Source organism: Lutra lutra, chromosome 17 (assembly GCF_902655055.1).
Source record: "Lutra lutra chromosome 17, mLutLut1.2, whole genome shotgun sequence".
NCBI lineage: Eukaryota > Metazoa > Chordata > Mammalia > Carnivora > Mustelidae > Lutra > Lutra lutra.
Genome location: NC_062294.1, coordinates 50,482,765 through 50,604,064, shown reverse-complemented (window position 1 = coordinate 50,604,064; position 121,300 = coordinate 50,482,765). Strand labels below are relative to the sequence as shown.

The following is a 121,300-nucleotide window of genomic DNA, read 5'->3' as shown; positions in this document are numbered from 1 at the left end:
GGAATGAATTTATCCGATCATTAATTTCACTTTCGCCCAAGACTAAAACGTGACTCCAGTTGTTTCTGGGCCTGTTATGGGTTCAATTCTGTCTCCCCCCACCAAAAAAAAAAAAAAAAAAAAAAAAAGTTTGCTGAAGTCTTATCCCCCAGTTCCTCGGAATGTGACCTGATTTGGAAACAGGATGGTTGCAGATGGACTGAGCACCGTCCCCTCAAAGACCTCTCCCAAATCACCACTTGATCGTCACAACAAAACTCTCCCTATCCCTACCATTAGTGAATCGGGATTTATGTGCTCCTTTCACAACTTCCCTAACGGCTCCTGCAGGGGACTCAGTCTCCGGAAACTTTCATGTGGTAAATGACACAGTAACAGCCCTAATGGCAGGAACCACCTCCTCACTGAACTCACCCAGATTTTCCAGCTATCAAAATATTGCCGATCCCAAGTCAACCGGTGCTGTTCACAATTTCTCTTGGTATCAGTGGCATCACCGGTCTTGTGACTCATTTCATGGTCCCAGCTCCCATCCCTGCATCCTCTCCTTGGTTCCCACCCCCCCTTTTTAAATTTTTTAATTTATTTTTATTTTTTAAAAAGATTTTATTTATTTGACAGATCACAAATAGGCAGAGAAGCAGGCAGAGAGAGGAGGAAGCAGATTCCCTGCTGAGCAGAGAGCCCGATGCGGGGTTCAATCCTAGGACCCTCGGTATCATGACCTGAGCCAAAGGCAGAGGCTTTAACCCACTGAGCCACCCAGGTGCCACCTTTTTTTTCTTTTAAACGATTTTATTTATTTATTTGACAGGCAGAGATCACAAGCAGGCAGAGAGGCAGAGAGAGAGGAGGAAGCAGGCTCCCCGCTGAGCAGAGAGCCCGATGAGGTGTTCCATCCCAGGACCCTGGGATCATGACCCGAGCCAAAGGCAGAGGCTTAAGCCAGTGAGCCACCCAGGCGCCCCTGCCACCCCCTTTTTTAAAAAAAGATTTTATTTATTTGAGAGAGAGAGAAGCAGATACTGCCCCCTGAGCAGGGAGCATGACACAGTACTGGATCCCAGGATCCCAGGATCACAACCTGAGCTGAAGGCAGATGCTTAACTGACTGAGCCACTCAGGCACACCTGGTTTTCTGCCTTTAATCAACGTTTTAAAAAAACAACAAAAAATAAATAAATAAATAACAATCAAAAAGCCAGGAACCAGAATAAAAAAAAACGAAAACAAAACCCACAACATTTATTTTCCGACCCCTCAAATAAATTAGACAATTATTTTCATGAGTCTTGGGATTGCCCCCAATGATGTGTATTTTATGGGTAAAGATTTGCAGACTGGCATCTACTTACCAGAAGCTGACTGGCTTCTGTTATCTTGCCAATCCTGTAAGTCCTTTTCAGGGTCTTGATTCCCCTTCATTCTATCAATGTCTAAACTTCACTATTTCTTGACTCAAACCCCCACCGAATCCCCCCCCCCCAAACATGAGAAACCTGTACATCCTGTGAAGACTGGAAGTCACCACTCAGACACACGAACCAGGATGACCCTGAGACCCCCTTTCATTAGCATCCAAAGGAGGCTTGGAACAAGGAGCCACATGTTTATAGCAGTAAAGCTCCGAGGATTCCACACCACCTCCAACCATGTTTGGGCAACCCTTGTACCAAGTTAGGGACAGCCAAGGGAAGGACTTATATCCTGTGGTTGGAAGCACCTGCTGCATGTTCATTTCCAGGGACGACTCAGACCTCATGATCATCAGGAAGAACATCAAGAGGCCACCGAGGAAACCCGCAGAATTAGAACCACTGTTCTGACTCCACCAACCAACCATCTCTCTGTACCTCCTTCTGGGAGCCCTGGCAACTGGCTCCCCTCAGGCCTCGGATCCTGTTGTTACTCTCTTATTCAACCAGTAATAATTCTCTTTTTATTTATCTTCCTAGGAATACCCATCGGCGAATGCCCAGTGACCAAAACCTAAATCTGTTCCAGATCCAACATTTTACGCAAGAGATGGTTCAGGCGGCCCTGCACGAACAGCAGAGATGAAAACAAAAAACAAAAAACAAAAAACAAAAAAACCCAACCCTGACATCACCCCAGACACGAACTACTAAGAAAATCTCATTGGAGAGCAAGTTCCCCAGATCCACCTATCAGAAATCCCAGCCATCTCCCCATTGTCGGAAAATTAAGACTGTTTAAGGACAATCTGGTCTGTCTTAAACAAGAGGAGAAGTGAATATAGTTTGTCTCTACTTAAAGTCCAGGCTCATTTTTCTCCTTGGGACCATTTTGGACTTATTTAACAGACCCTTCTGTGGTTCTTTATACGTGGAAAGCACTGGCAAATATCTCACTCAGTCCTCAGAATGACGGGATAAGGTAGACAGTATTATGACCCCCATTATACAGATAAGGACACTGAGGTACAGAGATTAAGCAAGTTTCCCAAGGTCACACAGCTAGAAAGTTGCAGGGGCTGGGGATCCCTTCAAAACCAGCCCCACCCCCACCCCCAGCAGTCTGGTTCCAGAGTCGATGATAATCTCTGCCTCTCCAGCTTACGACCAGATGTCTCCTGGTGCCATAAAAGAGGGGATCATGAAAGAGGAAAGGTCTCACGTGATCTTCTGGGCCCTGGCTATTAGTGAGTCAAGGTCTGTCTGAGAAATGGGTATGAATATTGGAGCTAGATCTCTAAGGTTGTAGGGACACACACTCGGCGTAGTGACACAGGCTGGCCGCCTGAGGGGGCGCCAGCCCGGCTCGCGGAGCCTGGGGAGCCAGAAAGGAACCTTGGAAACCAAAGTCAGGCTCAGACTCTTAGGACCACAGAACGTTGAGAACAGAGCATCTTAGAATGCTGAGAACAAAGCCTCTTAGAACGTTGAACAAAGGCTCCTGGAATCGTAGAATGGTGAACGCAATGCCCCCCACACAATCTGGGAGACTAAAGACGCTCAGATTCTGTTCTGGTCTGATCATAGAATCTTCCACCCAGGCTGGTCTTACAATTCCAGAATTTGGGATATAACCGTTCTGACTCTTAGGAGTCAGCCAATATTAAACCAAGCGCGGGGCCCTCCTAAGCTGGTCACACGCCCGTGAAGACCGTCCCGCTTAGAAGCATTATTTTTTGGAAGGATATCGCTCTTGGCTGCCTTTTAGTTTTACAGCTGAGTGTCTGGGAAGCCTTCGTGGAAGAGGAGGCAAAATCAGGGCTCGACTCGAGAACCCTTTCCGCCCCCCGCACGGCCTCAGCAGCTCAGGGTCGCTAGGGGTGGGGGGAGAGGGAAGGTTGCCAAACTGTCACGTGGACCCATTCTCTATTTATAGATCACCCCTTCTCCTTTCGCGGGACAGTCCAATGGTAGCCAGAGCTCGCCCGCAAGGGGGCGGAACCAGCTGCGGGACCGGGGAGGCACGGGCCAATGTCGTTGGAGCAAGGGCGGACTTGTTTCATTGTGACGCGAGAGGGGGGCGTGACTAGAGCCCAAAGGCAGCAAGCGGTGGGGCGTGGCGAGGCCGCCCAGAAGCAAAGCGAGTAGGAAGCTGCGAGCATGCGTCGCGTCGGGGGGCGCGGGTGCACCGCCGGGCATCTTCGTAAGGGAGGGTACCAGCCAATAGGCGACGGTTGCTCTGTCGCCGGGGGCGTGACCATGCAGATAAGGCGCGGGTGGGCGGCCCAATGGGCGGGCGCCTATGCAGATGAGACGGTGACAGCCGGGCCAGCGGGCGGGCGGGCAGGCGGGCTGTTGGGGCGGGGAGGTGGGACCCGGAGAGGGGTGGCCGTGGGGCCCGGCCGGGCTGGGGTGGGGGGCCGCAGCCATGATCCGGGCCTTCTCGTTCCCGGTGAGCCCCGAGCGGGGCCGGCTGCGGGGCTGGCTGGAGGGCAGCCTGGCCGGGCTCTGCGAGTTGCACTGGCTCCGGGAGAGGCAGGAGTACCGCGTGCAGCAAGCGCTGCGGCTGGCCCAGCCCGGAATGGGGGGCGCCGAGGCCGAGGACGAGGAGGACGCCGATGAGGACGAAGATGCGGCGGCAGCGCGCCGGGCCGCAGCGGCCCTGGAGGAGCAGCTGGTGAGGGGCCGCCTGTCCGTCCATCCCTCCGCCCCCGTCTGTGTCTGTCTGTCCGTCTCGGTTGGATGCTCAGACACCCGTTCCGGTGGGGGAGGGGGAAAAGACAGGGGGTGGGACTGGAGACCCTGGAGTATGGGCGGCGGGCGGGATCGGGCCTGCCCACCCCCAAACTGGGGAAGGGGGACAGCATCGTTTCCGCTGGAGCCTCGTGAAATGCACAGGCCCCTTCCCCAAAGAAAATTCTTCTGGGCGCTAAGTATGTGTCAAGCCTGGGCCGAGTATTTGGCATGCGCTGTCTTCTTGAAGCTTGGGGGAGAAAGGGGTGATAGTCCCCATTTTACAGAGCAAGAAGCTGAGGCTCAGAGATGGCAAGCGACTCACCCAAGGTCACACAGCTGGAATCCAAGCATGCCCCCCTCTGGCCCCGCCACCAGGGCTCCATCTTCCCTAAGTCCCGGTGTGCTTGGAGATCTCTGGAGGGGGCGGGGTGGGGGGGAGGGGATCCTTGGGCTTCCTGAGGGATGGATCACCGCTGGGAGGAAGCTTGCAGTCCGCGGTGATCTTTACTCTGCGGTGACACTTTCCCTCCTTTCCTAGCTGGTCCCAGCCTTGGTGAGCCCCAGAAGAGGCAGGTCGAGGCAGCATGGGGGTCTGGCTTCTGAACTCCCTGAGTGTTCTAATGGTAGAAAAAGAGGCAGAGGTCTCCAGAATGACTTCAAGAGCACCACCCCTCTCTCCTTCTCTGTCATTCTCTGATTTTTCCCGACCTCTTCCTGGATTTCTCTCACTCTGTCTCCCTACTGCCACATCTCTGACTTTCAGCATCTGTTTCTGTCTTTCTTAATCCTCCGTCTCTCTGTGTCTCTCTGTCTCGGTCTCCCTGGTCTTCTCTTGCCTTTCTGCACCTCTCTCTCTTCCCGCCCCACGTCCCTGTCCCTATCTCTCTCTTCCCCTCCCCCCAGCCTGCCAGGCCCCAGACCCTGGCTCCCTCTGCAGATCCCATCCCCAAGCCTGTGTGTGGTCAGAGCTTCCCGTTTGGGGAAACCTGAGCCCGGGCGGCGGGGGAGGGGGCTCTCCCTGCTGCTGACCTCCACTGCCCCCTCCCCAGATGGAGAATGGGGAGGGGGACTGACGCCAGACTCCGGGGCTGCACGCACAGCCCCTCCCCCGACCGGGAGTGAGACCCTGCACATTCTTCTCTGGAAGCAGAAACAGCTGTGGGAGGCCCCACCCCCTCCCAAAGTTAGAGACGCCTTGTGGGGGCCTTCATCAGCTCCCCCCCACACCCCACCCCAAGCTGGCTGGGCTTGGGTAGGCACCTCCCACCGTACGTACAAGGAGAGGGAGAGAGCACGGGGATGGGCGAGCTGTGTCCTTCCTTCCGGTCCCTCAGTCTGCCTCAGTCTCCCCTCGCTGCCCTTCAGCTTCCCTATCCCTGCCGCTGAGTCTCCCCCCTTCTCTGCCCCTCTGTCTACCCCGCCCCCCAGGAGGTGGTAGTGGAGAGGCCTCTTTCCCCCACACTCTCCAGGCAAAGCTCCGTCCCAGCGTCAGGGAGGAGGCGGTGGCAGGCAGCGGGAGGAAGGCAGCGGCGCAGAGGGAGGAACAGAAAAGCGCTAAATATAAACGTCTCTGCGGTTGGGGGTTCCTGGGTCCTTCAGAAGAGGGTGTGGGTACCTTCTCTGATCCCGAGCCTCTGTCTTGTGATGCTAACCCCTCCCGCCCCTCACCCCCTGCCAAGGAATACACTCCTTTTGAAGCCAGAAAGATTGAAGCCAGACTCCATTCATTGCTAATAGGAGTAGCTGGGACGCAGGTAAAGACCGGGGGTGTCTCAGAGAAGAGAGGTCAGAATCCTGGATGGGGGTGGGAGTTCCGTTCTCTTCCACCAAGAAAAAGGGTCCCCTTCCAGCAAGAAGGACTTAAATTAGACTTGAAGAAGGACTTCCAAATCGCGCTAAAGAGAACGGGGCACAGACTAGGGACATGTGAGTAGTAGGGAACACAGGTCTGGAAAAGTTTAGGCCATGGGGTCTCCAGGGGTCCTCACCTAACGAGCCCGTTAAACCTATCCAAACTGCACGACCACAGGCCTGCTGGAAGAAGGGCTTGCAAAGAAAAGGGGGGTGGGGATGAGGGGTATTGTGGGTACATAGGGAGCAGGATTCAGACCAAGGTCCTTTTGAAGAGTCATCACTTTGCACCCAGAAGGGAGGGGGTCAAACTTACCAACAGTGGGAGTGTGCGGACTAGGGGTGGTGTTGGAGGGCCCAGGCGTGGGGAAGAGGCGGCCTCTCTGGTTTGTCCCCCTTACCCCTGCTCTTCCCTACAGAGCAGGAACTGAAATTAGACCCACAGAACTTAGCTCTCCTCCCAGTCTATCCTTTTATGTTTATTTTTAATTACACAAGTAAAACATGACTTTATATTTTGCTGGTTGGAAATTCATAGCTTTCGTGTGAGAATAAAAGCTAGCAATTATTGAGCTTAAAAGGAACCGCTGTTTTAAGTCATATAATCCTCACAACACCCCTTAAGAGAGGGAGCTGAATGAGGCCAGGTTACAGACAAGGAAACCAGGGCCCAGAGAGGGGAGTAACCTGCTAAAGGTCACACAGGGTCTCCTCGGAGATCACTGCCAATGTCACGTTGGCATGAGTCCCTCTAGACCAATGGATCTGCTTGTAGGAAGAGCTTACCTGCCAAGAAACGTAGGGTTTTGCTTTGGCTCTTGCCAATTCTAGTCTCTTGGGGGAGGTCCCAGAGATAACACCAGCGGTTCTCAAAGTGTGGCTGCTGGGCTAAGCAGTGTCACCCCGAAACTTGTAAGTTATGCCTATTCTTGGGCTCCAGGCTGGAATCAGAAGCTCTGGAAGTGGGACCCAGGCCCTGCAGGTAAATCTGACTCCCGCTCATACGCGGCACTTTTCTTTATCTTGTCAATGCTGTCTTAGTGATGATTTTTTTTTTAAGATTTTATTTATTCATTTGAGAGAAAGAGAGAGAGAGAGAGCAAGTAAGAGAAAGCAGGGTAAGGGGTAGAAGGAGAAGCAGACTCCATGCTGAGCAGGGAGCCTGATGCAGGGCTCGATCCTGGGACTCCGGAATCATGACCTGAACCAAAGGCAGATGCTTAACCCACTGAGCCATCCAGGTGCCCCCTCTTAGCGATGATTCTGTGTAGAAATTGCGTCCTTCCATTTTGACAGCTGTATAGTATTCTGCTATGTACATTCATTTTCATCAAACGTTTCCTGAGCACCTGCTTTGTTCCAGACATTATGCTATTCCCTAGGGGTGGGGGGGTGGATCCTGACATGAAAAAAGCAGATGAAAATCTCTGCCTTCCAGGGATGACATTTAGTGAGACAGACCCGATGACAACCTGATGCATCCTTTTGAGCCAAGAGGTCATTACTGCTACGTTGCAGGGAAGCGGGGGGAGGGGGACAGGTCAATGGGTGCAAAATGACGGGGATGCTATTTTGGAAAGACCGGTCAGGGGAGGGATCTTGTAAGGAAAGATCTGAATGAAGCCAGAGAGGGAGCCAGGAAGAAATGCAGGGGGAGCACATCCTTACTGAGGTAGGAGCACCGCATGGTCATCCAGGGAGTGTGGCTGGAGCAGAGTGAGCAGGGGGGTGATTAGTGGGGGACATGACATGGGGTACCTGGCCAGGTCTCCGACATTGTTTTAGCCACCCCCTGATTGTGCACAATCCGGCTGCTTTCCTGGGTTCTGCTCCAAGATGACGCCACCCTGAGCATCTCTGCACACCCAGGGCAGGAGCCCAACATGGAATGATTTGTTGACTTTCCTCCCCTAAACAAACCCAGATGGGGGCTTCTGTTCTTGGGGTGGAGGGAAGGGGGAGGACAAGGGGCCCAGGAGAGCAGCCACAGGAGTAGGAAGCTGAGAGGCGGGGGGGGGGGGGGGGGGGGGTCTGCAGGGGGGTGGGGGGGTCCGGCCAGTCTTTCTGCCCTAAATAGGCAGGGCTGGGCGACTGGCCTCCTGGCTCCTCCCCCCTCCTTCCCTCCCTCCCGCCATCCAGACAAGCTGCTTTTGTCTGAGGGTCAACCGTCAGCCTGTGGCGGGCGGCCACCTCTGGCTTCGCCCCAGACCCATGTGCAACTCTTCCTGGATCTGGCCCTGTTTTTCCAAAATGGGGTTAGGTCCTAGCGTCTTGGAGCCCCATCTGCGTTGCCTTAGTCCCTCGACCCGTCCCTGGTCACTGTCGCTCCCCTAAAAGGGTTTTCATCCTCCTTTATTCTCACCTGATAAGAAATGCTCGTTTTCTGCAGCAAGAAGGATCCAGGATAGACTCAACCGGACTTTCTCATGGGGATGAGGTTCAGGGGCAGACATGGGAGGCTTCCGGGTGGGAATGAAGCAAGGGTGGGAGAAAGATGTTCCCTGGAGCCAGGGAACGGGCTGGGGCTTGCTACTGTAGTACTGCTACCGGCTAGACTCACAGAAGGACTTCCTAGGGTGCTCTTCCTGGGGAAAGGACCGAAGACTTCTACAAGTTGTGGTCAGCCTGTTTTATCCATATGAGGGAAAGAATCAGTCTGCAGCAGGAAGGACTTAAGGAAGACTTACAAAAGGACTTTGTGCTGATGATAAGGGGCAGAGGGAGATGATGGGAGCATCTGAGAAGAGAAAGTCAAGTACTGGGAGGAGGTGGACCAATGGCTAGGGGATCTGCTGGGTCCTGGGTATTTTGGGGGCAAAGTCCCCTTACAGTGACACCACGTAAACTGAGACTCGAAGAGGAACGTTCTGATAGGGGTTAAGGGGTGATGGAGGAAACACCTGACAGAGAGGGGGCGAGGGATGGGAACTTCTGAAGCTTATCCCACCTAAGAAAGGTTAATGTAGCTGCAGCATGAAGGACTTGAGTTAGATAATCACTGGGACTTCTTTTTTTTTTTTTTTAAGATTTTATTTATTTATTTGACAGAGATCACAAGTAGGCAGAGAGTCAGGCAGAGAGAGGGGAGGGGGAGAAGTAGGCTCCCTGCTGAGCAGAGAGCCCCATGTGGGACTCTTGATCCCAGGACCCTGAGATCATGACCCGAGCTGAAAGCAGAGGCTTTAACCCACTGAGCCACCCAGGTGCCCCATCACTGGGACTTCTAATGGGATGAAAGGACAGAGATCTTGAGGGAGATACTGGACTTCAGTACTGCTTTTAGACTTTTGAAATCAGAGCCTCACTGTCAAAGTGAAACTCTGCTCATGGGGGGGGGATATAGGGGGAGGGGGGCAGGCGGCAGAGGATTGGGGACATTCTGACGATCCTGCTCTCCCCATGCCCTCAGGAGGCCTTGCCTGGGCTCATCTGGGACCTGGGCCAGCAGCTGGGAGACCTGAGCCTGGAGTCTGGGGGCCTGGAACAGGAGAGCGGGCGCAGCTCAGGTGAGCATGCGTAGAGGGAGAAGGGTCTGCCTGGGACATCCCCATCTTTCCTACTGCCCCCTACCTCTCAGGTTTCCCTGTCTCTGCCTCTTGGTCTCTTTCTTTCCCCACCCCTGGTTTCCCCGTCCAGGCCCCTGATTGTCTCTCCTCTACTCCCTGGAATCCAGGCTTCTATGAAGACCCCAGCTCCACGGGAGGTCCAGACTCACCCCCCTCTACCTTCTGTGGGGACAGTGGCTTCTCTGGATCTGGCTCCTATGGACGCCTGGGTCCCTCTGAACCCCGAGGCATCTACGCCAGCGAGAGGCCCAAGTCCCTAGGTAAGGTGGGTGGGGTTGGGGCCCTGAGAGGCAGGGAATGGGCAGGAAGAGAATGCTTTTGAGCACAGGCTTCTGAGTCAGACTGACCTGGATTCAAACTCTGGCTGTGACCCTCCCTTCTCATGTGATTTTGAGCATGTTGCTTCTTTCTGGGCCTCTGTTTCTCCTTTTGTTAAAATAGGATTATTAGCAGCACCTGCCTCATAGGGAAGTTTTCCATACTCAATGAGCCTGCGTCCTCACTACCATTGGACTTGGCACTTGGTAGCCACGTAAACAGCAACTCCTGTTGTTCATTTATACAAGTCAGTTTCTGAGCCCCTACTAGGTGCCAGCTTAGGTTTGTTTCAGTGGCGAGGGATACCCAGAGGGAAAGAAAAAAAAAAATCCCTGTTTTCATAAAGCTGACTTTGCAGTGGGAGAAACAGATAATATACAAGATAAATAAGATACAGACATATAGGATGAGAAGAAAGTTAGGGAAGGGAGCTGGGGAGGGCATACCCTTTTGAGTTGGGGAGGAAGTTGCAATTTTAGGACACATGGTTAGGGAGGGTGTCACTGAGACTCTGACATTTGAGTGGCGCCCTGAAATAAGCGAAGCAGATATCCTCAGGGAAGCTTGTTCCAGGGAACGGCAAGTGCAAAGGCCCTGAGGCTGGAACGTGACTGGAGTGTGCTTCCAAGAGGGCAGCAGAGCCTGAGACCTAGAATTATAGAAGACAGGAATTAGAGATGAAGGTCAGAGAGGCAGAGGCAGGACAGACCCTTCAAGGTCTTGTGACGATTTTGTTATGAACCTGATATGCGGGGAAGGGTGAGAGCAGGGTTTTGGATGACAGTGGAGGAGGGCGGGGTAGGCAACTTGCCCCTCCTAGGCTCCTTGAGCAAGGGCGTCGAGGGTCCCTCCCCTCTCTTCCTTTTTTTATTTTTGCCTCCCTCCCTAGGAGACGCCAGTCCCAGCGCTCCGGAGGCGGTGAGCGCTCGGGCAGCCGTGCCACGATCATACTCTGCTCCCTACCCGACGGCAGCGGGCTCTGCGGGCCCTGAGGCCTGCTCCTCCGCGGAGCGGCGGGCGCGCGCCGGGCCCTTCCTGACGCCCAGCCCCCTGCACGCCGTGGCGCTGCGCAGCCCGCGGCCTTGCAGCCGGCCTCCCGCAGATTCGCCGGACGCCTCGGGGGCGGGGCGGCCCCTGGACGGCTACATCTCGGCGCTCCTGCGCAGGCGCCGCCGCCGGGGGGCGGGCCAGCCCCGGACCAGTCCCGGGGGCGCGGACGGGGGCCCGCGGCGCCAGAACAGCGTGCGCCAGAGGCCGCCGGACGTGTCCCCGCCCCCCGGAGGCGCGCGGCCCGCGCCCGAGCCCCCGGTGGAGCGCGCGGGGGTTCGTCCCGCCAGCCCGGCCGCCCTAGGCCGTGCCTGGGCCTCGCAGTGGGAGTCGGAGACGGCGCCCGAGCCCCCCGCGCCGCCCGCCGCTCCCTCGCCCCCCGACAGCCCGGCCGAGGGGCGCCTGGTGAAGGCACAGTACATACCGGCCGCGCAGGCCGCCACCCGCGGCCTCCCTGGCCGGGCGGCCCGCCGCAAAGCGCCCCCACTGACCCGCGGCCGCAGCGTGGAGCAGTCCCCACCCCGGGAGCGTCCCCGGGCCGCCGGCCGCCGCGGACGCATGACGGAGGCCTCGGGCCGCCGGGGCTCGCCCAGGGCTCGCAAGGCCGCGCGCTCCCAGTCCGAGACCAGCCTGTTGGGCCGCGCGGCCGCGGTTCCTCCCGGGCCCCCCAAGTACCCCACGGCCGAACGGGAAGAGCCTCGGCCGCCGCGGCCCCGCCGCGGCCCTGCGCCCACGCTCGCGGCCCAGGCCGCGGGGTCCTGCCGCCGTTGGCGCTCCACGGCCGAGATCGACGCTGCGGACGGGCGCCGCGGCCGTCCCCGAGCCCCCGCGGCCCGCGGCCCGGTGCCCGGCCCATCCCCGTCCGCTCCTCAGCGCCGTCTTCTCTATGGCTGCGCGGGCAGCGACTCGGAGTGCTCGGCCGGGCGCCTGGGGCCGCTTGGACGCCGGGGGCCCGCAGGTGGTGTGGGCGGCGGCTATGGGGAGAGTGAATCCAGCGCCAGCGAGGGGGAGTCGCCGGCCTTCAGCTCCGCATCCAGCGACTCAGACGGCAGCGGTGGTCTGGTGTGGCCGCAGCAGCTGGTGGCGGCCACCGCGGCCTCTGGGGCAGGGGGTGGTGCAGGTGGAGGGGCGCCCGCGGGCCCCGCCAAAGTCTTTGTGAAGATCAAGGCTTCCCACGCACTCAAGAAAAAGATACTGCGTTTCCGTTCGGGTTCTCTCAAGGTCATGACTACAGTGTGAGTTTGGGAGTTTGCTTGGGCTCCCCCTTCATGGCCTCTGCACCACCACACTCCCAATCACTGACCCTTCCATACCTCCCTTCCAAAGACCACCATTTTCTCTGCTTCCAAAGACCCTTCCTCACTGCCCCCATTCACTGCAAGTCTTGGTTGAAAAGGCTCCCCCTCCACCATAGGGAGGAATGGGGGAGGAGCCCTGTTTGACCCAGTTCAGCTGCTGGCTCTGCAGCCTTTGGGCAAGAAAGTTCCCTTTGTCTGGGCCTCACTTTCCTCATCTGTACTATGGGTGTACTATGGTATGCAGAAGGGGTAATTCAGTTTGAATTTCCCCATTTTAGTTTAGACACTTAGTCCGTTTGTTCCCGTTCGCTTCCGTCACTGAACCCTCTTATTCCTCCTTTCCATGCCCAGATACAGTGTCCGCCCCTACTCCCCATTCACAAAGTGCCCCCTGTCCATGTCCCTGGATTCTTAGGATATCCCCTTGGCACCATGGTCAAAGACTCTGTGTTTGACTCAGGTGGTGCCTGCAGAGTGCCCTGGGAAAGGAAGGAGCACTGACTTTGGGGTTTTGAGGGTCAAGTAGGAGGTGGTAACACCTGGAAAGAAAGACTTTTCACCTCTATCCCTGGACAATTATGGAGGATTAAGAGGTAGAAGAGGGAAAGGAAGATGGCTTCTATCTCATGCCCCCTTTCTCCCCTGCTGAGAGGGAGTGTGGGGAGCCCAGAAAGACCCTCAACTGTTCCAATCCAGTATTTTTTTTTCTTTTTTAAAATTACTGTATTTATTATGACGATGGTGACTCCCCAGTGCACAGGGGGGCCAGACTCTGTGTGTTTCTCTAACCTCTTTGTAAATAAATGCACAATGTTACATATGTGGTAGACTCTTCTGTGGTAAAATGAGAGAAATGGTTTTCCTTTGGACTAACATTTAGTGAGCAACTACTGTTTGCTTTGAATATAGTAGTGTCCAGAACCAGATAGCAGATCTCAGGGTGGTTCTCAACCTAATTTTCCTGTCATGGGGTATAAAGAATCTGACCTTTGATTGAGTTGTGTTTGGGCATAAACATGGTTTCATGAAAATACGGGTAAACGGACAACTCCAAATCCCTTCTCTCAGAAGTTATAATTAGTTTGTTCCATATTCTTGCATTTTTTTCCTTTATGCATTTGCAAACATATATGAATCTAAGTAACTATACAAATGCATAACTATTATATACATATGCATGTTTATATATATGTATATATATCTATACATATATAAATTGAGCTGTATATTTGCCTTGTGTATCACTGTTCTTTTGGTGGTGTTGAGTCATCTGAGTCCAGAGATTTCTTTATGGGAAGGATTTCAGTTAGGAGTTGGATTTTTGTAGGTGTGTCTCGGTGGCTTAGTTGGTTAAGTGTCCAACTCTTGATTTCAGTTCAGGTCATAATCTCAGTGTTGTGAGATTGAGCCCCCTGTTGGGCTCCACACTGGGCATGGAGTCTGCTTAAGATTCGCCCTCCCCGGGGCGCCTGGGTGGCTCAGTGGGTTAAGCCGCTGCCTTCGGCTCAGGTCATGATCCCAGGTCCTGGGTTCGAGCCCCACATCGGGCTTTCTGCTCAGCAGGGAGCCTGCCTCCTCCTCTCTCTCTGCCTGCCTCTCTGCTTACTTGTGATTTCTCTCTGTCAAATAAATAAATAAAATCTTTAAAAAAAAAAAAAGATTCGCCCTCCCCCTCTGCCCCTCTCTCCACTCCCTGCTCCTGTTCCATCTCTCTCTCTAAAAAAAAAAAAAAAAAATTGGTTGGGGCGCCTGGGTGGGTTAAAGCCTCTGACTTTGGCTCAGGTCATGATCTCAGGGTCCTGGGATTGAGCCCCACATCTGGCTCTCTGCTCGGCAGGGAGCCTGCTTCCTCCTCTCTCTGCCTGCCTCTCTGCCTACTTGTGATCTCTTTCTGTCAAATAAATAAGATCTTAAAAAAAAAATTGGACTTCTTTGATGGTTACAGGACTATTTAGCTTTTCTATTTCTTCCTGTGTCAGTTTTACTAAGTTGTTGTATTCTAGGAATTTGTCCATTCATCTAAATTTAGATGACATATTTTCTGTTACTGTATTATTTTTAAAAAAGATTTTATTTATTTATTAGAGAGACAGAGATAGCAAGAGAGAGAAGGAGCTGGGAGGAGAGGGAGAAGCAGGCTCCCCGCTGAATAGGGAGCCAGAAGTGGGGCTTGATCCCAGAACCCCAGGATCATGACCGGAGGTGAAGGCAGACACTTAACTGACTGAGACACCCAGCTGTCCCTAAAGATTTTATTTTTAAGTAATCTCTACCCCCAGTGTGGTGCCTGAACTCACAGCCCTGAGATCAAGAGTCGAGTGCTCTACCAATGATGCCAGGTCCCCCATCACTGTATTATCAATGGCTGCTTTAGCATCCACTGTGGGATTGTCCGCTCTCCCAGTTCTTTTGCTGTTGGGGACTTCGCAGCAGTAATGTCCTTGTACCTACCTCTGTGCCTATATGTGTGTATTTCCAGAGGCTCCACTCCTAGAAATAGAATTGCTTGGTCATTATAATATGTTCATTTAAAAACTTTTAATTGACACTGCCACACTTCCTTCCACTAAGCGTGCCCTCAGCTGACATTTCCAACGGGAATTTCTGAGATGCCCATTTTTCCATCAGTTCACCAGACATTTTTGCCAATCTTATGGGGGAAAACTGTGTTCTCTTTTAATTACCACGTCTTCCTCCCCGTTGCCATGAGGCAACACATTTATATCCCTATTAGGCCACTTTTAATTCTATGAGTTGCCTGTTCACACCCTTTGCCCATATTTCTATTGGATAAGTTCAGTAATCACACAGATTTCATGGGTGAGTAAGAAGTTTGGAGAGGGGCCTTTACTAACTGCCGCACAGCAAGAAAGAGGGAGCTAAGGTTGGGACCCAACCCCCACCCGACTCCGCAGTCTGAAGAACAGTACTTATTCTGCATTGACCTTTGTGTTTACATGGGTGGGTCCATCTCTCTGTAGCTTTGAACCCTGAAAGAGCAGAGACCAGACCTGCTCTGCTCACCTGCATATCCTGTACCCACGGAGGCGGTGAGGAACAAGAAGCAAGGAACAAAACAAAACAAAACAAAAGGTCCTTCCTGTGGAATTTCCATTCTAGAAGGTGGGCGGGTAGTGTGTGTGTATGGATAAGCATGTATTTCTTTTGGAGTACCAATAGATAAAAGTCAGTTTTGAAAGTCTGCCAGGAAAAGCCATTGCTTGTCAGGCCTTTGGGAATATTTGCCCCATCTCCATTCCATCAAAGAGGCAGCTACACTCAGGGGATGGGACTTGTCGAAGGTTACAAAGGCCACTTGGTGGCCAAAATGGTTGAAGTACATATGGGTGACCATCCTTCTTTTTTAAGATTTTAGTGCTTGCTCATTAAAAATAATAAAACAGTAACAGCGGGATACCTGTCTGGCTCAGTTGGTAAACACATGACTCAATCTCGGGGTTGTGAGTTCAAATCCTACATTGGGCATGGAGCCTATTTAAAAAAACAAAACTAAACAAAATAACAGTTAACAATAAATTGAGCATTTACTGCATGCCAGACTCTTCTCGGCAACTCACTTAATCCTCAGAACCTTGAGAGCCTATTAGATATATAGATACTATTATGCCCATTTTACAGATGGAGAAACTGAGGCACAGAGATGTTAAATAACTTGCCTCAAGTAAGTTAATAAGTAGCAAAGCCAGATTTAAGTTCAGGCTGCCTAAGAGTCTATGTTCTTAAGCACTGGCCTATATAGCCTGTTTGCTATATGGATTATTTCTAGAAGGGTGCAAAAGGAACTGCTTACCAGAGTGGAAGCTGGGGAAGGGGCAAGGCTGTTGACTTAATAAGTAAATAAATTGTATAATTCGTTAAAGGTGATAGAGACTATGGGGAAAAAACTGAGCTGAGATATGAGGGACTTGGGTGGGATGGGGGAGCGGAGTGATCGGGGATGGTCTAATTGAGAAGATAGCATTTGAACAGAGATCTGAACGAGGTGGGGGAGGGAGGCTTGTGAATGTCTTGGGGGGACGGACAGCAGTGGTGAGAGGAGCCAGGGTGGTGGGCAGAAAATGGTAGGGCCCACCACATTGCATGGGACGTCATGGGCCTTGGTGACAATTTTGATTTTTACTCTGAGGGAGGTGGGCGACATGGGAGAATTCTTACCACAAGAGGGACTTGGGTTTTTCCCAGTGGGAGGGGGGAGGGAGAGAGGAAGGTGAAAGGATTAACAGCTCTACTGAGATATAATTCACCTATCATAAAATTCACCCATATAAGTGTAGCGTTCAGCGGTGTTTCATATATTCACACAGTTGTGAATATTTCCATCCCAGTAAGAAATTTTGCACCCTTAGCTGTCATCGTCCACTATCCCCCCGCCCCTGGAAACCACTCATCGGATTCTCTCTCTGTACCTGTATATTGGCCTATTCTGGACATTTAATATCAATGGAATTAGGCAATACATGGCCTTTTGGGACCAACTTCTTTGATTTAGCATGATGCTCTCAAAGTTCAGCCCGTAGCAGCACGTGTCAGTACTTTGTTTCTTTTTACTGCCAAATGCTATCCCACAGTCTGGACAGACCACATTTCGTTTTTCCACTCATCCGTTGATATTTGGGTCATTTCCACTTGGGGGCTATTATGAATCATGGTGCCATGAACGTTCATGTACAAGTCTTTGTGTGGATGTATGTTTTTGGGGTTTTTTTAAGGTCGGTTCCTAGGAGTGGAATTGCAGGGTCATATGGGGACCTTAACCTTTTGAAGAACTGTCAGACTGTTCTGCTGCTGAATGAATGCAGAATGACTGCTACAGTGGCCGCAACATTTTACTTCCCACCACCAGTGTGTGACGGTTCCAATTTTGCCACCTCCTCGCTAACATTTGCTATTATCTGGGGACTTCGTCTCCACAGGATCCCTCTGGCTGGTCTGTGGGGACCAGGATGAGAGAAGCCAGTGAGGAATGGTGGCTGGACCAGAGTGTGGAGAGCAGAGGAGGTGAGAAGTGACTGCATTGGGCACAGCCGGAAGCTGGCATTAATGGCATTTGTCACGAGATCAGTGGTGTGAGAGAGGGAGGGAAGTTAAGAGTTACTATCAGATGGTTGGGACTGCAGTAGGAAGAGGGTTTGGCAGGTGGAATCTGGAGCTCGGTGTCATACCCATCAGACATCCAGCTGGAAATAGACAATAGGCGATGGGGTATTCGACCTTAGAGTTACTGTTGGCATTCGTTGCACACTTCTTGAATAATTAAAGCTAGAACTGAAGCCAAATCCAGGGTCTCAGTTTCCTCCTCCAAAAAATGGGCACAACAATACCATGGACTCCTAGGCTGTCACGAGGCTGGGGCCATTCCTTTGCGGCACAAGACAGCATTGCACACCTGGAAACTAAAGTTATGCTGGTGGAAAGACGGCTGAGGTTTGCAGCTCCGGCGAGAAATGGAGGTTATGAACGGTTCGAGCAGCGTCGGTCAGTCCGTCTCCCCCGCCCCCCAGCGTCTGGCTGCCGTCAGGGAGGGGGATAGGAGACTGGGTCGTCACCCTGTCTTCCCCCACTCTAAGCTGGGTTTCCTCCTAGGGGGCGGCCCGGGCCAAAACTGCTGATGGAAACCAGCTGCGGGAGGCGCAGAGGCTCGGCGCAAGCCCAGGCCCCTCCCCGGCGCCGGCAGACCCCGTTAAGGGGGAGGACGAGGGCGCCCTAGCTCCCCTCCCCCTTCTGCAGCCGGGCCCGGGGCCCTGGCACGTCCGGAGCGCCTGATGCTTTCCAGATGTTAGCCCGGTTCCCCTCCCCCACCTGGGCCCGTTGCCACTGCGGGGTTGAGGGCGGGGGAGTCAGGGTCTGATACCCTCATATCAAATCGCTGCCAGGCACCTGGGCCGGCGTCCCCTTCTAGCCGGTCTCGCTTCCCCATGCAGTCGGTAAAAACCGAATTTGGATGGGCTGACTGCGTAGAGAGCCCCCCCTTTCCCCCAACACCCGCCGCTCGGGACACGCCTCCGCCAGCCCACGCCCCTAATGGTCAGCCCCAGGACGCGCCTCTTCGGAACCCCGCCCCAACCACGCCCACCAGAGCGCCCGGGCCACGCCCCTGGGGCGCGCCCTGCAGGCCCCGCCTCCGCCACCAGCCCCTGTGGGCCGCGCGGTGTGCGAGTTCGTTCGTCTTGTTCGCTTCTGTGTTTCTAGGTGTCTGCGTTTCTCGGTCCCTGTCTCTGACTCTCTATATTACTTTTCTTTTTAAAAGATTTTATTTATTTGACACAGAGAGAGAGAGCACAAGCAGGCAGAGCGGCATGCAGAGGGAGAGGGAGAAGCAGGTTTCCCGCTGAACAGGGAGCCCGAGGTGGGACTCGATCCCAGGACTCTGGGATCATGATCCCAGTGGAAGGCAGCCGCTTAATAACTGAGCCACGCAGGCGCCCCTGACTCTCTACATGTCTGTGTGTCTCTCCTATACACTGCACGTCTCTGTCTCTGCCCTCCTCTGCCTGTCTCTGGTGCACCTACTCCCTAGGTCTCCATCTCTCCAAATTTCTGTCTCTGCCTCTCTTTCTGCCACACAGCCTCTCTCTGCAACTCTCTACCCCCTCTCTTTGAACTTCTCTTGTCCCAGTCCATCTTCAGTTCTCTCCCTCTGGCCTCCAGCCCCCGCCACCCTTCTGTGTCCTGGTCTTCCTCCGGGGTCTGCAGCTTGCCCTCCCAACTTCCACCTCCGCCTAAGGCTTCGGCGTCGGCGGGCCACGGGCGCCCCCGTGTGGCCATTAGGGGGCACTCGCGAGAGGCCCGAGGGCTGAGTGTGGGCGCCCGCAGGCATGTGCCCAAGGCTGGAGAGACACCGTGGGTGCCCCTGGGTGACACCGGGGAGTGGCGTGTGACGCCAAGAGACTGTGTGAGTGTGTACTACCGTGAGATCGTGCATGACGCCAGAGGTTGGTGTGTGGCTGTGTGACCTTGGGAGGTTTTGTGACTACCAACCAAAGGGTATGACTGTGAAACAGACTGTGTTACACTGAGAGGTTGTGTGCGATGGTGTCTGTGAGATGGGAGAGATGACGCGTGGGTGACTGCGTGGGACCCCTTAAGGTAGGGTGTGCCTGAGACACTATTCGGGGGACCGGTTGAGACATTAAGAGACTACGTGAGAGCGAGAGTTTGTGTGGCACAGTGTGCAACATGGGGAGGACATGAGTGCTTTGTGTGTCACACGGCAGATGATGTGTGACAGAGAGTGAGATCGGATGAGTGGGACACACTCAGAGGTGGTGTGAGAAGGCGGTGTGACAGGTCCCAGGGGGGTGGGGGTGACAGAGGGACCATGTGAGTATGACAGTATATGTCAGCCACATTGACGGACTCTGAGAAACTGTATGACTCTGTGTGGCACAGATCGTGTGGGATAGTGAAAGACTGTCACAGTGTTGTGACAGCGTATGAGGGCGTGTGTCACTGTGTGGGGCCCTTGGAGATGGGAAGATGAGCGAGATCTTGTGCCTGTAAATGTGTGCGCCACAAGAGACTGCAGGGTGAGGTTGGGGACGGCTGTGTTCGGTGTGGACTGCGCAAGGCTTAGCAGGAGCTTGTGTGCGTGACAGTGTGTGGAGGGGACACTCTGTGAGGGACTGTGTGAGACTGTGTGTGACACCAGCAGATTGTGCAAGAGCAAGCATGACTGTATGGGGGGGGTCACTGGACGTGTGATTGTGTGTCACCATGTAACACCACAGAATGTTGTGGTTGTGTGACAGTGCTCCCAAAGATATCATGTGAGTAATTCCATGTCACCGTGTGAGACCCTGATAAAAAGTGTGGCGGAAGTTGCTGTCAGGTATGAGACCCAAGTTTCAGCTGCCTGCGAATGTGTGTGATGGACGTCTCGAGAGATTGCGCGTGACACTGGGTGAAATTCTGTTCGCACACGGGACAGTCTAAGATAGGATATCTGTGCTTGTGCGAGGTGGCATGGACGCTTTGTGGCAGTTTGAGGGGCTCAGTGGCTGTAGCACTGTAGGACCCTGTGTGTGGAGCGTGTGGGTTGGTTGTGAGACAGGTAGTGTGCGTCTCTGTGTGAGGGGCTGGGGTGGGGTGACACAGGTGGCAGGCGTGACAGGGTGGGAAAGCACATGTGATGGAGTGACAGGCTGTGCAGGACTCACAGGAGAGGTTTTTGTGATGTGGAATAAGGACAGGGTGTGGGGCACACTGGGGGAGACTGTCTTTTCCTGAGAGAGAGAGAGTGTGTGTGAGTGTGCGCACGCGCGTGTGTGAGTGTGTGTTCCAGAGGGACAGAGACTGAGGCAGAGGCAGAGACTGAGAGGGGAGATTGGGAGAGAGAAAGGGGGAGAGCAAGAGACACCCAGAACAGGAGCGACAGAGACACAGAAACAGAAAGACAAAGAAGGGGACAGACAGAGGGGACCCACAGAGACAGACCTGAGGCAGCCAGGGCGCTGAGAACAGCGGCAGTGGCAGCAGGAGGAGGCGGGCCCTCAGGGGCTAAGCCCCGGGGGAGGGGGTGGGGCGGGACTGGGGGTGGGGGGGACCCAGACGCTTTCTCCCAGCCACCGCCACCTGCCCGCCATCCTAGCCCGGAAGCAGCAACAGGTAGGAGGCTCGGATCTTCACCGCACAGCTAATTCCTCTGCCCGATTGCAGCCTCGGTCTGACTGCCTGGAAATGAACGAATGAGTGAGTGAATGAATGACTTTCTACTTCTGCGTCTCCACCAGTATGTCTCTCCCCCAGCTCCTCCAATGGCTCCCTCTCTCCATTCCCCTGTCCCTTCTCTCCTCTGTCCCTTTATCTCCGCTGTGCCTCACTCTGCCCCTCCATTTGTCCATCTCTCTCTCCTTTCCCACCCCCTTACTCCATCCCTCCAAGACCCTCCACCCCCCCTTCTCTGTCCCCGCTCTGTCCCTTTGTCCCCCTGGATCAACCTGTCCCTTTCTTTATAGCCCTATCTGTCCTCCCCTCCCTCTACTCCTTTCGTGGCTCCATCCCTTCGTCTCTCCTCCCGCTGCCCAGTCTATTTCTTCTGGGCCTCAGTCTATCCCTCTATCACTTAGTCCTCTCTCTCCGACCCTCCATTAGTCCCTCCATCCTCTCTGCCCCTCTCCCAGTCGTGCCTGGGTTACCCGCCCTCCCCCCCTCCCCCAGCCCTCTCTCTGGCTGCTAATGAGCAGAGGAGCCTTTGAGGTGGCCAGGGCTGGGGTGGGGGAGCTCCCCAAGGGGGCCGGAGGGGGCAGCTGCTGCCAAGGCCCTAATGAGGCCCCCTCTGCGCCTTTCCCGCCGCGATCTTAATTCCATGTTCTCCCCGGAGCCACCGCTAATTGGCCTGGGGAGGGCCCCCCTCCTGGCTCCTGCTCTATCCGCCAGGGGGCTGAGGACACCTGGATCCCGATCCAGCACCTGTGGCCCTGTTCTCCTGTCCCTCCTTCCACCTGCCTCTAGGTACCCCATCCTATGTACCCCTCCACCATCTTCCCATGCCCCTCTCCTCCCCGTTCCTCTGTCCCTCCTTTGGCCTGCCTCTTGGTCTCCCATCTGTACGTCTCCTCATTCCTCTTTCTCTGTTTTCCTGTCCCTCCCTCCATACGCTCTTCCACCCACAAGCCTGTCGCCGGGTCCCACTATCACTGCCACCCTTACCTGGGGGCTCAGACTTGCCCCAGTCTAACCCTCTCGGCCCCCCACTCCCGCCCGGCTTTTAAACTCTTCCCCGCCCTCAGCCATGTCCAACAACATGGCCAAGATCGCGGAGGCCCGCAAGACCGTGGAACAGCTGAAGCTGGAGGTGAACATCGACCGCATGAAGGTGCGGGGTGGAGGTGGGGAGGAAGGCGTGGGCTCCGGGGCTGGGGTCTGGACCGGGCGCCGCCCGGGTGGGGCCCGTGGGAAGATTCCCTTCGGAACTGGGCTGGACCCGGGGACGGGACTCGGGCAGGGGGCGTGGTCACGAAGGGGGCGGAGCCGGGCCCGGGGAGGGGGGGTTGGGGGCGTGCCCGAGCAAGAGGCGGGGCCTTGGGCGGCCGACGGACGGACATCACGCGGGCGCCCCCAGGTGTCGCAGGCGGCGGCCGAACTCCTCGCCTTCTGCGAGACGCACGCCAAGGACGACCCGCTGGTGACGCCGGTACCCGCCGCGGAGAACCCCTTCCGCGACAAGCGCCTGTTTTGCGTTCTGCTCTGAGTCTTCCTGACCGCTTACCCTCCCCTGCCAAACTATGGATCCAATAAACGTGGTGACTGTGGTGGGACACGTGCTTTGGGGGAAAGTGAGGCACGCCCAGAGCTTGGGACCGTCATGGAGGAACCTGCGTCCCTTCTTATCTCTTCTGAGTGTGTGTGGAGTGTGTTGGGGGGCGAGGATTCGCAGGGTGTGTGGGGCGTGGTGTGTGGGCGCAAGGCTTGCGCGGGAGGAAATGCGGTCTCTGGGCTCTGACCTCCACAGAGCACTCCACGATCCTGAATTTATTTAATCATTTCCATAGCCCCAGAAGGCAGCTGGCTGCTTGTATAGTACCCATTTTGCAGATGAGGAAACTGAGCCAAAGGAGTTCCCTTATTCCAAGTCACAGAGCTAGGAGGTAATGGGGTGAGGTCCATGGCCTCTAGCGCTGAATCTCCGAACCCCTGAGCCTCTCTCCTCTCTTGGCCTGTAGATTTTTAGGAGTCCCTGTGCTCGTCACCTCTTTCTCATCTCCCTGAATGACCAACCCCTGCCGCAGGCTTACCTCTGACCATAGCACTGATCTCTTGTTTGCTGTTCATTCATTTCTGTGGTAGCTGCTGTGCGACCAGTCTCGTTGGGTGAAGCTAGGAACCTGGTTGTGACTGAGACAGCCCTGGCCTTGCCGTCTTGGGGCTCAGAAACCCTTGGGAGGGAGACAGACCTATCCCCAAGATAATGGTGACCCCGAGCGGGCAGGGCTGGGGTGGGGGAGCTCAGAGGGTATACTTGACTCAGCTTAGGAATCAGGGAGGACTTCCTGGAGGAGGGGACATCTGAGCTGAGACAGGGTGATAATAAAACTTGGGGACCAGGAGTGGCGCCTGGGTGGTTCAGTCGGTTAAGGTCTGTCTTCAGCTCAGGTCCTGGGATCAAGCCCCACATTGGGCTCCCTGCTCAGTGGGAAACCTGCTTCTCCCTCCCCTGCTTCCCCTGCTTGTGATGTCTCTCTCTCTCTCTGTCAAATAAATAAATAAATAAATAAATAAATAAATAAATAAATAATCTTTTAAAAAATCTTACAACCTGGGGACCAGGAGGAGAGAGAAACATGGCTAGAGGGGGAGGAGACAAATTAATACGTACTATTCTTTCCTTCAACAATTATTTCTTTGTCCTGAGGACACAGGGAGGACTGTGACAGCTCTGGTTCCTGCCCTGTGTTTCTCAGTTCACACATGGGTGGCCCACAGGGCATTTCTAGCCTGCAGTTCTATTTATTTCATCTTTTATTTATTCATTTATTTTTGGTTCTTTACTTTTGGCCTACATAATGTTTTTAAAATGTTCTTGACTTAGTGACCCAATGGAAAAATAGGAGTCCTTTGCTTAAAAGTCCTTATTTCCAGCTTCTCCCAAAGTGGAAGTGTGGGTGATCTCAGACCCGTATCCTCCTCAGGGTGACCAGAGACTGGGAGGTGGGACCTGGGCTTTTCAGCTCTCCAAAGTCAACACCATGCCCCAACATCTCCTGCTTAAGAAGCCTCAGTGCTGGGTGTTATTTTTCATGGAGCCTGAGTCAGGGGCTTCTTAGAGTGGAATGTATCACGTCCTGAATGTCTGCTGAGATGAGATGAAGAGGTGCCTGGGTGGCTCAGTCGGTTGGGCGTCTGCCTTCCGCTCAGGTCATGATCCTGGGGTCCTGGGATCGAGTCTCACATGAGGCTCCCTGCTCAGCAGGAAGACTGCTTCTCTCTCCTCCTGCTGCTCCCCCCTGCTTGTGCTCTCTCTCCCTCAAAGAAATACATTAAAAAATCTTAAAAGGAAATGAGATGTAGATTGGGTGAGCTGTGGGTTTGATCAATTACTTTACCAGGTTGGCTGGAGGGCCATGGGGTTAGAGACCCCCTCCCGTCTCCTCATCCCCACTTACTCTTTTCTCCGGAATAACACCTGTGTTCCCCAGCCTGGGGCTAATGGGGACCAGACCCCTGAGAATCTGGATGGAGCTGGCTCACTGGGCCTTGTGTGTTTCTGGTGAGTGCTCCATTATTCACATTGGATTAGGGTCCCCTGGGCCCCAACTCTGAGCTTCCTGTTGGGTTGAGGCAGGACCAGCTGTAATTACATCTCCCTCCTACCTCCCACCCCTCTGAGCTGGCTCCAGGCCAACTTGCATCATGTCTGTGGTAGCCCCAGGGGACACTGGGGACAGAGAGAGCCAAGGATGAGCTGGGGGGCGGAGTGGAGCTGGGGAGTAGGGTTACTGGGAGGGAAGTTGCCAGGGGATTCTGGAATTTCTCAGACACAGCATCCTTACATCCTAGAACCTGAGATGCAGAGGAATCTAGAATTGCGGACCTCAGAGGGCTGGAATTCTGGAGTATTTCAACCCTGTGGGGCCAGAATCTTGTTCCTTTGTCCGGCTGGGACCCAGAGCTCTGCAACTTCAGGAATGTAAGGATTTCCTGAGCCTAGACTGTTGGGATTTAGATCCTTTTAGAGCTGAAATCGTGGGGCTGTGTATTGTGGATCCTTCCTCCTTTACATTCCTGGTCTTGGGGAATGGAAGTCAAAAGAAGCAAGGGGGCTGGATGAAGGGAGGGCTGGCAGGATGGAGGTCTACCTGGAGGAGGCGTGGGAGGGAGGCGGGGGGTGGGGGCGGATGCTGGATGAGCTAGACAGGGCAGGTCCTGGGTGACCAGCATCCGCGCATGCAAACCTGGGTAATCTTGTTAGCGGGTATGACTGTAGTACCAGCTTCTGGTCACCGGGCATTCTTTCCGGCCAGCCTCCCCTGTGAGGTCAGCTCTGGGGTCGAGCCAGGCCAAGAGGCAGAGAGGGCACCACCTGAGGAAGTGCTTGCTGCTAGCAGTCCCGTCCCACTTCACCCCAAACCCTGAAGGGCGCTAGGCTGCCCCTCCCAGCAGCTGTCTGCCCTTTGCACTCCACATGCTCTGAGCCGTGCTGGGCTCTGCTGAGGGGGGTTAGGGGAGGGGTGGCCCCAAGTCACAACTATGACCATCACTTATTAGAGTCCCGTTTCTGAAGCCCCACCTCAATCCTCAGATGACCCCCCCAAAGGAGTCTGTTTACCCCCATTTTATAGGCATGGAGTCAGGCACAGGGAAGTGACAGCACCTGGCCAGTTGGGGCTTGGGGTTGGAGTGGACCCTGATGGATGAGGGTTTAGGAGGGATTGGAGGTGTTGGAGGGGGGCCTGAAGGACAGAAGTGAGGTTATCTCAGGGGAGGGGCCCAGGCCAGGCAAAGGCAGGGTGGGGATGGCAAGAGTAGAGCCCCTTGGAGCAGGGATGAGAAGCAGAGGCTGGCAAGGGCCCATTTGGGGTGTAGGAGAGGGTGGTGGGCAGAGACAAATGGCCTCTGTCTGAAGGCTTTGGCACCTGGCAATGAGGGACAGGTCAGGATGGTCACAGAGCAACTTCCTGCAGCAGTGCAAGGACACAGGTAGACAGGTAGGCTTCGCAGGTGTGAGCAGGAGATGGGATGTGCGGGAGCACCTGCGCTCCTTAGTGTGCGTGTGGGCGGGGAGGGGTACGAGGTGGGGCCAACCTCTTCCCAGGGCAGGGTCAGGACACCAGGGAGTCAGAAGGTCAGGCCCCGGGGTGAGCAGGGTCTTAGCTCAGGGGCAGGTCCGGAGGGGGGCCTGGGCAGGCAGCTGGAGGCACTGGCCAGCAAGCAGGCTTGGGAGAGGCCCAGGGCTGCGGATGACTCAGTGGAGGATTTCTGAGCTCAGGCTCCTGCTCTGCCCTTCCTTGCCACTTGGGAACACGCGTCCATCAGATGGTGCCCTCAGAGCTCCTCTGCACCCCCCACCCTCAGCACCCTGGAAGTGGGTGAGAGTTTGTCGAATGAATAGTAACAGTGCTAGCAGCTGGTTTGAGGGCTTTCTGGAGGCAGGCAGGGGGGACTCGGTCCCTAATCTTCCCACCACACCCCCAACAGGGGCAAGGCAGCCACGCCACAAAGAACATCCAGGCTGAGCCGGGGAAGTTGTTGTCCAGAGTCTCACAACACAGCAAGTGACTGGTGAGGGGCAGGAGGGGTGCTTCCAAAGCTGCTCTCTTCCCCCCGTGCCAGGTAGTCCCTCCGTGCAAACACACACACACACACACACACACACACACACACACACACACACACACACGGAGACACAGCCATAAAGAAACCCATGGGCCCACAGTATAACCACGCACTCACAGACCCACAACGAGGTGGACAAAGGAACACAGATGTAAGGTAAGATGTAAGAAAATCATGCCCACTCACAGCCACGGTGCCCACAAGCACACACATTCACGGTGCTGTCTAAAATCGCCGGTGGGGGGCGCCTGGGTGGCTCACTGGGTTGGGCGTTTGACTCTTGGTTTCAGCTCAAGTCATGATCTCTGGGGTTCGTGGGATTGAGCCCCATGTTGGGCTCCACACTCAACGGGGAGTCTGCTCGTCCCTCTCCTTCTGCTCCTCCCCCTACCTCGGATAGATAGATAGATAGATAGATAGATAGATAGATAGATAAAATATTTTTTAAAAGATTTTATTTATTGAACAGAGACACAGCAAGAGAGGGAACACAAACAGGGGTAGTAGGAGAGAGAGACGCAGCCTTCCCGCAGAGCAGGGAGCCCCATGTGGGGCTCGATCCCAGGACCCTTGGTTTATGACCTGAGCCCAAGGCAGACACTTATTGACTGAGCCACCCAGGCGCCCCAATAAATAAATATTTTTTTTAGATTTTATCAATTATTTGACAGAGAAAGACACACAGTGAGAGAGGGAACACAAGCCTGGGGAGTGGGAGAGGGAGGAGCAGACCTCCAGCTAGGCAGGGAGCCAGATGCAGGGCTTGACCCGAGTCGAGGGATCATGACCTGAGCTGAAGGCAGACGTTTAATGACTGAGCCACCCAGACGCCCCAAGAAAAATATTTTTAAAAAATGCTCACTTCAGTTCCGCAGGCCCCACTAATGTCACACAGACCCACGCCTGAAGTTCACGTGTCCGCCACAGCCCCTTGCATGCCCCCTCCCTGGTGCCCATCTTCCCCTCCCAGGTACTGTGCCAGCCATTCCCGGTTGTCCCTGGGCCGCCCTCCTTCCTCTGCCCCTGTCCACAGTCCTTCTGGGGATTCCTGAGTCCTATTCAAGCCGTGGGAGAGAAGAAGGGAGGCTGATTCACCCTCCCGGAGCTGTTCCTTCCCACACTCCCCTCCACTCCCAGTCCTGGAAGCTGCCCCCTCACAGCCCAGCTGGAGTGACTTCTCACCCCCAAGACACCTGAGGGAAGAGGAACCCTTTGTGGCCCTGGCTGTGGGTGTGGTCACAGATGGGCAGGATGCCAGGGTTCTGGAAAATGAGTGGAGGGGGTCCAGCACTGAAATCAGCCTTGGGGACCTCTCATTAGAGTCGCTGGCTCCCCCACCTGCCCCGGAGCATATGACGGACGGCAGGGATGCGGGCCCTCCTGGCCCCCAGGGGTACAGGTGGATAAACTGAGGCCTGGAGGGGGGCAGGGTGCCAGAGGCCAGGCTACACTGGGCCTGGGAGCCGAGTGGACTTCCTGAATGCTCATCGGTCCCTGGTGGGGACAGGAAGCCAGGGGGAGGGAGGCTCCAGGAGCCAGAGCTGCCCCGCCCCGCCCCCCCAACTCCCCTGATGCTGCCACAGGACATAAGCCCGCCAGGCATCATCCCTCATTAATATCATATAACTTCCTGAGTTCCCGCTGGTCTGCCTGGGGATTGCAGAAACCAGAGCAGTGGGGGGAGCCGCAGAGCCAGGAGGCCCGAGGCCCATGCCCTCCAGGCACCTCCCCAAGCCCCTGGCTGGAGCTGAGGCCGGAAGCTGGGGTGCTGCTGCGCATGGGTGATAGGGAGAGGGGGAAAGGGGTGAGGCACTTGTGGTCACCGAGGGGCTTGGGTGCAGAAAGGGGAAGTCTGCAGCTACCCAGTGTCCAGCCTTGGCATCGGGAACATCCCCTCCAGGGCTCAGACGTGACACATGTGTGCACGCGTGCTTCTTGTCACAGAGAGGGCTCTGGCACGGGCCACTGGCCATGGCCGGCTGCCTGGCCCATGAGGCTGGGGTTACCCCATGGTACAGATGAGGAAACTGAGGCACACCGGCTTCTCGGTCTCACCCAGGTCATCACGCTGCAAAGAGGTAGTGGGACGGGGACAGGAACTCACGTCAAATGAATGAGCCCCCGAGTTTGTAATCTCTCCACTTAAACTGCCTCCCTCAGAAATAAGGGGCGTCTGAGAGGGGCTCTGGCCCTTCTGTGTGGGGGGGGGTTGCATGGGAAGCCATTGACTCCGTGGGGCGGGGGCTGTGACCACTGTGTGGGCAGCAGGGACATGAGGGCTGAGCACACGGGCCTGGGGGTGGTGGCTGGGGTGTGTTTGGGGAGGTGTGGGAGAATTGGACATGATAGTGATCTTGGAGTCCTGAATGGCTGTCTGTGGCCAAAATATTAAAATATTATTCCTGGAAGTCAAGGTCTCCGGGGCTTGGCCTGGGGCCTAGGCTTGCTGGAGTGAGAAGCAAGAGGGTGGGAGGGCACTCCCCCCTTGATGCTCTTGGAAGTCCTGGGGCCTGTCCCCGGCAGACTACTGGACACCAAAGCCCTCCTCCCCGGAATCTGTCTCCCCAAGACTCGGCCGGGTCGATAGGCTTGCACCCTAGGACAAGCTCTAGGGACTGGCGTTCTTTCTCGAGCCCCACCATCTCCTTCCCGGCCTTCTGGAAGGAGCGAATTGTATCTGGGGAAGCAGAAATCTCAGTAGTGGCTGAAAAACACTACATCGGCGAAGAATTTCCTAGTCATTTCTCAATCCCTGGGCAATGTCCTAACCCCGGGGCCTCAAGCCCAGAATAGATCCCAGAGGCCACCCACAGACAGCCTCTTGGACTGGCCAGCTGTGCCCCTCAGGTCTTGGTGTGCTCCAGGGTGCAATGACTCAGGGATCCCCATGCGGCCCAAGATGCTGGGGAGGAGCAGAGAAGGGCAGAGACCTAGGTGTGGGGAAGCGGCAGGTGGCTCAGGGAATGAGACCAGGAGAGGAAGCAGGGAGGGAAGGAGAGTGGACTGGGCTGCACTGGGCAGGAGAGTTGGAGGGAGTGGGCCAGGGAAGGGGGGAGGAAGCAGGGGGGGCCCTCTGGAACAGGCAGGGGGAGAGAAGGCGGGGCAGTCAGAGGAAATGAAAAAGCTGGGGCGAGCAGGCTAGATGAGAAGGGAGGAGGGAGGAGGGAGGGAAGTAAGGAGCAGCTTTCTCGAAGAGGCAGAGACCGGTAGAGCCAGCAGACCGGAGAGCAGGGCACAGAGGAAGGGACTGAGCGAGAAGGCAGAGGTGTGGTGAGAGCAGATAGAGGGCTGCTGGGGGGAGAGAGGGAGAGGCAGAAGGAGAGACAGGGTGGTGGGCAAGTGGGGGAGAAGGACAGAACTAGGGAGAGGGAAGGACGGAGAGAGGAGGAGAGAGGCAGAGAGCCGGCCAGCCAGCCGCACACACAAGGAGAAGGGGTGGCCCATGGGGAGGGCGGTGGGCATCTGAGCTCCCCCTCTCCCTCACCCCCACCTGCACCCCGGGGACCTCTCTAGTCCAGTCCGCACAGAGGCCGTGGGGCGTGGGGGGATGGCCGACTCGTGCAGGAACCTCACCTACGTGCGGGACTCGGTGGGCCCGGCCACCAGCACCCTGATGTTCGTGGCGGGCGTGGTGGGCAACGGGCTGGCCCTGGGCATCTTGGGGGTGCGGCGACGCTCACGTCCCTCAGCCTTTGCTGTGCTGGTCACTGGGCTGGCGGTCACCGACCTGCTGGGCACTTGCTTCCTGAGCCCGGCCGTGTTCGTGGCCTACGCCCGCAACAGCTCACTGCTGGGCCTGGCCTGGGGCCGGCCCGCCCTGTGCGACGCCTTCGCCTTCGCCATGACCTTCTTCGGCCTGGCCTCCATGCTCATCCTCTTCGCCATGGCCGTGGAGCGCTGTCTGGCGCTCAGCCACCCCTACGTGTACACCCAGCTGGATGGGCCGCGCTGTGCCCGCCTGGCCCTGCCTGCCATCTATGCCTTCTGCGGCCTCTTCTGCGCGCTGCCCCTGATGGGCCTGGGCCAGCACCAGCAGTACTGCCCGGGAAGCTGGTGCTTCATCCGCATGCGCTCCACGGAGGCCGGTGGCCGCGCCTTCTCACTGGCCTATGCCAGCCTCATGGCCCTTCTGGTGGCTGCCATCGTGTTGTGCAACAGCTCCGTCACCCTGAGCCTCTGTCGCATGCACCGCCAGCAGATGCGCCACCAGGGCCCCCCGGTCCCCGGGCCCCGGGCGGGAGAGGACGAGGTGGACTACCTCATTCTGCTGGCCCTCATGACTGTCATCATGGCCGTGTGCTCCCTGCCCCTCACGGTGAGTCCCCCTGGTGCCTGGGGTGGGGGAAGGGGGTCCGGCGGGGGTTGGAGGGAGGAGGGAGGAGGGCAGCCCCCAGCTAGGTCTGCCAGTGGGGTAGTCTAGTTCCCAGATGGGGACGCCGGGGTCCCAAGAGGTCAGAGGCTTAGGGCGCGGTCAGACAGCTCCCAACTTTCTGGAGAGGTGTCTCCCCTCCCAAGCCCTTGGCTCGCCCTTTTCTTATCTGCGGCAACCCCCCCAAACACACCCCAACCTTCCCCCACCCCCTGTAATGGTCATAAGATAATCAGATCCTCCCGTCCTGGAACTGTGGTTCTGTGTCTGCCCTGTGCCCTGCAGTTCACAAATTCTCTCTCAGATCATCTTCAGATGACCTTAGGTACCCCTTCCACAAGCACTTGGCAAGGAGTGGAACCAAGTTCCTGTCCCGTCATTGTTTTTACAGACGGAGGGTGACGGGGCTTGTCCACAGTTACACAGAGCCAGGTCTGGACCTCAGGCTCATCTGATTCCAGAGTCTGATTTCCCCCCAACCTCCCAGCCCTGCCCTCACCCCCCACCTCTGCCAGGGGCTCTCTGGGCCTTGCCCTTTTCGGATAGAGCTCCTGCCTGCCTCCCAGGAATTGGATAGGGGAGCCCCCTGTAATCATCCTTCCTACCTTTCCCCTGCCCTGTACTCTGCGCCGCCTCGGCTTTTCTTTCTGTAAAATGCCAGAGCTGGTCCTCAAAACTTTGGGGGGATTACAGATGACTCACAGGCTGGGAACGTGGAGAGCCATACAGCTGTAGCCCCAGGCCTTACCCCCACGACCTCCGACCTCTAGGCTGGTGGTTTCCTGGGGCTTTCTCTCCCTTTGCTCCCCAGATGCATTTCTCACTTACTTTCGTCATATCTTATTTCCTGCCCCTGCGGCAGGGAACCCCTCCCTCATTCCTGCCAGGAAGCTCTTGGAAGGAGGGGAGTGAGGGCGGGGTGGGTGTTCGGTGGGGGGCAGAGGATTCGGGGGTGCTTCCTGACGCCCCCGCCCTGTCCCCAGATCCGAGGCTTCACTCAGGCCATCGCCCCAGACAGCAGCGAGATGGGGGACCTCCGTGCCTTCCGATTCAACGCCTTCAACCCCATCCTGGACCCCTGGGTCTTCATCCTCTTCCGCAAGGCTGTCTTCCAGAGGCTCAGGCTGTGGTTCTGCTGCCTGGGTCCCAGGCCTACCCACGGCAACTCGCAGGCACCCCTCTCCCGGTCCGTCTCTGGGAGGAAGGACTCAAGGGCTCCCGCCACTCCCAGGGGGAAGGAGGGGAGCCGGGTACCTTTGTCAGCCTGGGGCGAGGGGCCGGGGACACTCGGGCCCCAGGTGCAGCGAGCTGGCAGCACTGTGGGTACATCAACCAAAATGGGGTCCGCAGCCGGCTGCTCCCTCTGCTGACATCGGCTGCCTATGATCTCCTGCCCCCGGCTGCTGGGAGCAGGAGCCCGACGCTCAGGGCCGTGGCTATCTGTGGATGAGCGGAAGTGAGCCCCCGGAGTCCTTGCCTGCCGGAATCCTGACCCCCCTAAATGCAGGGGGGGCAATCAGCTGCTATTTCCCTGTTTCTCCTTCTCTGGGGGTGGCCCCGACAGGCTCTGGGAGAAGAAGGAGGGAGACGGGGACTGTCTGTCCTGGAGCAAAAAAGAACACTTCTCTCAAAATAACCCTGGGTCCAGCCAGCCCAGTCTGGTCCTCGCTTGCCCATCCATCTCACTGTCTAAATATTTAGAAGGCAGAAAAGTTTCCCAGAAGCTTCTGTGCATTCAGGTCGGCTCTGGTTTGGCTTCCGGCTCTGACACACACCAGTTCAGGGTGCCGGGCTGCGCACCCCAAGCCCCCACGAACAGCACAGGTCCTCTCCCAAGCCGCTCTAAAAGTCAGACCCTCTCTGCCTCCTGGGACCCAGCGACTCCTGGATCAGCTCCCGGCCTCCCTTCACTCCTGATTTCCCATCAGACTTGGAAGCCCCCGCCCCCACCCTCCAAGGGGGAGGCCAGAGGAAGGAGAGACTGCTGCACTGCAAGGAGCATGGGCTGGACGCGTACCTGGGTGGGCCGTAAGATGTGGACCGTGGGAGCCCGTGTGTGTGTGTGTGTTGGTGGGGGGATGGAGAAGCTGGAGGACAAAGGCATGGGGGTTAGGGATCCTGGGGTCCCCGCAGGGGACACAGCCTGTCTCTGGATGAGTAGCTGTGGTTTACCTACAAAGCCTGCCCTCACCTCCTGCATTCTCAGAGCCCTCGCAAAAAGGTCATTCATTCATTCAACAGCGAGCAGCCCGACAGACCAGTCCCTGCCCCAGCCTGGACTCTGCTGGGGTGATTTCCAGCCTTCAGGCTTCTCCTGCCCTAAAGAGAGGCCCAAGATCAAGGGTGCTCAGGAGGGAGCCAACTGGCAGAAGGGAAGTGGTGTTTATGGGAAATGGGAAAGCCCTTTTCTCCCCCCAACCCCACCCAGTTCCCCTTTGAGGTTGTTCCAGGGTTGAAAGCCCTTGATCTGGGGTTAAAAGGGTAAATGTGAACCTGGGGACAGGCCAGGTAGGGAGGCATGGGCCTCTGGAGAGATAACAGCACCTTAGCTCTGCTGTCATTGGAGCCTTTCCACAGACTCTGGAATCAAGGTCCAGAGAGGGTAATCGCCAGCCCTAGGTCACACAGCAAGGAGGAATTCTCAGTGGGAAGCTGACCTTTCTGTCTCCAGAAGCCAGCTCCCTTGTTTGCTTACCAACTTTGCCTCTCTGTGCCTCGCCCTCCTTTGGTGCAGAACCGCAATCGATCAGTAATCTAGAATTCAGTTTATAGGGTGGTGTGGAGGATTAACTGATTACCTCTGATAAGCAGCTGAGCACTGGGCCTGACTGGAATAAATACCACAAAAATGTTACAGTTACTGCAATCCTGTTGTTGCTGTTGTGTGTGGCTAGCTGGGCAAATGTGGGCTGAAAAAAAGCAACATTTCCCTCCATGGGTCTTTCCACCGCTATGATTCAAATCACATTACAGAAGAACAAGGGGGTGTCTGGGGGGAGTTAAAGATTGGTCAGGATAACTGGTTTATGGGGTATGGGTTTCCTTTTGGGGTGATGAAAATGTTCTGGAAACCAATAGTGCTGAGGGTTTCATAAGATCGTGAATGTACTAAATGTCTGAATTGTACACTTTCGAATAGTTTATTCTATGTCATGGGTATTTTGCCACAAAAAAAAAAATGTAACACTAAAAAAAAAAAAAATGAGGGTGTTTAGAAACATTTATGAGTCTTGCCAGAATGACGTATTGGTTGAATTTGGTAATGAAAACAGTTGACCTGTTCAAAACCCAAACAGGGCAAGAAGCATCAGGTGGAGTCCTGCCTTTGTCACCAAACCTGCCCAGCCTCTGTGGGGACCAACCCAGAGGGCTCCCCAGAGGGTGATGGGAAAAGGATGGCGTGGGTGGAGGGGCCCCAGAGCGGTATTTGGGGAGGGAGGCGCAGGATAGGGGGCCTGTCTGCCTGTCCAGGCAAGACCGCCAGGGGGCGCTCGCCTCCACGCTTGGTGCCGTCCCAGAAAGTGGGTCAGTCTGTCTCTCCAGCCTCTTAGGGCTCACTAAGTGATGACCGCGCAGGGCTGGGCATTCCATCCCACAGCATCCAAGCCCGGGGTAGGCACTATTATCATCCCCATTTTTTCAGATTCGGTTTAAGGGGTTAGTGAGGCTTCAGCACGGAAGCTGGTTTTCTGCTAGCATTTTCCCTCCAGGCCTAACATCTCAAGAATCCCTCTGCCCTCTGCAGGCCACCACCGCCTCTGGCCTGGGTGTGTACACCCACCTACCAGGTCCGGGGTTTGCAAGCATTTCCTGGCCCATCTATCTCCACACAGCCCCTCCGGGATGATTTGGAAACTCCTCTCTTAGCTTATGATGCTGGGGACATGGCAGTGACAGAGACAGCCCTGGCCCTGCTCTCCTGGGGCTCCGAGTCCAGAGTGGGCAGAGCTGTGAGATGGGGGTGGGATGGGGTGCAATCTAAGGGGACATCGGGGAGGGCTTCCTGGAGGAGGCGATGGCTGAGCAGGACCCGAGGACTGGAAGAAAGAGAGCCTGGGAAAGAGGGATGTTTTGTTGTGCTCACAGTTCTGACTCTGGCCTCCTAGCCGCCTGCTCCTTCATTAACTCAACAGATTCCCTGGAATCTGCTTGGGGCCCAAGGCTGCTCTGCGCCTGCTGGGGATACAGCAGTGACTGACACTGTCTTGGCCCTCTCTCACTCACGTTCCAGTTGGATGACAACTTCGTGATCACAGAACCAAGTATTCCAAGAAGCAGGGGAAAAAAAGAAATTTGTGAGCTGGGTTATGTGCCGAGGTCCTGGCCAAGGGGTTTGCCTAGTGTGGAGCGGGCGTTAGGAAGCTAAGGAGAATGTGTGCATTTATAATTCGTTTTATTCATTTTGGACTTCCTAGAACTGGGCCTGGCCCACAGATGGGACTCAAGCACCATCTGTCTGTCTGTCTGTCTGTCTGTCTCTCTCACACACACACACAGACTGACTGGCTGGTCCCAGGAGTCCCAGCTCTCCGTGGCCTTCAGTAGTCACTGCTGCCCCACCTGCTGGTCAAAGAGGGAGTGACATTTAGAAATGGTCCCAGTGGCCACTACCCTGGGGGTGGGGGAGAAGGGAGGGAACCCTGGGTGGGCACCTCCCGCTGTGTCCCTCGGCTAGTCCCCGCTGAGGACAGGTGTGAGCTGGTCCAGCGGACCCGAGAGCCGGAATTGGAAACGATTCCCACTGTCAGCCTCCTGCTCCGGGCTGGAATCAGCTCCCTCTGGGCCTGCCCCACGTCCATTAGAAGCTCTGAGTGCTGTCTATGTGTCTTTGATTAATAAAGCATGGGAAAGAGAAGACATGATTATTTAATAAAGCAGCCTGTCCAGGAGTAAAAGTCTTTCAAAACACAGGGCCCCAGGGGGAGAACTAATGATAGGAGCCAGAGCCACGTGGGCAGCCTGGGGCGCTTGGGATATGAAGAATCCAGGGTTTGAGACCCAGCTTGGCCGCTGCCCAGAAGTGCGGTGTGAGAGGCATTACCTGCCCAGGGCTTCCGGTTCTTTACTGTCAGGTCTCGACACTTAATTCATGCCTCTGCTCACCTTCCGTGGCCTGCATGCCGACTGAATGGGGTAGGTCTAGAAAGTGGTTAGCGCAATCCTCTGGAGTGGGTATTCTTATCTTCCTCCTATAGGGTCATTATTCTCCATCTTGCAGACCAGTAAACTGAGGCCCAGAGAGGTGAAGTTACCGCCCCAAGGTCATCAAGGAGGAAGTGGCAGAGAGAGACCCTGAGGGTTGAAGAGTGCGCTGACCTTGGGAGTAGTCTCTTCACTCTTCTGGGCCTCAATTTCCTCGTCTGGAGTCACAGTGTCCTGGAGGCAGAGCTGAGAAGCACGCCTGTGAAGTGGGAGCCTTCAGTGAGGAATGGCCAGCGGTTGCTGTGCCCCCGTGTCCCTGTGGGCTCACTCAGTCCTCAGCGGCCCCGGGGGGCAAGGGCTCCCATGTGCCCATTTTACAGACTGGCTCATCTGCCTGAGGTCGCGGAGCCAGCCCCAGGCCCAGAGCTCTCATCCACACACTCCACCTCCTCCACTTAGATAGACCTAGAGGCAGACAACTAGGTGGGAGGAAGAGGCGGCACAGACGCTGGGGCACTGGAGAAACGGCCTGCCGCTCCCGACTTCCCCACCCACCGTACTGGGCTCCAGCGATGGGTCCACGCTGGATCAGTCCAGTGCTGGCCTAGGGTCTCTGCCACAAGGAAGGCCCCTAAGGTCGGGCCCTGCTGCTGGGCTTCTCCGCCCTTCCAAAGCTGGGTGAAGAGCGAAAGCAAGGTTTTTTTTTTAAATTCCACTGGATTAGGTCTCTGCTTCCTTCCAGCCCCGCGGCTACAGCCGCGTGCGAGCAGGTCACAGGCCAGACGGTGTCCGTGAACTGTTCATTCCTTGCACCCCTGAAATGGGTGAGCACTTGGGATTTGCAGTTGGAGGCGGGGCTCCTCTATTTTGGGAAAAGCCCCTAAGGATTCTGTTCCATGCCTTCCTATAGTACCACAGGACCCCAGGCCCTCTCCACATCTCCACTTGTGGCAGGGGAAGTTAAGGGGCTTTCTGTTCCAAATCCCTGTCCCCTTGCCCTCTGGGGGGCTAAAGCTCTGTGAGTGCAGGGCCCCAGGGCATGCAGGCTCTTTGACATTGACTCGCTCAGTGAATGTCACCCCTTCCCTGGAGCGCCCGAAGAGTCCCCAACCCAGGTCCCACCGCCGGGGTCTGCCTTCTTGCTGTTCCCCTGGATGACCCCCTTCCCGCCCATCATGTGAATGCTCAGCCTTCAGGTCTCAGCTCAGTGGGCTGCTCTCGTGGCCCCGAACCGGCTCCAGGCCCCCGCAGTCCTCATGAGGCACTCATTCATGTGACTGATACACGGGCCGGGGCTGGCCTCCGCGCTCCTGTGGCCTGCCCCCCACCCAAAGCTGATGGGCTGCGCAGCCAGGCCAGCTCCTGCCTTTAGGGACCACGAGATCCGGCTGGGATCACAAGCCCAGCCCAGAGGTCCCCCTCTGCTGCCCTGACCAGGACAAGGCTCTGGAGTGAGCTGTGTGCAGGAAAGGCCCTTCCAGGGCAGGGCTGCAGGGCCCACACAGGGAGCAGGCCCAGAAACAGAGGCAAGCGGGGAAGAGCCACGTCAGGTAGTCACTGTATTTTATTGGAAAACATTGATATATATTTTTCTTCACAGCTTGAACTGAACACAATATTGCCCGGTTTAAAAAAAAAAAAAAAAGAAAAAAAAGAAAAAAAAAAAAAAAAAGAAAGAAGAAAACCCAAACCAAAACACTCCGAAAACGTCCACAGCCTCACGCCTACCTGCCCTTCCCCTCAGCTCTTGGCTGGGTCTCCCATGACGCCCCGTCCCTCCCCTCCCCCGGAGGCTGGGTGCCAGTGGGTGGATGAGGAGGTTCTCAAAGCTGGGCAGGTCCCAGGAGAAGCCACTTTAACAACCTGGGTGGGGGGGGGTGAGGGGGGGCAAGATGAAACGAACAGAAAAAAGGAAAAGAAGAATCCAGACGACCGAACTGCCCACATTGACTTACTTGTCCCAGAGGCGAAAATCAGAAGCAAGGTCACGGATCATGCTGGGGGAGTATGGGGGCAGGCGGGGGTGGGGGGAGGGGAGAGAGGGCACGGAGACCAGCACGGGTGCTACGGCGCCAACCGAGTCACCGCGGAGAAGCGGGAGGGGCCGGCTGACCAGGCCGCGGGGCTGCCATCTGGCCCGTAAGACTGTCTTATTGCAGGGGTGTCCTCTCCGGAGCGTGGCGGGCTCATCTTCCCTCTCTCCACCCTCCAGCTAGCCCGGCACGGTTTTCAACAGGATCAGTTTTAAGGGGAATAAAGAAGAAAACCAAAGGAGAACCTGTACAGGACAAAGCAACATCCCTGGCTCGGCAGCAACAAGGGGCCTTTGGCGCCGGGTGGGGGAGGGTGGGAGGGGGTCGCACGGGGCAGCGCGGGTGGCATGGGACGTTAGCACCAGGTATTTACAGAACAGCTCGAGATCGCTTTAGGAACACGGGCATGTACAATTCGCAGAGCGGCCATCTCAGCAGCCCCCCCCCCAAGCCCACCCCCAGGAAGCCGATCGGATGGTCTCACATCAGCCAGTGGGACCTGAGCGGCGTCCACTCTATCTGTCCCCTTCCAGGAGTCGGCCCCCTCCAGCGGGAAAAAGAATGCCAGCTTCCAAGACTCCCTCGCCCCCATCCTGGACCATATCCAGTCCACACCACGACTCGAGTCCCCCCCACCCCCGCCCAGCCCTTCTGGAATGCCTCTCTCGGCACCCCTGCCCCGAAAGGCTGCTGGGATGTGCACAGGGAATCACAGGGCTGGTCGCATGCAACAGCGGAAGGCATGCTCTCCTGCCTGGACGAGGCCTCATCCCCTCCCCAGCAGGGCCGGAGACAGGGCCGGCAGCCACCCCAGCACCCAAAGTCAGAGGACACATGAAAGGAAACAAACCAAAAGAGAGGAGAGCCACCCGGGCTGGAGGAGGAGGACAGAGGCTCCCCTCGGGGGAAGGGGGCTGCGTCCAGGAGTGCATCAGGCCTCGGAAGATGAGAACGGAAAGGGGGGAGGGCGAGAGGCAGAGATGAGGGGCCTGGGAGGAGACTCAAGGAGGGAGAAAGAGCAGTCATGCAGCTTGGGACAAATCTTTTGTTGCTTTATCAGATTCTCAGTCAATCAACTGGTGTTTGCTAGAACCGGGGAACGCAGGGGAGTGTTGAAGAGAGCGCGCGCGCGAGAAGAGAGAGAGCACGAGAACGGGCATCGCCAGCTGCCCGGGGGGCCTTCACTTGGCGGTCATCATCTGTACGAACTCTGGGAAGCGAAACAGAAGGAGCGGGTCAGAGCGGGCGAGCGGGCCAGGCGAGCGGGCCAGGCCAGCGGCCCTCCCGGACACAAGGGACCGGCGGTGGGGGGGGGGGGGGGGGGCTCATTCCTGATGTTGTGACGCGGACTTGCTCCGGAGACCGCCCCCGCCCCCCGGCTCCCAGCAGCCACTTACCTTCATAATTGACCTGGCCGTCCCCATCGATGTCGGCCTCTCTGATCATCTCATCCACCTCCTCGTCAGTCAGCTTCTCACCCAGGTTCGTCATCACGTGACGCAGCTCAGCAGCACTGATGTAGCCGTTGCCGTCCTGGGCATGGGGACAGGGCAAGGCTCTGAGCCGCCCGGGGACCGTCAGGCACCCCTACCCGGCAGGGGAAGGGGTGAGGTCGCAGGGCAAGCAGGCAGCGGAGCCGGCCCTGGGACCCAGGCCTCGGGGAAGTGGCGTCCCAGGGCCTCACCCAGTCTGTCCCTCTGCCAGAGCCCTAGAGCTACTGTGGGACACGAGCGCCTACCTTGTCAAAGACACGGAACGCCTCTCGGATCTCCTCCTCGCTGTCTGTGTCCTTCATCTTTCTGGCCATCATGGTCAGGAACTCTGGGAAGTCAATGGTCCCATTCCCTGGAAGGCGGGCAGGGGAGTCAGGAATGTTCTTGGCCCGGACCCTGGAAGACTGCCCCAGAGCACTGGCAGAGGGGACGCACGCTCATCCGTCGCCCCAAGGGAGGCTCCCAATGGTCCTGAGATGCGACCGAAAAGGGGGCCACCCCCCCACCCCACGGGGCTCACCGTCCGCGTCCACCTCGTTGATCATGTCCTGTAGCTCCGCCTCAGTGGGGTTCTGTCCCAGGGATCTCATCACCGTCCCCAACTCCTTGGTGGTGATAGTCCCGTCTCCATCCTTGTCAAAGAGGGAGAAGGCCTCCTTGAACTCTGGGGTAAGAGAGGGAAGGAATCGGAGGTCAAGGACCACGGGGAAAGCCTCAGTGAAAGGCGGCCCCAGGAGTCCTCCCGGAAGGAGCCAGGAGCCTGCCAGTCCAGGCCCCTCGCTTCGGTGCTCGGGGAAGACCCCTTCCTTTCTTTGGTCAACATTTATTAAGCACCTACTTTGGCCAAACTAGCTCAGTGAGGACCAAAGGGAAAGAGGCTGATGGGGGTCCGCAGAGAAGTCTACGTTTCTTTCTGGTCCCTGGCTTCGGCCTCTCCCTCCAATGATGAAATGGACTGCTGTCATGGAGTGGACACGAACAGAGAGAACTCTCCACGGGAGGTACGCCGGCCAAGGTCAGCTGGCTGGGAGGGGCAGGGGAAGCTACAGAATGCCTTGGGTGGTCCTCCTGGGCCAGTTCCCTGCAACTAGTGGCGGTGTGTGGCTGTGTGCGGTGGCATCGGGGGTGGGTGCGCGGCGGCGCGGTGGGGGGATGGAAGCAGAGGGGACGGCTGCCAAGCTGGGATGAAGAGCGAGTGGCGCTGAGTGGGAAGGCCACAGCTGGGGACGCATCAGGCGCGGGGAGAGGAGCACGTGGCTGCTGCCCTCCCACTGGGCCCATTTTGGCACCGGGTGCTCCCTACCCCCAAACCCTGGGAGAACAGATGCCTGGCAGTCTATTCCCAGAGAGTGTGGGTTGGGGTGAGGTGGTGGACAGTTTGCTAATGGGGACAGGGTGGGGAGCGTAGTCTGTGTTTGTGTCACATAAGGGCAGAGCCCGGGCGTGGGTGGCAGGTGCGGCAGGAGACACACGCACAGCCCGGAAGCTGTGTTCCCGAGCCTCTGGGCCACAGGGACAGGAGTCTCCTTGGGGATGCCGGCACCTCTCTGTACTGAGGCCTTGGGCCTCTTGTGGAGGGCAGGACCCGGAGCTCATGATCACTCCACAACCAGGTGGTACTCCAGTATTCTGCCATGGGTCTCCACGGCCGGAGTTTAGAAGAAGGAGGGGTGACTGCATGTTGGAGGCAGGGGCAGGGAGGAACGGAGAGAAGGCGAGTCCACTCCGGCCTCCTCCTGCGTCGGCGCCAGACTCGGCACTTAGCCTGCAGCCTGTTAGACCTGACAGCAAAGCTGGGGCTGGAGAGCTGCTGGGGCCCAGGGCCCATTCTGTGAATCCTTCCGCCTGTCTGCTCTGAGCTGGCCCAAGGCTGGGGGGAGAAACCAAGAGCTGGCTTCTGTCCTAAGCAGCACACGGTCTTGGGAGAGGGAGACCGAGAAGCCCACCGAGTGACACGGCAGTTCCTGTAGTGGTGACCCTTCTGGGGTGGATGGGCCAGGTGGCTACAAAAATGAATTAGATGGGATTCTAGGATTTCTGCCGGCTTCCTGGGGGATATACGGCCATTCCTTTATTCACCTACATGGCCAACAAACATTTACGGAGCTCCTACTATATTCTAGGCACTGAAGGTACAGCAGGGACCAACAGAAATAGCCCCCAAAACGAGGAGCTCACGTCTAGTGACAGGAGATACAGCAGATGAAGACACAAAATACTTCGGACAGTGAGAAGGGCCACAAGGGCAATACACAGGGCGACGGGCCGGAGGGTAAAGGAAGGCTGTCCGTCCGGGCTGGGCAGGGAAGAAAGGCCTCTCCGAGGTGACATCAGAGCAGAGACCAGAGAATGCAAAGGAGCTGCTCACGCCAGAGCTGGGGGAGAGTCCTCTCTGGCCGAGGAAAGTGACTCGAGACGTGCGAAGGGGAGTGCGAAGCACAGGCAAGTGCAGAGGGGGCAGTGACAAGCCATCCTCTGGATGGCTCCTGAAGTGGGACAGGAGCTCTGCAGCCCCTCGGGAGGCTCATCTTCGGAGCCCAACGGCGGGAGCTGGGACCGAGAGCTTGGTTTACCCGCAGCCACCAAGCAGTAAGAGGCCCCCGATGGCCTGCAGCCAGGAGAGGACACAGCTCTGATATCTGGTGCGTGCCCGGCTCAGGGCCACGGGGGTCTGTCTGGTGTTCCTGGGGGGCAGTGTGCTTCTACACACGGTCCCCGGCGTTCTAAGCACAGGACCCAGCACTGGGGCAGGGGCCACACGAGTCCAGCTGTCAGCTGCTACTCCTGCTGGGGTGAGAGCTGGCTGGGGATGTACAGGCCTTCCTGGGGCAGGGTGAGGAGGAGGGTAGGCGAGCTCACCTGCGATCTGCTCCTCGGTCAGCTGGTCAGCCTGGAAAAGCGAGGAGGAGACAGTCAGTCCCGGGGCTCACCCGCGGTGGTCCCCTTGTCCTGCTGGCTCAGTCCGGCGGCCCCCTGGTGAGGCTGGCTCCCCAGGACATCCCCTGCCCCTGGGCTAAGGAGCTGCACACCACGGTCCAGGGCTGCAGGAAGGCCAGGTTCTGGGAGGAAGTGTAGGGATTCAGGACTCTGGGAACTAGAGCGGACTGGAAACCCAGGCCTGCCTGCCATGGGGCCCAGTTAAGTTGCCCAGACCCAAGGCCTTCCAATCTTGACCTAGTGCTTGGGAGCCACGATGGGTGGGGAGATGTCCTGCTCCCGCCCAGCCCAGCCCAGCCAGCACAGCGGGTTCCTGTCTCTGCTTAGCTGCTGCACTGCTGCCACCGAGAGCCCCAGGGGCTGAGTGAAGGGAGCACTTGCCCTGGAGGCCTAATCAGGCATTTCTAGAAGGCTCCAAACTGAAGCAGGCCAGTCCTTCGGTAGGACAGAGGGAAGATGTCTGGGGCTCTCGGCTAGTTTCTGTGTCACCTATTTGGATGCAGCTGGCAGGAATTCTCCTAACTGGTTGTTCTGAATCACTCCGGGTACTCTGGTCGGGCCACAGACAGCCGCCCCACTTCCCTGTGCACAAGGCAGGCGCAGGGCACCGTTCTGTTCTGTTCCTTTGGGGCCGGAAGGGCCAAGGCCGGGGAGGGGCTGTGGGACCCAAGTCAGCTTCCCTGGGCTTTGCTGCAGCTTTTAACCCTTTCCAGTCCTGGCCACTCTGGGGACTGGCCGGGTGGGGGCAGGGAGCCCCTGTTGCTTGCTGGGTGTGGGAGTGGGGTGGGGGTAGGCACAGACCAGCTTTCTCTGCACTGGTGTCCTGCAGAGGAGCTGGGCGGGCGGCTGAGCCCCAACATTTAGCTTGAGGCAGCAAACACATGAATTTTCCTTGGTTTCTGCCAATGTTGCCAAGAGGGCACCACCCTGCCTGGTGCCCAGACGACCGCCCCCTCCTTTACTTCCTTTTACAATCGGGAAAGGGGCTCCGCATCTCCGGCAGGGCTCCAGCCTGGAAGCTGAGAGCCCTCAAAGCCAGAGCAAAGAGAGCAAACCATCTGCACCACGGTTCCAGAGCTTCCCCGGCAAGCTAGCGGTGACCTGCCCACCCCCACCCCGTCCCAAATAGACGAACTGGTCACATCAGAACTGGTCTAAAATGTCCTTTACTTTTTTTTTTTTTTTTTAAATCAAAGGGGGAAGGAACTTGAGGCCAAGCCCCAAAAAGGCAGAAGGGGAGGGGAAATCAAAGTGATGATGACAGAGGAGAGATGGCTAAGGGAGGAGGGAAGAAGGAAGGTAGAGAAGGAAAAACACGCACATTCTGGAAAAGTCCAAAGCCTAAAGGGAAGGTTAGGAAGCCAAACGGAGACCCTTCTGCATTGCCTCCAAAGGAGACGTGGGGCTGCTGGGCTCTAGATGCCAAGCCGGCAGCCCCGGCCCACGAGCCCCCTGCTTGGGCCACTGCCCTTGGCTCCCACGGGCAGAGAAGCCTGGCCCTGACACCCGAGGAAGCTGCTCGGGGAACGTGAGAAGACAGGATGGGCTTCTGGTTACCAAGGCCAGGCAATGCCAGGGGAGAGAAGAGAAAGAACCGAGAGCAGAGAACAGTCTGGGGAGGACGGCGGCCGTTCCAGCTGCTCCGGGTTCTCTCTGCCTGGCCCAGAATGGAAGGGGCCAGCCCAAGCTGGGGGCTTTCCCACCCCTACCGCCCTGCTCTGCAAGAAGCCCAATTGTCCCCCCACTGTGGGCAGCCCTGTCAGGGGCTGGGACACGTGGCCCTGCCTGCCCAGGAGTGGCTCTGAAGGGCTGGGGCTGCCACCCGCGGCTGGAAGGCAAGGATGATCCACACCAGGTACGGGGCTGCGGCAAATAGGCGTGGCTCTGCTTCTAGAGCCCATCAGACACTCTCCTGCCTATTAGAAGACCCTCTCCCCGACCCCCGTGGCGTGAAGGAAAGGTCCCAGCTCCCAGCTATGGATCTCAAAGCATGGCTGCTGCCCACAGCACGGATCACCCAAGAAACTGTTACCCCCGGGGACCCCTTCTCAGGATTTCTTCCCTTTCAAAACCTGAGAATTTTATGCTTCCAAAAAATTGTCTCCAAAACAACCCAGCTGGTCTCCTGCTTCCTTATCCCTCATCTTCGGCTCCGGCAAGGGGCCGGACAAGAGAAAAAAAAAACAACAAAAAAACAAACCCTGGGGCGGGGGAGGGAAGAGGTATTATTTCTCTGCCGTGACCCAGCCCCCAGCCAATGCCAGAGAGCAGTGTTAGATGAGAGCAGAAACCAAGGCCAGGGCCCCTCACCCGGGCCAAGGAGAGCCACAGCGCTCAGGCCAAAGTCCAAGGCTGGTGACCAGGGCTCGTCCCACCCACACCTTTCCGATTACAAGTAGGAAGACAAACTAGCTGGGGCCGAAGCTCAGGTCCTATTTGGGACGCGATTGGGGGGGGGGGCTCCTGACACCGGCCAAGAAGGCCTTGAGGGCCCCTAGAGCAAGGTTCTGCTGGGGGAAAATAGGGTAGCGGCAAGAGGAGCCACTAGGTCTGTGTCAGCAAGTCTGAGATCTGATACACAACAGCGGCTGCTTGCTCTCCCCGGCCTTGCCAGGGAGGAGAGCTGTGCGCGGTTCCGAAGCTGAGCCTGGGGGGGCTGTGGGTGCTGTGGGTGGCAGGAAGCAGGAAAGAACCAGTCTGCTGGTTTTCTCTCAAAGCTCCAGCTGTGTGAATGAACACAGGCGCTCAGTGAGGGCCCCGGACGGAACAAGTAGCCCTTGGGCAGAAGAAGGGGTCCCTCTGGAGGTCCTCTCTGTTCCAGCTCTGCAGCCCCCACCCCGAGGCCACGGGAACAGGCGTCCGATTGTCACCGACGCCACACTGTACTGCACTGTCATTTGGCACAAGTGAGGAGACGCGGAGAACAGTGCCCGGAGCTGGAGACCACAAGAAAACCAGCACTGTGGAAAAAGCAGCTCTCTGGGTCTGAAAGGGGCAGCGAGGGGGTGAGATTCCAGGCTTAAAAGGCTGGCTCGTTTCATGCATCCCAAACTTTGGTCCCCCACCCCCCCATTTCATGCTGCTTCAGTGCGCAATAGGGGCCTGAACAACTCCGCCCACCTGCTCCCACAGCCAGGGCGCCTCCTGCCCAGCCCCATCCTTCCTGGGGAAGGGGGACCGTACAGCCACTCCCTTCAGCCTCTGCAGCCCACTCCCCATTTAGACTGAACAGTCTTTGTCCTGGTCTTTCCCTGGAGACTTCCAGGGAGCAGCCCACATCCACCTCCAAATCTAGGCCCACCTTGGCTGCCATTCATTTTCTCCTCCGACACCCCCCCCCCGCCCCCACCCCCACCCTCCTTCCACCTCACCTCCCACAACCCAAGCCAGGCTCCTCTTCTACCCCCACCTTCTCAGGGACCCAATGCAACACTCCGCCCCAGCCCCCTCCCATGAAAACCAACCTCCCTAGTTCAACAGCCTCAACCCACTAGTAACCTCAGAACCTTTTCTGGCCGCCCCCCAAACCAACCACGAGGTCTCCTGCTCCCCCACCACTGGCAAGCACCAGTCTAACCATTCCCTCTTAACCACCTCCCCAACCCCAATCCTCTTCCCTGCAGGCTCCCAGAGCATCTTCCAACGTCCACTGCTACCCACCCCAGGCTCTTCCTGCCCTAAGCTTGCACCTCACTCTCCTCCTCCTCCTCCCTCTGCAATGCTGGTCCTCCCAGAACCCCCCCTTCTCCTCCGGGGTCTGATCTGCAGAAGTCACCCCCATCCCTGCGACTCTCCCCACCCAGGTCCAGCTACACACGGCCCCCTCTCGGGAGCTCGCCGGCAGCCTGGCCTTCCTCTGATCTCCCTTCCCTGCATCCTTTGAGGACCCAAAGTCTTCATTAGGGCCCGAATACCCCCTTCCCCGGCCAATGATTATCTCGCCCTCCAAGAGGTCCAAACACCCCACCTCAGAGATCCAACGCCCCACCCTGGGTCCAAAAGTCCTTTCTGGTGTCCCAACCCCCTCTGAGGGTCCAGATGCCCCATTCTGGGTTCAGATGCCCCCTTTGAGAATTCGGGTGCCCATTTTGGGGTCTAAATACCCCACCTGGTATTAAAAGTCGCTTTTGAAGCTCCTAACCCTCTTCCGGGATCCAAACGTCCCGCTCTGGGTTCGAAGGCCCCCAACAGAGGGGCCGAGAAGGGTCTAGGGGCGCTCGCCGGGTCCCCGACACCCCCTATGCCGGGTCCACTCGCCCCTTCAGGAGTCCTGCCCCGCCGTGCCCGCCTCAGAGCCCCCAGCCTGGGCGGCCCCCCAGCCTCACTCACCATGGCGAGGCCGGGGTGTCCGGAGCGCGGGGATCAAGGTTCCTCCGGCGGCGGCAGCAGCTGCAGCAGCTCGAGCTCCGCCGCGCGTCCGCGCCTCCACACTCACTACCCGCAGCGCGCGCCGCCGCCGCCGCCTCCCGCCCCAACGGTCCTCCAACGGCCGCCGCGCGCGCGCCCCGCCTAGCCCGGCCCCGCCCCGCCCTGCCCGCGCGCCGCCGCACTGCGGCTCCCGCGGATCCCTCCGCGCCACACTCCGCACCGACGGACCCGCGGATCTCTCGCTCCCGCCCCACGCAGAGCGGTGGTTTGCCTCCGGCCGCGCGCGCGCGCGCGCACGCGCCGCGGGACTACTTTTCGTCGCCGCGCGCTCCGCCCCCCTGCATCCTCTCCACTTGCCCCTCAGCGGAGGGACACGGCTGGTGTGGCGCGTGACGCGTCCCTGTGTGAGCCTCGCCGCTATTGGGCCTGGGCCAGGGCGGAAATGAGAGCGCGGTGCCGATTGGTCCGGCCTTCCCTGCAATGCGTCAAACTGGGGCGAGCCACTGCGTGGTGGCGGTGGGGAAGCCTGAAATGTGTGGCTGCGGGGAGCCGTGAGGTGTAACGAGGCGAAGGGAGAAGCTGTGTGGATGTTAGAAATGCAAACACATCGTCTTGGTGGCCAGGGAGTGTTAAAAGGGCTGGCGGAAGATGCAGAAGGAGTATCTCGGGTCTCCCCTCTAACAGATGGAAGATGGTGCAATCCAAAATGCTGGGGTCTGGAGGCCCCGCCCTCAACTGGGCCCTGCGAGGTGGCGGGGTCTTCAAGGTTCTGCTCTTCGAGTAAAAGTTCTTCCAGTAAAGGTTCCACCTGTGGGGGCAGGTGTGCGGACCCCGCTTCACGCTTGATCTATGAAATTGGGGCAGTCACAGGACAGCCTCTGGGAACAGGGCATTCATGCATGCTTGCATGCATTCATTCAATAAGCATGAATGGGGCGCCTGCTGTATGCAGGAACCTGTGTTTGGCTGGACTGGGGAGACCGTACTTCCCAGCCATTCTCCTGGTATCTCCTAGACCCACCTGATTCTTGCACTTCTCGCACCAAGAATCTAGCCTTAGGAAGAAAAAGAATGCGAAGATTAGCTGAAAACTGTTTCCTGGAGCTCAGAAACAACTTTTTTTTGTTTAGAATAGGAGATGCCATTCCTGTATGTGCCCCGCCAGTCATCCCCCTACCCTTGGCCGAGGAGGATCGGGGAAGTGAGTCAGGCTGGGCCAATCCTTTTGTCCCACCTGGAACAGAATGTACAGGTTGAATCAATGAATGAGTCTTTCCCCGGGTTTTTGGATTTGGAGTCTGGGTGCAAGAAGTCTTTTCCTTTGCGGGGTGGGGGTGGGGATGGCGTTCTGGCTGGTTCAGCCCGGAGAACATACCATTCTTGATCTTGGGGTTGTGAGTTCAATCCCCACATTGGGTGTAGAGAGTACTTAAAAATAAAATCTTTTAAAAAAGAAGTCTTTTCTTTATGGGTGGCGAGGCTTTGAAGGAATAGGTCCAGAGCTGTCTGTGGCCGTTTTCCCACTCCTGGAGGAGAGAATAAAACTGACACCAGGGAGAAGCAAGTAAGAGATGGAGTGAGAGCCCTGTTGACATTTATTACCCTGATTCCAGTACTCTCGAGGCCGGCTGCACACCATCATGTCAGGACTTTGAGTACACTAACTATTAAAATTTCCCTCGAGGGGCGCCTGGGTGGCGCAGTGGGTTAAAGCCTCTGTCTTCGGCTCAGGTCATGATCTCAGGGTCCTGGGATTGAGCCCCACATCGGGCTCTCTGCTCAGCAGGGAGCCTGCTTCCTCCTCTCTCTCTGCCTGCCTCTCTGCCTACTTGTGATCCCTGCCTGTCAAATAAATAAATAAATAAATAAATAAATCTTTAAAAAAAATTTCCCTCGAATCCCAAACTAGTTTGAATTCAGTTTTTATCACTCGCATCCAAGCAACCTGACTGAAAAGCCCACACTCCTAAACACCATTACACTCCCAGTGAGAGTGATTTGATTTGTCTTCGATTATCCATTCTCCCTCTCTTCTAGAGTAATAGAAACATAGCTGGGCACACTGCCACCCCCAATAAAAACTACGTTCCCCAATCTTCCTTCCGTTTAGGGGTGGTCATCTGATTGAACGAGGGCCAAAAAGGAGGTGAGCAGAAACGATGCGTGCAACTCCGGGGTATCCTCTTAAAGGGAGGGGACGTGCCCTCCTTCTCTCTTGCCTGCTGCTAGAGCAGCCATTGTGGGCATTAGGAGAGACACCAGTGGTGAGTTGGGATCTTGATAATTTCCTGGAGCAGAGCTCATCCTTCCAGTCCCACTGCCAGACTTTTATTTAAGACAGAAATAAGTTTCTGTATCACTTCGTTACAGCAGCCAAACCCACACTTGCCTCCCAGCTCTGTGGCCCCTTGCTTACTCCCCTAGGTGACTGTCCTTGCTTTGGTGGAAGCTGACTGTAATGTTCACAGTGTGATTCAGCCATAAGCCAATCAGCAGGTCCTACGTCCTTGCCTCTGAACCAATCAAATTGCTCTGATTTGTTTCGAGCCCAAGGTGTGACCCCCCCTTTTTTTTGTATCTATAGCATAATTTCCATTCAATTAAATGCCACAGATCTTAAGAACTCAGTTCAGTGAGTTTTGACAATTGCCTACAATTCATAACCACTATTCAAGACAAACATTGGAACATTTCTATCACCCCCAGAAGTTAGCTCCCATGTGGACCTTTCCAGTCAATTTCTGTACCCTTCAAGCAACCACTGTTCTGGCTTCTGTCATTAGAGATTAGTTTTGCCTGTTCTAGAATTTTATAGAAATGGAATCATTGAGCATTTTTTGGTTTTGTTTTGTTTTTGTTTATCTCGGCATTCTTTTGCTCAATGTAATGTTTTAAAGCAAAAGTTGCACGGGACATTCATCCAAGGAGCCTCTATTTGATAAATCTGGTGGTTCTCGTCTCCAAGCACCTCCTTTCCAGGCTTGGGAAATGATCTTACAGACCTTACAGGGATCTTCCTGGGCTTCCAAGCCTCAGGTTGTCCTACACTACAGCCAGCCAAGACTCTTGGTAGTGGTGGCTTCAAATCTTCTGAGCCTTCGGAATGATCAATAAAACTGAGGCTCAACCCCATTATAATCAGGGGAATTCAAATTATCATCCAGACAAATGCCATGTTAACCTTAAAACTGTTGATTATTTCACCAGCAAACATGGGTTTATTCGGGAATAACAGAGCCCTGCCGCTAGGTAGTAAAACCACAGGCACGTCTGTGAACAAAGGAAAGGAGCTCTCTTTTGCGGGGTGGGGTAGGTTGGCGAGAGATTGTTACAAACCAAGAGTCCATTGGAGTACTCTGGGAGTTTCAAGTATAGAGGCTGTTCATTGGTTGGGTTGTGACTGCTCTCATTGGCTAGGCTGTTGCTGGGCAGGAGAGAATCGTTCTTCCTCCTCCGGCCATTGTGAGTTGAACTTCTATGTGCTGGGAATGCAAAATCCTTTCTTCTTGTTGGGGTCCACAATTGGAGGGGTAGGGAGCTGGAGCTCCCTCTTCTGGCCTCCCAACCTCGTTTTATTTTTTTAAAAGATTTTGTTTATTTATTTGACTGACAGAGATCACAAGTAGGCAGAGAGGCAGGCTGAGAGAGAGGAGGGGAAGCAAGCTCCCTGCTGAGCAGAGAGCGGGATAGGGGGCTCAATCCCAGGATGCTGGGATCATGACCTGAGCCGAAGGCAGAGGCTTTAACCCGCTGAGCCACCCAGGCGCCCCCAGCTGTCATTTTATTTATTTATTTATTTATTTATTTATTTTAAAGATTTCATTTACTTATTTGACAGAGATCACAAGTAGGCAGAGAGGCAGGCAGAGAGAGAGGAGGAAGCAGGCTCCCCGCTGAGCAGAGAGCCCGATGTGGGGCTCGATCCCAGGACCCTGAGATCATGACCGGAGCCGAAGGCAGAGGCATCAACCCACTGAGCCACCCAGGCACCCCCCAGCTGTCATTTTAAATGTTCACCCTGAGTCCAGGGGACCCACGCCACGATTGGGTGACACTGTGATTTCTTTGACATCACCTCCTGTGCTCTCCCCCTCTCTGTCTGTTCTAGCCACTTCGGCCTCTTTGCTGTTCCTTGAACACTTGTGTCTGCCTCGGGGCTTTTGTACTCTTTCCTCTTCTTCAGATGTTCTCACAATAGCCACAGGGCTTCACTTCCCCTTACCTTCAAGTCCTGGTTCAAATGACACATTCTCAGGGCTCCTGCCTGGCTTGGGCAGTAGAGCATGTGACTCTTGCTCTCAGGATCTTGAGTTCAAGACCCCATGGGGCATGGAGACTATTTCAAAAAAGAAAGAAAGAGGGTGCCTGGGTGGCTCAGTGGGTTAAGCCGCTGCCTTCGGCTCAGGTCATGATCTCAGGGTCCTGGAATCGAGTCCCACATCGGGCTCTCTGCTCAGCAAGAAGCCTGCTTCCCTCTCTCTCTGCCTGCCTCTCCGTCTGCTTGTGATCTCTCTCTGTCAAATAAATTAAAAAAAAAAAAAAAAGAGGCCAGAGGGTCTTTTAAAAAAAAAAAAGAAAGAAAGAAAGAAAGGAAAGATTCTAGCAAATGACATGTTCTTGATGCTCCCACTTAAAATTGTAACCCAACACTCCCAAACCCCTTTACTTGGCTTTACGGCTTTTCATAGGAGCGACCACCTTCTCAAATATGAGAGTATGTTATTCTTTTTATAGTTTGAATCCGGCACTGAAGCTCCAGATCTTCCTGTCTTTTGTGCTCACTGTTGTCTGCAGCGTCCAAACTAAAAGCCAGGAATGTAGTAGGTGCTCAAGAAACATGTTTGTTTGTTTGTTTAAGATTTTATTTATTTATTTATTTATTTATTTATTTATTTATTAGAGAGAGAGAGAGAGAGACAGTGAGAGAGGGAACACAGGCAGGGGGAGTGAGGGAGGGAGAAGCAGGCTTTCCACTGAACAGGGAGCCCGATACGGGGCTCCATTCTGGGATCTGGGATCATGACCTGAGTTGAAGGCAGACGTTTAACCGACTGAGCCACCTGGGTGCCCCAAGAAACGTGTTTTGAATTAAGAAAAACAAGGAGATGGAACTCTCCTACACTGTTGGTGAGAGTACATGTTGATAGACTCACTCTAGTGAGTGAATCAGGTTAGACTAGGTTATAACACAGTAAGAACTGCAACAATCTCAGTGAATATGGTTAAAATTTCTTTCTCCCTCATGCACTCTACTGTGGGTCTCAGCTGCTCTGCAGGACAGCTGTCCTCCACATGGTGACTCACTAACCTGGGCTCTGTCATCTCTCCCCAAGGTCTCTACGTTGCACAGCTGAAGAAGAGAGAGCTTGGAGAATCTCCTGGGGCGTTTTCATGGACTCAGTCTGAGCGTGACACCTCTCACTTGAGCTCACATGTCATTGTTCAGAACCAGCCATGTGGGGCTGGGGAAGTCCATTTTCTCATGTGCCCTAGAAGAAGGCAGAGGAAGCGGGATTTGATGACTATACTATGGTGTTGGCAACAGAGAGCCATTGGACAATCTCTATAGGCAAGTCAAATGTGCACATTTGCTAAAACCTAGCAATTCTATTCTTATTTGTATCCTGATCAGTCACTTTCAAGCTTTTCTGAATGAGATTCATAATAGGAACTACATTTACATAATAATCCAGGGATATAATTAATATATATGTATACATAATTAATAGATGCATTCTGTATATGAACACAAATACTGAAACAAACATTTCAGAAGCAAAACAGCCTTTAAAATTTTTTTAAAAATATTTTATTTATTTATTTGACAGGCAGAGATCACAAGTAGGCAGGGAGGCAGGCAGAGAGAGAGGGGGAAGCCAGCTCCCCGCAGAGCAGGGAGCCCGATGTGGGGCTCGATCCCAGGACCCTGAGATCATGACCTGAGCTGAAGGCAGAGGCTTAACCCACTGAGCCACCCAGGCATCCCACAAAACAGCCTTTTTAAAGAAAGATCTAGGGGAAGGGGAAACTTTTGTTTTTATTTATTTTCTTAGAGGTCTTTTTTTTTTTTAAAGATTATTTTTCAGAGAGAGGGAGAGAGGACAAGCAGGGGGAGTGGCAGGCGGAGGGAAAAGCGGGCTCCCTACTGAGCAAGGAGCCCTCTGACATACTTGATCTCAGAACCCTGAGATCATGACCGAGCCGAAGGCAGATGCTTAACCAACTGAGACACCCAGGCATCCCTCAAGGTCTTATTTTTAAATAATCTCTATACCTGACATGGGGCTCAGACTCACAGCCCCAACATCAAGAGTCCCACTCTCCTCCAAATGAGCCAACCAGATGCCCCAATCTTTCTTGATATTAAATTACAAACACATAAACATTTCCAATGTGCCCAGGAGGGTTCAAGTACTTCAGAGGTCTGTGTCCAATATGGTAGTCACTAGCCACACCTAGCAATTGATCTCTTGAAATGGGGCCAGTGCTACATAATGAAAATACATTATTTAGGACATATTGGGTTAAATAAGATACATTATTACATTTGCTTTCATGTGTTTTGTTTTACTTTTTCAATGTGATTCCTACAAAATATAATAAACACATGTGACTTGTGTTATATTTTTATTGTCAGTCCTGCTCTGAGGATATAAAATTAATTAAATCCTCATATTCACCCTATGAGGTAGGTACTATTATAATCTCGATTCCAAAGATGAAGAAACTGAAGCACAGAGAAGTTATTTGCCTAAGGTCATACAGCTAGATAGGAATAGAAACCGTATATGAACCAGACAGACTGGTTTCAGATTCCATGATCATAACTACTGCACTGTCCTTCCAATCCAGGGTAAGTTTTTGTCTAAGATAAGCATTTAAAATTAAATTTCCCTGTAAACCCTGCTTTAGCTGCATCCCCCAAATTTTGGCTTGTTGGATTTTGATTTTTTTTTAGACTTTATTTATTTATTTGACAGACAGAGATCACAAGTAAGCAGAAAGGCAGGCAGAGAGAGAGGAGGAAGCAGGTTCCCTGATGAGCAGAGAGCCCGACTCGGGGCTCGATCCCAGGACTGTGGGATCATGACCTAAGCCGAAGGCAGAGGCTTTAACCCACTGAGCCACCCAGGCACCGCTGCATTTTGATTTTATCAAGTTCAAGACAATTCCTAATTTCCCTGGTGATTTCTTCTTTGATCTCTAGATTATTTATTATTGTGTATAATTTTCAAATATCTGGGATTTTCCCATGGATCTTGCCATTGATTTCTACTTTAATTCCATGACAATCAGAGAATATACTCTTCAATTCCTTTGGACTTTATTGAGACTTGTTTTATGGGCCGCCAATATATAGTATATATTGGTGAATATTCTATGGGCACTTGGGAAGAATGTGGTTGTTGTGTGGAGTAGTCTATAAATGCCAATTATGTAAAATTGGTGCTCAAGTCTTCTATGTCATTACTGTTTTTTTGCCTACGTATTCTAGCAACTACTGAGAAAGCAGTGTTAACACTTCCAACTGTAATTGTGAATTTGTCTAATTTGTCAAATTTTGCTTCATGTATCTTGAAACCCTGTTATTCAGTACATCTACATTTATGATTGTTATGTCTTCCTGACAAATGATTTTGTAAGTATGAAGTGACCCTCTTTATTTTTGGTATTATTCCTTGTCTTGAAGTCTAGTCAGTCTGATCTCAGTATAAATGCTCCAGGTTCTTATATGTCCTGTTTTCCTTTTTTTTTTTTTTTAACATTTTATTTATTTATTTGAGAGAAGAGAGAGACAGTGAGAGAGAGAGCATGAGCGAGGAGAAGGTCAGAGGGAGAAGCAGACTCCCCATGGAGCTGGGAGCCTGATGTGGGACTCGATCCTGGGACTCCAGGATCATGACCTGAGCTGAAGGCAGTCACTTAACCAACTGAGCCACCCAGGCGCCCTGTCCTGTTTTCATGGTACATTTTTTTCTACTCTTTTACTTTGGATGTGACTATCTTTATATTGAGAGTGTGTTTCTTGTGGATAGCACATAGTTGGCTCTTGCTTTTTTATCCCATCTGATGATCTCTTCCATCCTCCACATGTGGCTTCCTCGTCTGCATTCAAACAGCTGATACAGCTGTTTTGTTTCCCTGCTGGCAGAAAGGAGAAAATCAGGGGCACTGGGGTGGCTCAGTCGGTTGAGCCGCTCACTCTTGGTTTCTGCTCAGGTCATGATTTCAAGGTCTTGGGGTCGAGCCCCAGCTCCCACTCCCACTTTCTGTCTCTCTCTCTCTCAAATAAATTTAAAAAAATCTAAAAAGAGAGAGAGAGAGAGAAAATGAAGAAGGGCACTTACTGCTGTCACTAGGAAGATGAACTAGTTACAGGGAGTGATGATTGTATTGTATTCAATTGTAACAAATAAGGTCTCAAATCTCGCCTTAACACAAAGAAAGTGTGTATATTTCACTCGCACCATGTGTCATGTGTTAGTTACTTTTATGCAGATAGCCTTCAGGGATCCAATTTCCTTTTCTCATCTGGTTCTGCTGTCCCCCACACACTCAGTATTCTCTCCTGGATCCACTGTCCAGCCAGGACTCAGGGGAAGAAAGGACATCGAGGACCATGCGGGTGAATTGTCCTGGATTCAGAGCATGTGTTTTAATTGCAGTTTGGGGGCCAGAACCCAGGGCCATGGCCAGATGTAACTGCAAGAGAGGATGGGGAACGTAACTGGCTATTTGCCAAAGAAGAGGAAATGAGATGCCATGAATATAGATATTCTTTGTTGCAGCAGGTATGCTAAAACGAGTAGCTGAGAACTATCCATATATACATTTACACATCTCATTTTCTGGGGGCACATGGGTGGCTCAGTCGGTTAACAGTCTGCCTTCAGCTCAGGTCATGATCCCAGGGTCCTGGGATCGAGCCCCGCATCAGGCTCCCTGTTCAGCAGGAAGCCTGCTTCTCCCTCTCCCACTCCCCCTGCTGTGTTCTCTCTCTTGCTGTCACCCTCTCTCTCTGTCAAATAAAAAAAAAAAAATCTTAAAAAAAAAAAGAAATATTTTTCCTTCCTTCCTTCCTTCCTTCCTCCTTCCTCCCTCCCTTCCCTCTGCTCTCTCCCTCCCTCCCTTCTCTCTCCCTCTCTCTCTCTTTCTCTTTCTTTCTTTCCAGCCAGGATCAACTATTCTATTTAACTGCCACGTTACTTTAGTTAGGAGCAGTCCCTCAGTCTTTCTTTGTGTTTTATGAAATTAACAGCTTTGAAAATTTTATGTCAGTTACTTTGTAGCGTCTCCATCAACTGGTGTTTGAGGTTTTCCCATGACCCGATTCAGCTGATACACTCTTTTTAAGAAATATCCTAGAAATAACTCCGTGTCCTCAGTACCTCTTATCAGGAGGCCATGGATGCTAGTTTGCCTGTTACTGGGGGTGGTGAGGTTTCTCGCTGAAAAGTTACTCTTTTTCCTTTTGGAACTAATGAGTAATCTGTGGGGAGATACTCCAGCCCTGTGTACCTGTCAGTTCTCACCAAGCCTTCATCTATTAACTTCAGAGGACTTCATTTTTTTTTTTTTTTTGCATAGCCTGCTATGCAAAACCAGCCAGTCTGAACTGCAGGGTTCCCCCCCACCCATGCCCCGGTCCCCGTACAGAGCTCGTCAGAGTCAGAGTCAGTGCTCTTGTTAGTGTCTTTCTGTCTTTATATCAATCGTAACCCTCATTTTATCTTTCTCACCCAGACATGTAGGACCACTAATCTCAATCCCTTTATGACCATCCCCACCCCCCCACCCCGCGCGCACAAGTGACAGTGACTCTGTTCAGCGAAGGTGCCTCCAGGGTTCCCCGTGTATGTCTGTGACCCTTAGATTACCATGCACAGGACCTCTGCACGGATTTCCACCACCCACTATCCCTTTCTAGAAAGAGTGTCACAGGCACCTGCTCTCTGGAGAGATCCGCTCTGTACTCGGTGAGCTCCCTGTGAGCTCCCTGTGCATCCCGCTGTGGGGCAGGTGGTGTTCTGGGTTATACTAATGGAAATTATTCCATTTACATGGTGCCAGTCCCAGCTTGTGGGCAGTTGTAATTGGGGACGGGGACCGTGAGCCCGAGTGACCCAGATGGAGCAACCTGTGCGCTCACAGGGGCAGGGAGTGGCTCTGGCACTAATGGAAATGGAGACCAGCCACAGCGGGGCTAAGGATGCCAGCCCCACCAGTTCTGGGTCTTGTTCCAGATCTTGCTCTGGTCCACACGCCTGGTTCTGCAGGCTTCACCTGACCCTCCCCCACAACACTGGTTATACTTTTGATTCCCATTTTGCCAGTGAGGAATCTGAGGTTGCAATGGACCAAGGGTGTACACAGACTGTGACAAAGCTGGGATTCTGGACACTGGCCTGTTTGGCCCCGAAGGCGGAGACTTCGGGCTTGGTGCCATTCTGCCTCCAGATTCTCCAGTGGTCTTTCGTAAGTCCCCCAATAAAAGGCAGGTCCAGCCTAGGGATCCTTAAATACCTTCCCCTGAAGAGATACCCTCTCCCCAAATGACACATTCTGTCCCCAAAACAACTCTTAGGTTCTTTCTTTCTTTTAAAGATTTTCTGTATTTATTTGAGAGAGAAAGAGCACCAGCAGAGGGAGGGGGACAAGCAGACTCTGTGCTGAGCGCAGAGCCTGACATGAGGCTTGATCTGGCCACTCTGAGATCATGACCAGAGCTGAAATCAAGAATCAGATGCTTGCCCAGCTGGGCCACTCAGGTGCACCCAGTTCTTAGATTCTTTTTTTTTTTTCTTCCCAAAGATTATTTATCTATTTATTTGACAGAGATCACAAGTAGGCAGAGAGGCAGGCAGAGAGAGGAGGAAGCAGGCTCCCTGCTGAGCCAGGAGCCCCACGTGGGACCCAATCCCAGGACCCCGGGATCATGACCTGAGTCGAAGGCAGACATTTAACCATCTGAGCCACCCAGGTGCCCCTAAATTTTTATTTTTATTTTTTTTTTAAGATTTCACTTTAAAAAAAAAAAGATTTTATTTATTTATTTGACAGAGAGAGAGTACAAGTAGGCAGAGCAGCAGGTAGAGGAAGAGGGAGTAGCAGACTCCCCGCTGAGCAGGGAGCCTGATGCAGGGCTCGATCCCAGGAACCTGGAATCGTGACCGGAGCCGAAGGCAGCCGCTTAACCGACTGAGCCACCCAGGCGCCCCTAAAGATTTTACTTTTAAGTCATCCCTACACCCAATGTGGGACTTGAACTCACGACCCCAAGATCAGGAGCCGCACACTCCACCCACTGAGCCAGCCGGGCACCCCTACGCAGCGCAGCCTTTAAAAGTAGGGAGGATTTGGGGGCGCCTGGGTGGCTCAGTGGGTTGGGCCACTGTCTTCGGCTCGGATCATGATCTCGGAGTCCTGGGATTGAGCCCCGCATCGAGCCCCGCATCGGGCTCTCTGCTCGGCGAGGAGCCTGCTTCCTTCTCTCTCTCTGCCTGCCTCTCTGCCTGCTTGTGATCTCTCTGTCAAGTAAATAGATAAAATCTTAAAAAAAAAAAAAAAAAAAAAGAAAGAAAAAGTAGGGAGGATTTTATTTTCCAAAGGCAGCCACACCTATGTGGCTCATCCCACATGCCCTTCCAGAGCCTTGCTATGCGGGCATTAAGAGGTGGGGTCTGGGTGCCCTTCCCTGGAACCTGCACGGACCTTGGGGACCGCCTTGAGGAGCAAAGTAGAAGAGAAGAGTTCGCTTGTAAAAGCGCCCCGTGCTTCTGTCTTGTTCCCTTGGCAACTAGCTGCCCATGCTGCGAGGAACGAGGAATGTCAAGGAGCCAGAGAGAAGGGCCCCACGTGGAGAGGAGGTGAAGCCCCCAGCCCTCAGTGTCTCGGCCCAGCGCCCAGAAGACAGCTAGCGTGACCACGCCCCCTTGAGACCCCGCTCCCGCAGCAGAGAACCGTCCCTCCTCCAAGCTGCGGGTTTGTGAGCAAAATAATTAGCGGTTGCTGTAAGCCACCAGGTTCTGGGGGACCTTTGTATGCTGCGGCAGATAACTGGAAGAAAGTCCCCAAAGAAGATAAATGGGAAAATTCGCTGGGCCTCTCTGACCCTCTGGCTCCTCCCCTGTGAAGTCAACACACTGATGATAATTCTCCCTAAATTTGTCAGGAGGATTTAGTGAGATTACACATCTGAAGCGCTTGGCCAAGAACATAGCACACACAGGGCAAGAGTTCAGTAACTACGCACCAGGATTTACCATGACTATTATGTATAGTTGAGAGCCTCTTGCTGACAAACCCAGTCAGTACTGGATAGTCTCTCTTGAGAGAACATTAGAAGCCTTCTGGGTCCCAGCACACTTGGTTTATGCTGAGGGAACTGCCCAGAGTCCGAAAGACCTGCCTTTATTATTATTATTTTTTAAATATTTTATTTATTTATTTGACAGAGAGAGAGAGAGAGAGATCACAAGTAGGCAGAGAGGCAGGCAGAGAGAGAGGGGAAAGCAGGCTCCCCGCTGAGCAGAGAGCCCAACAGGGGGCTGGATCCCAGGACCCTGAGATCATGACCTGAGGCGAAGGGAGAGGCTTAACGCACTGAGCCACCCAGACGCCCTGAGACCTGGCTTTAAATAACTCATGGCTCCTCCTCAGTTTCTGGCTGTGTGACCTTGGGCCAGAGACTTTACCTCTCTGTTTTTAGGTGTCCTCGCCTGCCGGAAGTGCAGTTAGGATGGCCTAGGGGACAAAGCACAATCCCTGGCATACAGGAAATGTCCGTAGTGGGTGCTGAAGGCGGGAGGGAATATTCCCCTACTCTCTGCAGAATCCCCAGGGATTTCTGTCCACGCCCCCCCCCCCCCCCCCGCCATCCCCCGCCCTCCACCGCAAGCCTGGCCAGGTGGGTGGTGGTGGTGAGCCGCCCAGAGAGGGAGGGAGGGAAGGGGTGTCCTAGGAGAGCCAGCCCTGTTGTTCTCTCATCTCCCACCAGTGGGCGCTCTGGTGAAGGGACGATCGCCGCTCGCCGCACCTTCTGCGCAGATGGGACTGTGCTCGGGACTGAAGGCTTCGGTTTATTTCAATGACTCCGGACTCTCAAAAATAAGAAATCGAGCAGAACCGTAGGCTTTTATTTCCATTATGTTTGTGGGAGAAATATGCAACGATCCTCTTCTGACTGAGAGAGAGAAAGGGGGAGGAAAACCCCCTACAAGCATTTATTCCTTTTAATAATAGAAAGATGATGTTATCACCATGGTAACAAATGATCAAAGAAGACAACCAATCAGAATTATGGGCTTCTCTGGGAGGTTATTTTTCTCAAGAGATAGCAACAATTTCTAGGAGACTTTCACAAGACTCTCTTGTTCAAAATGGTCCTTTCAAGGACAGCCTTAAAGAAACAGACCAGGTTGGGGCCGGGGACTCAAGCCTGGGGACCGCATGGGAAGACAAGATGCCCATTCCCGGGAATGTCCTCCGTCTGTTTACCCTACAAGGCAGCTTCTTTAAAAAGATGGGCTTGATTATGCAAAATAGTATGTCTGCGTGGAGCTGCAGGGGAAAAAGAACCTCGTCACCTCTTTTTTACTTTTTAAAAATGATTTTTGTTAAAAAGACCTTTTCGTCACTTTGTAACACTCCCTTTGTTAACAGTCGGAAGTCTTGCATTTTAGAGGGCTCGGTCTGAATTTCCTGGTTAACATCACAGGCAAAAAGGCAGGCCAGGGGAGCTCAATTCCCCCTGGCAGCCTTTTGAGCATTTTCTTTCAACCGTATATAGACTTGTCCGAGCAGTCATTCCTCGCTGTCCTCACTGTTCCTTAGAAGAGCTGTGCCCAGCGTGGCCCTGGGCAGGGGTGCCAGGTAATGGGAGATTCCAGAGGATGTGGGTCTTGGAGCCACACTGCTTGGGATGTGAATCCCAGGCTGTGTGACGTCCGGCAAGTTACTTCACCGCTCTCTGCCTCAGTTTGCTCATCTGTAAAGTGGTCGTAAAAGTCCTACCTCCCTGTGACAATTTAGAACATGCTCACAGGTTCTTTACAGGCCTCGTGTAAGAAAGCAGATTCTACTATCCCCACAGTCTTGAATATGGGCTGGCCACACTGACTTGTTTGTCATGAATAGAATGAGGTGGGAGGCGGGCGGCTGGGTGCCTCAGTCTCAGATTAAGCGTCTGCCTGCCTTCAGCTCAGGTTGTGATGCTGGGGTTCTGGGATCAAGTTAGAGGAAATCCCAGTGGAGTCCTTTCCAGAGCCCTCCCCTTGCAAGAAAGAGACACACGCTGCAGCATCGTGTGTCAGAGATGGCTCAGAGATGAGTTTCCTTTGCCCTCTATTTTATTTTTTTCATTTCAAGATTGGGAGACATCCCTAAAGCGGGAAGCCCTGTAACCTCCCGACTGCAGCTGAGTGGCTGGGACAGCGGTAAAAGGGATGTGGTTTCACCTTTTTCAGTGGCTCCTGGCCTCTGGAAATCACTTCCCCTTTTTATGCTCCCTACCACATCCTTTTCTTGCTCTTGCTCTACCAGTCCTTCCAAAACCCCCTGCATTAACTTCCCATGCATTCCTCCATCTCCAACCACCACGCATGCTGAAAGCTCCTGGAAGGTGTGCGTGCCTTTGGTTAGAAGACAAATGCTAACCATGGCCAGAACAGCAGCCCCAGCTTAGATAGAACTTACCAAGGACCAGGCTCTGCCCTGTGGTTAAAAATGAAGTTGCTGTTAAGACAGGAAGTAGTTTAGTGATTGGGTGGGATTGCAGGACCGCACGGGGGTGATTGGTGAGTGGCTGCTAATTACTACAGTGTTTCTTTGTTTTAGGGTACACAGGACACCAAACGTACCATTTTAACCATTTCAAAGCATACGGGGGTCAGTGTCCTTCAGGACAGTGTTGGACAACCTTCACTGCTATCTCGTTCTAGAACATTCTCTTCACTCCCAGCGAAAATGTCTATGCCCACGAAGTCGTTACATCCCATCCCACCTCCCACAGCCCTTGGCAAGCCCTAATTTACTTTCCGTCTCTATGGATTTGCCTAGTCTGGATATTTCATGTAGGTAGAATACGGCATTATGTGGTCTTTGGTGTCTTGTTTTCTTTCTTTCTTTCTTTCTTTTTTTTTTTTTAAAGATTTTATTTATTTATTTGACAGAGAGAGATCACAAGTAGACAGAGAGGCAGGCAGAGAGAGAGAGAGAGAGGGAAGCAGGCTCCCCGCTGAGCAGAGAGCCCGATGCGGGACTCGATCCCAGGACCCTGAGATCATGACCTGAGCCGAAGGCAGCGGCTTAACCCACTGAGCCACCCAGGCGCCCTCTTGTCTTCTTTCTTGAAAAAAAAAAAAAAAAGACTTAATTTATTTGAGAGGGAGAGAGAGAAAGGGAGCACAAGCCCTGGGAGAGGCAGAGAGAGAAGGAGAAGCAGATTCCCCATTGGGCATGAAGCCCGATGCAGGGCTTGATCCCAGGACCCCGAGATCATGAACCAAACTGAAGGCAGACGCTTGCCTGACTGAGTCACCCAGATGCTCCTGTGTGTCTGTCTTATTTGACTTAGTGTAATGTTTTCAAGATTCATCTACTTGTAGTGTGGAGCAGTGTGTCGTTCCTTTTTAAGGCCAAATAATATTCCATTGTGTGAATGGGCCACGCTTTACTTATATGTGTACCACTGACGGGCATCTGGGTTGTTTCTGCCTTTCAGCCGTCATGTGTAATACTGCTATGAACATGGGCATTCACTTTCTGATGGAAGACTTTGGCATTTCTGCTTTGGGTGATAAAAAATGTTCTCAGACGGATGGCGGTGGTTGTGTTACTTGGTGACTCTATCCCAAACCATTGAGTAGTACATGTTCAAAGGGTGGGTTTTCTGGGATGGGAGTTGTATCTCAGTAAAGCCTGACAATGAACCTGAAACCGGTTTAACATAAGTTCACATTTCCTTACACAAACTGGCAGTTGAGGTCCGGGCGTCGCGGGGCAGGGGTGGGGGTCGTGGGGAGGGTTGGCGAACAGTGCTCCAGTTCTTTATGCAACTCCAGGAGCTTCTCTGTCATTTCTGATCGCGGCGAGTTAATTATTATAACTGATTAATGATGATATCATCAGGCGTTAAATCTTATGAGCCTGAGGAATAAGTTCAAGTTCCTGTCAAAACCACACAATAATTAAACACTTCTCCCTGTAGCAAGCACGTAAGGCAAGCTTTGTGGTGTCCTCAGTCTCAAGGTCAAAGATGAAATGCTAGCTGGGATGCACACAAATGACGTTGGTGGAGGGCACCTCTTCCCGGCAAGCCATTGGCTAAAGAACCCGCTAGGAAACACTATTCTGTCACAAAAATGAAATCATTTGTACAGGTCCAGCTTTCACTCATTCATTCCTTCAGTCATTCCTTCACTCATTCATTTCTTCACTCATTCCTTCAGTCATCCATTTCTTCACTCATTCCTTCATTCCTTCCTTCCTTCCTTCCTTCATTCCTTCATTCATTCCTTCACTCATTCATTCCTTCACTCATTCATTCCTCATATTTCTGAGTGGCTCCTATGCGCCACGTGCTACTCTAGGACAAGCTTTCTCACTCCTGACTCTGTTGACATCTAGGGCCCACATTAATTTCCCATGGGCTGCTGTGACAATGACCACAAACTCGCCGGCTGGAAGCCACACCCATATACAGCAGTGCCCTCTTACCCGGAAACAGACCGTCCTCCTTCTCGGTACCGTCAGAGGTCAATAGCAGCGTAAGGCGACATCACAGCACCTACATCATCGTCCGTCACTTCCTCTCATCACGGGGGCATTTTATCAACTCGCATCATCACAAGAGGAGGAAGGGCGCTGGACCCGAAACTAATATAACCCTGTGCGTTAACTCTACCCGGATGAAAATTAAAAACTTAATTAGACGTTGTGGCGGTGGGTACAGTGCCTGGGTAGCTCAGTCAGTTAAGTGTCTGACTCAGGTCGTGGTCTCAGGGTCATGAGATCGAGCCCCACGTCAGGCTCCGTGCTTGGCAGGGAGCCTGCTTGAGATTCTCTCTTTCTGCCCTTCCCCCACTAAAAAAAAAAACTTAATTAAAAAAAAAAAAGATATAACAAGCAAGATCTCTGCTTTCCTAATACTCAATATCCTAGGTCAGGTCGGCGGTCAGAAAGCCACAGCTCACAGGCCAAGTCCGCCTTGCTGCCTGCTTTCACACTCTGCCCACGAACTAAGAATGATCTGTCTGTTTTCAAGTAGTTGGAAAAAACCAGAAGAATATTTTGTGACGTGAAAAAAAATTTTTTTAAAGATTTTATTTATTTATTTGACAGATAGAGATCGCAAGTAGGCAGAGAGGCAGGCAGAGAGAGAGGAGGAAGCAGGCTCCCTGCTGAGCAGAGAGCCTGATGCGGGGCTCGATCCCAGGATCCTGGGATCATGACCTGAGCCAAAGGCAGAGGCTTAACCCACTGAGCCACCCAGGCGCCCGAAAAAAAATTTTTTTAAATACCTTACTTACTTATTTATTTCAGACAGACAGAGAGAGAGAGAGCGCATGAGCAGGGGGAGTAGGAGAGGGAGAAGCAGACTCCCTTTTGAGCAGGGAGCCCAATGCGGGGCTTGGTCCCAGGACCCCGGGATCATGACCTGAACCAAAGGCAGACGCTTAACCGACTGAGCCACTCAGGCACCCCTGTGATGTGAAAATTATATGAAATTCACACTTCAGTGTTCATAAATATGTTTTTATTGGGACACCCATGCACAAAAGCGGAAGAATGAATCCAGTACAATAAAACATTTTGAGAGAGAGACCACATTCCCATGATGTTTATTATAGTACATTGTTATGATTTTCCTACTTTATTTTTAGTTATTGTGGTTCATCTCTTACTGTGTCTAATTTATAAGTTAAACTTGATCACAGGTATGAATGGATAGGAGAACAGTATATCTGGGGTTCGGTACTATCCATCTTGTCTGGCATCCACTGGTGGGGGATCTTGGAATGTGTCCCCCACAGAGAAGGGGTGGGATGACTATATTCTCTTCCAGTTTTATTTTGTTTATTTTTATTTTTATTTTTTTTTAAGATTTTTATTTATTTATTTGACAGAGAGAGATCACAAGCAGGCAGAGAGGCAGGCAGAGAGAGAGGAAAGGAAGCAGATTCCCTGCTGAGCAGAGAGCCTGATGCGGGGCTCGATCCCAGGACCCCGGGATCATGACCTGAGCCGAAGGCAGAGGCTTAACCCACTGAGCCACCCAGGTGCCCCTATTTTTATTTTTTAAAAAGATTTTATCTGTTCTCTTCCACTTTCATTATTTATTTATTTTTAAAGATTTTGTATATTTATTTGAGAGAGAAAGTGAGAGATCACGAGCAGAGGGAGGGGTAGAGGGAGAAGCAGACCCCCCGACCCCGCTGAGCAGAGAGCCCGCTGTGGGGCTCGATCCTAGGACCCTGGGATCATGCCTTGAGCCAAAGGCAGAGCAAGATGTTTAACCGAGTGAGCCCCAAGAACCCCAATTCCCTTCCAGTTTTAAAGCTTGGGCCTTCATGAGCTAAGATCAAGGTGTCGGCAGGGCTGTATTCTTTCCAGGGGGATCTCTAGTGGAGAATCTGTTATGTCTCCTTGTCTCTCCCAGTTTCTAGACGCCCACATGTTTTCCTTGGCCTGTGATCCCTTCCGGCATGCACAAGGCAACAGCAGTGAGCCCCCGCCCTTTCCATGCTTCCCATCTGGTTCTCCCATTGAGATTACAAACTGGCACACTGGGGGATCTAGGGTAACCGCTATATCTTAAGGTCAGTTGATTTGGCAGGACTTCATTTGGTTAGCCACCTCAGTACCCCTCTGCCATGTTACCTAACACATTCATAGGTTCCGGGGACGAGGATTTGACTTCTGTGGGGGCTGTTGGTCTGCCTGCCATAGGGCGGGATTATTCTTCAGTGTGTGTGTGTGTGTGTGTGTGTGTGTACGCCAAGCATCGTCCCTGGCCTCCCCTGGCTAGATGACTGTAGCTCTGCCCTTGACCCCAGCTGTGATCACCAGAACACTCCCATTGCCGAATGTCTCCTAGCATCACTGTCCAGTTTGAGACCCACAGCTCTAGATTCTGCAAACCCAGAGGTGAGCAAGGCAGACAAGGGCTCACTCTCATGGATTTTCCCTTTTCACAGTCGAACCAGCACATGGATCCTATCACACTGGGAGATGCTCTGTCCCTAGTCTTTCCATTCACGTCTCCTGGTTATACCTTTGGAACCTGCCACCTATGGGTCCCGTGTAAGTGCAACCAAGGCCGGTTGGAACTTGGGGCTTTGGTGTCAGGGCAGGAGGGCCACACGGAAAGCCATCAGCACAGGGGTGACACTGGGATCTTCCCTGAGAAGTCGGAGCTCCGTGCTCCCTAATAAGTGACAAGTGTCAGCCCCTGGCTTTCGTCCTTCACATCTTGCGCCTTCTTTTCCGTGGTTCATGCATGGCGAAGCCCTAATACCTCCTCACCCTTCAACCCCATAACACTCACCCCTACACTTCTCTCTCTCATACCTCCCCTCCCCTCCTGCACATCAGCCTGCTGTGTTCATTTCCTGCTGCTGCTGGGACACATCGCCACAAATCTGGTGGGTTAAACCAACACATAGGAAAGATCTTAGCAGCTCTGGAACATAGCCATCGGACACGGGTCGCAAGGAGCTTATTTTAGCTGTTGGCAGGGCTGTGTTGCTTCTGGAAGCCCTGGGGGAGAACGCACCTGGTAACATTTTCCAGCTTCCGGAGGTGCCTGCCTTCCTCCTCAGCCGGGGCCTCTCTACCTGCAAAGCATCTTCCTCTCCCCTCTGACCTCTGTTCCCCTTGTGACCCCCCCACCCCGCACCCCTCTTTCCTTATCTGATTGGTTTCCTAGGGCTTCTGAAACAAAGAGTCACAAACCAGGTGGCTTGAGACAACAGAAGTGCAGCGTCTCATGGTTCTGGAGGTTAGAAGTTCAAAGTCGAAGTGTGGGCAGGGTTGTTCCTTGCCTCTTCTGGCTTCCAGGAGTGGCCTTGGCCGTCCCTGGCTCTTGGCTGCCTAACTGTGCTCTCTGCCTCCATTGTGTGGCCCGCCCACCCAGATAATCCCGAATAATCTCTCCACTGCCAGAAACCTTAATTTAAACATAGCTGCACGTTCTTTTTGCCATGGAGTGTAACATTTGTGGGTTCCAGGGACAAGGATGTGGGTATTTCTTGGGGGTCTGGATTCTGTGTACCACACAGCCCTCTCTCTGAGCTCCCAGCTTGGGTTGCCAGAGGCCTCCTGGATGCATCTCTCAGGATGTTCAAGGAGTTGTTTTTGGTATAAGTATATCCCAAATGTTGCATGGGACATACTGATACTAAATCTTCTTTTGTTGTTTCTCGAAATTCAGATTTAACAGGTCATCTTTATTCTGCCAGTACAACTGTGGGAGTTACCAGTAAAACTTCCCATCTTGTCACAGACCCTGTTGTTTGCCATTCCTTCCCACCAGATGGAGCCCTGGTCACACTGATGTTCACCTTGTCTACTTGGTAGGCAACCTCTAAGCTATGGGGTAATTTGTTATAACCAGTATGCTTGTTTAGTGACCCCATCCCCCTACACTGGACTGTGACATCTGTGAGGGCAGGGACAGGTCAGTAATGTCACCTCCATGGCCTGGGACACAGCCTAGCAAGGGCGTGCTTCTGGTGGGTGTTCAGAATCCTCCATTCTGGGGGCACTTGGGGGGCTCAATTGGTTAAGCATCTGCTGTGGGCTCAGGTCTTGATCTCATGGGTTCTGGGATTGAGCCCCGCATCGGGCTCCCTGCTCATTGGGGAGTCTGCTTCTCCCTCTCCCTTTGCCCTTCCCCACTGCTCATGCTTTCTCTCTCTCAAATAAATAAAATCTTAAAGAAGAAGAAGGAGGAGGAGGAGGAAGAATGGGCAAGGCCAGCCCCTGGATACTTAAGGACCATTCAAAGAGTGACACCCTCTTCCCTAACATCACCTGTCTTCAAGGGGCCCTAGAACTCAAGGCCAAAATGATGTCAGGTCTTCAGCCTTCTCTCTCCCACATGAACTCCCTTGGCATGGACAAATCGGGCTGAGTGGGAGAAACTCTGTTCTGTAGAAACTCTACCTCTAAGGGAGGGAGCAGTCAGAGGGGGAGCAGCTGCTACAGGGCCCAGAAGGCCCCTTCTGCCTTCAGTTAGGCCCCTGCTGGCCCAAAGCCCATCTCTCTTCCTAAATAGTGCAGTGAGAAAGACCAGAGGCTTTGGGGCCAGGCAGTCCCCAGTTCACAAGTCTGGTTCCAGTGCTTCCCACTTGTGTGGGCCTCTCAGAACCTCGGTCTCCTCCTCTGTAAAATGAGCACCTAATGGTTTCTCTTCCTAAGGTCGTTCATGATTTTGTCGGGGAGGAATTTGAAAAGGGTTGGGTTGGGGGTCATCTCCGCTCCGGGTGCCATGAGCTGAGGCGGCTGGAGCTGCAGGATCTATTTTCCAGATGGCTTCTTCACTCAGCGGGCGAGCTTCCGTTCCCCCGGGCGCCTTCTCATAGCGCAGTGATGCTCTTATGGCTTTAAGAGACTAAGATGGAAGCTGCTTGTCCTCTTAAAAGCTGGGTCCAGGACCAGCATCGTGTCACTTCTATCATATCCTGTTGGTCAAAGTAGTCAGGTGTTCTGGCTCAGTCGAAGAGCACCAGGAACGAAACCCGTGGTATTTGCTAGGGCTGCGCGGTATAACCGTCCACACAGCAAACTGGGAGCCCCACCCCACCCGCCTCGCAGACACAGTCTTGTTGTTCTCCCATTGACCGCCAGAGGGCGCGCTGAACGTAATATTAATAATTACCATCAGCAGGTGCGCGGACCCCACGTTGTGTTAAGTGCTTTTGTTACCCTAGTTGAGAGGAGACTTTCTTTTTTTTTTTTAAGATTCTATTTATTTATTTGACAGGCAGAGATAACAAGCAGGCAGAGGGGCAGGCAGAGACAGAGGAGGAAGCAGGATCCCTGCTGAGCGGAGAGCCAGATGCGGGGCTCGATCCCAGGACCCTGAGATCATGACCTGAGCCCAAGGCAGAGGCTTAACCCACTGAGCCACCCAGGCGCCCCGAGAGGAGACTTTCAATTATTTCGTTAAAAAACACATCTAGAGACTCCTGGGTGGCTCAGTCAGTTAAGTGTCTGCATTTGGTTCAGGTCATGATCTCGGGGTCCAGGATCGAGCCGTTCAACTGACTCTGCACAGCGAGGAGCCTGCTTTTCTTTCTGCCCCTCTCCCTTCTTGTGCTCTCTCTCTCTCTCTCTCTCTCTCACTCAAAGGTGAATAAATAAGATCTTTTTTAAAAATCTAGAAGAGCCTTGCACTTTTATTTCAACATGTTCGTGGAAGAGAAGTGATCTTTGCCTGATTTAATAAAGACCTACTGTTATTTATTCTTTAAAAAAGAGTCTATTTGACCTCATTATCACCATGGTAACAAATAATCAAGGAAAACAGCCAATCAGAAATGTAGGCTTCCGGGGGGGGGGACGGTCATTTTTCTTCAAATATTGCAACAATTTCTAAGAGAATCTCCCAGACTTTGCTCAAATTCTTCCCAAGGACAGGCTTAAATGAACAGGGAACAGAAGATATTGGTAACGGAGCCTCTTGTCTGCACAGGGAACAAGACGGATGTTTTGGGAATGGCCTCAATCCGTCACTTTCTTGAAGCTGGTTCTTTTTTCCCTCCTCCTCCCCCCCCCTCCCAGAAGTTGATTCTCTAAATGGATTTTATGACGCAAAATAGTATCTATCCCTCCCACTGCAGCTGCAGGAGAGAAGGAAATATCCATCTTGGTGTCTCTGTCTCTCAGTGTTTAAAAATTATTTTTTCAGTGGGCATGAGTTCACCTCAGCACTGGTATCGTTGATTGGCTGATCTAACAGTCACTTCCAACTCCTCTCCCATTTACTACCTCATACAAAAGAGGTGAAGAAAGCCTGCTCCCCTCTTTCCCAGACTCCCCTGCAGCCACAGGTAGGCAGTGACCCAGTTCTGGCCACTGAGTGTGCTGGCCGCTTTTGGGAAATACGTTTGCTACTGGATAAAAGAGGAGAAGCAAGAGAGGAGAGGACTGTCACCACCACTTGCCCACTCTTTGCCTGTTGTGTGAAAATGTGATGCCCGGGGCTTGGCAGCCATAATGTGATCATGAGGCAATAAACCTGGAAGCAAAAGGCAACAAGTGGAGGAATAGAAGGATAACGTACTTGACCTGCTAATTGAACCCAGAAGCCCCTTTCCTCCAAAATTTTAATTAAGAACTAAGAAATATCCATATTGTTTATGTCTGCTGTCGGTTTGGCTTTCTGTAACTTGTAGCGAAAACATTTCTGGCTGACCCATGCTGCTTTCCAAATGACACTAGAGCAGGACTCCCAAACTCAAGTATCTGCAGAGACCAGGCAGTGGTCGTGAGGGGGAGAAGTGGGTGGGACAGGGACTCTGGCAAGTAGAAACTTTGTGGGCCCCCCCACCAAGAGCGAGCCAGGACTCAGCTCAGCGGAAATGCCAGCGTGGGGTGAGGCATCTCTTGATTCCCAAAGGTTGTGAGTTAAAAATTTCAGAACATGATATGGCAACGAAGACTTGTGTGGGGCACTCTATAAGCCTCCTTGGACCTGACTCAGTTTGAGAAGGAAACATCCATGCTGGGGAGTCTTTTTCCCATCTCTGGCAAATGCAGGTGTCCTTGGGTCCTGGAGAGACCCCTCTGGTCATCGTGCAGAGAACGATCTTAGGAACAGCAGCAGCTATGGCTTCTGCAGAACACACTAAATGCCAGGCTCTCCCTCTGTAAGCTGCTATAGCCTTAGTTTACTTCTATTCGCAAAAATGTGTGAAAGCAGTAAAAACACACAGATTCATTTCTCACTCTAGAAGATTCTTCCCACTTCCAGATAAGGTGAGTTAATTCTGACAGAACTAGTAATGCTTTATTAGTTAAATATTTCCAGCTTCAGCAATGTTCTGCTTCCTATGGAAAACGTGCAATGATTGGGGCACCTGGCTGGCTCCTGCGGGAGAGCGAGGGACGCTCAATCTTGGGATTGTGAGTTCGAGTCTCAGGTTGGGTACAGAGTACTCAAAAAATTAAATCTTAAAAAAAATGTGCAATGATTAAATACAATTTCTCATCACAAACAATTTGAAACAGGATCCGTAGGAACTGTGGCCTCAGGATGGAGAGCTAACATTCCAGAAGGGATCAATGTGGAAACCAGTGGGGTCAAAATGGCATCTTGTAGACGAGCCTCCCATTCGTTCATGTGCTTCTTCAGCTAACATGGATTTTCCCCTCTGTGTCAGGCACAGTTCTAGGCAGCGGGGGTCCACACAGCGAACACATCGGACACTGGTCACTGTTTATACAGATCCTACATTCCTATAACCAGGACCTTCTCCCACCTGAGGGGGATGGGGGGGGAACCCTGTGCTCACACTGTCTCCAGTTCAGACTTTCCTACTGTTATGGGCTGAAGTGTATCTTCCCTCAAATTCACATGCTGATGTCCTAACCCCCAGGAGCTCAGGGTGTGACTATATTTGGAGAGACTGTGTTTAAAGAGGCAGTTGAGGTAATGTCTTCATTTGACGAACATCTGATCCCCTATCTTGATGAAAACACAGTCTGGTGGGGGAGACAAGACCTGGAAAGCCACATGGAAAGAGGTTTTGCCTTTGCTGCAAGGCAGTGGTGTGTTAAGATTACTCCATCGTCGCGTTCCCTGATGTTCAAAGGAAGGTACCACTCCGGAGTGTGGCCAGGCAGATGCTTGGTGTGGCTCCTGCAGGGGAAGTAGGCGCCGCCACCCCCCAAACATCAAGGTGATTGGTGACTTGCCTCGGCCCACGTCATGCGAGGGGAATGTACTGAGTGCCTCGTGGGAGCGGAAGCGACAACAGCCACTGAGTGGTCTGGCCACTTAGTCCCGCAAACCACCAGAAGACCATACCCCAACGGGAGCTGCCCCTTTGGCTTCTAGAATCCAAAAGACCCACAGCCACTGCCCTGATGTGTAATAATAGGTGTGAAAAATAAACCACCGAGATGTCAGGGTGATTGTCCCAGCGACGATGCCCGCGGTCAGGGCTCTCTAAGCTGTCAGGGAGTTGGGAAACCACGGCTGCCCCGCACCCCACAATCTCTGGCAGGTGGCAAGTAACTTGTAACTAACTGTGCATGCAAGTCAGCGATGAATGCCCTTGATTTTATAAACCGGAGAACAGATTCGGATTCTCAGAGCTGTTTCCTAGGCAACCATGCTTTCACCCACGTTCCTTGTCATGTGCTCTGGAGGGGCAGGTGCATCTGGAGGGAGGGCTGGGGAGCTTCCTGGATGAGGAGGGATTTGCAATCCTGGAGATTCAGGTTCAAAGCCAGGCTCTGACACGTGCCCATTGTGTGGGGTTGGGGGAGCCTCCAAACTTCTCAGTGCCTCAGTAAGATGGAGATTCTAGTAGTTCCAGTATATGAGGATCTAAGCACGAAGTTCTGGGGCACTTTCTTGTGCAGTGATAGATAACCAGACATGTATGAAATAATGTCTAGTGCCTACCCACAAACAGAACCTAGATTTTGTTCAGGTGGAAGACAGAGCTTCCTTGATCTTAATCAGCCCCACCCTGGTGAGGGGGTATCCATGAGGCTCAGTACTGGCCAAAGAGATATGAAAGGAGGTCTGCTGACGAATTCTGGGAGAAGGTATTCCCATCCTTAATGAGGAAAAATTTCTTGCTTTCTGCTTTCCCTTGCTTCCTGTCTTTGAACATGATGTCTGGAGTGGCTGCAGCCATCTTGTGATAATGAGGAGCAGCCAGGGAAAATTGCAGGCTCTGAAATGGACGCTGTCAAGCTGTTAAATCAATCCCAGAGTGGGGCTGGTTCAGATTCCTGCTAGAGCACAGACCAAGGATCAGGGATTCAAGTGGATCTCAGCCTTGATTGCAGGGCTTCCCAGGCTCCAATGACAAACACATCCCTGCTCTGGGTTTGAGAAACCTGGTGAGGACAGGTTTGTGCTGGGGGAGGTGATGCTGGGGCAGGAAGCCCGGTGGGGGGCATAGGCACTCATGCAGGGTGGAAAAGGGGTTGCAAATCAGTGATAGGGCTGGCCCAGGTGTTCAGGCTGAACTACAGTTATGGGGGGTGGGGCATCTGTTCTCCAACCTCAGCCAATCCCCTGCCTCCCCCCGCCATCCAGAGCACAGAGACACCAGACCAGCATGTTCAAATGTTCAACTCACTTTATTGAAGGGTCCCAGGCGACAAGTGTACCAGGAGAGGCACTTACAGCTGCTATGGGGCTCTCCCCACCCCTGGTGTCCACAGAGGCCGCTCAACCCAGGGCCATCTACTGCCCCAAGGAGGAGGGGGCTTGTTCCCCAGGCCTAGCCCCAGGCCCTTCCTGGCCTGCTCCCTGGTGATCTCAGGAACTGTCCCATGGGGGTCCCTGGAGTTCTGAGGGAGGAAGCTTCTAGAATGGTTGAGGCACGTCCCAAGTCTGCTTCTGCACCTGGGTGTCCCCAGGTGGGGCTTGCACGGTCCAGTTGTGCTGTGAGGACACCCCCAGGCCCCTGCTCCTTTCTGGAGACCTGGAGGAGGGCCCTCCCAGCACAATGGGCCTGTCACCCCCTGGGGACAGGGATTCTGGCACAGACACACACACAGCCCCAGGACGAGAGGACTTGGAGCAGCAAAAAGTGCAGAGTGCTCCGGAAGGGACATAAGGTGGGCAGTAAGGGCTGATGTCCGTTTCACCATGGGACAGGGACACCCCACGGAAGCAGCCACACTTGGGACAGCAGGTGCTGAACGCCACAGCGCCGAGCCACGCTCCTGGGAGGACCTGGGGGCTGGGCTGCAGCTCCCTCCTGGGGACATTTCCTTCCTCTCCAGCCATTCCCATTCCCAGGGCAGCTCCTACACTGGCTGGACCCGCCCCTGCCCCTCAGGGTCCCCTCTGAGGCTTGAGTCACTCAGAGGGTGAACCCGGGACCTGCCTCCTCTTATGCCCCCTGCAAGGCCACTACTGAGGGCCTGGTCAGCCCACGGGACAAGCCGCACAGCTGCTGAGACAACAGGCGTGGGTGGGGGTGGAGAGGCAACCACAGGCCTGAGGGAGGTGAGCTGCCCTGCACAGCCACCAAGGGAAGCCAGAACTCCAGAGTTCATGGGATTGCAAATGGTGGCAAATAATCCAGATTCCTGGAACTCACTGGGCAGCCCGAGGGACAGATTCAGCCTGTGGACAGTAGCAGCTGCCTGGCCTTGGCCTTGAGGAGCTGGGTCACTTGTCTCAGCTGCACCTGAGGGGGGCAGGGCTGGTGCTTTTCCACCTTCTTCTTCCTCCTCCTCTTCCTCCCTTGCCCCACCCTTCCCCACCTGTCCTCCCTCCTCTCCTAGAGGAACTCTCCCTCCCCCAGGAGCTGCCCCCTCTGCCCTTCGACTGCTGCTCTTTCTGGAATCATCTCCTCCCCCAAGCAGGGAGGATCAGCCTTCAGGCGTCCACTCCGTGCAGACACCCACGGCCCAGCTGGGTGGCCCAGGCTCCATCCCAGACCTCAGGCCCCATGAGACTGGGGCCCGGGGACAGGGGCCCACAAACGCTGGCCAGAAGCAGGTGTCTGGAAGGATGGGCGCCTCGCAGAGCTTGAAAGAATTTTCTAGCAAATCGAGCCTCCCCACCGCCCTGTGCTAACCCGGCGCCGCCCAAAGCCCAGCCCCCACGGTGGGCACCAAGACGCCGTCCCATCCCCTGGGGCTGCTGCCTCTGGGGTGCCCGCGTGTCTCTCCCTCTTTCCTGGGACCGCTCCCACCACCCGCGATGGTGGAAAGAGAGGCGCCGGGGAGGCGGGCGGCCCGCAGCGCGGCGAAGCCGGGGGTGGCGCGGCGAAGCCGGGAGGCCGCCTCTGCCGCTGGGGGCGGGGGCAGCGCCCCGGGTGCGGCCGCGCGACTCCGGGTTCCCCTAGCGGCGCTTGGGGGGCTGCCTCCCGCCGCGACGAGCCTTCCTCCCGCGGGCTGACTCGGAGCCGGGGGGCGGCTGAGCCCTGGCCTCGTCGGCCTGCACCTGGGCCCCCGCGCCCGCGCGCCCCTTCTTTTTCCCTTGCGCCGCCGCCGGGTCCCCCGCGCGTGTCTCGGGAGTGACCGCCCGCCCGCCGCGGCCTCCGCCTGCCCCTCGGCGTCTGCGGGAGCCCGACGGGCCGGGGGCCGCCGCCATGTCGCCCAGGGTCCCGGAGGCCGTGCGCGCCCGCTTGGTCCGCGCCTTCCCGGACGCCCGGCGCTCGGGTCCCGACTCCCGGCTCTCCGCCGCCTCCGCCGCCTCCGCCGCCTCCGCCGCCTCCGCCGCCGCGCCCTCCCCGGCAGCCAGCAGCGCCAGCACCTCGCCCAGCTGGCCTCCGGCGCGCCCGCCCCGCCCGTCCCGCCCGCCCTCCCGGCCGCTGTCCCCGGCCTCCGGCGTCACCCCCGCCGTGTCCCGCGCGGCCAGCAGCGCCACGAGCTCCAGGAGGCCCCCCTCGCCGTCGTCCCAGCCCGCCAGGAGGCCACGCGGCGCCCTCCTGCCGGGGGACTGGGGGTCGGGCGCGGCCAGGGCGCACACGCACTCCCGCAGGCTCCCGCCGCCCGTGGCCTTCCGCAGCACCAGGCCGTCCACCCGGCGGCCGGCCTCCTGCACCTGCACGCGGGCTCCCCCAGTGTCCTGGCACAGGACGGACAGGACCTCGCCCAGGGCATCGGTCGGGTCTGTGCGGGGGCTCCAGCCCAGGGACGCGATCACGGAAGCGATCTTCAGCAGCTCCTCGCGGGCCGAGGGGTCCGACGGGTCCGTAGAGGCCACAATGGCCACAAACTCGGGGTGGTCCAGCGCCTCGTCTCCCGGATCCCCGTTCGGCTGCGACTCGCCTTCGGGAGCGTCGCGGTAGACGGGCTCCTCGTCGCCGGCGTCTCGCACAGCAAGCAGGGCCACTAAGTCGGGGACGCGGCTCCGGCCTTCGCCGCTGCCATCCAGGCTCACGGCCTGGGGCTCCGAGGCCTCTTTCTCCGTCGGCTCTTGGTTGGCCTCCTCCGTCACCGTCACCAGGGCCAATAACTCGCGGGGCCCCTCTCCTGTGTTGGCGCGGCCCTGCAGGGCCCACTCCTTCGTGCTGAGCTCCCTCGCCGCCTGGTGCAGCGTGGCGGACAGCGCGCTCTGCGCCTCGTCCGTGCTCAGGTCGTCCTGGTCCAGCTCCTCGAGCACGATGCCCAGGCTGCCCTCGGAGGAGGCGTCAGACTCCCACCTGGCAGATGTGGGTGGCTGCTCCCGTCCCTCGGTGCTCTGGCCCCTTGGGACCCACCTGTTGCCTCTAGCTCTGTTTCTTCGAGCCCTGCGGCCCCTCCTAGGAGGTGGGCCAGCCCTCTTGGCAGTTGGCTCTGAGCCCTGGGCCTGTGTCTCCTTAGCCAGAGAGGGGAGCGTGTTCTCGGGGGCCCAGGGCCCTGTGGCCTTCGAGGGCCTGTCATCCAGCATCAGGCGTCTCATGTGCCTCAGGACTCCTGGGTCCTCCGCGGGGTCCTGACACACAACCCTCCAGACTCCGTCCTTGCCCGGGATCTCCCTGGGGACGGACGCGTGATTTATGTCCTGCACAAACTCCACCAGGGCAGCCTTGGCCTTGTGGTCCCTCGCGGCCCTGGTGTTCCATAGCCTGAATGTGCCCAGGGGCAAGAGGGCCGGCTGCAGGACAGCCTCGATGGCGGCCCGCTCCAGGCCCTCCGGGATGCCGGTGACCAGCAGCGCGCGGTGCGTGTCCACATCCAGTCCCCGGCACCAGTCCCGCAAAAGGCTCACGGCCATGGTGCCGCCTACTGGCTGGTGCCGTTGGCCGCGTGGCAGCAAGCCTGGGGCGGAGGTGGACTGCGGTTCGCTGTGCAAATCCCGCCTTAGAACAGTGTCGCAGCCTTGGAGTTCAGGTTCAGGGGAACGTGGCAAGTCTCTGGGGCCTCTGGATCAGGCTCTTGTCGCCTCTAACCAGCTGACGCAGCAGCTTGGCCTGATGCCCCCTCTCTGGGGCCGTTGGAAAATCCGCAGAGGGGCTTAGGAGTCACTTTCAGAGATGTCGCCAGCCTGGCCGCTCCGACCTTTGTCCCTGAGAATGGCCTCAGTGACGCGACCTCATCCAGGTGCAGGGGAGGGCGCCACCGTGGTCACCTGGCGCGGCAGGGGGAGGGGAGCCGGGCTCTGGCCGAGTCTGTGCGCTCACCCTCCGCTCCAGTCAGAGCAGTTGCGCCGCGACCGGGCTGCTGGGTCCTACGCCTGCGCGCCCGGGCTCGCCCCTCCCCCAGCCGGGCCTGGTCTCCGTGGTAACGCGGCCGGCTGGAGCTGGGGGTCTGTGTCGCTGGGGTCCAAGGAGCCGCTCTTAAAGGGCCTGAGGAAAGGAGGACGTGGGGCTGGGCAGTGCCACCTTCATTGATGAACCCACAAAAGCCAAATTCACGGGGGACAACGAGACATCCGTCTGGGTGACCCGACCTCATTCAAAGGATGGTGGGGGCGCGGGGCGGACTTCAGGAGAGACATGCTTCAGCGGGTTGTAATCCCCCTCCCCAGAGGACAGGTGGAGGTCAGGATAGGAGACCTAAGTCCCGGGGGTCCTGGCCTCATACAGTGTGGTCCGGAGAGAAGCCTTGTTGGGAATTGCGGGGTCACTCAGGCTTCAGCCTAGGTACACAGGCCTCAGGGTACACAGGCCCAGCTCCCGCAGACCAGGCTTCATTCTTGAGCCCATTCCAGTATCAGAAATGGCACTGCAACTAAGCTGGGTTTTGTGTGTGCCTCCTATAGGTGTAGCATCAGTAGGATCAGTCCGGGTACCGGCCGTGAGTTCCAGTTCCCGGAGAAAGCGTTTCCCCCCTCGCTGGCTGGGACAGGTGAATATCATAGCTGCTCCGAAACACACATTTGCTTTGTATCCTTTGTCCCGCCCACTCTATGCAAATCAGGCTCTGCGGTCCAGCTGCCCGGTTTCTAAGCTATTTCTACCCTTCCTGCTCCCACCGCCCCCCACCCCACTCGGAAAAGATTCCTGAGCAGTTCCAGGCCAGGTTTGCTCCTTCGTGAAATGACAATGACCATGAACCCTACCTCATAGGCCCCTGATGAGGGTTAAAGCACGTGATCCAGGAAAACACTTGGAAGAGACATTCTTTGGCCCAGAGTTGATGCTCCATAGTAGAGTGGCTATGGAAATTATTTATTGAGAACTCGTCATTATATAAGCATGTGTTAAATAAATAAGAAATCAAAACACCTTGGCTTTTTGCTCCTCTCTTTTTTTTGTCAGAAGAGAGTTTACAGCACAGTTACCATGGCAACGGGGCCTAGGGCAAACCAGACTGCTTACTCACTCCCCTACCAACCCCCACTCGTAGCTCTTCTTTTCCCTGCTTTTCTCTTCTTCTTTTTTTTTTTTAATTTTTTTTTATTTATTTATTCGACAGAGAGAGAGAGAGAGAGAGAGATCACAAGTAGGCAGAGAGGCAGGCAGAGAGAGGAGGAAGCAGGCTCACCGCTGAGCAGAGAGCCCGATGCGGGGCTCGATCCCAGGACCCTGAGATCATGACCTGAGCCGAAGGCAGAGGCTTAACCCACTGAGCCACCCAGGTACCCCTGCTTTTCTCTTGTTTTACCCTCCTGATCTGCAAATGGCTGTTACCCAAGCAAAGTTGTCGGAAATCTAATTTGAGCCCCACATGCAAGACACACATGTAGTGTTGAATTTGCCACCAGCCACCCTCAGTCAATAAAAAGAAACAGGTGAAAGTCTTTAAAAAAAAAAGGGGGGGGGGAGAGAGAGAGAGAAAGAGAATAGATTTCATGTATCCGAAAGTATACAAAATATGCTCATTTGCATATGCCATCAATATGCAACGGTTGTTAATGAGATATTACTCTATATTTCTTTATTTTTTTTTTACTTTTTTAAAGATTTTATTTATTTATTTGGTAGAGAGACAGAGCACAAGCAGGAGGAGCAGCAGGCAGAGGGAAAGGGAGAAGCAGGCTCCCCGCTGAGCAAGGAAGGACCCTTTCGAACATGACCAGAGCCAAAGGCAGACGCCCAACCGACTGAGCCACCCAGGCATCCCAACCATGCGTCTTTTTAAACATGGTTTTAATCACCGGTGACTATGTGTGCTTTCATTCTAGGGCCCCCCTCCCGGCATACTTCCTTCATAATTCCATCTGGCTTGCCCCTGTCTTAGCTCTAAATCCACATTTAGTTACGAATGGTAGGTGTGAGGATCTGTCCTCTTCATTCCCCTTTCTAGCTGCTCTCTCCCTCACAGGAAGTCCTGCTCATTCCTCTCCTGATGGGGCAGGGAACAGGACTGAGTGGGTGGGGCATGGTCCCAGAAGCCAAGTAGAGAATTAGAGATGCTCAGAAACTTCCAGAAGCAGACTGGTGTCCAGGAGCTGAAGGTCCCTATAGCTTTGCAGGAGTTCCAGAGCCCAGAATCAGAGTGGGCCTTGAACACTAAACCCCACGAGCAGATCGAATGGGCACCAGCCAGGCAGGTCAATGGGAAACCCAAATGTCCTGCCTAGCCCAGGCTGCCATCTTCCATTCCCGTAGAAACAGCTGGAAGAGGAAGGCATAGCAAATGTTTTGCACAATTCTTCTCCCACCTCCCCGTGTTTGGGCAGGGACGGTGGGGAAGCCTGAGCCTGTTTGTTAAGTGGTAACAGCACCATTGGGGCAGGGGTTCTCAGAGTGTGGTCCAGGAACCCCTAGGGGTTCCCAGAGGCAATTCAAGGGGTCCATGAGATCAACCTTGTTTTCATGAGAGTACTAACACATTATTTGCCTTTTTCACTCTCATTCTCTCACAAGTGTGCAGGGGAATCATCCAAAGGCTACCTGGAAAGCACTATTGCAACTGACTGGATGCAGAAGCAGGTACAAGGTTCCAGCACCTTCCATCAAGCCAGGCATGAAGAGGATTTGGAAGAACTTAACAATCTTTTGGGGGAAAAATATAGCTATTTAAATAAAATGTGTTCTTTACACAAACCTGTAACAAATACGCATTGCTATTCTAAAAAGAGTTTGTCAGTGAGTATTCTTTTGATTTCTTGACAGAAATTCCTCATACGGGAAATATCCATAGGTAGAATGCCCATAAACAAAATCTCTTTGGGAAGTCTTTGATCATTTTCAATAATGTAAGAGGTCCTGAGACCAAAGAGTTCGAGAACGCTGTGTTAGAGATACAACACAATGTCCCTAGGGAGCCCTCCAGATAAGATTGGGCTGGGGGTGCTGTTTCTTTCTAGCGAGTTCTAATTGAATCATGGGAGTGAAGTGCATTCCCGGGTTTGTCCTCACTCCTCTGTCTTTCTGCTCCCCTCTCTCCATCCTCGTTGCTAAGGAAACCATATCAGCGCATCCTACACACACACACACACAAAACACACACTTAACTCCCTGGTGCCTGAATCATGGTGGCTGCCTTGCCTTTCAGAACGTTTACACCCAAGGAGCTGTGGACTCCTCCTGCCTCCGGCTCCTTAAAATGCCTTTGGATCTTCAGCCGGTTGCCCAATTCTTCCCCTAGCCCGGGCAACTCTTTTCACTTTCTATTGTTCCCATGTCCTTTTATTCTCACATGTTCTTCCAAACCACGCTTTGCTGTTTGAGGTCATCAAAGCTATATCTGGGGGCGCCTGGGTGGCTCAGTGGGTTAAGCCGCTGCCTTCGGCTCAGGTCATGATCTCGGGGTCCTGGGATCGAGTCCCGCATCGGGCTCTCTGCTCAGCATGGAGCCTGCTTTCCTTCCTCTCTCTCTCTGCCTGCCTCTCTGCCTACTTGTGATCTCTCTCTGTCAAATAAATTAAAAAAAAAAAATCACATGTTCTTCCAAACCACGCTTTGCTGTTTGAGGTCATCAAAGCTATATCTGGGGGCGCCTGGGTGGCTCAGTGGGTTAAGTGTCTGCATTAGCCGCAGGTCATGATCCTGGGGTCCTGGGATGGAGCCCCATGTCAGGCATCCCTGCTCAGTTGTGAGTCTCCTTCTCCCTCTCCCTCTGCCACTGCTCACTCTCTCTCAATCTCAAATAAATACACAAAATCTTTAAAATAAAACAAAACAGGGCGCCTGGGTGGCTCAGTGGGTTAAGCCGCTGCCTTCGGCTCAGGTCATGATCTCAGGGTCCTGGGATCGAGGCCCGCATCGGGCTCTCTGCTCAGCAGGGAGCCTGCTTCCCTCTCTCTCTTTCTCTGCCTGCCTCTCCATCTGCTTGTAATCTCTCTCTGTCAAATAAATAAATAAAATCTTTAAAAAAAAAATAAAACAAAACAAAACATGGCTGCAAGTCTGTCCCCTCTAGAGGTGGGGCCCACATTATTTTCTTGAACCTGAACTTGGGCAAGCTCGTGACTTGCCCACACTGATAAAGTGTGGTGGGAGTGATGTTCTGGGTCTTCCCAGGCCAGGGATAAATGGGGTTTCCTTGAAACCCCATTGCCCTGCTGTGAGGAAGCCCAGTTCCCATGGACAGCTCACATGAGAGCACGAAAGTCTACAGCTCCTGCTAAGTCTAGTCTTCAAGTCACCCCAAACCAGGCACTAAACACATGAGAGGTCAAGCTTCTGGGTGATTCCAGACCTTTGACCTTGGAGTCACCATGGCTAAGGCCCTAGACATTGGAGAGTAGAGAGACCCTGTTCCTACTGTCCACTTTCATCATTGAAGCCATGTGCATAAACAGATGCTGTTTTTATGCCACTAAATTGTGGATGACTTGGTGCACGGCAGAAGTAACTGGCAGAGGGGCCCCTGGGTGGTTCGGTCAGTTAAGTGTCTGACTCTTGATTTTATGACCTCAGAGTCCTGGAATCCAGCCCCCTTCCCTAATCAGGCTCCCGCTCTGCTCTGCACATGCGCAGAGTTGCAGAGTTGGCTTGGCTCCCTCTCCCTCTGCTCCTCCCCCTCCCCCTGTTCCATGGACTCTCAGTCTCTCTCAAATAAATTAATAAATCTTAAAAAAAAAAAGAAAGAAAGAAAAGAAAACAAAAAGTAACTGGCACACACCTGTCTCCATCTCTTCCTCCACACACCACAAAACATCCTCACACAATCCTTCCATGCTGAATGAGACGGTCCTTGTATGTGTCCCACAAGCAGGACTTCCGAGAGGTAGGGTCCATGTCTTGCTAACTCTCCCCAGCCCTGCAAGTCACCCTGTGCGATGGCTGTCCCCGTCCACGTGCCCACCATCAGCGCTTGAGAATTCCTGAGCCCCCCAAGCCCTCTCCCCAAACTGGACATTATCCAGACTTCAAAGATTCATCTGTTTCTCAAGTGCAAAGTGATGGTTCATGGTTCTCTGACTCCGAAGGAGTTTGCACAACTCTTTATTAGGCTCCGCTACCTCTCACTCTGCTGTGGGAGCTCGGAGGTCTTTCTCCCCGTACAGGGACAGAGTCTCCCCCCGTCCCGTCCCAACCCCCCCTTCCCCAGCCAAGAGGCCTTCCAGACTCTCCCTCAGGCCCACCAGCGCCAACGGGAACTCGCCCTGGGGAAGCAGGGAGCGCAGACCCTCTGGCTGATGGGGGCGCCACCACCAGCCGGAGCTCTGCTTGGGGATCAGAGACCTGGGCCAGGTCTGGAGGTGTGTGTTGGAGAGCCCCATCAGACTGACTACCAGACGGGATGAGGGGGGCTCCTCTCTCAAACTGGGATGGGGAGGGGCTCTGGCGTCTCCCTCCTCCTCCCCCCACCGGTGCGCCACCCCACCCCCAGCCTCCTCTCCGGGTCCACTCCTGCCTTCAGAGATTCATCCATCCACCATTCATCCTCCCCAAGACATCATAAACTTGACCTTGCCTCTCCCCTTCTCTGAACCACAAGCTCCTCACCATGGCACTGCGGTCCCAGCCTCCTTCCGGGGCATCTTTCCAGGCTAGGACACCGGCTCCCGCGTTAAGGGGAGGAGGACTCAGGAGGACTTCCTGAGTGGGTCCCCCACTCCCCACCCACCATCGGACTGTGAACCCCAGACGGACGGGGCCTGGGCTGTCTCAGTCAGCTCTGGACCTCCAGCTAGGCGGGAGCATGTCCTGTGGGAGTGTGTGTGGGAGGGAGATAGGAAAGAAAGCAGAGAAGAAGGGAGAGAATGAAGAAGAGAGGAAGGAAGGTGATCTCAAACTCATAGCTCCACCTTTCTTCCCGGAACTGTCTCCCTCTTCCCACCAGAGGGCGCCCTGATCCAACAAATCCCTCAGGCAGAGCCTCAGCCTCCCCTACAGACAAAACCAATTAGAGGAGGAGGATTATGGCCAGTTTAGGCTACCTAAGGCTACCTGAAGTCCTACTGAACCCCAGCACTGTGCTAAGGCTTCCAAGTGCCTCAGTCCACACAGCCACTCTGAGTAGCTTATAATGGAGGAAAGTGATGCTCAGAGATGTTGTTCAACTTTCCCAGGGTCACACAGCACCTAAACTGTAGCAAAGCTTCCAGCTCTGGGGACCCAACAAAGACTTCTGTTCCTTGGTCACATCAACAAGTCCCCATGGGCCTGGCCCTGACAGTGCCTCCACTCAGGCACATTCCCCTCCCCTGAAAATCCAGGCCTTTCCCTGCAAATGCTCACGTCCCTGTGTGATCACAGCTACGAGCTTCAGGAGTTAATGCCTGGCTCAGTCAACACCGTCCCCAGCGACTTGCACAGGTGGGTCCCAGAACAGATACTAGAGACTAGAGAGACACTGAATGAATGAATTCCCGGCTGGGGGTGACTTCAGTGAGTAAGGAGGTAAATGCTCTTCTTCCAAACAGGAGGGATCTAGAGACTCTCCCTCCAAAACATCCCCAGGCAAGGAAAGGTCCAATCCTTCCTCTCATCCCCTTGGGAGAGAGTCTCCTGCTTTCCAGCCCAGTGGCCAGTCCCTGCCAGCTCCTACCTGGTTCACCTCATTTCTCTTTGGGGAGTCCCCTCCCCTACCTCTAACCAGGTAGAGGTCCTCACACACCCAAGCCTGGCCAGTCAGAGCACTCCCTCCCTCCCCTGTCACTACAGTCACTGTAATCACAGGCATGACCTCTGGCTCCAAAGCTGGGCCAGGGCTTGAGGGGACAGGGAAAGGGTCTTCCTGATTTCTCAGACCTGGCACCCACCACTTATCTTAGGTTCACTCTTTTTTTTTTTTTTTAAGATTTTACTTATTTATTTGACAGACAGAGATCACAAGCAGGCAGAGAGGCAGGCAGAGAGAGAGGAGGAAGCAGGCTCCCTGCCAAGCAGAGAGCCAGTGGGGCTCAATCCCAGGACCCTGGGATCACGACCCGAGCCGAAGGCAGAGGCTTTAACCCACTGAGCCACCCAGGCACCCCATCTTAGGTCCTTCCTTCCTTCCTTCCTTCCTTCCTTCCTTCCTTCCTTTTTTAAAGATTTATTTTTTTATTGGAGGAGGGAGAGGAAGAGGGAGGCAGAGAGGCAGACTCTGCCGCTGAGCATGAGCCTGACTACTCAGGGCTCAATCTCATGACCCTGAGATGATGACTTGAGCCAAAATCAAGACTCCGACGCTCAACTGACTGAGCCACCCAGGTGTCCCTTGCCATAAGTTCTCAAGGCTTCTCCAGGGACACTAGGTCTCATTCCAACAGGTGGTCAGTAAAGGCAGGCTCCCTGCCCCTCCCCTGCACCACCCCCAGCACCCCCATCCGTAGGCAAGTTGTGAGTCCTGGTGTGTGCAGGACAGCCTGCATGCTTGAGCAGCCTGACAGTCCAGCCACCAGGTAAGCTGAGAAGAAAGAAATTGATGATTTGGGGGCACCTGGGTGGCTTAGTTGGTTAAGCGTCTGCCTTTGGCTCAGGTCCTGATCCCAGGGTCCTGCGATTGAGCCCTGAATCAGGCTTCCTGGTCAGAACCGAGTCTGTTTCTGCCTCTCCCTGTGCCTGTGGCTCTTTCTGCTTCACAAAAGTACCCCCCCCATTAAAGCCTGGTTCCCTGAGATGTGTCCCGGGGTTAGTGACACCTAGTTCTCAGGGTGAGACCTGCGTCCCTGAATCACGAAAGGTCCCAGTGAGCTTCTCCAAACAATTGCCCAGGCACTGGCAACCGCCTCAAGATGGTTGTCATGGAAATCGCAATAGCCAATGAGGGGAAGAGGGATGTGAGCCAGCATCAGTAGCCCAAGCGTGCTGACTACATTAGGGTTGGGAAAGAGAGAACCCCATCTGGAAGAAGAGGAAGGAGGTGAGCATTCACACTTGGCTGGAGCCTGAGACCAGTGATCCTCAATCAGGAGCTCCCTCCGGCTGGGGGCAGCTGTGGTGGACGGGGGAGCTGTTGCTCCCAGAGAGCTTCATCCTGGCTGGGCTGTCAGCCAGGCCCACAAGACAGGCCAAACCAGCAAGCAGACTCCTAAGCCCCTGTGGATTCTCCAACAGCCCAGGAGAGGGGGCATCAGGACAGGCACGGAGAACCACAACCCAAGTCCGCCCCAGGCTTGCCCCCCCCCCCCCAGTGGCCATTGGCACCAGACAGCGGGCAGCACCATGGCCGTGAACCTTTTGCAGAACTGGTGCCAGGTATTGATGTGGACACGCACCGGGTCCTTCTGGAACTCAGCATCCCGGAGGGCCTGGAGCGGCCGCCATCGAGGCGCTCTTGCAGCGGGCCCTCCTAACCCTGGGCATGTTCAGGCTGTGAAACACCAGGGCCGAGAGGGACAAGGCCAAGGCTGCCCTGGTGGAGTTTGTGCAGGACATAAATCACGCGTCCGTCCCCAGGGAGATCCCAGGCAAAGACCCCTCGGAGGACCCAGGAGTCCTAAGGCCCATGAGACGCCTGATGCTGGATGACAGGCCCTCATAGGCCACAGGGTCCTGGGCCCCTGGGAACACACTCCCCTCTCCAGCCTCAGAGACACAGGCCCAGGACTCAGAGCCAACTGCCAAGAGGGCTGGCCCACCTCCTAGGAGGGGCCACAGGGCTTGAAGAAACAGCTAGAGGCAACAGGTGGGTCCCCAGGGGCCAGAGCAACCAGCGACCGGAGCGGCCGCCCACATCAGCCAGGCAGGAGTCAGATGCCCCCTCCGAGGGCAGCCTGGGCATCGTGCTCGAGGAGCTGGACCAGGACGACCTGAGCACGGACGAGGCGCAGAGCGCGCTGTCCGCCACGCTGCACCAGGCGGCGAGGGAGCTCAGCACGAAGGAGTGGGCCCTGCAGGGCCGCGCCAACACAGGAGAGGGGCCCCGCGAGTTATTGGCCCTGGTGACGGTGACGGAGGAGGCCAACCAAGAGCCGACGGAGAAAGAGGCCTCGGAGCCCCAGGCCGTGAGCCTGGATGGCAGCGGCGAAGGCCGGAGCCGCGTCCCCGACTTAGTGGCCCTGCTTGCTGTGCGAGACGCCGGCGACGAGGAGCCCGTCTACCGCGACGCTCCCGAAGGCGAGTCGCAGCCGAACGGGGATCCGGGAGACGAGGCGCTGGACCACCCCGAGTTTGTGGCCATTGTGGCCTCTACGGACCCGTCGGACCCCTCGGCCCGCGAGGAGCTGCTGAAGATCGCTTCCGTGATCGCGTCCCTGGGCTGGAGCCCCCGCACAGACCCGACCGATGCCCTGGGCGAGGTCCTGTCCGTCCTGTGCCAGGACACTGGGGGAGCCCGCGTGCAGGTGCAGGAGGCCGGCCGCCGGGTGGACGGCCTGGTGCTGCGGAAGGCCACGGGCGGCGGGAGCCTGCGGGAGTGCGTGTGCGCCCTGGCCGCGCCCGACCCCCAGTCCCCCGGCAGGAGGGCGCCGCGTGGCCTCCTGGCGGGCTGGGACGACGGCGAGGGGGGCCTCCTGGAGCTCGTGGCGCTGCTGGCCGCGCGGGACACGGCGGGGGTGACGCCGGAGGCCGGGGACAGCGGCCGGGAGGGCGGGCGGGACGGGCGGGGCGGGCGCGCCGGAGGCCAGCTGGGCGAGGTGCTGGCGCTGCTGGCTGCCGGGGAGGGCGCGGCGGCGGAGGCGGCGGAGGCGGCGGAGGCGGCGGAGGCGGCGGAGAGCCGGGAGTCGGGACCCGAGCGCCGGGCGTCCGGGAAGGCGCGGACCAAGCGGGCGCGCACGGCCTCCGGGACCCTGGGCGACATGGCGGCGGCCCCCGGCCCGTCGGGCTCCCGCAGACGCCGAGGGGCAGGCGGAGGCCGCGGCGGGCGGGCGGTCACTCCCGAGACACGCGCGGGGGACCCGGCGGCGGCGCAAGGGAAAAAGAAGGGGCGCGCGGGCGCGGGGGCCCAGGTGCAGGCCGACGAGGCCAGGGCTCAGCCGCCCCCCGGCTCCGAGTCAGCCCGCGGGAGGAAGGCTCGTCGCGGCGGGAGGCAGCCCCCCAAGCGCCGCTAGGGGAACCCGGAGTCGCGCGGCCGCACCCGGGGCGCTGCCCCCGCCCCCAGCGGCAGAGGCGGCCTCCCGGCTTCGCCGCGCCACCCCCGGCTTCGCCGCGCTGCGGGCCGCCCGCCTCCCCGGCGCCTCTCTTTCCACCATCGCGGGTGGTGGGAGCGGTCCCAGGAAAGAGGGAGAGACACGCGGGCACCCCAGAGGCAGCAGCCCCAGGGGATGGGACGGCGTCTTGGTGCCCACCGTGGGGGCTGGGCTTTGGGCGGCGCCGGGTTAGCACAGGGCGGTGGGGAGGCTCGATTTGCTAGAAAATTCTTTCAAGCTCTGCGAGGCGCCCATCCTTCCAGACACCTGCTTCTGGCCAGCGTTTGTGGGCCCCTGTCCCCGGGCCCCAGTCTCATGGGGCCTGAGGTCTGGGATGGAGCCTGGGCCACCCAGCTGGGTCGTGGGTGTCTGCACGGAGTGGACGCCTGAAGGCTGATCCTCCCTGCTTGGGGGAGGAGATGATTCCAGAAAGAGCAGCAGTCGAAGGGCAGAGGGGGCAGCTCCTGGGGGAGGGAGAGTTCCTCTAGGAGAGGAGGGAGGACAGGTGGGGAAGGGTGGGGCAGGGGAGGAAGAGGAGGAGGAAGAAGAAGGTGGAAAAGCACCAGCCCTGCCCCCCTCAGGTGCAGCTGAGACAAGTGACCCAGCTCCTCAAGGCCAAGGCCAGGCAGCTGCTACTGTCCACAGGCTGAATCTGTCCCTCGGGCTGCCCAGTGAGTTCCAGGAATCTGGATTATTTGCCACCATTTGCAATCCCATGAACTCTGGAGTTCTGGCTTCCCTTGGTGGCTGTGCAGGGCAGCTCACCTCCCTCAGGCCTGTGGTCGCCTCTCCACCCCCACCCATGCCTGTTGTCCCAGCAGCTGTGCCGCCTGTCCCGTGGGCTGACCAGGCCCTCAGTAGTGGCCTTGCAGGGGGCATAAGAGGAGGCAAGTCCCGGGTTCACCCTCTGAGTGACTCAAGCCTCAGAGGGGACCCTGAGGGGCAGGGGCGGGTCCAGCCAGTGTTGGAGCTGCCCTGGGAATGGGAATGGCTGGAGAGGAAGGAAGTGACCCCAGGAGGGAGCTGCAGTCCAGCCCCCAGGTCCCCCCAGGAGCGTGGCTCAGCGCTGTGGGGTTCAGCACCTGCTGTCCCAAGTGTGGCTGCTTCCGTGGGGTGTCCCTGTCCCATGGTGAAGCGGACATCAGCCCTTACTGCCCACCTCAGCATGTCCCTTCTGGAGTGCTCTGTACTGGGTGCTGCTCCTAATCCTTCGCTCTGGGGCTGTGTGTGTGTGTGTGCCAGAGTCCCTGTCCCCAGGGTGTGACAGGCCCATTGTGCCGGGAGGGCCCTCCCTCCAGGTCTCCAGGAAGGTGCAGGGGCCTGGGGGTGCCCTCACAGCCTGACTGGACTGTGCAAGCCCCACCTGGGGACACCCAGGTGCAGAAGCAGACTCGGGACGTGCCTCAACCATTCTAGAAGCTTCCTCCCTCAGAACTCCAGGGACCTCCATGGGACAGTTCCTGAGATCACCAGGGAGCAGGCCAGGGTGGGCCTGGGTCTGGGTCTGGGGAGCAAGCCTCCTCCTGGGGGCGGTGGATGGCCCTGGGCTGAGCGGCCTCTGTGGACGCCAGGGGTGGTGAGAGCCCCATAGCAGGTGTAAGCGCCTCTCCTGGTGCATTTGTCACCTGGGACCCTTCAATAAAGTGAATTGAACATTTGAACATGCTGGTCTGGTGTCTCTGTGCTCTGGCCCGGGGTGGGGGTGGGGGTGCGGGTGGAGGGCAGGGGAATTTCTGAGGTTGGACGACAGGTGCCCCACCTCCCATAACTGAAGATCAGCGGGAACACCTGGGCTCGTCCTGTCCCTGATTTATACCCAGAGTCCTTTGCTTCTTCAGCGGCTGCCCCGCCCCCTGCCCCGGACCTAACCGCAGCCGTATAAATCAGGCCTTGCTTCAGCTTCTACCTGCTCCCACCCCTGGCCTCCTTCTCTCGCCCACCGCAGCTGTCTGGTACTTGGTTGTATCTTGTCAGGTGTCAGTACTCCACCATCTTCAGAATGCCCTTTCATGGTCCACCCAACTGCATTTTTGGGGTCCAGCCATCACCCCTAATACTGTTCCTATCCCACTCCCTCTGCATCACCTCTGGTCCCAGTCTCTGCTCTGGTCTCTAGTGCCCAGGTTAGTCTCTGCCCAACTATATCTCACCCTGGTGACCGTGTGGACCCTTCATCCTGTTCTATTGCCAAGAGCCGCTCCCCCATGTCACCCTGAGACCTGACCCCTGAGCCCCTGCGCCAAAGGTCTGTCATGGACCCAGACTAAGGGGGTTCTGCCTCCACTCCCACTGGGATCCCACCTCCCGCTCTGTGGTCCACTCTTTGATTACCTCACTCTCCATAAACCTTTCACAGGCTTCTTTTGTCCCCGCAGGTTATTATTTTTTTTTTAAGATTTTATTATTATTTTTTTGACAGAGAGAGAGATCACAAGTAGGAAGAGAGGCAGGCAGAGGCAGAGAGAGAAGGGGAAGCAGGCTCCCTGCCAAGCAGAGCCTGATGCGGGGCTCCATCCCAGGACCCTGAGATCACGACCTGAGCCGAAGGCAGAGGCTTAACCCACTGAGCCACCCAGGCACCCCTGTCCCCCACAGGTTAAACTGAAGTTCTTATAGCGGTCTAGACCTGTTCTGTCCAATAGGGTAATCTCTGGCCACAAGGGACAATACATTTAAATAAAATTAAATAAGATGGAATATCCACTTGCTTAGCCATACCCACCGCCTTACAAGTGTTCCGGAGCCACATAGGCTGGCTGGCTACCATTCCAGTACAAGTATAGGACATGTCCACCTTCACAGAAAGTTCTCTTGGACAACACTGCTGTGGTTCCTCTGTCCCCATTTTCTCTGCCTCACCGCCCAATACTCTCCCATGCCTTCAGATGCCCAGATTTCCTTGCCTTTCAGGGAACACTGGGAGACCATTCCTGCCTCAGGGCCTTTGCACTTGCTGTTCCCCCTGGCTTGGAGTGCTTTCCCAGGATATCTGCATAGCTCTGCCCTTCACTTCATCTCCGTCTTTGTTCAACTATCCCACTCCCCAGGGAGGGCTTCCCTGACCACCCTATTTAAATGTGACCCTTCCCTCACACCCCTACTTTTCAAGCTCTGATGGATTGTCACCTGCTACACTAATTTGTATGCAGATGACCTGCTGATGACACGGGTATTGCAGGTCAAAGGGCAGAAGAGAGGGTCAGGTTGCCCCAGGATGAGGAGTGCACAAGCTGCTCCTGCCCCGGGAAGTGCTGTCGCCCAGAGCCAGGGCCACTGCGCCCCTGAGATTCCACCAAGCAGCGGCAGTCTCGGAGCAGGGACCTGGGCGCCCCCAGCCCACGTCGCCGCCGCCGACACCACAGGCCGAGCAGCTTCGGGAGAGCGTCCCCTGCCTCCCGCTGTCCAACCGGACCGCCACAGCGCAGCGAGGGTCCGAGGGTCAGGTCCGGAGCCGGGGGTGGGCGACCGTGGGGCGAGGAGCCGTGGAAGCTCTCGGGCGGCGCGCGGCGGGGCAGGGCCGGCCCCGGGACCCGGGCTGGGGCTTCCCTGTCCCCGCCGCGTCCCCCGCGCCAGCACGGTGTCCGCGCACGGTAGCGGCCCAGACTCTAGCTGCCCCACGACCGACCGACCGAATGAACTACGCGCGTCGGGAGAACTGCGGCCCAGATGCTGCTGGCGCGGAAGGTGCTGGAAGGCTACGCCTGCCGGGAGGGGGGAAGGCCCCGCCGAGCCCCGCGCAGGCCCCCGGGCCGCAGGCTGGTTCCCCGGAGCTCCGTGGGCGCCGCAGCCCCGAGGACTCTGAGCCGAGCGCCCGCGGCCCAGGCGGCGGCAGGAGGCAGCGCCCAGGCAGAGGCCGGACGGACTGGGCGGGGCGCGGGGACACGGAGCGAGTCCCGGTGCTCGGCGCTGGCGTGGCGGCCCGAGGGACACCCACTCACGCGGACCCTCGCGTGCCTCGCGGAGGCACCGAGAAGACGATCCTGGGGCAGGGCGCGCGGTGGCACGACCTGGGGAGGCTGCGGAGCGAGCCGTCCGCGCGACAAGTTTGCCAGCCTCGCCCATTTCGGGAGGGGGCTCGCCGACGCCCTAAGTGACCTTTGAGCGGAGAGCCCAAGAGTGGAGGGCCGGGGCAGCCGGATGCCCGCACTGTGGCCACGGAATGGCTCAGGCCCGTGATCCTAGGAGACATTCATGAGTGATCAGGGACCCCTCCAGTGCCACCTCCCATGCTCTTTGCATCCCTGTGGGGTCTTTGGGTGACGAGATTGCGTTTGGGTTGTGAGTGTCTTTATTTGATTCCGTGCATCGAATAGGGTTGAGGGAATAGGAGGAAGGCAGGTTTTCACTCCCATTTCCCAGAAGAGGAAAGTGAGGCTCAGGGAGGCGGGGAAGGGACCTCGAACTTGGCTTTGTCCTGCGGGGCTCCCTCGCATAAGCGCTTAACCGTCCCAGAGCCTGTGGCCGCGGTGCCTCCCAACCCCATCCCCTACCCAAGCTCGCCCCGCAATCCCAGGCCCAACCTGTCCCATCCCGTCCCCTTGGCCCGCTCAAGTCCCGGGACTCCTGCGAATGGGGTTGGGTCCCAAAACTTCTAGGAGAAGATCGAAGGCTCCAGGGCCAGCTGACGCCGCTGGCTCCCCACCCCACCACTCGGAAGAGGGGAGAAAGCCCGCACCAACTGAGGCCCCCGCGGTTCCCACCAGGGGGCGCTCCAGGACCGCTCGTGAAAGGCGCGTGGGAGAGGCTCCAGCCCTGGGTGCAGGATGCTGCGGGCACAAGGCTCCACCTGTGAATGTCAGGCTGCGGAAAGCGGACGTTTCTTAGGGCAGCGGTCCTTCGTGTGGGGTCCTGGAATCAGCTTGATAGAAATGCATGTTCTCGAGCCCACCCCACGCCTAGGGAGTCACTGTGGGTTGGGAGCCAGCAGTCTGCGTTTTAGAAGGCCTTGCAATGGGTTCTTCTGCACGATCAGCTTGAGAGAGGTCTGCTGCTGGGTCTGAGTATCTCCTGGAGCCCTGGGGTAGCGCTTGTGAGTCCCAGAGGGGCTCGTCGGAATCACCCTGCAAGCCTCCGGGCTCTGGGAGCCCCAGTCACTCCTGCAGCACTTGCATGAGAATCTCTGAGGCTGCGGGTTGGGCAGGGGTGTTGGAAAGCTGCCGGGTCGTTCCACACACCAGCCAGGATTGGCAACCCCTGTCCCGGGGGCCCCCCCATCAGGGCTGAGATGTCCCGGGAAGTTCTGGCCGCCTCTGACGTACAACGGGAGTAGGACGAGGAGAGATGAGGTCTGTGCGGGCTGATTTATCTCCAACACATTACGTCTTCTTCCATCCTCTCCGGGGTCCTGGGAGGAAAGCTCTGTAATGATCCCCCTTTAAGATGAGTAAGTAGAGGCACAAAGAGGCACAAGGTAACCAGCCCAAGGTCACACAGCTTGGAAGGGGCAGTGCTACGCGTGAGCCGGGCTCCAAATCCCCCCCTTGCCTGCCCCCTAGTGGTTTCCTCCTGCCAAGGCACACCAGCATGAGGGGCCCAGAAAGTCCCTGGTATTGCAGAGTGGCACCTTAATGTCTGTGTTCCGTTATTTTTCTCTTTGGGGACATTTAAGGGTGTCCACATTCAGGGTGTCCTCCAGTTTTCTGGTGCCCCCCCCCCCCATGAAAATCCTGGCATGTTTGAAACCGCAAGTCTGGAAGCATCCATGGGCTGCCTTTGGGGACTATGCCCTTTGGAGGATACGTGAAATCTGGATGCTCACACCCGGGCCGCGGGGATGGATTTGTCCCTAATCTCTGGAGTCTCCTCCTGGTGTCTCTCACTATCTCCGCTCCCACCTTCTTTCCCCTACTAGGACCCCAAACAGACTAGGCCCTCCTGGGTATGTGGCTGGTACTCTCCCAGATGGGCAGCAGTCATGGAGAACCCCCACTTCTACCCCAGACCTGGCATCCAGATCATTCACTGGGCATTCCAGACACAGCCCCATCCAGCCTGGTTATTCCCTGGGCCCCGGTAAGTCCATTCCTTCAGGTGGGGTCCACACCCTGTCTTTCCTCCAACCCCACTGGGGCTTGTCCTTGCTGGGCTAGGGACTGTGAACCTTATAGTGAGTTGAAAGGAACTCTTAGCATCCTATGGAAGGAGCACCAGCAGCTACTACTTCCAGACCAGGAGCAGGTGAGGGCAGGTGATTCTTTAGTTCTAGAGGCAAAAACTAAGAAAAAAACCCAGGTGGGGACTGCAGCTGAAGCCAAGAGAGTTGTGGCCTCCAGGCTTCCCTCCTCCATGACTTCCTTCCCTCCCTCCCTCAGTGAGGCTGGGATATAGCCATGTGCTGCTTTTTGCAGGTGGGGCTGGGATTTGGGGGACACAGACAATACAGAGAGGTCCCCCAGTGCCCACGGGACTTAGCCACCCAATCTGTCCCCCATCATAAGTGCCAGCCATGGCTCACTACACATCACACCATGATCTGGCTTTTTGGCCCGTCTCTATTGCAACGAGTTTTCAATGTGCCCAGGGACCAATCTGCCCCAAGAGATGTTCTGGGGGCTTGATCAAAACAGAATCTGGGGCCACACAGGCAGCTGGAGCAAATCCACAGCTCTGGCATGAAGGGTCCCAGAATCTGAAATTTGGCCACGTTTCCCAGATGATTCTTCTGTCCCTTGTAACCAAGGTTGGGGGAAGTATGTAAGGTCCGGTCCCTGGGCCAGGAGCCAAGGGCATGGGGATGGCAAGCAAAGTGACATAAACACAGGACACCATCCTGGAGGGCGGGAGCATAGGGTACACAAGGGAGTGAGGACACAACCCTGGAGCATTCTTCAGTTGCCCAATCCAAAGCCAGGAAATCCCGTGGTAAACATTTTTATTTGCATGTGGGCTTGCGCCCTTTTTTTAAGTTCAAGGATGCTGACAATGTTAAGGGGACAGTAGAAAAGAAGAGAAAGGGAGAGGAGAGGGGGAGGGAGTATCTCTGCTGCTTCCCCCACTTCAAGCCGAGCACCTAGAATTGCATTGTAGAAGTTAAGATCATGAGCGATGCGACCCCTTTGTATGGTTGACTTTCTTTACGTTCCTTGGGTGACTAGAAGGAATCTGTGTTTTTTTTTTTTTAAATTAATACATGAAAGATAAACTTTTAACAAGACAGAGGGGTGCTGGGTGGAGATGGGAGGCCCGCTGCCCTGCCCTTGTCCACCTCCATTTTCAAGTATGGCGGCAGGAAGCCATGAGTTTCAGGGCACCCCTATCTTCACCTCACAACTGGTCTTCCCATTCTCCCTGCTCTGCTTCTGCTCTGGCCTCTGCCCTCAACACCCTAAGGCTCCTGGCCTCACCTGCCCTGGGAACTCTCTTGGGCAGGGTTGGCAACCGGGGAGTGTGCCAGAAGGCTCTCCGGCGCTTGCGAAACCATGAAAAACGGCCAGGAGTCTGGAACCTCACTGTCTTGACCTGTTTCCGGGCCTTAGCTCCCTGAGTTGTCCCTATGGCCCCCCGAGCAGCTGGGGCTTCAGCCCTTTGGTTCTGTACAGCTTCTGCCCTCTGGTCAGCTGTGGCTTCTGCCCCATCAGATGCAGCCTCAGCCCCCTGGACAGCTTGGGCCTCTGCCCTTTGATTATCTGCAGCCCCTTCCCTCTGATTATTTGCAGCCTCTGCCCTCTGGACAGCTATGGCTTCTGCCCCTGGATTATCCTCAACCTCTGCCCTCTGATTTTCTACAGCCTGTATCCTCTGATTATCTGCCGCCTCAGCCCCCTGATCATCTGCAGCCCCTGCTCTCTGATCATCTGCAGCCTCCACCCTCTGATCATCTGCAGCCCCTGCTCTCTGATCATCTGCAGCCTCCACCCTCTGATCATCTGCAGCCCCTGCTCTCTGATCATCTGCAGCCTCAGCTCTCTGATTATCTGCAGCCTCCACCCTCTGATCATCTGCAGCCCCTGCTCTCTGATCATCTGCAGCCTCCACCCTCTGATCATCTGCAGCCCCTGCTCTCTGATCATCTGCAGCCTCAGCTCTCTGATCATCTGCAGCCTCCACCCTCTGATCATCTGCAGCCCCTGCTCTCTGATCATCTGCAGCCTCCACCCTCTGATCATCTGCAGCCTCAGCTCTCTGATTATCGGCTGCCTCAACTCTTTGATCATCTGCAGCCTCCGCCCTCTGATCTGTGGATGCCGCTTCTTCCCTCCTGCAACGGCGAAAAGAGGCCCATTTGATTTTGGGCCTCCATCGTCTTGGGGGCATCTCAGGCTCCCACCCATCTCCTGTGTTGCCCACATTGTCCCCCAGGCTGGCTCTGCCTGACCCCGAGGCCCCAACCCTCTCCGGCCTGGTGGATACCTGCTGGGCTTCACCCCCCTCAGGGCTGGACCTGGGCGCCCAACCCTTCACCCTCCGCTTCAGCTTCCCCCAGGACACCTGGCTGACATACTCTCGCCACCTGTCTGCCTTGGACAGCTGCGGCCTGGGGTTGTCCTCGAACATGGGCACTGGCAGGTTCACGCGGCGGCGGGCAGGTGGCGCGCTGGGCTTTTTCTCCCCTCGCTGCAGGAAGGCCTCCACCAGCTCCTGGTCGTCCTCGCTCTCCAGGTCGCTCCCCAGAAATTTGCTGCCCAGGTAACTGACTGGCATTTTGCGCACTTTCCTGCTGCACCCCGTGCCTTTGTGACCCTTGTCCCCCTTGTCCCCCTTGTCTCTGGAGGTCTCGAAGTCACTGAACTCGCTGTCGCTGGCATTGCTGCTGTCATAGGTGCCCACCACCAGCCGCGGGGGCGGGGTCACCATCTGCTGGACTCTCCTCCTCACCCCGGGCTCCTTGGGCTTTTTGGGGGGCTGGGGCGGGTGTGGGGTGCTCTTCTCAATGATGCGGGCTACGTCCTCCAGTGTGCGGCCTTCTTCCTCCAGAAACTGGATCAGCCGCTCGCGAAATTCCGCCTCCTTGGTGGCGGGCTTGGAGATGACCCTCCACACGCCTCCCGCCAGCCTGACCTCCCGGGGGATGAGCAGATAGTCGACGTCCTCCCCGATCTGCAACATCCCCACCGTGGAGTCCTCCTCCCTGCGGAACACCTTGCCAATCTTCTTAAAGGTCCCCACGGGCTTCAAGGCTTCCACGAGGACGTCCAAATCCACATCTTTGCAGACATCAGGCACGCTCCAGAGGATCAGGCAGTCGGGGGAGGGGAGGAAACCCCAGGGGAACCAGCCCCCCACGTGGCTTTTCTCGAGGGTCTTTAAGATCTCCAGGGTGAAATCGGGGGTGGGGGCAACGACCCCAAACTACACTGTAGGCCTGAGTCTTGGAGGGTGGGGGCGAGTGGGGGGCGTCCCCGCAGAACTGCCAGGAGGGTCTCGCCTCTCCAGCCGAGGATGAGCCGATCCCTCCCAACTTCTCCGCCCGCCACAAAGTTCAGTCTTGACGAAGTCCGGCTCCCCCGCCCCAAGGACTGGCGGGAATCGGTTCCCAGGATGCTTACGTGAGCCGGGGAGCGGTCCGTCCTGAGGCTTCGAAGCCCACCGCCAGCTGCAAACGTGGGGTCCCGGTTCCAAGTTAGGGCACCGGCTGCCCCCGGGGCTCTTCCCGCGTCGGGGACGCGCCTGCACCTTGGGAGAGGCCTGCGCACACAAAGACGGCTCAGCCGGGGCTATTCAATATGGCCGAGGCGCTTGGAGGCCACAGCCCAGCCCCCCTTCCCCAAGGGTCTCCCGCCCCCAGGCTGGCGGCCACCCCGGTCCAGGCTGACCTTGACGCGCCTGCAGCCTCCCAGCCCGTGCGCTCAGCGCGAAGGAGCGCGCGCGGGCAGGAAGTTCCTCCTCGCTGTCCCCTAGGGTGAGGCCCACCTTCCCCCTTCTCATCTTACACTCCGGGACTCGGGAAGACTGACAGGGGGGCTGTCCACTCCCTTCGGGGCGCCCTCCCTCCCCTCCCCCCACAGGGGTGTGGCCGCGCTCCGGGCCTCCCTGGGGCCACCGCTTCCAAGCAGAACGCCCCCGCCAAGGCCCACGTCAGCACCTTCCGGGGAAAGGCGGCAGTTCCCCAACCTGCCCTTCTAAACGCGGGTTCCAGCCAAGCCCTGGAGGTGGGTGTGCAAATGAGGCCGGCCTTTGGCAAGCCATTGGCACTGTATTGTTAGGCTTCAACATCATGCGACTTTGGTACCCGCGGGTCCTACCTGTTCAAGCATATATCTCGGAGGAGAAACGGTACCAGGATCTTACTGCCCCAGGCTCTAGCGCGGGCCTTGGCACACTGCAGGTGCTCAATAAATATTTTGGGGGTGAATGAATGAACCGAAGTGTTGTCCATCAGGAGGGACTGGCTCAGTTGTACAAGTCTCACACTGGAATACTATGCAACTATGTAAAAAGAAGCATATGGTAAAAAGGATAGTCAGGTTTTATGAAGCATTTCCTAGTGCTTTCTGTGGATTAACCCCATGAAATCCTCCCTATATATAACATTATGATGCAGGTAATGGGATCATTCCCATTTTATTTTATTTATTTAAAAGATTTTTATTTATTTACTTGAGATAGAGCAAGAGCGAGAGAGTGAGAGTACGGAGGGAGTCCACGCTGGACAGAGCCCAACATGGGGACTGAATCCCAGGCCTCTGAGATCAGGACCTGAGCCATAGGCAGCTGCTTAACTGACTGAGCCACCCAAGTGCACAGATCATTCCCGTTTTATAGCTGATGATGTAAAATCGCTTGCTCAAGTTCCCACAGCCATAAGTGAGAGAAACCTGGATTTGAATCTGAAACTGTCCGAGGTGTGTGTGTGGGTGGTGGTGGTGGGGTGGGCAAAGGGTCTAGACCTGCAGATGTACTGATCCCAGGTACCAGCACCGCCAACAGTGGCTATCTCTGGGGAGGGACACTGGGGACCCCCAGAGGTGGCAGAGACATGTACTTTTCCCATCTCTATCTTCTTGGATTGCTTGGATTTTTAGCAGTCAAAAATGTTAATTAAATAAGTGAAATTCAAGCAGAGGTCCTCAGAATCAGCCATGAACAGAGAGGGGTCAGGATCCCTGGGATGGGGGGGCCCAGGATGTGCAAAGCTTCCTGGGTAACTCCAAGGCAGCTGGCTCAGCATTAGTACTAATAACAGTGAACTTGCTGGGAGAGTTTCCTTGGAACCAGGCACCCTGCTGTGTGCGGGGGGAGGGGGGACTGTTGTTGGGAATTCTCAGAGCTATGTGGTAAGGCGGACCCATAAAAGCTCCCTGTTTCCCCCTCACTGCCTGCTGTTGACCCCAACCCAGCAGCTGGAGGGAATCTTAAAAACTTAACTCAGATCTGTCTCTACTCTTTTAAAAATCCTCCATCCTACTCAGAGTAAAATCAAAGTCCTCACCGTGGGCCACAAAGCCCTAGCATACCTCCTCCATTTCCCTCTCTCTTTCTCTCCTTCTCACTGACTGCGCTCCAGCCACCCCCACCTCTTCACTGTTTATTAGAGGCTCCACTCAGTTCCACCTCAGGGCCTTTGCACTTGCTGTTCCCAATCTCCAGGTTGTTATGGCCCCGCCTTCTCTTGGCAATTTCCCTCTGCCCAAATGTTTTTTTGGGGTGGTCATTCTACACCCCACCCCGTTCCCTGCACCCCAACAACAGGAGTGGCCTCTACCTTCTCCTGAGTCCTCTATCTCAGGAATCCTTAACCCTTTCTAAGTGCTATGGGGCCCTATTCAAGATAAAGTTTTTCAATGCATAGAACCACATCCATCGGATTACAAAGGAAACCAATTATAACGAAACATACAAACGTTAAAAGAGGAAAATTTTAACAACAGCAAAAAGACCCTGTAAAATAACAATGACTTTAATACAAGGTATAAAAAAGGAACACATCATTTTATTTAACTCACGACGTGGGATTTTATTTAGCTCTTGAAAGAACCAGGCAGATGTGGAGAGAAAGAGGGAGGGAGCGGGAGAGAGGGAAGGGAAGGTTGGTGAAGATCTCAGCGAGGCCTTTGCACAATTATTGGCTCGTTTGGGTTGTTTTTGCCTTTGCAGAGCCCGGTCGGTAGGCTTTGCTGGATTTTCTCCTCCCTCTCAAAGGCTCCATCCCAGCCGGCGCGCTCAGCCCCCGCCTGGCCTCCAACCGCCCCGCCCCTCCCTTGTGTGGAGTTTCCAGCCGCCAGCGGTCTCCACGGCAACGCAGAGACACGCTTTAGCGCGGGTTCGCTTTGGGAGGGGAGTGTCCGGAGCGGGGAGCCGGCCGCACCTCTTCTGGGCTCCTTATCCCTACTTTAGGCCTGATCCCCTACTCAGCTTCCCGGAAAAGCTACCGGAAGCTAAAAATCCCTAGGCTACCCGTTTGAGGAATAGTTGGTTTATGGATCCAAGTCCAAAAACTCAAGACTTCCAAGTGGAATGACCTCGCAGATGAGATACAAGCGTTCTGCAACTGGGAAAGGGGTGTGTGGGGGAGGGGGCTGGGAGTGGGGCGAGGCGGGGAGGATTATCCTCGAAATGAAAACCTCAAACGTTCAACATTCTTACAAAAATTGACAACCCCTGAGCAGTTCCGCTCTTGAGTGTTTTAGATTACTCAGATCCTTGGCAGCAGAAAGCCTTCGCCAGCCGCCCCAGAACAAATGATAATCACGGTTCCCATTTTTATACGTGTTTAAAAGAGATGAAAAATCCAAAAAGAGTGGGGGAAGAAAGCAAAACGTGGCCGGGATCGCTCTACCCAGCTACACTTGCTTGTCACTTTAAAAAATAATACTAAAGGGGCGCCTGGGTGGCTCAGGTCCAGATTCCAGAGTCTTGGGCTCCAGCCCCACCTTGGGCTCCTGGCTCAGCGGGGAGCCTGCTTCTCCCTCTCCCTCTGCCTGCCGCTCCCCCTTGAGCTCTCTCTGTCAAATAAATAAATAAAATAAAAAATAAGTAAAAAATACTAAAAGTGACTCACACCCGTTAAGAAAACGAAGTTCCAAAAAGGTATAAAGTGAAAAACAAGTCTCTCTCTCCCAGCCTCCAGCCTCTTCCCGCGAAGTAACCACAGGGAAATACATTCTGTGTTTTTGCAGGAAAAAAAAAATGCTTACATGTGTAATTTTAGAATTTATCCCAGGGGATTTTTCACATTTTTATCATGGTGCTTACCACTTCCTAGTATTTTCTTATTTATTTATTTACTTTTTGTTTGTTTGTTGTCTCACTATTCAAATACTGGCCCCATGAGGGGAGGGACATCTGTCTGGTTTGGTCACTGCCCAATTCTCAGAACCTAGAACGGTGCGGGTAGGTGCTCAAAATAGTTGTTGAGTGAATGAACCAGGATTGCACTAGATCTATTACTGTAAATTTCGCTTTTTCCACTGAATGGCTAGTCTTGAAGTCCTTTCCGCATCTGTGCAGGCAAATCAGTGTCGGTTTTCTTTTTTCGTGACAATTTCCACCCTTCTTTGGGTATGCCCAAAAGGAGAGAGCATGATAATCCTGATAATAATTCACTTTGTTAATAAATAATACATTATATGTTAATAAAAAATTAAAAAGTATAAAAAATTCACTTTGATCAAGCTCCTACCTTCTCCCTTTCCCTGTGCAATTTTTCTTTTACTCCTTACAACCTCTCTCTCTCTTTTTTTTTTTAAGATTTATTTATTTATTTGAGAGTAGGAGAGAGAGAGAGAAAATGCGGGGAAGGGCAGAGGGATGGAGAATCTCCAGCAGACTCTTGGCTGAGCTTGGGGGGAGGGGGCGCTCAACTTCATGACCTTGAGATTATGACCCTGAGATCATGACCTGAGCAGAAAGCAAGAGTCTGATGCTTAACTGACTGAGCCACCCAAGTGCTCCACTCCTCATGACCCTTCTTAAGCAAGTATTCCCATTTTCTAGATGAGAAAAAATGAGGCCAAAACAAGCCACACAGCTAGTAAGGGACAGAGTTTTGAATCACTCAGGCCTCCTTTATCTTCCCAGTTGCCTATGGAGGCCAGGGGATGGGGAGCAAGTTGGTGAGCTTTCTCTGAAGACTTCTCTCCCAGGTGACCTTTGGTTTGTTTGTTTGTTTGTTTAAGATTTTATTTATTTATTTGACACAGAGAGAGAGCACAAGTAGGCAGAGCAGCAGGCAGAGGGAGAGGGAGAAGCAGGATCCTGCTGAGCAGGGAGCCTGATGCAGGGATCGATCCCAGGATCTTGGGATCCTGACCTGACCCTAAGGCAGATGCCGTCCTCCAGAACTGGCCACATAGTCAGGACACCCCTGCCTCCCACCTCTTCAACACAAAATCTGGAGGCTCTTCAGTGAGTCTGGAAGCAAAGTCAACAGAATCGTTGTATATTTGAAAAATTGTTCGTTCATTCATTCATTCATTCATTCATGTGTCACATTTCTCTAAAGCAGTGACGCACAAATCTGGTTTTATATCAGAATCATGGCGAGAGTTCTAGAAATCACAATTTTCCGAGTCCAACCTACCAGATCAGAACATCTTAGGACGTGTGGGGGAGTACAGCGTTACAAAAATAATCTCCCCGAGTGACTCTGACGGAGGTGATGGTTGGTAGGGCTGGGCAGAGGCATGGGGGGAACTTGGCCAGATGGAAATACCACACAGCTCCTGCAAACCAGCCAGACTGGGAATTAGGGTTTCTCCACTTTTTAGCAGCACAGAGGGACCCTTAAAGCGGGGGAGGGGTGGGAATCTCAGAGATCTTGTAAGAGTTTGGATAATGGCTACCCCCAGATTTCAGGTTCAAATCTTTGGAATTTGAAAGTGTTACTTTATTTGGGAAAGGATCTTTACAGATGTAATGAAGGGTTTGGGGATGAGAATACCCTAGATTATCTTGGCGGGACAGCAGGATTGTCCTCATAAGAGAGAAGCAGAGAGAGATATACAGACACAGAGGAGAAGCCATGAAGAATCGGAGGAGGCAGTGTGACCACTGAGGCAGAGACTGGGGTGATGTGGCCATGAGCCAGAGGGCACCAGGAGCCACCAGAGGCTGGAAGAGGCAAGGGGCCTCCCCTAGAGCCTTCAGAGGGAGCTCAGCCTTGCCAACCCCTTGATTTTGGACTTCTAGCCTCGAGGGAATAAAGTGCTATCGTTCTGAGTTGCCTAGTTTGTAGTGAGTTGTGACAGCAGGCACAAGGAACAAATCTAGACATCCCCCCCACCCCAGTGTGACTGCTAATCCCCCTGGACTCCAATGAGGAAAGTTCCAAATTGAAACATCCAAGTTTTAGCCCGTCACCTTGTCTCTCAAGAATCATTATCCCCAAAACGAATTACTGTGCTGTCTCCTGACCCCCTGGGATCAGGTATGGGTAATGAGAACCTTAGAAGGGTTTTCAAGGGTCCACAGCCCCTGCCTGCAGAACTTCTCTCTACTGCCCAGGGTGATCCAGAGGTTAGATGTCCCTGTTTTCAGGAGTCTGGGAAACCTTTGGCATTATATACCTAACTTTCCCATAAAGATGCCTCTTTTTGTGTATTCGTGACTGCCCTCAGCAATCAGTAGTAATAGCAACCCATTTCACAGATGAGGGGATTGAGGCATGGAAATGAAGTAATTCCCCCAGGCAGCCCACCTCCCAACCACCCCACTCTTGTTTTCATTTTTTTAAAAATCATTTCTATTGGAAGTATAATTTACGTCTTATACAATGTACTCTTCTTAGTGTCCCATGTGGTAAGTTTGATTGATTGATTGATTGATTGATTGATTGATTTGAGAGAGAGAGAGACAGAAAGAGAGCATGCACAGTGGGGAGGAACAGAAGGAGAGAATCTTAAGTAGCTTCTAGGCCCAGTGCAAGCCTGACACAGGGCTCCATCTCATGACCCTGAGGTCATGACATGAGCCAAAACCAAGGGTCGGATGCTCAAGTGGCTGAGCCACCCAGGCACTCCTCGTGTTGTAAGTTTTAGTGTCATCATCACCACAATCAAGACAGAGAAGGCTTCTATCACCCCCCAAAGTTCCCTTGTGCCCTTTGTGGCCATTCCCTTCTGCCTACCTACCCCCAGCTATGGATCTGCTTTCTGTCCCTTAGAGGGTGCTGCTTCGCAGTTTTCTAGAAAAAGAATCACTGAGTATGTGTTCTGTTTGGCTTCTTTCCCTCGAGGTAAGGATTTCGAGACTTGCCTATGTGGCTGTGCGCATCTGTAGTTCATTCTTTTTGTTGCTGTGTGACGGTCTGTGGGTATGAATCTACCATAGTTTATCTCTTCACCTGTTGGTAGAGATCTGGGTTGTTCCACGATGGGGTGCTTATGAATAACACTCCAGAGCCTATGTTTATATTTTTTAAAGATTTTATTTATTTGAGGGGCACCTGGATGACTCAGGCGTTAGGCATCTACCTTGGGCTCAAGTCATGATCCCATGGTCCTGGAATGGGGCCCGCATCGGGCTCCCTGCTCTGCGGGAAGACTTCTTCTCCCTTCCCCACTTCCCCCTGCTTGTGCTCCTCTCTTGCTCTGTTTCTGTCTGTCAAATAAATAAAATCTTTATTTATTTGAGAGAGAGAAAGAGAGTGTGTGCATGTGCACCAGTGGGGAGGAGGGGCAGAGGAAGAAAGAGAAGCCGACTTCCTGCTGAGCTGGAAGCCCAGTGCCAATGGGGGGGGGGGGGGGGCTTGATCAAAGGACCCTGAGATCATGACCTGAGCTGAAGTCACGCACTTAACAAACTGAGCCACCCAGGTGCCCCTCCAGAACCCATGTTTATAATGCACGGTATACCCTCACTTTGCTGCAAAGAAACTGTGGCATGGGATGTGTTAGTCCGGCTTTACAGATGAGGAAACAGGTCAGAAAGGTGGAATCACCTCCCTGAGAGCACACCACCAGCTGGTGGCAGACTCAAGACTTGAACCCAGGTCTGTCAGTGAAGCTCTGAGTCCTTGGGCACTCTTTCCATCATGTACCCTGTTGATGCTCAGGCCCAGGCTGGATGCTGTCTCCCAAGGAGGGTACTCACCGCTTTGCCCAGGTTCCAAGACAGCCCTTTGTCAGAACACAGAGAACATACTGTTTTCTGAGGAAGCTGGGCCCACGTTTAGTTCAGGAATGTGAGATCTAAAACCAGGCTAACGTGCTCTTTGTCCATGCAAAACACAATCAGCTGGACCCAGGACCCCAGTGGCCAACGCTTAATGTCTGCTTTCCTATTAGCCATTGTGCCACATTATTCATATGTCAGAGTGGGGATACTCCTCCCCACAGCTGATAAAATAGGTTACTGCTATTCCCGTTTTACAAATCAGCAAGGAGACACAGGCTCGATGGCTCGCCCAGGCTCATTGTGCCTTAGGGAAGTGGAGGAGTCAGGATTTGAACCCAGGCCACACGTCCAACACCACTCTTCACCTCCAAACCTCCATACACCAGGCAGAGGCCTCTGCTGCTTTATTTGGCAGGTCGCCTAGTGAGCAAGCCAATTAGAGGAGTTTCAGATTCAGTTCCCCTGTTCATGTCATAGATATTTATCTGTGTTCTGTTTATTACTGTAATGACCGAGTCTTTTATTTTCCATATTCTGATGCATGGGTATCTGTAGCCTGGCTGACCTTTGAGGGACTGCCTCTCCCAGAATCAGGCAATTCTAAGAGAAAGTAAACACTGCGTGCCCTTGAACATGTTCTTCAAATGCAAACCAACCAGTCCAGAGCCCACACCTCCAGCCCTCACATTCCGACACCATCCACCTGCCCTATGCACCCCAGGGCCAGGTCCCAGACAACTAGGGACAGCCCCTAGACCCCAGCATCTGCTGAAATTATTCATTTATTTTACACACACAGAGAGAGGGCACAAGTAGGGGGAGCAGCAGAGGGAGAGGGAGAATCAGGCTCCCTGCTGAGCAGGGAGCCAGAAGTGAGGCTCCATCCCAGGACACCGGAATCATGATCTGAGCTGAAGGCAGATGCTTAACGAACTGAGCCACCCAGGCACCCCTGAAATTATTCAAACTAGCCAATCATAAGTCTGCTTACCCTGCCTCACTCATTTCTTCCTGCAGAAACCATAATAAAAGCTTTTTCCCAGGGTTCCCTCTCTCCTCCCTCTGCCTCCTAACCAATGGCAGATGGTTTTCTCCTGTGGCCCCCCATGGTGTAACATGTCCCGTTTTCTTGGGCTCTGTGAATATAACAAACTCTCTTTTCAATGACAGTCATCCCCTGATCTCTTGGCCTTACCATCCCTAAATAAAAATAAAACCTACCTTAAAACAGTCACACATGTATGTGAATTTCTGGAGTACCTACTGTGTGCCAGGCACAGTGTTGGGCCACAGGGATACTATGAGACAGACCCAGCTCTGCTTCCTGGGAGCTCATAGTCTTACAAGGAGGAGTGGCATTAAACAAAGATCTCTACAAATAAATTAATCACCATCGAGAGACATACCAAGCCAGAAAAATACAGGGGAGCTATAAGGAGATAAAGGGAGGGGCGGGGGGAATAATTCATCCTGTGGTGGCACGGAAGACTTCCTGGAAAAAGAGACCCGAGGGGTAAGAATCAGGGGGAGTCATGTAAGAGCATCCCAGGCAGAGGCAACAATAGGGACAAAAGCTCTGGGGTTTGGAGGAGCATGTCTTGGGGTGGCTAGGGTGTCGTGAGGTGCTGAGGCAGGCAGGGGTTGATGGGCTCTGCAGATGTTGAACTTTCTTCTGAAGGGGGATGGAGTAAGCAGAGGAGTGACTAAGCAGACTGATTTGTCATTGTAGAGGGATCCAGCAGTCGCCAGAAAGCAAAGGGAGCCCAGCAGCCCGAGCGCAGAGAAGAAATACCCGACCTCTCTCTCCTTCCGCCCTCTGATTCCTGCCGCTGCCTCCCATTGGCTGATCCAGACCGGAAGTCATCCGGCAAAGGCGCTTAGGTAATGCAGTGCACGGAGGTGGCCTCCCGGGGTGCGGAGCAGGGTGGAGAAGCACAGAGAGGCAATCTGGGAACCCATGGAGAATCACCAGCGTCAGCCCTATGGGAATCACATATAGGTTGGCCTCTCAGAGGTTCCTGGCCTTCCTTCAGAATCCCTGGCCCTCACCGAGGACTGTTGAAGGAACGCAGACTGTCCTCAGATAGCCCGGGACTTCGGTCCTTCTTGAGGTTTCCTGTGTGGTTTTAGGCAGGCCACTTAACCTTTCTGAGCTTCCTTTTCCTTATCCATAGAGTGAGATGAAGATCGTCATGGTAGTACGTCTCATAATCGCTTATCTTTTATGAAATTCAACTAAGAAAGCTTTGCATCACCCCTTCCTCCAGAAAAGTGAGGGGAAAAAATTTAGAGGCAAGATCTAGACTAATATGAGCCTCTTTATAGTCTGAATTTATTTCCTTTCATGTCAATATCCTACTTCCCTAAAGAATACTAATGGCTTGGGGCGCCTGGGTGGCTCAGTGGGTTAAGCCGCTGCCTTCGGCTCAGGTCATGATCTCAGGGTCCTGGGATCGAGTCCCACATCGGGCTCTCTGCTCAGCAAGAAGCCTGCTTCCCTCTCTCTCTCTCTGCCTTCCTCTCCGTCTACTTGTGATCTCTCTCTGTCAAATAAATAAAAAATAAATAAATAAAAATAAATAAATTTAAAAAAAAAGAATACTAATGGGCTTGATTATGGGAATTACCCAAACCTGTCCATGGGGTGAATTACACGGTATAAAATATAGTTACTGTACCAGTTTTCTGAGATCCCAGACTTTCTGAATTTTTTTTTAAGTATTCCCTACACCCAATGTGGGGCTCGAACACACAACCCTAAGATCAAGAGTCACATGCTCTTCCAACTGAGCCACCCAAGTGCACCCCAAACTCTGAATTCTGAAGTGCATCTGACCTGGAGGTTTTGGATAAGGTGTTGTGGACCCACAGTGCCAAACCTTGGTGGTTGGGAAGATTCCACGAATTAATGAGTATGAAAGATTGTGCACAGTGCCTGGAACACAGAAGAGCTGTTATTTATAATTTTATTCCAGATAAACCATTTCGCCATCTCCATCAGTCACTGGGATCCACTGGGATAAAAGAAAGTTGTGTGTTTTGTATTTTATTGGCCATGAGATCTGATGCTACCCCTTAAAAAAATAATGCAGCCCTAGAAAACTTCAGGCAACCATGGAAGCAGTTTTTACAATGTTTGTTTGTTTGTTTCTTTGTTTGTTTGTTTGTTTTTTACCAGATAGATTATTTTTCCCTTAAAAAAAAGATTTATTAATTTGAGAGAAAGAGGGCATGCACAAGTGAGGGAAGTGGCAGAGGAGGAGAGAGAGAATCTCAAGCAGACTTCCCACTGAGCACAGAGTCCAATATGGGGCTTGATCCTGTGACCCTGAGATCATGACTTGAGGTGAAATCACGAACCAGATATTTAACCACCTGAGCTACCCAGGCACTCTTAGATTATTTTTCCAGATTAGATCTAGTGTGGATTCCCCCAACATATCAAAAAGCATACTGTGATTGCATTCACATACATTTATTTTGTAAGTTCCTATTTGTACAATAGAGCATCAACCACAAAGAACAGTGAAGAGTTTTAGTGGAACCTAAATTTCTTGAGAAATGGGACTTCACCAGGCCAACTGTGGGCATCTCCTAGCCTGCACGTCCAATTTATCTGGGAATTTTCACTTAGGATTTGCTGTGTGCCAGCCAGGTCTTGACTCACACAGATAACTGGCTTCAAATGGTAGCCAATTGACACAACTGCTTGCGTTGCTATGTCAGGAAACTTCCAGAAAACCTCGAGAAGGGATAGGAGATTGAGTTTTAGGGGCAACATTGAACACTGACTCACACTCATGTTGTGTATCACACATATGGATGTTGTGCGGGAAAGACCCTAAACCCACAATATGCACAAATACAGTCTCGATGCTGCAATAGACAATAAAGAATGTCACACTGTCCCTTGTTATGATACAATGACTGTGCCTTGATGGGAGAATGGCATGCAACAAGCTAATGTGCCTGAGGTCTTATTCAAGCCCAGACTCTGAGGAAACAGCGAACACAGTAACATAATACACTGCGAGTGAGGTTGCCTGGCTGGAAACTTACAAGGGAAGGAAAGGTCAATAGAGCACTACGACCACAGATGCACTTGCAAGAACAGTAAATATATATGCAGAGATGGCAGGGAAAGCTTCATCCCAACCGATGCTCAAAAGAAAAGGATGGTGAGGCTGATGACTCAGAGCCAGCTGGGGGAGTTTACAGAAATCAGAGTCTTCCAGATTTTTAGGGTATCATCGCCTGTGAACTCTAAAAATTCCTTCTGTCTTGATGCTTGCTGGGAATGCAATGACCTAAGAGGGATTTCTGACTGCCCGAGTGTGGGTCCCTTGCCCGCACCTTGGCTGCCAAGGTGGGGGGGGGTGTGCGTAGAGAGAGAATCTTCACATTTTGGCTCTGTTCAGTGTGGGAGCTCAGGGGTAGCCTCACAGAAATAAGAACAGGGTTTGGATGCAGGAATTCACAGACGTGACTGATGCCCGCCAGAGTAATATGTTGGGGAGGGTCTCCATTATCATGCTTTGGTAGGTGAGAATCAGAGTGGCATGTATGTAAATTACATTTTTTTTTAAACCAAAGAAATTCAGCCCAAACCTTTGCAAATCCCTGAACTAGTGGAAGTTTGCAAATTCACAGACCCGATGTCACTGAATAAGAGCTCTATCTACCCAAGGACATTTGGATTTTACTGATTCTTTTTTTGTTTGTTTGTTTTTGTTGCTCTTCACCATCACGGGGGACTCCAAGTTAATGTTGTTAATGGGTAACTCTTGAGGGTGACCTCCTAATTATTTACCTCCTTTTGGACCATTTCCTGAAAGTCTTGCCTTTTGTTCTTTAGAGTGGGGTGGCCCCTGTGCCTAAGTTGGAGCTTCTGGAATGGAATTTGGGGAGACCCATATCCTAACCCCTGGGGCCAATCGGAGCAGAAGAGTCCCGTGTGTGACCATCCCTTGTAAAGGAGACCAAGTGTGTACAGGACAGCGACAGCTTTTGACAGAGTCAAACACAGAATGCTGGGCTCCTCAGGTGTGGCAAGCAGGCAACTCACTTGGTCAGGCATGGTTTCTGCAAAACTTGGTGGCCCACTCTGGATGAGAGTTACCTTCAAGGTCCATCCTTTTAAAAGACCAAGAAAAAAAAAAAAAACCTGAAACCAAAAACAAAAACAAAATCCAAAAAAACAAAAAACGGGTCTAGACTTTGCAATGGCAGGATTTCCAGCAGGGTCCAAAGCTAGAAGGGTCTGTGTTTCTTCCTGGCAACACGTACTCAGCAAGAGGGGCTGTCCCTGACAGCAGGACTCAGGGGGTTGCAGAGAGGGGATAGTGGCTTTTCTCCAGAGCAGGGATCTCCCCGACGTGGTCCTCTGGCTTGGCTTTTCCTCAACTCTGCCAAGAGACCTTCTCCAAACCCTTGGAATCACGGACCCTGTTTCTCCTCTTCTGTTTCCTGCAAACACCTGCTCACGCGGGGGGTGGGGGGACACACGACTCGACAACCTGTGGTCTCCATGGCAACAGTCCAGATGATGCAGTGCTCAGCTAGGACTGTGGGACTGCGACCTCCCAGCTGGTCCCTTGGGTTCTCCAGGTTGTTCAGCGTTGTTTGCAGGTGGTCACTCAAAAGTTACCCTCACCCACTCAGATAATGCTCACACGCACACTCAGGTGTTGCCCCCACAGCTACACGTGGCCCACAACTACTCAAATGCTACCCACTCTAACTCATATACTACATTCATACTCAGATGCCACCCACACATGCAAATGGTACCGTGCTCCCTCATGTACTCAAGTAACTCAGATGTTCCCCGCACCTGCTCAGATATTAATCCAAGTGCCACAAGGGTGAAATTTGGGTCTGTTTGTCCCCTGCAGTTCGCTCAGTGCCTGAAACCATGCCTGGTACACTGTGGGCACTCAGAAAATGTTTGTTGAATGACTTAGTGATCTACGCCCAATCAGATATTACCCACATCTACTCAAACAGTCCGTATGCCCACTCAGAGGTACCCCAGTAACTCACATGTTCCCCAGTCTCTACGAGTGCCATGAAGGCAGGGATCTGTGTTGGATTTGTTCCCTTCTCCCAGCTCCTAGAAGCACCTGGGACACAGGAGGTGTGTGATAGATAGCCATAGAATGAATGAATGAATGAATGGCCCATGCTCAACCAGGCATTACCCCCATCACTCAGATGTACCCCACAAGTTAACTCAGATCCCAATGTCCCCCTTATTCACATTAGTCAGATGTTGTCCACGGTCACGCAGATGACACTCACTCTCATTCACAGTGACCCACACACTGGAGTCCTACTCCCCACTTCCCCCACATTCTCCACACTCAATCCACTTCCCCAGACCAATTCAAAGCCTACCTCCACCCCTTCCCCTCATTACCCACACCCACTCAGAGGGCTCCTCCCCTCACCCTGCCGCCCCTCGCACCCTCCCTGCCTCACCTCACAGCTTCTTGTCAGATGCATGGTGCCGCCGTCGGCTCTTCTTGTGTTTTCGCTTGCCTCTCTTGTCATCTCCAGCCTTGCTCTGCTTCTCCACGGAGTCCAGAGCTGGCGCCCCGTCAGCGCCCACAGGGGCCCCGGCCCCCAGCTTCTCCCCGGGCCCAGGTGCCCGGCACTTTCTGGCAGGAAGCTCTCGGGGGCCCGGCACTGTTGGGCATAGCTCCTGCCTCAGGACCCGGGCCACGTCCTCCACCGTCCTGCCCTCGCTTTGCAGGAAGAGGTTCAGCTTGGTCAGGAATTCAATGTCCTGCTTCCGGGGCATGTAGACCACTCTCCACATGCCGCCCTTGCCCTTGAACTCCCTGGGGATCACGGCGTAATTGATGTCTTCCTCCAGCCTGATGATGGCTGCCTTGGATCTGTCTTCTTCCAGAAAGGCCTTCCCGGCCACTTCGAACTTGCCCAGAGGCTTCAGAGGGACCCGTATGATCTCTTCGAACTCCTCATGGTTGCAGTCTTCCGGTATCCCCAGGATCATCAGGGACTTGTAACTGTCCACCTCGAGCGCCTTGCACCCGTGCTCCAACAGAGCGATGTCCTTGACCCCGAAGAGCATCTTGCCCAGCTCCCGGAGGCAGCAGTATGCCTGCTTGTGCACACTTGAGCTGCCTCGGGGATGCACAAAATTATCCAGGATGCCGCGATCCCTTCGCAAAGGCTCAGTAAGAGGGAGGCCTCAAGGGCCTGATTTGTCCCTCTAGCGGAGGATGCCCCTGGCCCTGCCCACAGGGCTGCGGTGTCCAGCTCTCTGTAACCTACCCCGAGAAGGCTCTTGGGAATTCCCAGGGACTTACGCACAGTGAAACAGAGGTGGTGTCTGTCAGCTGGCCCTTGGGTCCCGAGTCTGGGCAAGGCTGCACCAAGGAGGGTATAAAAATGCACTTCCCCTTTCTTGGTGATGGTCTCCAGAGGTCTCACCCGTCCTGGCAGCCTCAGCAAATCTGGGATGGCGGGTCTGTCTCCCTGGGGCTGCTGTTACCGGGGTGTCGTGGATGGGGGCTCAGAAAGCAGGGTGGCTGGTCACTCGCGGCTGGTCCCGGGGCTGCCCTCAGTGCCCTGTGGCCCCCGGCGAAGACAAGGATGTGGCCGCTGCACTTGCTCCAGCAGTGACGTCACCGCCTCCTTCCGCTGCGCTGCTGCCCAGAAGTCTCCATGGCAACCGAGGGAGCATCGCCTCTGCCATTGGCCAGGGCCAGCCGCATTGAAATCAGAGTCCAGGGGGTCACTCAGAGGTGAGGGGTCAGCCACCTGCCTTCAAAAGCACCCTCCCTTCTCCTTTGAGAAAATGGCTGATTCCAGGGGAGAGGGGACAGAGAAGATACAAGTAGAGCCTGGAGCATCTTTGGGCGGGGGTGGGAGGGGGCGGACAGAGAGTAAGGAAATGCTCAAAGAATAATGAGAACAGGTGGAAGGACAGAGAGCCAGCTTGAAGGGCTCCCACTGGCCAAATCTGGGACAGTTTGAGCATCAGTGTTAAAACTGAGATCATAAACTTCTTGATAAAATAAAAATCCATGAGTCTGTGGAAGAATGTGGGCTATACGTTGTCTGACATAAAACTTATGAACCAAAGGGAACAAGAGTCTCTTTACCTTGGAATGTCCTTGTCCTAACAACATTCAGGGCACCATGCTGGCGATTTTCTTGGAAAGTGTTTCAGGAGGGAAAAGAGTTCTTTGTACTGTACTTGCAACTTTCCTGTAAGTCTGTGATTTTTTTCAAATATATTTTTAAAAAAGAAAAAAGAAATGATCTGCGCATGTGATCACCTTCACAATGTCCTTTTCTCCCCTCCCTACCCCAGTAATAAAAGCCATCAAGTTAAAGTTGGATCGACATGCTCCAAACTCCCAGCTTCAGAGTGGGTCAACGAATGGCCGGAACTAATCAGCATAATCCCACCCCCCGTCACAGTGATTGGTTCAGAAATGGTCACCTAGGTAACCCAGGTCTAAGCCAATCACTGTATTTCATCTCCCTGCTCAGAGATTGGTGAAGGGTGGATACCTGATCTCAGACCAATTAGAAAGAAGCTCCGGATATTTGAGGCTAAATTAGGAGGAATATACTCTTTCCTCCCAGATGTGAAAGAATAAATACGGGAGCTGCAAGAGGTCATCTTGAAACCACGCGAGAAAGCATTCTGAGGGTGAATTCCACATCCAGAGGAAAGCAGAGCTGAGACAATTAATCACAGAGGAACCAAGCCATTGTCCTGATGTCATCACACCCTTCTGGGATCTATCCATGCCTGAAACCTATCCCTTTACAACTTTTTTTTTTCTTTTTTAAAGATATTTTTTATTTATTTGACAGAGAGAGAGAGAGAGATGTCACAAGTAAGCAGAGAGGCAGGCAGAGAGAGAGGAGGAAGCAGGCTCCCTGCTGAGCAGAGAGCCTGATGCGGGGCTCGATCCCAAGACCCTGGGATCATGATCTGAGCCGAAGGCAGAGGCTTTAACCCACTGAGCCACCCAGGTGCCCCCCCCCCCCCTTTTTTCATTTTTAAAGTGAAATACAACATGTATTATGAGAAGTGAACAAGTTATAAGGGAAAATCTGTAAACTGAACATGTCGTGTAACCAGCACCCAAATCCGATAAACGAACACCATCAGCATCCCCGGAAGGGTGTCCTCTGCTCTCTCCAAGTCACTCTATCCTGTCAAGGATAGCCGCATTCCTGACTTTCAATGGCACAGATGCATTTTTTCTAGTTTTGTATTTTACATAAATAGAATCACATATTATGTTGTCCGCGTTTCTCGGTGACCATATACGTCCGTATTTGTTGGTTATAAACCTGGCCAGATGCTAAGTTGTAGCAGATACAACGAGTTTCCTGAAGTAGTCGTTATCATTTTTATCCTCCCCTGGTCGCACTTGAGTTCCAGTTCCTTCACCTCCTCACTGGCCCTAGCTATTGCCAGAATTTTCCACTTTGACAACTCAGCTGTGTATCTCCTTGTATTGTCTCCTGAGTGTAATCTCGTGTTTTTAATTTGGAAGTTCCTGTTGGCCATGACATTGAGGATTCTTTTTCAGGGCATGTTGGCCATTTGGATATTTTGTGAAGTCTGTTAAAGTCTTTCAGTTTTTTATTTTTTACTTTTTCAAGTCTTTCACTTAAAAAACAAATCAGATTGTCACCGTTTCCTTATTGATCTGTAATTAATGTAATCTGCATATTGTCTAGATTGTTTTAAGCTGCTCTGACTTGGATTTTCTATAACTTGTATCCAAAAGGCAGCTTAATTAACAAGGAAAGACTTACAGACATTTACTGCAAACAACATTCTACTTTCTTTTTTTTTTTTTCATGTCTTATAATTGTCGTGGCCACGACTATATTATATTACAGAGACACAGTATTGGGCTAGCATTTATGATGAAATGTCCTTCTCTCTCTCTCTCTCCTAAATTTCAAAGACCCCTCTGGAACTCTCAAAGTATTTCCTCCTCTGAGTCATCCTGGGGGCTGATGGGACAAGTAGAATGTGTGAACTTGAGGGCAGGACTGGCAGGGACCTGGGGGTGACCCAGGATGTGAAAAGTCCTTTAACTGAAACTCCAAATTTGGCCTCTGCAGGAGACCCTACACCTAGCACCTCACCATGGCACCCCCATCCATCTAAGAGTGGCTGCACGAATGATCGATATGTTTCCTCCATGAGAACACAGGGCAGCATGTGATGATAGAATGACCTCGGACTATGTCTTGGAGACTGTCCGTGGTTAGTTGGAGGCAATTATTTAGATCAGAGGCCACCAACTGCAAGCCTGCACACAGAAAATTATACTCCAGATCAGTTTTTTTAAAAAGACTTTATTTATTTATTTATTTATTAATTTATTTAAGAGCGTGCACACAAGAGAGCAAGAGAGAGGGAACGTGAGCATGAGCAGTGGGGAGGTGGGACAGAGGGAGAGGGAGAAGCAGGCTCCTTGCTGAGCAGGGAATCTGTTGCGGGGCTGGATCCCAGGACCCTGAGATCGTGACCTGAGCCAAAGACAGACACTTAACCAAATGAGCCACCCAGGCACCCCTAATGCACTGCTTTTCAAGTTCTCCTGTAGAGAGAAAGAAAATGTGTCCTCTCATCTAGGGGTTTTAGAAAATGGCTCTTTGACAGAGATTTCTTTGAAGTCTTATTTTGGCATTAAAAATTCTTGTTTGACTCCGTAACATATCTTTGTTCATTTTATTTTTAATTTTTAAAAGATTTATTTATTTATTTGAGAGAGGGAGCACTGCAGGGGGGAGGGGCAGAGGAGAGAGAGAGAGAGAGAGAGAATCACAAGCAGACTCCCTGCTGAGTGCAGAGCTGGGTGTGGGACTTGATCTCAAGACTCTGAGATCATGGCCTGAGCCTAAAGCAAGAATCAGCCGCTTAATCAGTGGAGCCACCCAGGCACCCCTTGTTCATTATAATACAAAGATGAGTTTCCCCTCAAAATATGAAATGAAATTGGCAATCAAAAATATTTGCCAGGGGGGATGTAAATTGGCTTAGCCACTATGGAAATCAGTATGAAGCTTCCTCCAAAAATTTAAACTATCATGTGATCCAACAATTCCACCTCTGGATATTTATCCAAAGGAAACACAAACACTCACTCAAAAAGGTGCCTGCACCCCCGTGTTCCTCGAAGTATTATTTACAATTGCTGTGAAGCAGTTGCCTTTGGCTCAGGTCATGATCCCAGGGTCCTGGGATTGAGCCCCACATGGGGCTCCCTGCTCAGCAGGGAGTCTGCTTCTCCCTTTGCCCCCCACCCTCACTCATGCTCTCTCTCTCTCAAATAAATAAATAAAATCTTAAAAAAGGAAGGAAATCATGCCATTTGAAACAGCATGGATGGATCTTGAAGGCATCATGTTAAGAGAAATAAGACAAAGAAAGATGAATACCTTAGGAGCTCACTTATAAGTGGAATCTTTTTTTTTAATTTTTTTTTTATTTTTTTCAGCATAACAGTATTCATTATTTTTGCACCACACCCAGTGCTCCATGCAATCCGTGCCCTCTACAATACCCACCACCTGGTGCCCCCAACCTCCCACCCCCCCACCCCTTCAAAATTCTCAGATCGTTTTTCAGAGTCCATAGTCTCTCATGGTTCACCTCCCCTTCCAATTTCCCTCAACTCCCTTCTCCTCTCCATCTCCCCTTGTCCTCCATGCTATTTGTTATGCTCCACAAATAAGTGAAACCATATGATAATTGACTCTCTCTGCTTGACTTATTTCACTCAGCATAATCTCTTCCAGTCCCGTCCATGTTGCTACAAAACTTGGGTATTCATCCTTTCTTTTTTTAATTTTTAAAAAGATTTTATTTATTTATTTGACAGAGGTCACAAGTAGGCAGAGAGGCAGGCAGAGAGAGAGAGAGAGAGGAGGAAGCAGGTTCCCTGCTGAGCAGAGTCTGATGTGGGGCTTGATCCCAGGACCCTGGGAACATGACCTGAGCTGAAGGCAGAGGCTTTAACCCACTGAGCCACCCAGGTGCCCCTATACATGGAATCTTAAAACAAAAACAAAAACAAACAAACAAAAAACCCCAAACAACCCAAACTGAGCTCCTCCATACAGAGACTAGTTCAGTGATTGCCAGAGCTAGGAGATAAGTTAAAGTCATCAAAAGGTGCACACTTCCTGTTACAGGCATAAATAAATCCTGGAGATATAAGGTAGAGCCTGGTCACTATAGTTAGTGACACCGTATTATATATTTGAAAGTTGCTAAGAGAGCAGATCTTAGAAACTCAGCGTTGTAAGGAAAAAAATTTTTTATAACTACGCGTAGTGATAGATGTTAAAAAAGTTATGTGATAGATTAATGAGTTCCTGGGGCTCCGCTGCATTTCCCTGGGCTTCTGCACATTCCAAATCAAGAAGCAGGGGACAGAATGGTTCATTTATTCAATCTCTCAATATTGACTGAGAAGTTTCCTTGTTCCAGGCTCTGGGCAACGTGCTGGGCATAGTTGAATGAGTGAGACAAGCTCTGCTTTTAGGAGCTCGGTCTGCTGGTTAGGACAGGCTAGGTCAGCCTGCTTGTGGTCAGATGGAGAAGCCCTGTAATTATAATGAAGTTGTGTTCTGATCGCCAGTGTAGGAATGAATGTATGACCGGCCCCACTACAACATGGATGATCCTTGACAATGTCATGCTAGGTCAAAGAAGCCAGACACAAAAGGCCACATGTTCTAGGATTCCACCTGGATTAGATATCCAACACAGGTAGGGGCACCTGGGTGGCTCAGTTGGTTAAGTGCCTGCCTTTGGCTCAGGTCCTGGGATCGAGCCCCAGATCCGGCTCCCTGTTCAGCGGGAAGCCTGCTTCTTCCTCTCCCTCTGCCCCTCCCCCCACACTTGTGTGTGCTCACGTGCTCTTCCTCTCAAATAAATGAATCTTTAAAAAGATACCGAACATAGGTAAATCCAGAGGTAGAAAGTGGATTAGTGGTTGCCAGGGACTGGGTGGGGGGAGAACGGACCATCCCTGCTTCACGGTTACAGGATTTCCTTTGGGGGAGATGACAATTCTTGGAATTAGAGATGGTTTCCTAAGACTGTGAATGTACTAAATGCCGCTTATGCACACTTTAAAATGGTTCATTCGCCCCCAAAGTGGTTCATTTTTATTATGTGAATTGCACCTCAATTCATTTTTAATTTATTTTTTAAAAAGATTTTTATTTATTTGACAGAGAGAGAGATCACAAGTAGGCAGAGAGGCCGGCAGAGAGAGGAGAGGAAGGGATGCTGAGCAGAGAGCCCGATGCGGGGCTCGATCCCAGGACCCTGGGATCATGACCTGAGCCGAAGGCAGAGGCTTTAACCCACTGAGCCACCCAGGCGCCCCTGCACCTCAATTAAAAAAAAAAAAATTTATGACTCCAGTTTTGGAGTTCACTGTGATGGGGAAGCTTTAGGGAGAAATGAGCTGGGAGATCAGGAATCCCATTTTTAGAGGCCTTAAATTTGATATGCCTCACAGACATCCAAGCAGAATTAGACATATGAGCCAGGAGTTCAGGGGAGACATGGGGCTGGGACATAAATTTAGAAGTCATGGGGACATGGAAGGTATTTTAAGCCACGAGGCTGGATGAGATCATCTAGACAAAGAGTGTTCAGAGGGGAGAGAAAATGACCCAGGATCATCCCCCACCAGGGCCCCTCTGGGGTTCAATGTCAGGCAGAAAAGGAGGAATCACAGAAAGGGATTGTATAGGGGGGAGGGGTGGGGAGAACCCCAAGACTGTGAATTTGAAAAAGCAAAGAGTTACAGCAGAAGAGTGCAGTTAGATCAAACATCCATTCACAGCGGACAGTTAAGCATCCATAGAATGGACTAGGTAGATGGATAGGTAGATACAGATCTATATGGAGAGAGTTCTCTCTACGCCAATACAGCAAGATTCCCTTTCTATGAAATCCTGTGCTGAAATCCTCAAGAAGTACTGCTTAACTAATAAAGCAAAGTATAGGACACTGTTCTTTAAAGAAAAGCCAGGAGAGGTGTCGCACAGGGAAAAGTAGTGACTCATGGTAGAGAAGCCTGGCTGACACCCCTTTAATCAGGGGATGGGAGTGAACACCACCAGTGATGGAACATGTTGAGATGGTATGCCCCTCTTCAATCCTCCAAGGCAGAAACTGTTACTATTTCATGCCCATCCTCCAGATGAGAAAACAGAGGCACAGAAAGGGGAACCACCTTCCCCAAGGTCACACAGCTGATGGGAGGAGGGGCCCCTTGAAGTCCGGCTGCGAATCCACGCTCTAGACTCTACCACATAATGCTGTGCTCACTGTCCCCCAGGGCTCTGTTCTTAATAAACGAAGATGGGAGACCAGCAGCTGGGGTTTGGGGCCTCAGTGGGGGCACTTGAAGTTTGGAGGAGAGGGGAGAGTCACCAGCCACCGCCTTGGAGATTACTAGATAAAACGAGTAGGTTTCACACTTGAGGTCTGCAGTACTGGGTTTTCTGTGAAACCAGGAGGCTGGCTGTTTGAGTTTGGGTTCCCTTACCCCTGCCCCGCCCCCCGCATGGGAGCAGGGAATGGCTTTCGCAGGGGGTGGGGGGGGGCAGAAAGACGAGTGAGACCTCTTCCTCAGTCCACAGTCCATTTACACATCCATTGCCGCCCCCAAGCCCTTGCGATTTGGCGTTAGCTGGCCGGTGTCCTTCCAACCCACCACCCGGATCCACGTGAGCCAAACTCAGGGAACTGAGCGTGTCCTCCCGCGAAGGGGGAGGGAAAGCCCAGGAGGGTGTTCATAGGCCAAGTTCCAAAGCAAACAAGCTCCGGTCCAGGAACAGGAGTCTGTGGCAGGGGAGTGGAGCCGCGGGGTTGGAGGGAAGGCGGCGCCCAACATTGGGAGGGCCTCTGAAGCAGTGTGGGAAGTTGAGTCTGAGCAACAGAAAAAGCAGGGCCTGTGGTGGGTCCTCTCCCGCTGGCACCGAGAATGGAGAACGAAGATGGACTGGGGGGTTGAGGAGTGACTGGGACCTGGGTTCAAATCTCAGTGCTGCGGCGTGTTTGCGGGATGTGACTTGAGGAAATGTAATTGGCTGATTAAAGGCTTCCAGAGACAGCTAGGTACTAATCCTTGGAACCCAGCTGCCTCGTGTGGCAAAAGGGACTGCCCAGATGTGATCAAGTTAAGGATCTTGAGATGCCCCTTGATCTAGAGGAATCTTCCTGATGGTTCATGGACCTGGTTCCTTCCATTGTGGTTGGGAAGGCTGCAAAGAATTCTTGAGGGAGCTTCTCACAGTGGGAGACCCCGTAGGTCTGCCTTCTTCTTCGATATTCGCATTATGATAGTTCCCACTCCTCAAATCCAGGCAGTTTTTTTCTTTCTTCTCTCTCTCTCTCTCTTTTTTTTTTAAGATTTTATTTATTTATTTGACAGACATAGATCACAAGTAGGCAGAGAGGCAGGCGGAGAAAGAGGGAGAAGCAGACTCCCTGCTGAGCAGAGAGCCTGATGCGGGGTTGGACCCCAGGACCCTGAGAACATGACCTGAGCCAAAGGCAGAGGCTCAACCCACTGAGCTACCCAGCGCCCCCCCACCCCCGGCAGTTTTTCAAATCACTGACTGTATTAGTTCTGTGAATTATAGAATATAACAATTTGGATCCTTAGTCACCATATTCAAGAAAAAAGCACAGTGAGTTCTGATGAGTCTGTTTGGAAGTCAGGGGGTACAAATGGCAGCTGTGCTCTTAAACCATAGCATCCGATTAATTTGGTATCTTGTGTCCTTTGTATAGACTGAAGGAAAACCAAGATAAATAATCAAAAGGTTTTTAAAACAGTAGTTTCATTCTTATATAGAAAATTATAAAGAAGAAAAAGAAATTGGCAAAATCTCCCAGAGTCCTGCAATGCCTGTGATGTTTCTTTTGGAAATGTTAACAGTCCTTGAGCATGGTAAGAAAATGCCTTAGTACATCACTCAAGTGAAAGATGTGAATACTTAATGTATGAGAGAGAGAGAGAGAGAGAGAGAAATCTGAAGGCTGGCAGCTCAGGGCTGCTGTGGGGTTCCACAATCATCAGAGACGCAAGCTCCTTTTAACTTGTGGCTCTGCCATTCTCTGTCAGCTAGCTTCCACCATTATGATTGCTCAAGGTCCAGTCATCACATCTGAATTCCAGTCATCAAGAAAAAGGATGGGACAAAGTCACTTCCTTCCCTTTTATAGTACTTTCCAGAATTGGAAATTAATAAATGATATTTCCATACAGCAACAGGGACAGAGCTCAGAGACAAAACACCTATGGAAAAGGGTAGGAAATAATGAGATTTATGGCAGGATCAACATGGTCTATTTCACAAAGGTGTACAAGTTTGGCCTCCACCTCAGGAGAGCCAAGCGGCCATCTCTGCCCCCCTGAACACAGCAGATCAGTGATGTTGTGGTTGCCTAGATGATCATCCCCCTAATCCCATCAGAGGTGGGGACCAGGCAGATGACTTCTATCTACTATCATTACCTGAACACACATTGTCCAAATGTTAACTGAATTCTTGATGTAATGAGGAGCAAAAATCTCCTCATGGTCTTTATATGGTGCAAAGTTTTGGGTTGAAATATAAAATAATTTGTACTTCAAAAGTAAGATGCTGGGACACCTGGGTGGCTCAGTGGGTTAAAACCTCTCTTCGGGGGGCGCCTGGGTGGCTCAGTGGGTTAAGCCTCTGCCTTCGGCTCAGGTCATGATCCCAGGGTCCTGGGATCGAGCCCCACATTGGGCTCTCTGCTCTGCAGGGAGCCTGCTTCCTCCTCTCTCTCTCTCTCTCTCTGCCTGCCTCTCTGCCTACTTGTGATCTCTGTCTGTCAAATAAATAAGTA

At 53.9% G+C, this 121,300-nt stretch overlaps 7 protein-coding genes, 1 long non-coding RNA gene and 1 pseudogene across 13 annotated transcripts; 5 read left to right on the top strand and 4 right to left on the bottom strand.

The window, feature by feature from the left end:
* Positions 1-3,551: 3,551 nt before the first annotated feature.
* Positions 3,552-13,049, top strand: DACT3 (dishevelled binding antagonist of beta catenin 3). The gene is made up of 4 exons (XM_047712344.1): positions 3,552-4,092; positions 9,412-9,508; positions 9,676-9,828; positions 10,776-13,049. Exons 1-4 carry the CDS (start codon positions 3,844-3,846, stop codon positions 12,170-12,172), a joined length of 1,896 nt encoding a protein of 631 aa, XP_047568300.1. The 5' UTR covers positions 3,552-3,843; the 3' UTR covers positions 12,173-13,049.
* An 8,796-nt stretch (positions 13,050-21,845) lies between these two features.
* Positions 21,846-22,487, top strand: GNG8 (G protein subunit gamma 8). Its single transcript, XM_047712567.1, has 2 exons — positions 21,846-22,066; positions 22,313-22,487. The coding sequence occupies exons 1-2, from the start codon at positions 21,983-21,985 to the stop codon at positions 22,439-22,441; spliced, it is 213 nt and encodes a 70-aa protein (XP_047568523.1). The 5' UTR covers positions 21,846-21,982; the 3' UTR covers positions 22,442-22,487.
* Positions 22,488-29,673: 7,186 nt separating this feature from the next.
* PTGIR (prostaglandin I2 receptor) lies at positions 29,674-34,076 on the top strand. Its single transcript, XM_047712374.1, has 2 exons — positions 29,674-30,838; positions 31,876-34,076. Exons 1-2 carry the CDS (start codon positions 30,071-30,073, stop codon positions 32,260-32,262), a joined length of 1,155 nt encoding a protein of 384 aa, XP_047568330.1. The 5' UTR covers positions 29,674-30,070; the 3' UTR covers positions 32,263-34,076.
* A 3,504-nt stretch (positions 34,077-37,580) lies between these two features.
* CALM3 (calmodulin 3) lies at positions 37,581-46,987 on the bottom strand. Its single transcript, XM_047711696.1, has 6 exons — positions 46,827-46,987; positions 42,420-42,450; positions 40,081-40,224; positions 39,806-39,912; positions 39,465-39,600; positions 37,581-39,277 (listed from the first exon to the last, which is right to left on the bottom strand). Exons 1-6 carry the CDS (start codon positions 46,827-46,829, stop codon positions 39,249-39,251), a joined length of 450 nt encoding a protein of 149 aa, XP_047567652.1. The 5' UTR covers positions 46,830-46,987; the 3' UTR covers positions 37,581-39,248.
* LOC125089455 (uncharacterized) lies at positions 40,108-56,487 on the top strand. Its single transcript, XR_007123955.1, has 3 exons — positions 40,108-40,252; positions 41,468-41,476; positions 56,476-56,487. It is a non-coding gene; the product is annotated as an uncharacterized LOC125089455 (long non-coding RNA).
* A 17,855-nt stretch (positions 56,488-74,342) lies between these two features.
* On the bottom strand, positions 74,343-77,210 carry PNMA8B (PNMA family member 8B). Its single transcript, XM_047711584.1, has one exon. It carries the CDS (start codon positions 76,768-76,770, stop codon positions 74,911-74,913), a length of 1,860 nt encoding a protein of 619 aa, XP_047567540.1. The 5' UTR covers positions 76,771-77,210; the 3' UTR covers positions 74,343-74,910.
* Positions 77,211-85,483: 8,273 nt separating this feature from the next.
* On the top strand, positions 85,484-87,877 carry LOC125089640 (paraneoplastic antigen-like protein 8B; annotated as a pseudogene).
* Positions 87,878-94,241: 6,364 nt separating this feature from the next.
* On the bottom strand, positions 94,242-97,261 carry CCDC8 (coiled-coil domain containing 8). 5 transcript variants are annotated; one of them, XM_047712300.1, is made up of 3 exons: positions 95,521-97,243; positions 95,284-95,328; positions 94,242-95,187 (listed from the first exon to the last, which is right to left on the bottom strand). In XM_047712300.1, the coding sequence occupies exons 1-3, from the start codon at positions 96,430-96,432 to the stop codon at positions 94,651-94,653; spliced, it is 1,494 nt and encodes a 497-aa protein (XP_047568256.1). In that variant the 5' UTR covers positions 96,433-97,243; the 3' UTR covers positions 94,242-94,650. The 5 variants fall into 5 exon arrangements, with proteins under 5 accessions (XP_047568256.1, XP_047568252.1, XP_047568254.1 ...); XM_047712296.1 differs by having other exon boundaries at positions 94,242-97,011; positions 97,140-97,261; XM_047712298.1 differs by having other exon boundaries at positions 95,284-97,244.
* Positions 97,262-107,704: 10,443 nt separating this feature from the next.
* Positions 107,705-112,238, bottom strand: PNMA8C (PNMA family member 8C). Of its 2 annotated transcripts, none has more exons than XM_047712570.1 (2): positions 110,860-112,238; positions 107,705-109,855 (listed from the first exon to the last, which is right to left on the bottom strand). In XM_047712570.1, exon 1 carries the CDS (start codon positions 111,473-111,475, stop codon positions 110,861-110,863), a length of 615 nt encoding a protein of 204 aa, XP_047568526.1. In that variant the 5' UTR covers positions 111,476-112,238; the 3' UTR covers positions 107,705-109,855; position 110,860. The 2 variants fall into 2 exon arrangements, with proteins under 2 accessions (XP_047568526.1, XP_047568527.1); XM_047712571.1 differs by having other exon boundaries at positions 107,705-109,461.
* Between the last annotated feature and the right edge of the window lie 9,062 nt (positions 112,239-121,300).

What these genes read in the sequence shown, in the direction of transcription:
- DACT3 (XM_047712344.1), top strand. Translation starts at nt 3,844, where the DNA reads ATGATCCGGGCCTTCTCGTTCCCGGTGAGCCCCGAGCGGGGCCGGCTG. An exon ending in CGGCCCTGGAGGAGCAGCTG is followed by an intron (nt 4,093 to 9,411) that starts GTGAGGGGCCGC and finishes CCATGCCCTCAG; the next exon opens with GAGGCCTTGCCTGGGCTCAT. An exon ending in GGAGAGCGGGCGCAGCTCAG is followed by an intron (nt 9,509 to 9,675) that starts GTGAGCATGCGT and finishes CCTGGAATCCAG; the next exon opens with GCTTCTATGAAGACCCCAGC.
- GNG8 (XM_047712567.1), top strand. Translation starts at nt 21,983, where the DNA reads ATGTCCAACAACATGGCCAAGATCGCGGAGGCCCGCAAGACCGTGGAA. An exon ending in TGAACATCGACCGCATGAAG is followed by an intron (nt 22,067 to 22,312) that starts GTGCGGGGTGGA and finishes GGGCGCCCCCAG; the next exon opens with GTGTCGCAGGCGGCGGCCGA.
- PTGIR (XM_047712374.1), top strand. Translation starts at nt 30,071, where the DNA reads ATGGCCGACTCGTGCAGGAACCTCACCTACGTGCGGGACTCGGTGGGC. An exon ending in TGTGCTCCCTGCCCCTCACG is followed by an intron (nt 30,839 to 31,875) that starts GTGAGTCCCCCT and finishes CCCTGTCCCCAG; the next exon opens with ATCCGAGGCTTCACTCAGGC.
- CALM3 (XM_047711696.1), bottom strand. An exon ending in GACCGAGGAGCAGATCGCAG is followed by an intron (nt 40,225 to 42,419) that starts GTGAGCTCGCCT and finishes CTCTTACCCCAG; the next exon opens with AGTTCAAGGAGGCCTTCTCC. An exon ending in CGTTCCGTGTCTTTGACAAG is followed by an intron (nt 39,601 to 39,805) that starts GTAGGCGCTCGT and finishes CCCCATGCCCAG; the next exon opens with GACGGCAACGGCTACATCAG.
- PNMA8B (XM_047711584.1), bottom strand. Translation starts at nt 76,770, where the DNA reads ATGGCCGTGAGCCTTTTGCGGGACTGGTGCCGGGGACTGGATGTGGAC.
- CCDC8 (XM_047712296.1), bottom strand. Translation starts at nt 96,432, where the DNA reads ATGTTGCAGATCGGGGAGGACGTCGACTATCTGCTCATCCCCCGGGAG.
- PNMA8C (XM_047712570.1), bottom strand. Translation starts at nt 111,475, where the DNA reads ATGCTCTTCGGGGTCAAGGACATCGCTCTGTTGGAGCACGGGTGCAAG.